This window comes from Gymnogyps californianus, chromosome 3 (genome assembly GCF_018139145.2).
Source record: "Gymnogyps californianus isolate 813 chromosome 3, ASM1813914v2, whole genome shotgun sequence".
Classification (NCBI taxonomy): domain Eukaryota; kingdom Metazoa; phylum Chordata; class Aves; order Accipitriformes; family Cathartidae; genus Gymnogyps; species Gymnogyps californianus.
The window spans coordinates 64198103-64336120 of record NC_059473.1 but is presented as its reverse complement, the minus strand read 5'-3'; the positions used below and the strand labels follow the sequence as shown (position 1 = coordinate 64336120).

Genomic DNA, 138018 nt, shown 5'->3' with positions numbered 1-138018 from the left:
AGTCCTCCCAGCCCAAGTCAGGCACCGGCCCTCACGCCATGGCGTGCACAGAAAAGGAGGAGTAAAAAGGCCCTTTCCACGCTCTGCAAGGTCCCTTCTCGTGTGCTTTTGGCTTTCGGTGCGAGAAAGGACTGGTGCCTGCAGCAGCCCCCTCCAAGTTTTGCCTGTGTTTCCCAGCTGCCCCCACGTGCGGTTTGGGCTCTCACCAAATGCTGGGAGGCCAGGGGAGAGCCAGCCCCGAGGTACTTTCGCAGCAGTTACCACAGGCACAACCCCGGCACTGGGTATGGATTACAGAGAAGGGGAAGTCTGCGGGAGCACTTGCCTGTGCAAAGGCTGCCGGCTCACGCCGTAAAAAAACTTGTGCAAGATGCGAGGGAGGACTGCGGGACTCGATAGTGTGCAACTTGGGAAGAGGGAAAGGTCTGCCTTTGAGGCATGCCACAGCTTAAGCAACGCGTTACAGCCTAAAACACAAAAAAAGGGAAAAAGAAACACCAAGCTTACAACAGGTCTTCAAGGCAAAGCTCTTGCCTTGTAGGGCTCCAGCTATAACTGCACCAAGCACAGCTGAGTTTAAACAGATCATTATCTAGTGCCCAGTGCGGAGCAAGGCCGGGAAACATGGAGGCTCACCCTGCAGGTGCCCAGCATAAGGATTGGGTTTTTTTTCCCCTACACCTTCAGTTGCTTTAAAACCTATTTTTAACATGCAAAACCATTGCAATAATCGTCTTGTTGATGGGCACACTTAGAGCTAATACAGAGGAAAATGTTTCTTTTTCCCCTTTCCCATTTCATTGAAAATGCAAAACACTCAGTAGATCAGGGCTGATTTGCGTATGTTTCTGCAGCACGTGGTGCTCAGCATGAGCGAAGAAAGAGGCTTTGTTTGAATGCTGTACCCCAGGAACCTGGTTATTTTTCCCCCACCAATAGTCGCTAAGTTTCCTTTGCAACAAAGTGCCACCTCCTACATGTCTTTCTCACGCAAACATCCCCACATGACCATGCTCTCCTTACTGTCTGAAATAATACACATCCTTCTTTCAGAGGTCCAAGAGAAGTCGTACCTGTCTGTTAAATTCCACCTTAAGCCTCGGTTAGGCAAGACCTATCCTGAAACAGGTCCATGTAAATGGTCTTGGTGATGGCTATTTGGCCTTGCAGTGGCCCTTTGCACAGGTGTATAGCCATCCCGGACCCATTTAAAACTAGAGTAATGTACCAAAATGAAGGGAAAACAGGTTCAGTCAAGTTCTCATTTAATGGAGAGTAGATATTTGGCTCAAATTCCTATTAACCTTTTTCTTCACTGTAATTATAACTTAATAATGTTGTCAGTGGGAATTCTTTTGATTTCTGAAAAGAATTTAAATTATCATTTCAGCATGTGCCACTAATTAAAAATGAAGAGGCAAAGGAGCCAGGGCAAATATAAAGGAAAATACCAGAGCGTGAGGTGTTTCCCAGCTAGACCCTGTAATTCTCCAGCTCTCCCCAGTAAAGCATACTCTATGCAGAGAGTCCCAGGGGGGTTCAAATCCCACAGGTCTGACCTATGTGACAGCTATAAGCCTAAACTGAAAAAGTGCCAGAGCTTGGACTGGTTTGGGAAGAACATTACAGCTTGAATGAGTGAGCCAGACTTGTAGTTAGGAGCCAAAATAACAAGTCTGCTGAGGGTAAAGCATAGAGCACAGCATTGAATATTCTGTTGCACAGAGTGATCCTTCAAAAAAGCCAGAAGAAAAGGTTTTTTCTCAGTATTTGCAATCTTGATCCAGCTAAGTCAATGACGATCAGCCCTCCCTCAAGCCCACGCAGTCAGGCACATAAACAAAGGGTGTTTCTGTAGGGTTGTGACTGGAGCGTCATAATCATCACCTCCTCTTACTCCTGCCACGTTTAATTGTATTTCTACCTCAGCTCTGATTTGAGACAGGGTGATGGCAAAGGACAGAAAAAACCCTTGTTCCTAGAAGTCTAAAATGTTTTTTTTTTTTTAAAAAGAGCATGTTAAAAATATTTCAGTTCAGGAAAGAATGATTTTGAGGCACTGGTCTGCATCTTGCTTGTCTCCTTCTTCTCTAGCATGGGTGAAGTCAGTCGATAGCCCAGATGTTGCTCAGGAGCAATGGTGGCATTTTGCCTGGGTGGCCAAGGAGAGACACTGACCACATCTTTCAATCACCAGGCTAATGTCTTTTAATTCAAAAAGTAATCATATTGCCTGACCAAATGCACTTGTTCCCTTTGTTTGCCTCTTTTCTTTGAACTTGACTTCGATGTCGCAGCAGTTTTCACTGAAGACCCTGGTAGCAGCATAAACTTGTTTGTGACCTTTTTGCTCTCAGTGACTGATGCGGGTAAGATAATGGAGACAGACCACAGAGGTCCAAATTCTGCCTTCAGCCGTGTTTGCAAGCTGGCAGTGATTATACAGCTCATATTGTTAAGGGCTGTAAAATCGATTCACTCTGCTATTATTTTACCATAAAATATTTGTGATCAGGTAGTTGGTTTTTTTACAATCCCTCTTGATACATGACATTTCCACAAGGCATTTTTCCAATACATTTGAGTATCAGAACAATTGCTGATTTTTAATTTTTTTTTTAAAAGAGCCTCCGCTTCTCAGACTGCACAGATCCGTGTTTACAGACTAGCTTGACTCACACCCGAGGAAATTTCATTTCATGGGGAAACAATTTTTACTACTCGACTAAATTACTACTCATCGCTACAGCTCCAAGATGCGCTCTGCGGACACATCTGTCAGAGAAGCCCTCACAAATGGCAATAAGAAGAAAGTTTCAGGAAGCTCTCCCCAAACAGGTTTCTACACTAACCATAGAGACCACCTCTGCATCTCCCGGTTCCTGCCGGCCCAGCTGTGAGCCTGCCGTGGCCCTCCTGATAAAGTCAGCCCCGAGAGAGTCTTGAAAGAGTGCCTGCAGGTGTGCTTTCCTGCCTGCGCCTATCTCTCCCCGCTGCCTCTAATGTTTCATTAACTCTCTCATCAGCGTACATCGGCATAGGAGTTATCTGAAGGCGAAGGGAGGCCGTGACTATTTAAGCGATGGGTTTTCAGTATCTGTGTTCCTACGAGCTCAAGGCGGAGACCTCAGAGGCGCCGGCTCAGCCTTCCTGTGCAGATAAAGGTGCTGCTAGCCTGTGCTGCCGGCAGGGAAATGGAAATCTGCAGGGGGTTATAGCTCCTACCTGCCCAGCCAAGCCTCACTGCACCTAAGAATTAAATAGAGAAACAGCCGTGGTTTGCTGCAGTCAAAGGCCTAAAATACCTTTCAGTGAAATAATAAAGAAAAGAGATGATACTTCGCTTTTCTTTTCTGCTCTGCTCATCCTCCTGGCCATCCCCTCTGCCCTCGTAGCTGCTTCTGGCGGGTTCAGCACCTTTTCATCAAGGCATACACCCCTGATGGGGGGTCTGGCCCAAACCCCGCTGAAAATTGATTGAAAAAAGTCACTGGTCTCCATGACATCAGTAAGCCCAAGCCCATGCTTTGTCAGAGTCAAGGACATGGATCGTTTCCCTGCCCACGGCTGATGGGCCCCTGCCACTCCCACTCAGGAGAGGCCCCCGCCCCTGTTACCTCCAGGTTCAGGATCACCTTCACTGAAAAATGAGCGCTGGTTGTATCTCGGGTGACATCCTCCAGTCAAGCCCCATCCGTGCCCAAAAGCCTTTCACTGGAGATGATTTGCCCCAGGCTGGGAGGCCCACCAGGAATGGGCAGGACAGGCCACGTTACGCTCACCTTCGGCACCCTCTCAGCAGCTGCCACCTGCCCAGGACGGGGATGAGTTCTCCTGCTGCCCCATGAAGGTCCCACGGTGGCACCCCAGGAGCAGCAACTCACGGGGAGACCTCTTGAGCTAGCACCGATGCAGGCACACCCTTAACTTTCTCTAATCAAAGAGGTTAGAGTAATCCTTTCCTCGCCAACCTCTGATTTGTGGCCACATCCTCTAACAGAAAACCCATAACAAATACAAACGCAGTTCATATGGTGATAAGCTACGGAACCGATGTGATAGTCACCCCTCCATCACCGCTCTAAAAACCATCGCTTCCTAGCGCAGACTTTCATTGCATCCAGTTGGCATAGCTGCTGTTCGGATCTCAAAAAAAGCCCCGCTGCCACAAGAGAGGAGTCAACCTGACCCACACCTGCCCCGCGATTTTGCCACAGGCATCGCAAAGCAGCAAACTCGCTTACATGATGATTAAAATAAGCTGCTGGATTTTCTTTCCCCCCCATTGTTAAGTTGTCACTTTTGACATTTGCTGTGCTGTCTCTCTGACATCCAAAAAATACCTGTTACCATCCTCTCTGGCAATTGATCAATGGAGCAAACTAGGTTTTTATGTGACAGCTTGAATGGATTGAATGTGAAATTTTAAATGATACCTTGGTTTGCCTTCCTGTCAGAGTGGTACAAGCTCTTCTTCCTTCCTCTTTAACACTCATAGCCGACTTTTTTCAAAGGATTTCCAATAACAGAAATCTGCTTTTGTCTAGAGCACAGAAGTTGTCCAGAAGGCTCGATGTCCCCAACACGCTCCTGTACTCTTTTGAAGCTGATGCTGAGGGTGCTACAGCTTCAGCCTTGCTATGCCAAAGCAGTTTTTCATTCCCCAGTCCAAACTTCCCAGTAGAACCAGGCTTTGTGGAAGAAGGAGAGCCCAACTGCTACACGGGTAGGTTTGGACTTACCAGATTTCTATTGGCTGTGCACACAGGCTGGCAAAGGTCACCCTAGTTCTGGAGCAATGTTCAGGTGTTACAGTGATGAGAATGTTATGAGAAGTTGCATGTAGAGTAACACAACCGAGCAACACAGTGTGTTGCCCTTGCAGTTTCCAAGTCCTTGAATCTCCTGAGGAAGTTTGCGTTCGTTAGAGAGCTGCTGCAAGTCAGCCAAGGAGAAGCATTGACTTCCCTGGGAGGTGATGATTTTCTGTTACTTTTACTTATGTTAAAGTAAGTGCATGCAAATATACCATGTATCTCTATAAATACACTTACTTATTCCATTAAAAATAAAGGAGGGATGTTTTACTGAGGAGGCCCAAATCCCAACCAGCAGTCTGAATCTGTCACAGGCTGTATATCACGTGCTTGGGTCATGGAGGCTCTCGGCCACCAGAACAAAAATTGTAAAGGACAGAATTCAGACAAACATCGGACTCTGCGCTCAGAAAAAGAGAAAACGATCCAAACAAGAGGTTGCTGTGAGAACATCTTCTGTGATGAGAACTGAAACTGCAAGTCACTGGTTTTCATTGAAAGCAATGCAACCAAGAGTCTGAAATCAGTCATGTCCCCCAACTGATGAGTCGTCTGAAATCTGCCACCTTCCAGAACACATGGATCCTGAGATCTCTCAGCTTCCTCATTTGTGATCACAGATTTCTGTAAAAGGGTTTTTCATGATTAAAATCAAATTAATAATAATAATAATAACGACACCATGGACAAAACCACACACTGAAATCATCTGAGGTGTTTTGTTTTCCCCAGTAAATAATGGATTAATTTTTGAATTTATGCTGCAAGTGATTTCACACAAAGCCATTTATCCTAGAAGTTAGGTTGTCAGAGGTTTGTCCAGATACACTGCAGCTTAGAGTGGACTAGACTTAATTTCACAACCGTGTTTTAACCTAATTCTTCCATGCCTGATGCAAGAGTTTCCAGCGAAGTCAATGGGAGTAATCATGTGAATAACACACGCAGGTTTTGGCCTGAAAATCCCTACCACCCTCATTTGTGGGTCAAGGTTGGTCTGCTTGGGGAAAAGCACAATGCAGTGCCAACAGTGAATGGCCTTTACATGGTCCATTTCCGAGAGATACAATGATACCACCAAACCACCAGGACTGTATGCGCATAATGAAAAGTGACAATGCAGTCATTTGTGAAGGATATAAGACAGCCACAGTAGTTAGGGCAACATTTGCATAATCACATTAACTTTAAGGACCTGCTTTAAAACTGACCTAACAATGGCAGTCATTGTTTAAAGCCACAGCTGTCCATGCTGATCGGACAACATGCTTGGTCAACTTGTGTCACAGCCATCTTCTTCAGGAGGATTTAGAAAGTTTGACTGAAAAAATCATGGGCTGCAGGACATCCTGTGAATGTTTGGTCTCCCATCGTGGTTTGGGTATCTGGGAATCCACGGCTTTCAGAGCTGCGCAACTGTTGCATTTTCATTGGGACTGATGTAATTTATTACACAGCTTTATTTTTCAGAATTGTTCATCAAGGTTGTGTGAAAAAGCACACACAGATTACTTATTAGCTGCTAAGAATATTACAAAACACAGATATAAGATAACAGAGCCCTGGTTATTTTAGGCTTGCGTGAGTTACTGCTAAGATTTGAAAAAAATCAGAACTTGTACTCCAGACATGACACTGCAGCCACATGTTCCCTCGACACACAGGGCAGAGTGGACCATTTTCATCTTCATACGTGCCTTGCACAATCATCCCCCGCTGCAAAATTGCTGATACTCGGCCAAAAACTTACTTGGCGAATGTTCTTCAGTAGAAAAATATTTACTTAAATTATCAACACATTTCAGGGTAGTTGGCCATATGCAAAGTTCTGATGAAAAACCAGACTCTTCTTAGCTAAGATTTCTTTTTCTTGTTCTCATTTGTTTTAGAAAGGCAGCCTTGTCCACCTTGAAAAACATGTTTATTTTAAGTATTTTCAGGATTCTCAGACAAGCAAGGTGGTACTGGATTAGCTGCAGGGAACTAAAAGTTTCAGTTAGAGTGTGTCTTCTTTGAATAACACTAACCACAGGTAGGAGAATGACTAGAGCACACACTCTAGACTGGAAAACAAATAAAGAGAAATATCGAAGAAAAAAAAAAGTTGTAGCAAAAACGGTTCAGCCCTTTCTGAGAATGAGGTTGAGGAAAACTAGTTTCTCCTTGCCCTGCTAGGCCTAGTTAGCATAGCTGCTAGCATGAGTCCGTGAACTTTAACTGACTTTTTGTTTTGCATTGCATATACCTGTGATTAAAAATCCATTTAGGCTCCCCACTGTCATTTGGTCTTAAACCATGATACCCAGTTAAAATATTTTTGCATTGCTTTCAATTAAGAAACAATCCTGCCTCCACGCTGTGGATCAGAGACCTGAAATTTTACGCGGGAGTGTCGTTTGTGACTCTTATTCTTATGAAGATCCATATAAATTTGACCAAGTGATGCCCTCTGGGCATTTCATTTGGCACAGGAGTACCAGAGGCTCAGTCCAGTTGGGCAGCTCCACCCCTTGCAGACTCCCTGGGCAGCACGCACCACCCATTTGAGGTCTGGGGGCTGCAGCTGGCCATCTGTGACCCTGCTCCTCGCCGTCGGGGGCCGGTGCGGTGTCGGAGAGCGGGTCAGCTCAGCTGCCTCGGTCTCTAAGGGGACCTCCTGCTGCCCCTTGCTGAGCCTACATGGGAAGAAGGAGGTTACCCGACATGAATGCAGAGGGATACAGAGCAAGGTGGGTGTGAAGGTAAGTTGGAAGCAGTGGGAACTACTGGCTAGGAGCCAGATGTAAATGTGTGTATGACTATGTGCACACACATAAATATATGTAATTAAGATTAGTATTATAATGCATATACAGAAAAGTGGGGACTGAGGGAAGGGTGAATTAATTGCATGGAGAACCTCAATTCTGACTCCCCTAACTTTGAAGTACTGCACTCCCAAGCCTTAATGGTCTTTTAATTTATACTTTAAATGATAATTTACCTTTTGATTATTCAAAAGATGGGCAACATTTTACACCAACACTTTACATTCAAGCAAAGTAATTGAAAAGATGCAAATGCCTTTACTGAACAGATATGCAGAATGCCCTTCTGAGTTAAGCACAGGTAAAGTGAACAAGCATATTAATATAGGCAAAGCTTCACTAACCACACTTATTTATATTTTAGACTCTTAGTTCATCATGAAGATCAGCATTCTTTCCTCATACTCATATCTGAACATACTAAGGCCACTGGAATAGTTCAATAGCATTACAAGAGAACTGCAGATAGAGCAAAGATAGGGAGGAGATCTGTGAAACTTCTTCAGTAACACCTATGCTGTTTCAGCACTTCTATTCTGTTTCAGTACTTCAGAAACCCCTATACTTTGGGACTGGAAGAAAATACAGCTTCGTATCACTTAGACTCACATACATTTCCCACACCAAGGAAAGCCTCAGGGGTGAGTGCTCTTGAAAGAAAAAAATGCAATGGTTGTGCAGTACTGTCTTCTGACAGTCAAAATCAACCTTTGGCAGGGAAAATGATATAACACCTTCATTTGATCTTATTTTAGCTATTCCAAGAACTACGGCAGTCCCTTTATCTTAAGTCAATGTCAGGATTCATTATGTAATTTTTACTTTTGGAAATCAGCATGGTGCTACTCATACACTCCCATGGATTTGGTTATTACTGAACGTAGGTCTATTGCAATGAGTTAACTAGATATTTCATTATACAAAAAGTCTTGCACAGGTTTGTGCAGGGATCCAGGATTGAATGGACATTTTTTATTTTTCAATATGGCAAGGATGACATTAGTAGCCCTGGGATTTCTGTCTAGAAAAAATCTTAATATTTCATAGGAGAGACCAAAATGTGTAGAGCACAAAGGGATGAACTAGGGAATCCATTAACGTGCTCAGTAAGCGGAGTATCAAACCCCTCCTCATCATCCGACATGTCCAGTACCACCTGTCTATCAAGAATATTTCTGCATTCACACTGCAAAACACACGCCATTAGATGCCATTCCCAGCATACCCTCACATACAAGGCCATTCAATAGGGGCTAAAAACAAAGCTTTACTAAGTGAAAGGCTAACAGCAAAACAGCATAGCATTTAACTCAGGCCTTCTCCACTAACTTGGCCCATCCAAAGTCTGTACATCTAAAAAGCAAGTTCTCTTCAGAAAATCACACTTGCCTTTCAGGCTCAGTCCATTTGAGGTAAAAACTTGCTCATTTGTATAAGGGATCAGCATTCACTTTCCTCAGTTACCACTATTTGCTGACAGATTAGAGTATTTCAGGTTTCAGCTCCACCGTTTTACACAGACTATACCACTTACACTAAACACATGTCTGCACTGGAAAACAATTTGAAATTATGTCAAATATGAGCTCACAACAACATAAAATTGCCTATTTACAAATAGCACCTATGGTAAAAAGTACAGGCTGTAAATGTTACATTAAATTCAACCTGTCTGTAAGACAATAATCAGCTATTACTAGTACATCTGGATGTAAAATGAGGCATACTAATGCATTGTAACAACTGCTTCATGTAACTCTCCAAACCAAAAAGAAATAGTGAGTCATTTATCTTGATGATGTCAATATTCTGCCAAACATAAGATAAAACTGCAGAGTGTGGATAGAAGGTTCAGAAACCCATTCAAGTACCATGGAAGTTCTCATCAGCTATCACGAAAAGTGACTCATTTACAACAGAGTAAGACATGGTTTATAGGGAGAGCAATATTTTTATTAGACTACCTGATGCAGCTTCTTAGACCAATGGTTGAACTAATGCAAAGATATTACAGACTTCGATTTTCTCCATAGCAGAAAACAGAATCTCACTTGCACCCTTAGGCAATCACAGCTACAAGAGCATTCTTTAAGTTACGTGACACACACGGGACAATGATGTCCCATGACTACATGTGAAACTAGTCGTGCAAAATGAGTATTGGCAAGACCCTCCTACACAAAGTTAAATGTGGCATTAACACCCCACGTTAGAAAGTCTAAATAGCACAGACGCGTAGGAGCACACTGTATATATACTAAACCAGGTGAGATCCTCGGTCCAACTATTATCCTGTTTTGCCTTATACAGCAGATGGCGGTACCTGTTGCTGTAGAGACAGGTGAGATCTATCTGCAAACCAGCTAAGTATTTTCTGCAGTGGTGGTGAAGAGGGAAAGCCGTTCTTTTTGGGGTACTGCGTGTCTTGACATGTGAGATTTTGTTAATCTTTCTTAATTCCAAATGTTATTTTGTAGCCAGCTACCCATGTTATGCACATAAATATACACTGCTTAAAGACAGATTAGCATTAGAAGGTCATAGGCAGCTCAAAATAAAATTAAAAAAAAAAAAACCAGCTACCTCCTCCAAAGCCCCCACATCATACTTCATTGCAATATGCATGCGGGTTATTTTCAGCTGCTGTAACTCGCTGATCTCCGTTTAGCAACTTCTGTATTTTTTCCTCTTTTAATGGCACTTTGAAGGCGTGGGTTTGTAGAGCAGTGATGTAAAACAACAACCTTAGAAAACAACCTAAATTAAGCATCTGTTCATATCATTGAAAAAGAGGGAAAAAATCAGATGTCTTTTGCTTCTGATAGTATTTTCAAAGCCCACACAAACAGTGCACAGCTCTTTAATTTTTCCATTGGATTTTTTGGGTTTTTCCCCCTGCTAAAAGTCCTTCCATGGAGACTGTTATCCAAGTCTTATGTTCCACTCACATTTAAATATCTTAGCTCTTAATACTGCTGTTAAACTATTGTTTATTTCTATCACAACAGCAGTCAAAATGTCAAGGAGAGCCTTATTGTGTGACACAGTGTAACACAACCCCAGAAAGTTCCCATTGTGTCAAGCAGAATTTGCTGTTATGAGATTTATTTAATAGTATTGTATTGTCGTGAGAATAGATCTCGCCCCTTCAAAGAGTCTATGCGTTATCTGCTGCTCCGCAATGGGCGATGAAGGTACCTTCACGGGCAGGTGAGACTATTTATTTTCATCATACACTAGCACATTATGACATAAATCTATAGGGTCTCTGTAGAACTTCTTTTGTGAGCATACATCAAGCTGTACAGTTAGAGCTCCCAAGTGATCCTTTGCCTTGCATTGGATTATTGGAAGAGCTGCAACAGCTCCTCTGTCGAGGAACTACACTAATGATATTGCATGGTATGTGTTATACAGTGGCGGCTTGTCCCTTCTGTGGACAGTCACTCAGTTTGGGATTCCTTCCATGCATTCATTGCCTCTTTCAAAAGACAAAAAAGAAAGGAAAGAAGGGAGGGAGTGAGGGAAAAATCTCATGCTATTTCTTTTGAGTCGAGACCTCCACGCGGTGGCTAGGCACGTGCAGCCTGTTGCCTGTTTTGTGCTCTGCCATGCTATGTGGCAATGCAATAACTTTGAACCCTAGGGAGGTGAGGCGGAAGTTGGTCTTCACCATTAAATTTTTTTATAGATAGCAAAGTCCATCCTTCCACCTGCATCCAAAACACTGAGGCAGCTGGCAGAACAAAGCGCTAGAGAAAAATAGTTGACCAGAATCTATCTGAAGTTGCCAGCATACAGGTGCAGTCTTGTTTTTCATCTCAGTCGAAGCAGTCCCTAGTGACTGTCAATGTTTTACTGAGACTAATTAACCCTTTTTTGCCTAGGATGGGTCAGAGAAAAAAACACCAAAAAACCCACCAACTTGCCACCCAAGCTTAAAATTATACGAGTATAGAAATGCAATAATCATGCCTAGTCCAGAACTGTGCCACAAATAAAAAGGTTGCTACAAAAGTAAAAAAGAAACAGCAAAAGTATGGGAAAGCTTTGCATCTTGGGATCGCTGAGACTGTTCCAAGGTTAGCATGTTACTTCTAACACCTGAATGAGGTGGTAAAGATAAACAGAGAAATCACCCACTGCTGAAGCACAGCCAACTCCTGAGCGTAAAGGAGCAGTTGTTAAACAAGGAATAGTAAAACTGAACAATAAACTTGGATAAGCACTGTAGACAGGAAGTCAGGAAATATAAACAACTGAAACTAAAGATAAGAATTTGAGGATAGATAAGAATTCCCAAAGCTGCAGTTCGGCTGAGCCGTCAACATTAAACATTCCTTCAGATCCTCAAGGAGAAGTGGTGGCCAAGGAGTCTTATGACTTTTAACTTTCTTCCTCAAAGAAGCCAGGGGAAATCCAAACAGTCCTTGCAAAAGGCAGGACTGTTCCCTGCGATGCGGTGCCTTGTGCTCCTTCTCTGTCTGGTTGTTCAAGTCCTAAACTATGGGCTTCCACTACTACCCTGAGGAGATGATCCCACAATCCCAATGTTAGGATTTTTCCATTTACATGGAGCTTAAGTTTTGCTTCTCATTTTCATCTCATTCCTGCCATTTATACCTCCTCCATTAAAAAGAAAATGTCCATCATTATTATTTGTGTATTCCAAATATTTACCTCATTTTCACATCCTCTCTAGCTAAATGGCTGTCATTAACCAAGGTATATTTAGTTCTCTGACAGCCTCCATGGAAGCCACTCGTTGGTGACGGCAGAGCTGTTCCGAATCCCTCCAGCCCTGCAGGGCCACACTCACCGTGGCCGCAGAGGGGGAAAGGTCCTTGCCTCTTGCTGTGGTCACCTGATACCTCAACATGGCCCTCTCAAAATGCACTGGCCTTTTTTCCTTCTCCAATCACATGATGAGCACATGTCTAACTTCACTAGCAGAGAAGTTTCTTCCCTTGCAGAAAGTATATTTGGTCCAGGTTACGTTTTCCCCCAACATCAGTTTTTCCATAGCAACTTGGATTAGACCTAACCACGTCTCTGATTTGTCACAAACACTGACAGCTTCCTACCCACCACCAAAAGCCAAGTGATGGCAGGACAGAAAGGTCAAACAGGCAGGCAACATCTGGGCTCGTTTCTACCTTCGTTCTTTGGTGTGACCACATTAGGAGGAGAGACAGGAGTATGAATGAAAAATAAGGGAGATGCTCGCTGCCTTGCTCTGCTTTTCTGCCAAGCTTTCCGCTTTCATGATTTCTGTGCCTCAGTTTCCAGGGTGGAGAGTTTGGAAGGACACTCTGCGGCTGCCCTCCAGCTGTGACAAAACCCAAACCCAGATCCACCAAAGCCTCTGTAACTGTAAATAAGGCAGTAAACAGAGAGTAATGCGTAGGTCTGGGACAAAAAGGACTAGGCAGGCTGCAAGAGGGGGAAATGCTCCATCGTGCTGGTACGGCAGCAGTTCAGCGCTGGTGTCGGAGCTGCTGAGCCCTACCTGATTCACTTCAAACAAGCCAGTTCAAAACACCTCGCCAGCCCGGAGTTGGGGATTCTTGAGCTGCAGTCACATTCCTGGCCCTCAGCAAAACCGCCCACTCTGCTTCTCGGGAGCAGCGTCAAGGAAAGCGATGCCTCCAGACCCGAGAGGTGGAAGCCTGCCACGGGGCTGGAACTGCTGGAAAGCCGGGCCGTGATGCAATGCTTTGGCAATTGTCGGCTGTGCTGCAGTTAAGCTTGCACGGCTGTGCCAGTTGTGCCTTCCATATCCCTTGCTTTGAAGGATGCCGTGTGCAGACTCAGTGAAAGGGAAAACATTTCCCTTGCCAAGACACTTCAACAGCAAATCTTGGACATTTTGTTGGCTATAAAAACAGAAAATACAGTTGGAAGGCATCTCAAGAGGTCATTATGTTCATCCTCATGCTTTTAGGCAGCATCAAGACTAAGAAGCATTCCTGCAATAGATTTGCTTAACCTCTTCTTGAATGTCTACAGTGATGGAGATGCCCAGTTTCTTCAGGCCTCTCTGTTGTTAATGTGATGCTTTCTCAAAGTCTTACCTGAATCTTCCTTGCTGCAGTTCAAGCCCATTCCTTCTTTTTCGATCAGCAAAATCATGGAGAATAGTTTGTTATTTTCCTCTTTGCAGCAATGTTAATAGTTAGTGTTAATAAATAATCATCCTCTAATGAAATGGAATGAGATTTAGAAATATCAGTCATTAGGAGCCTTCAGCTGAAAGACAGTACAGCTTGGTAGAGTAGTATGACAAAACCTGCTCTCTGGCTGTGAAGGGCTCTTAAGTCTAATATTTCAGGATTTAACTGGATTTACACTGTTAAATTGAAATTCCACAGCAAATGGAATTCTAGGCTTGCAAAACGACTTCCTCCCATTCATAAATCATATCACTTTGCATATATTTGAATGGTCAAACATCTATTTAGTCCCTGGAATGATTTGTTCTTTCATTAATGGAGACTAGATGAAAGCTGCAGATAACAGCTCATAGTGATTGAACACAAAGTAAAACTCCTTTATTGTACAGGATCTGCAGTCCGAGCACCATGGCAATAATCTAATGATGCCAAAACTTGGATGCCCTTCAAATGCTTCAGAACAATAGGTGCTGTCAGCATGACCTACACGAGGTACCAGCAACTGAGAAGCCAGAGTCTGAAGTTACACTTTCCCTCTGCCACCACAGGCAGCATGTAAGGGCAGCGGCTCAGGGGCACCCAAGAAGTGCTGTGCGTGCAGAAAGCTGGGCAAGGGGCTGGCACGACTCAGGCCCAGCCTATTTGTGCTTCTCTTTCTTATTTAGACCCTCTAAAATCCGGCTGCCATCGAAGCCGCAGCGAAAACTCAGGCAGAGGGGAATCAGAGCCCTTGTTCGGATATTCCAGAGCAGTTAAGCCCAGGAGCTCCCACTGACTTCAACGAGACTTGCCCAGCAATGAAGCATGTAAATATTTACGCTTGCAGAACTTCCACATTTTAAAGTTAACAGGGGCTCGGCCTGGGTAAGGAGTGTGGGATGGAAGTTATCCCTAAAGCTGCTCCAGCACTTTGGAGCAGACAGTAGAGGAGCCTTCTCAGGGCCAAGTGTACAGCACACTATGGACAATAAAATATGTTGATTGAGTGCATTCAGCTTTACATCAGCAGCCCCTTTAAAAGAAATGTCCGGCTTCCGTCGTTTGCCACCAAAACTCTAATTATTTTAATGGCTGGTGGGATTATTCAACATATATGCCATAAAATCTGTATGTACTCTGTGTAGTATAAAACTAAAATACAGCTGGAGCAAATACATTTTACTTGCAAGCAAAAAGCGATTTCTCAGACTAATACTTGGAGTAGATTTGGTGCTTTCAGAGGGTTTGTGGGAATGGGAAAGGGTGGGGAAAATAACCCAACTAAAACATGGTGTAGTTAATTTCCTGACTATTATTTCCCTCCTTTCCACCAAATGGTTGCATTCACTGACTACGTTATTTCCTGAACAGAAATAGTGCTAATTCTGAGTTGCGGAGAAAGATTCCCCCATTGAGAAAAAATGTGAGATCATTAAAACCCATTCACCGACTGAGATCACAAAAGAAGAAAAATGGACATGAAAAAAGGCCAAGTTCTCCAACAATGAGACATTTCCAATTGGACTGTGGTATTTATTTTAGTTTAAACATACTGCTCAGTGAATTAGTGAACTGAAGGTGCATAGGTCAGGACCCACCAGGAATACCCTCCTCTCCTATCACAGTATCAGGCTGCATATTTTTCAAAAGCCTAAGTGGTTACAGCCTTTATTAGTCCTGTTTCAATCCAAAGATACTTCCACCCCTTAATGAGGGCGTGCTTACAATTGAGATAAACACTGGAATCGCAGCACAACCCTCTGCTCTTTTGATACGGCATTATTATCTCACGTACTGTAAAATAAGCATGGTCTCCTCAACTACTTCTTAACGCATTTCTGCTTTGTTATCAAATTGGCACACCGTCCAATATGCTAGGCAGGCATTCCTGTTTGTGGGGGACAGCAACTTGGGTCCTTTCCTTGCCAGCTTATCCAGCATTTATCTTCTCTCTCTGTTTTGATGGTAATTATCACTTATGAATGCAAGAAACCTGAGGGGAAAAGTAACCTCTCTTTCCTTGCCATGGAACATACTTCAAGGCTTTGAGTTTTTCTGGCCAGACTCCCATCCCAGATTTTTGGAGCTCCAGTGGGGCTTGCTCTACAGTCTATTACAGCTGCCAGGGCAGAGTGTATTGTAATAAGTTATAGTCTCCAACTACAGCTGAATAATCCACCCTTAGAAACAAAGGCCTTTTTCAGAGCTTTTTCATCTCCTGTCTGATATTGCCAGACCCAAAAATAAGATAATCAAAATTGCCTAGCCAAGCCATAAGACTGAAAAACACGAGTTTACAGAAGTACTTTAAAAAAAAAACCCTCAAAACTTAGTCCCACCATAAATATGGACTATTTTCCAACTACTTACCGAGTCATATAGGTACGTGACAGCTAAACTTTTAAGATTCTGCTAGACAAGGGCTTGAGGACTGTACATTGTCAAGGCAGTCTTACACAGATTAGCTCTCAGGCTGTCCGCAGGAGAAATAGTATCTCCAGCTAAAGACAAGGAAATTGAGGTGGAGGTTCAATTTACCCAAGGCCATGCCGTAAATCATTGGAACAGCACGATTAAAACTGAATAGCCATGGGCTCTTGAGTTCTGGAGAAAGACTCGGGGTCAGGATTTTTGCTCCAGTTAGAGATTTATGACAGAGGACATAATGAATAAAACATTTTCACTGTCATTTTTTCTCAAAGAATGGTTGTTAAGCACCAACACTGATCTAGTGGGTCTTACAGATGCTATTTTAGAGGAAGAAAAAGGCAACTAATAATAGTACGCATAACACAGAGAAAGAAAGGAAATATATGACCATCTAATTTAAATAGCCCCAGAAATACTTCTTTTTTGCTCCGTCACACTGCTGTCAGATAAAACTAAGCTTGTCCACGAGAGAGAGAAAAAATAATAGACATGCTTTGTAACAAAATCACATGGACATAGATCGTATCAAACAGGGCTGCCTAACCTCTTGCTTTCTGTAAAAACCTATGCACAGTTAAGCACTCCTATCATGTCTCCAATTCCTTATCTCTTTTCTACACTTACAGATCCAATTCCTTGCACATTCCTCATAGGTTTCTAAATCTCTTGTCACCCGCACTGCTGTTCCCTGGACCCTCTTCAGTTTGTCTACCGGTTTCAGTATGCGGTGCCCAAAACTAAAGCAAAGTATTCCTGCTGAAGCTTCACCAGCATAACTTGGAAAGAAGTAATCATCTTCTGATCTTACACATTTCATCCCTGCTGATATCAACACTTAGATGGCCTTTTTTTCAAACAGACATAATGTGTTGTTGATTCACTTAGTTTGCGTTTGACCTTTTACCTTTAACGCTTTTCTGCAATAAAACTGAAAAGGCATTTTATATTTTTGCCTTTGGTTCCTTCTTCCTCTACTCAGCACAAATCTTACTGGCTGCTATTTTACTGATTTGCACCATTACTTCCATTTTCCAAAATAATTTTTAATTCTGATCACATCCTGCAAAGAGCCTGCAAACGGCTGATGTCACGCACAAGTTTTATAAATACTACTACATCGTCCAGCTCATTAATGGAAATAGTGAACAGAAGTGACAGAGAACTGACCTCAGGGACCTCACTTGCAATATCTCCCTGGTATGATAACTAAACTTGGGTAACTCTTTTTTGAATGCAGCTTTTCTTTTTTAATTAGTTATGCATCAACTCCTTGTGATAGTTTCATCTAGACCATATTTCCCCCCTTTGCTTATAAAAAATATCATATGAGACAGTATAAAAAATCGTACTGAAATCAAAATTTGTCACACTTATTATGCAGTCTTATTCACTTAGACCAGTTATACTGCCAAAGAAGCAAATTCATTCAAGTATTCAACATCAGCATTTTTCATCCAAAGATTTTTCCTAAAAAATGGTCTTTAAATAAGCACAGAAGTTCTCAGTGAAAAACTCAACATTGTCAACATTTCCGTGACAATGTAATTACTATTTTTTTCAGAATTATTGTAAAATCACTGCTGGTATTTTTTAGTAAATACTGATAAAACATAACTTAGGCTAATGAATTAGGTCATGGAGTATTTAGACAACAGTTTCAGATTAAAGTTAATTAATCTGATTTCAGTTAAAAGTCACAAAACCAGCTGTAAATTAAACCCAACAAAATGGAAACAATCATTTCAACATCTTTTGACAAATTGTTTTCTTGATTTTCAGACAGCACTAAGATTCCAGATCACAACTTTAAATTTAACTTTCCAAAGCATTTTCAAATGCTTTTCATCCTAGAGCAGATACTTCAGCACCTTAGGACAGAAGCAGCAAAAACCAGTTCTACTCACACCTTTCTAGTCAAAGAAAGTTATAATGATAGTGGCAAATAACTAGCCAACCAACCTAAACAAAAAAGCCAACCTTCAAAAGGGCCGGTACAAAACAAGGCAGCTATATCAATATTTGCAGAAATTTGTCCAGGAGTGAATAAGTTCTTTGAGTTACACGAGGCATGAGTGCATGAAGAAGTGAGTCACGCTGGGGATGGACGGCAGGGTGTCCACCAGAGAGATAAGCGGCATTTGATGCCCGGGCATCTGGCACGCTGCCACCCATCCCATTTCTCCATTTCAGCTGGAGTTTTACAGAGGAGGCGGGAGGCCAGCGGGGAACTGAGGGCGGCTGGGAGGGAGAATGGGAGCAGCACCACAAATTGTGTGTCCTTCCAGGAGCCCTTAATCCCGTGTGACATTTGCCACTGCTTACAAATCCGCGCATAGCAGGGCCTGTTTTCCACACTGCTGCACCGTGCAGCGAAGAGACTACCAGTGCGCTGCTCAAGCATTTCTCCACTGGTTTTGCACAGGTTCAAAAGACAAGCGAATTCTCTTTTTCTCTTCTTCTTTCTCACTAAACTCTTACTCAACTCACAGGATTCAACCTGACCCTGCAAGATGTACTCATGCCAAGAAACTCCAAGTCACAAAGGAACGCTGCAAGTGAGGTTAACCACCATTCAGCTACAGTTTCAGGCACAAATATGTGCATCTTCAAATTTGGAAGCTGTGCCGGTCCATTGTTGGGTCCTAAGAAAGCAGGTATCTAAACTTAGCTGATTCTAGCTCTAGGAAAAGATGGCAGTGTTCCAGAAAAAGATACCAACAGTTCAAACGAATTAGGAACAGGTTTCTTCAATGATACAGAGATAAGTTTCCAATATGTGTTACCACACATTCAAAAAAGGAACAAAACCAGAAAAAAAAAAGATACCCCAAAACATTCACAGATGTTACAGCGCTGCTCTTAGCGTGGGAAACTGGTGGAGTTCAAATGACTCAGTGAAGCAACCTCAGCCTACAAAAAGACTGAACTTTGACAGTGTTTGACCAGTGTGTCAACCCCAATGTGCTGCACTAGTCACTCTTTCCTCTCCACACAAAACTTGTTCTTAGAATAAGCAACCTGAGCTAAACATTAGGTTCATCATCTTTGGTGGCAGGCCCAGTAAGTACATTTAGGCTGAAAGAGATTTGAGTCTTACAGCTTTCTCCTCCTGGTTTTTCATGGCTCAGGAGAAATCTTTGTTGGTAGTGGTATGACCTCACCATCAGCATTACTAGTCCTGTATTGCCTCCTGTTTCACTGGCATGCAAAATACCAGCGAATGCTAAGCATTGTCAAAAATATTAGCTCTTCTGATGAAGCAAACTGAATCAAGCTGTTGCTAGATGATAGCACAAACCAATCAGGAAATTGCACCTTAGACCATGTCTACACGGGTCTCCGTCCTTCAGCACAGAACCTGACTAACAACCAGAAACTGGAAATTATCAGACATCTTTTTTCCCTATGAATTGAGGCTACTCAGGGACCTAACTGGAGGCAGCCGAGTCTGTACCCCTTGGCCCATGAACCTGATGTCAAAAACACTGCCTCAAGTGAGTCTCAGCAAAAGCCAGGTGCCCAGGTTTCCAAATGTGAACCGAAAACGTACACTATTTTGTTGCTAAAGAGTATAAAGGGCAAAATGCCAGAGACGCTGGACTCAAAGAGCTGCCATCGAGGGCTTTTTCTGCTTTCAGAGAGAAAATCTAACCCTGACTGAAAGAACGGCAAGAAAAAAGCAGCTGTAGCTACCACTTCAACCAAGCATGCAGCAAAAAGTGCTGTCTAGAGCTTCCACCCTCCTTCCCTGTGCCGGCTCAGAGACTGGAGCGCATCCCTGGGGAGCAGGAAGCCCAAGCCCTGGCCCTGCTCAGCACCAACCTGCAGCCCCCTCTCTGAGGAGCGTGCCCTGGGTGCCCCCCCGTCTGAGGAGTGAGTGTGCCCTGCTGCCTACTGACCTGCCCCTGGGGCAGCCCACCTGATTCTCATCCAAACCTTTGGATGCAGGCAACAAATTAGGAGCTTTGGGGTCTAAATGGGGAGTCCCGATTCCGGGATGTTTCCTTCGGTGAACAGGACCTGCAAGGCCGTACCCTTCATTGGACAGCAAGCCAGCGGAGGGCCACATGTTGCTCCACACCTTCTGTCTGCCTGCGCACATCCATGCTGCATCACCAAGGAAAGCCACCCCAAGATATTTATTGCACTGTAGCATTCCACCTCAGTTAACAGAAAAGCCATTTTTAGTCGCCCTCTGTTGTAACCCGGGCCTGATCAGCTCCGGTCATGCTGTTGGTTAAGCAGGAGGGATGGTAGGAGCCCTTGGCCACACTGCAGAGCGCATTTACTGCCCCTTCTGCCCTCTCCCTGATGTCACTTTCTCATTATAACATTATACCAAATCACAATGGGGATTAACCACCCCTGTGTAAGCTTATTACAGGCTTATGCAGGCTGCTAGAGCTTGGCTTTAGATGGCATTTATTTTAATGAGCCTTGGGCTGATGTCACTACTACATCCATGACTGTATATCCCCATTGAGTGCTAAAATTCATGCGGAACATAAAATTAAGTTGCTTTATACAGTGTCTCTACAAAGGTGTCAAAATCCTGATGACATACAGTGAAAAAAAATGGCTGATGATGCAATGGCAAAATAAAAACATCGAAGTGGAACTAAGGGAACAATTACAGTCCATAATAAACCACTGCCAAGTGAGTAACACTTGGTGATGATAACTACTTGCATTTACTCTGCACTGCTCACCTGCAGTAATGGATACGCGAAGGCTTAACTTGTGCACATTAAAACACGCAGTGCAAGCAAGGAAGCAAACCAACCTATTCTACTTATCAAAATTTGGGAGGGGAGAAAGAGGATTTTTCTTCAAATTATACAGTTGTGCAGTGCTGAATTGGCTATGTTTAGCTGTGGATTAACAGCAGGTATTCAAGACTGAAGGTATCCCCAGAAAAAGATGAAATTCAGTATTTCTTCATTTTAACTGAGAGCCGAGGCAACAAATTTAGCATAAGCAGTTGAATGCATGGAGGACCTACTCTAGTCATCTTTGTAAGAACTAAGCAGTGAGAGACATGAAAAAATTGATTTCTGAGAAATTTGTACTAATTCTCTTTTCAACTCACAGACAATTTCATTGGAACTCTCTCACTATTATTAAACAAAACTGAGTGTCTTTAACATGGGCAGAGATACAAAAATATGGACTGATCAAGAAAAAAGTTAAACCAGCACTGAGTGTCTCAGCTCCACTTCTTAATTTCATCACCAAAACACACGGCTAGGGCCTGCACTGACTCACAAAATGTGTGAAAAGAGGTTCCTCAGTTGAACATGTCCACAGAACATCATTAACTCTCCTTCTGACTCCCAGAAGAGTAGGATCTAAGCCAATATATTCTGCAACAATTTCCTTTCCAGCTAGTACTCTGCCTGCACTGACTTGGCCATGGACACTCCATGATGTTGGTGAATGTGAGTCTGGGAAAGATTTCTAGATTCAGAGAAATAATGGTAATATTGGGCTTTTTTTTTTTTTTTCTGTTCCAGCTATACCTGCATTTTATGTGACTACAGAGTTTTCAAACAGCTATATCATAACAGTCTGTCGCAAGTGTATTGGGTGTTTCAGTTTGCCAGACCTGTCATAATAAATTAATTACAGGATGTTGCAGAAATGGCTGAGTTCCAGCAGCATCTTGCACAGTTTAATATAGCCCTATTTCCCCATTTCGATGTATTTGTGGTTAGATAAATCCTCAGAAAATTTACAGCTGCTACACACTAGTTTATTATACTCCCTGCCTGTGCAGGCAATGTAAGTGCAACAAAAATTTCATGTCTGCTCAGAGCATAGATTTTACTGATACTGCTTTACCGGTGTGGAAACATTTTTCCGCTAAAAGTGGCATCTGCAGTTTCTGCTGAGTATTTGCATTTGAGCATTAGACAGGACTTGTAAACTTGCTTGCTACAGCCAAACATACTGCAAATTCCTTTGGCCTGACAAAGTCCTCACAAAAAATCAGGTGGCTGGAGCTTTAGATGAAACTCAGAGCTATCATTTTCATTTATGCGTGCAAGCTAGAAAAAAATTTTCCAGTCTTCAAAGTTAGTATACACTAACGTATAAACTACAGCCATGATGTTGCTGCTGAAAGCCTAATCCTTGCTGACTTTGCTGGAGCTTTGAGTATAGGGGTCTGTCTACTCCAAGCAGCTTGCAGGACCGGGACTCTACGTATACACGTCGCTGCTGGAAAACAGACCCTTCTGAAGGGGAAGGCAGAAGCAACCGGCATACAACAGACTGAACAAAGGACAAAACTCTTGCCAAAACCAGTGTGAGTAGAACACATCTACGTGTAAGAAAAGGATCATGATATTTAATATTCAAAACAGCAGCTCAGTGCTTGGTGTGAAATTCTCATCTCTGCTCTAGCTGTTTTGCGCCAGATGAAGAGGCTGGAGCGGACTGTATCAAGGCAGAGGTGCGTGTTGCAACAGACAACAACTATACAGGTGCCCTCTGAAGACCTGTGCCAGAAGTTAGGGAACCAAAGCTTCATCTATCCCAACAGCACTGCAAGCCATAGGTGATACGGACCTTTCTGGGCTGTAGCTCAGAGTTAGGACAGTACCGAGTTACGAGTTACTGGAGAGACACAGGAGAATATTCCTCGTGGGTTCTAAGAGTTCATCCAAAAAGCTCCTGTAAATGGCACAAAACTTAAAGGTATTAAAAAGTGAAGTGGTTAAATATCTCAATTTCTAAAGTCTAAACAACATGACTGAAGCCACCAAAGCTCTGCTCTAACACGCCTTCTCACTATCTTCTGTTCCTTCTTCTTAAGTTCCAATTTCTAATTGCCACATTCTTGCAAGTCTCCCCCAGACAGCAGTTTTCTTCTGAAGTTGCTTATTTCCCTCTCTCAGACCTCCTCTCGTTTCTATTCCTTATGCGCAGCAGTATTGTTCCTAATGCACATATTTTGTACTCCAAGCAATAAACCCCCTTGAACTAACACAGTATGTTTTTACAAGTGCAGGTGTACATCCATAAATTAATTTGTTCAAAACATTCTGGGCAGTCATTGGACAGAATGCTAAGGGAAAAACCCCACAGTACAAACCTATACATGACTCTTTCTAGCCTTCCTCCGCTATTCAGAAATACTTCCATCCCCTCCCAGTTTCCACATCTATAAAATAGGTTGCACTGCATACATACTAATTTCATACGTGCTAGAAAAGGATCATTAAAAACCCCCACCACTCTTTGTGTTTACCAAACAAGTGTTTTTGCTTTAGTCTGTTCCCGCCTTAAATGAAGTATTTCCTATTCACCTTAGTAATTAGAGCAGAAGGATGTAGTGAATGAAGTGCCTCATTATCAAGTTTGTATCCACGGTCTCTGCAGAATGGCTACCATGCCGGCTATTTTTCATAGCTGTCTGCTTTTGCTTGTAATGGGCCATTGTTAACCCTAAATGATCCTGACATTCAATTCTCCATCAGACAATCGGGTCCAGCCGGCAGATTTAGTTCACTAGTCAACAGAGACTTTCAGTTGTCATGTTCCTCTGTGTTCTCATTAGCCCTTGTTTGACTGTGATCCATCCCCTACTGCCTTCTGAATTAAGTGATGCTACAAATACACTTACTGTGCTTTATGATGTCTGTTCCTCAAATTATTTTAAGGAAAAAACTAAATGCAATCTGATGGCTATTGGGAAACACAGGAAAAATGTGCCATCCGTTCTTTTCTATTTTGTTGATTTATGCATTGTTCTCAATGTCTCTGCCATATCACAAAAATGTAATAGGAACTGTATGTTGTAACCACACACACCAGAACAATGAAAGACCTACTATGCTGTTATCACCACGCAGTTATAAATATCTAATATTTACCCTTTTTAAAACAAGGTTTTATCGTCTTTGTTCCAGCAATGAAATTGCATCACCCTCTAAAGACTCCTCAGATAGACTTTTATAACTCTTGTATTTTAATTCATGGTGCAGGGAGCAATTTCGCAGGGCACTCATGTTTTAGGATACTTAATGTAGTTCTTCAACTAAAAAAAAAAAGGAGGAAAATTTTCAGTAGGCGATCTGAATCCTTCTGGAATTCTTTTCTTCCACTGAAATTTAAGTCCTTTAAATACTTGGACAATTTTCAGCAAATGTACACAATACTCATTTTAAAGTAATCTTAAGAAATATGTAGGTTGCATTAACACAGAAACAAGAAGCATTACATAGAGTTTAATTTAAAAACTTATTTTTTTAAACCATTACACTAATCTAAACTGTTTAAAAGTTTTATCCTTTCCTGTAAGTTTAAAATCCCAACAGCAATGTCTGAAGAATAAAGAATCTACTAATACTGAAGAAAAAACCATTTTTTCTTAAAATGAATGTATCGGCCATATTTCTGAACAAAAGGTAAAAACTGTCTTTGCCATTATGCCACGTTAACAATTTGTTAAGAGATTTTAGACTGAAGGTTCTAATTTTAACGCTGACAGATCACTTGGACTTTTTTTTTAAATTTCAGACCTTTTTGTTCATTTTCTGTTAAATGAATGCAGAAAACTCTAGTACCACAGTGACACGGTATAAAGGAATAGAAGTCTCTAACCAACCATGTGGTAGGGAGAAAAAAAAAATTACAAAACCAAAACAAAAGCTATTGCAATTACAGGAAAACATTATGAAAAGTTTATTTTCAACTCCCTGCATTTTCATGTTTGGCTCTTATCTGATTCCTTCTGCTTAATTGTTATTTGGAACTGTGCCTTGGAAGACACTACTGCTGCCTCTCCTCTCAATTTGGAAAGTGTGGCAAAGCAGCTCTATTCAGCTTCAGAGCAGTGAACATAATTGGAGCCCTAGTTCGCAAGCATGAAAGGAGGTGCTGTGCCTTTGATTAGAACTACCATCTCTCTGTGGTGTTTATCTGAAGTGTTATTTCTGTCTTCAGTGTCCACAATGCCAAATTAACATTTTACAATGCTTTCCAATGAGCTCCCAGATCTTGGCTAGTGCTCAGCTCTCCCTGACGTGGAGCCTGATGTCATACTCTGCCCTTATTTTAAATGTGATCCCGGACATTTTAAGAAACGTAAGATGTTGAGATTTTTCTCTTTTATAAAATCTTTAAATCCCACGTCACACAGAATGATGTGTTGGAACATATTGCAAAAGCAGACAGATAAGAGGCGAGGAACCTTGCTAGAATCAGGCAGTCCCAGGACTAAGATAATTTTACACCACCTCTGACTGGGGAAAGAGACATTAATAAGTTTCCAGTACACATATGCAAGCCCCGTTCTGGGGAGGACTCCATACACATGCTCTAGACAAAGCAAAGCTAGGACTGTTAGCAAAGAAGATTTACCAGTGGGGCCAAAAAAAGAATATTTGCTGCCGTGCTTTACTCAAAAGAAACAAGTTTACAGATTTTTCTGGCTTTAAAACATGTGCAGGGAAGATATTACAATATATAGCAACTAGTCCTCTGCATCTGGGTGCATTTCACACATCAGTGCCCAACATTGTTATTCTCACTTCTTTTTTTAATGGAATCAAGTGCCCGGTCTACTAAATAAGGGCTTTCTAATTTTATGTTATTTATTGCTTCAGAAGGGAAGGAGGAAGAATTTCCTAGCAGAGTAAAAATAAACTGGACATCATCAGCCAGAAAAAATACCAACACTAACTGATAGAAAGTGTTTCGTTTAATATAAACCATAAATTATTTAGCACTGTAAATAATTAGTGAAGTCATTAGTAAAAGTTCACAACATAATACTCAAGTAAAAAAATTAATTAATGACACTTACAAGTGAATAAGGACTACAAGTAAAACAAACAGTACAGTTGGATATGAAATATTTCATTCAGACAAAAGAAAGTGTATTTGGCAAGACTGCTGCCAAAGCAGCCAGGAACTCTGACAAAACTGCAATGCATCTTTATTATGTGCAGAAAACCTCATTTGAAAAATACAACTGCCTGGAATTTGCAACACTTACTTACACTGGTAAGCATGAGTAGTCCCACTGAAGACAGTGTAGTTGCATAGGTAGTTACTCAACAATTCACTTCAGAGCTGCAAAATGCAGTCCAAGTGAATATTTGATGTCAGGAAAATATTTTTAAAAAGCTTATGTTTTCAGCTACACTGACTGTAATGTCATCGTTCCTTTGGAATTTTACCATTCTGAACACTCCTCTATTTTACTTACAACACATTTTAAAATGCTAATTTAAGAACTTATGTAGTGGTTGGGCTTGTTTTGCTCTAGATCGCACTTGTTCACTTGATTCTCTGCTCCCAATGGATTGATCTACAGCCTACAGAAATGCCTAAGTTAAGGTGTAATCAGTTATTCAATTGGTTAACACTGTATTTGACAGTTTCAGATTTCACCAGTCCAGTGAGGAGCTGAACACTCAAGTTCTGTTGATTTCAAGGAACCCAGGGCAAAAGTCTTCTAAAACAGGTTTACACCATCGGTAAGTCATAACTGGTGCCATTCTGTGTATTTGAGTATTTTAATTTCTTTGTTTCTTGTTAATCCTAGAAGTGAGATCGTAGTTGCAGCCTTCAATGTGTATACTGAATATCACACCAGTATTTGGAATTAAATTATGACTATACGTCATAGCATTCAGGCTCAAGGGCAATATTTGTCTTTCCATTTGTGCTTAAGTTTGAGCCTCTCACTGCCTTTTTCTTCTTCTTCAATTCCACCCCACGGGCTGTAGGTTCATTTTCAACACCATTAGCTGTAACTGATGATACAGGAGTATCGAGACCCATTAAGTTGTGCTGATTTTCTCTCTCGTTCCTCTGTATCCTTTTCTTCTTTTTCTTTGCACCTCTAGAGGAAGGTGGATATAAAGAGAGTAAAAGAAACACAAAGTTAGCCCAAATTTAGAGCTTTTTCCACCCACAGCTGATGTGTTAGCACAATTGTCTGCCTGTCCCCCTTGAGTACAATGCTGAAACAGCTACAAAAACTGTTCTGCAGCAGAACAAAGACAGAAAAACCATGAAGACAAAATATGAGACCACTCCACTAGTCTACTTTTTAACATATCATAGCATTGCTTTGAAAAGAACTGCTCATGATCTTAAAAATCAGCTAGTCTTGATCAATAGTCAACAGATGTAATTAAAAAATACAAATTACCGGTCTCCTCCTCTCATAAAAGCCATTGCACTTTTTTTTTCTTTCCTAAGCTCAAACACCAAAATACTTGCAATTAAAGAGAGATTCCTGGTTTATTTATTCAACAAGAATAAGGCAGGCAGGCAAAGTGCATAAGATTAGTTTTTCCATTTTAATTTACCTGAACTATAACAGATTTACAGAATCAGAAATCACTTTAATCTCTTTATGCTTATCAGACTTCATACAATGCCAAAAGCATCAGTCAAGCTCCTGTATCTTTCCCAGTCAGTGCCTTTAACAAGGGAATTAGACTGGTCTTGCAGATGATGCCAGGATTACGCAGATGTTACACCACATCTACCATGAATTCCCACTCTTGGCAGAAGTTGTAACTTTATTTAACTATAAATATGGACTAATACTTTGACTGTAATCTTTCAAGGGCAGCTACTGTCTTTGTTCAAAATCTGTATTGTGCCTAACACAAACAGGTCTTGGTTTGTGACCAGAACTGTTATGTTGAATCCTGCTGCAACACATAAGCGAGTGGATGAATCAAGACTAAAGAATGTAATGAGATGTGTGCAGTTTCCCCAAAAAGGGTGCTACAAGAGCACTACTGTTGGTGATACTGTCCTAATGTAATCCTATTTCATAGTTGAGAATGTTTACACATCAGCCTTGCTAATGGACTGATGACTATCTGCCTATAGTTTGAATTTTTTTTAAGCTCAATTGTGTCTTCATGAATACATGAATTGCTGCAGCTCTAATACTGGAACATCCTGAAGGAAAGCATGCTGGAGTTTAAGATCCTCTGTGTTGGGATTTGTGGAATAATTTGAGAAGTACTGCTGCATGAAGAAACCAGGGTACAAAATCATAATTCATCAGTAACATAAGTACCAATTACCAAACTGAGTGTTCAGCTGGGTCTGATGCGTAATCACTTGTAAATTTATGCAGAGAGCACTACCTAGTGTAGCTCAACAAAACTGTACAGTGAGAATATATCTTAGGAGATCATGTCTGTACTGACAAATAGTATCTAATCATTAATATTTGAAGGGTGAGGCTACTATGCAGATTTTCAGTATAAAGCTACTCAAATTTTCAGAAGTAGTTTTCATATCTTTTTATTATTTGAACATCAGATGTGACGAAGTAGCAAATCTTTGGGATACTTAGATAAAAACCTTAGTTCACTTAGCATCTGTTATGTGGACATTTCTCTATTTCTTACAGAGTCTGCAGAAGATAGGTTAACTGCTTGGCTAAGATAAAAATGTACCACCTTGGATAAAATTTGTTTTCCTATTGCAAAACCGTATTTTCCATCCAGAAATTCTGAAAGACAGACATGTCATAAGGGCTTGCCATTCACTTTCTTTTACAGCAGGTATTGTGGCCATAATGAATACTGTTCTAATAGGCAAAACAGCAAACATTCATTTGGAGGCTCAAAGAAAGGTATAGTGAGTTGTGCAGGTGCTAACAGTTTCACTTCTCCATAGTGAAAGGGCGTATTTGGCAATCGCATCTCACTTGATTCTTACGAAGTTTATTTACTGAGCAATTCCTATTATATACTAGCATGTGACATGGATATTAAGTGTATTTTCACAGAAAACAGGAAGATAACAGAATGCTTTAGGTGGAGCAACTATTTAAGTACAGATTGGACTGGACCTCAAGTCATGTTGATATTGCTTTTAGATGCTAAAATAGAAGACTTTTCCAGTTAAGATCACAACACTTGCGTGCGTGTCATTCTTTAGTTATTTCAAGACACATCAACTGCAGTGAACAAAAAACCTACAGTTCTGTCACAGACCCTGCAGATCATGGTTTCAGGTACAAAGAAGTGAGAGTTTTCATGAAAAAAAAGCACCTATGTTTCTGGGATGTTTTATTATCTAATCTGTACTACACAGCCTATAAACAGAAATATGGAACAGTCTTTCAGACTATGGGCATCAGAAATGCCACAAGATCCTTCTCTCTACTAGCTCTCAAAATAAGGCAAAAACTTGTAGTCTCTTCTGAAAAAAACTTGGTATGTGCAGTCACTGCTATAATTACAAAGACAAGTGAATCACATTTCATGATGTTCTAGTTCATGGAAGAGCTTACAAAGTACATACTTTCAGATTCAAGCTTTACATCAGGAACAGATGTTACTCAGATCTGCATTCTGATCTTAAAACATGCAGTGAAAACTGCCCTCTCCACGTCAGACAAAACACAAGCACTGGAGACAAATGCAGCAAAAAAGTAATAAAGCCTAGAATGTCCTGTACATGGAAAGAAAATACAGCACTGTGTAGCACTGACATGTCCTCCCTTTCAAATTAGCTCTCCCCTGACAAGGGATAGCATCAAACGCTACCTCATGGCATCTTTCAGTAATGATGAGGTATAAATGGCTCAGTACCCTGAAAGCTTGTGAATGAGGCTCTGCAACACCGCTCTTTGCCCAGATGGGACAGCAAGGACATGAAGCATGACTTCAGACTGGCATCTCCATGATGCTCCTGCTCCCTATAGTTCTGGAGGAGGGAGTACATTCCAGTGACTCAGGCATGTAGGTGTCTTCCCTCACCTTTTTGAAATGTAACTGAAGTGGTTTTGGGGTGCTGTTTCTTCAGCATGACACTTCAGTGAGACCTGTTCTCAGGACAGCCTTAGTTTCCATTAAAATGAGTATTTCACATTTGATATGATAATAAAATTCAAAATTCTTGAATTTGATTAAATAATTTGTGATTCCACATTTTAAATCTGTGGTCCCACATTCTTCAGTGGATGCCCTGGGAAGGTCACTCAAAATAACTGTTTCCTGAAGTTCTACTAATGGAGTAGAGTCATACCAAATTTTTGATACTGGCTTCTAATAGAGTGCATCAACCATCACAGTAACTGTGCTTTAAAGGCATCTCCTTCCTTAATGTACATCCTATCAGAATAGTTATGTCCAAAATTCAACGCTGAATTCTGTCAATGTGTAGTTATACAGCCCATTCCTCATCATACATGAGGGTTAAACTTTCCACTCACAATTTATTTTCAAATCTAGATACAGCTGGAGATAGAAAATTAAGATTTAAAGATAAGTTAAAATTAGATATGTATCTGCATCTACACCATATAGGCATAGATTATTTATATGCGGAGCGGACCACTCTGGAAAATGATCAGTGAAATAACTGCTTAGATGACAGATACCTGTAATGGCAAACACAGGAAGTATTTTCAGATGTATTTTTTGAAGTATAAATGGTTGCAATAGCTAAAGATATTGTGGAAGCTCTTGTTCAAAATGTTGAGATCTTATCTGCTTACAGCTTTCACACAATGAACACATACAATTTTTAAAAAATGCAAGTGTCACAATCAAAGATGCTAGCTTGCATCTTCTCAGTGTGTGACAACCTTTTGCAACTTATATTAACTGATTTTTAGAAGGTGCAAAAATAGTTTGCAGTTTGTAGCAATAAAGCCTAATACATAGCTAAGGGATGCCACAGGGCAATCCCATATCCCTGAGTTTTGATTCTCATGTACATTATAGTCCTTGCTCTTTTTGGGGGAGAGAGTGTGCGTACGCATATGTATGTGTGTACACACATACAAACTGTTATTTCCTTCACATTTCAGGTGTGAAGTGCTTTTTTAATGACTATCCTAAAGCTAACTTCTTGTTTTGCTTGCTAAAACAAAATAACCCTTCCAACTTTTCTCACAGTTTTCTAACAGCAGTTGTAGAAATAACACTGCAAATTGTTTTAAGTATTTCTTGCTTACTGTGTTGCAGGTGAGTCTCTATCTGTGTCATGCTCCGAGCTCAATTTTAGGTCCCCTGACTTACTGATGACTGGTGACATCTGTAAAAGGGAAAAAAAAAAAAAAAAAAAAAAAGCAGGGAGGTAAAAAGACGACAGACAATGGGGCCAACACATGTACATAGAAAACCCACCAGCTTCCTGAATAAGGAGAGAATATACCTCGTTTGAAACAGAATGTCTATCAGCCATAAAATGTTAACTCCTATGTGGTTACAAACAAGGAAACAGTACCCTGCTTTTAAAAAAAAAAAAAAAAAAAAAAAAAAAAGACTTGCAAATAAAAGAGAGTTTTCAGGTATGTGTAGAAATGAGGTTACAAATCTGCTTGAAGTAAGCTTAAAATACACATGGTCTGTAAAGAATTAAGTTATTTCTGCTACTGCATGAGTAAAGAGAGAATGCTAAAAAGCCATCTTATTGCATAGTTTTAACAAGAGAAACCTGTCTATTTTTTAACCCTGCAAGTTTCAGTCAAAAACAGTTCAAATCACTCCAGGTTACTTTAATAATTCAGGGCTAAAACCAACCAACCAAACCAACCTGGAAGAGTTTAAGTAAATTCTCTAATTTCCAATGTAATTAGTGGGTCTCTGCAACTCGCTCCCTGTATAAACAAACCTGTTCTAATTCTAACAAGTCTCATACTTAATGCAAGAATTCCTGTAAGGAAATGTGAGTGCCCTTCCTGAGTTTACTTCAGGGACAGATTATTTTCTCTACCTTCTTCCAGGCTGTTCACAAATATCTGGTAACTACCCCTGTAGTTTCATTTTCATGGAGGGCGGAAGCCAACAGAACTGATAGGCCTTATGTCTCACTCAAAATTTGCTCTTCTGGAACCAGCCATACACTACACATCCAGCCAGGAACTTCAGGCCTCCAGAGCACCACAACCAAGGAGAAAAGCTGTGGAAAGCAGTGCAGCACACTGTAGGCTCAGACCTAGTATTACAATGCTGTCAGTGAAAAACTGTTGTGGATCTCTAGTTCAGGCTGACAGGACAGCTATGTTCTGTAAGTGTCTGTTTGGTATGGCATGCATGAAAGAAAAACCAGAAGTTATATCCAGGCAGGCACTGTGAGAGTGGGGACCAGTTCCTATGAAGACCTTGGAAAGCTGGAGAAAAAAGTCTCTTTCAGGATACCGGAGCCCTAGGCCAGAGAAGAGAGGGAGAGATTAGATCTGGTACTTCCCAAAAAATAAGATTTTTTTTTTTTTCAGGGAGTAAAGGAGAAGAATGGGCTTGAAACGAACTCAGCCCTCAAAACCTGGCCCACATTATGATTTTTGAAGACTATTAGTTAAATTTTGGATTCACAGCTAGCCTAAAGCAAAACCTACTACATTGTTTCTGAATTTCTCAAATATCCTTAGTGTTAAAAAGATCAGCCCATCCAGTTCTGCCAAGCACAGAGTACTCATCTGCTTGTAAGTAAGATGTTTAATGTTCTGCTATCAGCCTGAATTGCTCCAGGAAACAGCCAGTTACTGACATTACTGTCTCTAAAACTCCAGTTAAAAACGAGCAGTATTAGGAAGGGAGCATCATTCAGCAGCTCTGGAGTGCCTAACAACAATACAGCATCTAAAAAAAGTAACCACAAAGTCAACAAGAGGTTTCTGGAAGCAACAGAGAAGAAGAAAATCACAGTTCTTGACCCTCTAGTCTGCCAATTGTTCATTTCATTTTGTGTGACCTCACAGGCAAGGTATACCGTTCCTCCATATTTAACTTAAACAGAGAGAAAATAGAGAGTTGCTTCACAGCAGTTCTTTTTATCACTTAAGCATTAGTTTCGGTATTTTAAAATGGAACAAAAATACTTTTTTTTCAGACACTAAACTTATCCATCATAGATTTCAAAGCCCTAATTAATAAAACTTAACATTCCCCTGTCAAGTACTATTGTCCAATTTTAATTCAGGGTAAAGTGATGCACAGATGAAAATTGTCTTGGCACACACAAATGAAGACCACATTGGAACCAGAACCCATATCTCCCAAACCTCAGTTTTAGGCCTTGAACAGTTTAATTACTTTCTTAAACTGTAAATGGAATTAATTAAAAAACATCTAGTCAATGTTAGTAGTTGAATGAAATCTGAACTTTTTTGTCTTGGTCCTGCTCCCTAGTATTATTTTATTAGTTTAATATTATTTTTCTGCTGACTAAGAAGAAACAGGATCAAGCTCCCATTGACTTACTGAATTCATATAAGCACACTGCCCACAACAACCACGTTCAAACATTAGTCATTAGAATTAGTCTGCTGAAATAACATAGATTGCTGGATTAGTTTAGACAAAAGTCAGCCTTTTAGAATATAATAATGTAGCATTGGCGGGGCTAGGAAGAAAAATCTTCCACTTCACACACAAAATCCTTGTTAATACAGTAATAAACTTGAGACTAAGTCAATGGTAAAAGTAAACACAAAAGAAGGTGTCGTGGTTTAACCCCAGTCAGCAGCCAAGCACCACACAGCCGCTCCCTCACTCCCCGTTCCCCCGCCCCCCCCCTCGCTCCCAGTGGGATGGGGAGGAGAATCGGGAAAGAAGGTAGAACTTGTGGGTTGAGATAAGAACAGTTTAATAACTAAAGTAAAATATAATACTAACAATAATAATAATGAAATAATATAATAATAATAATAGTAATGAAAAGGAATATAACAAAAAAAAAAAGGAGGGGGGGAAGGAAAAAACCCCAGTGATGCACAATGCAATTGCTCACCACCCGCTGACTGATGCCCAAGCAGCGATCCGCCCCTCCCGGCCAACTCCCCCCTGTTTATATACTGGGCATGATGTTCCATGGTATGGAATATCCCTTTGGCTAGTTTGGGTCAGCTGTCCTGGCTATGCTCCCTCCCAGCTTCTTGCACACCTGCTTGCTGGCAGACCATGGGAAACTGGAAAATCCTTGGCTTAAGATAAGCGCTACTTAGCAACGACTAAAACATCAGAGTGTTATCAACATCATTCTCACACTAAATCCAAAACACAGCACCGTACCAGCTACTAAGAAGAGAGTTAACTCTGTCCCAGCCGAAACCAGGACAGAAGGAAATATAATGCCACCGATATGAAAATACAAGGGACTGCTGTAAAGGGAATGACTCTAAGTAATTAATACTTCCTTCAGCATTCATAACCTTGCGGTTCCTTGCCATACACAATCATGAATTCACTTCGCTTGCAGTCAAACCAAAATCTTTTTCTGAAAATCCTATGTGAATGATGTTGAACTAGGTTTTTTACCCTCCTTTTTGAGTAAATATAACAGAATCTCAACATTGTGCTAATACTATAATCAAATATGGACCTTTCCAAAGCAGTTTGGTAGAATTCCTTTAAGTGCCACTACAGAAGACTGACTTCTCTTATAAAAAATAGACTAAGTTTTCTAATACTTTCACATATCAAAACACGGAAAATTATCCTTGTTTTACAGTTAGAAGATTAAAGTATTCACTAAATTAAGCTGCCTAACTGAAGGTTCTTATGATCTGTTTTAAAAAAACCTACTCATCACATAGGCTTTCATGTATTCAACCACAACATTTCAGTATGGGTACCAAGGAAAGAAAAGCACACAATTAGAGACTATCTGGGAATAGCTGTGTTCACCTGACATGGCAACTAATGAGAGTTCCAAGGGTCTGTAGGGACAGACTCCCAATTCTCCAAAGTACAGTTGAAGTATGATACCTTTCTTACCTACAAGCTTTCAAGTATGTAATGAGGCAGGAACTAGATACTAGATCTTTTTGAAGCAGATCTCACTGCCACTACCTTCTCTTCCCCATCCCACATACTTTTGTGTTCCTCAGCCCACTCGCTGAACTACTTTTCGCATCCCAGTGATGTGAGTAAGCAGTAGCAGTACTGAAGGAAGAAGCAGGGTCAGCAGCAGATGCAAGAAGGCAGTGCAGGAGCTGGTGCAACAAGGGGATGAAGCAGCAGGAAGAGCACAGTGAATGAGTGGAAGCTGGGAAAACACGCAGGAGGTATGTGGCTAAGGAGGTAGTGGTAACACTTAGACACTGAGAATGCATCAAGAACATGCTAATGTAAGGAGCAAGCCACAGAATTCTAGAGCATGGAGGTTTTGAAGAGGCTGTTGATCTCCTTTCCCTGTTTCTAAACCTCTTGACCTCTTGTTATACATGGGAATATCTCACAGGAAGCTCCGAACAGCTCTGCACTATTGTCACTGTGTCTGTACTAAGATTCAGCAAACCTAGCATTGTAACAGATACAGTGTTAGCTATTAAATTCATCCAGATTGCAGAGCTTAAATATTAATACAGAATTATTAGGGCTCTTCTCCTTTAAAGAAAAAAAATTGATGTGTCAGATAATAATTACGAATATCTTGAACTTTTCTGTTCACAAGAGCAAATACTGAACACAGTACAAAATACAAGCCCTTTGTATAGTGCCACTAACGGTGTTCAATTTTGTTGCCAAATTCTAATTCTCCACCCTTTGATATAGCCCACCAGAAGGAGAGGAGAACATCAGTTCATATCAACTGTAGAAGCTTAGATTTTCTGAAGTTTCTTTTGCTTTGTTTACTAACATAAAAATAAAAATTGTAATAATCATAGAATTATAGAATGCTTTGGGTTGGAAGGGACCCTAAAGATCATCTAGTTCCAATCCCCCCTCCCATGGGCAGGGACACCTTCCACTAGACCAGGTTGCTCAAAGCCCCATCCAACCTGGCCTTGAACACTTCCAGGGAGGGCGCATCCACAACCTCTCTGGGCAACCTGTTCCCGTGCCTCACCACCCTCATAGTGAAGAATCTCTTCCTAATATGCAATCTAAATCTACGCTCTTTCAGTTTAAAGCCATTACCCCTTGTCCTGTCACTACATGCCCTTGTAAAAAGTCCCTCTCCAGCTTTCTTGTAGGCCCCCTTTAGGTCCTGGAAGGCTGCTGTAAGGTCTCCTCGGAGCCTTCTCTTCTCCAGGCTGAACAACCCCAACTCTCTCAGCCTGTCTTCACAGAAGACGTGCTCCAGCCCTCTGATCGTCTTTGTGGCCCTCCTCTGGACTCACTCCAACAGGTCTATGTCCTTCTTATGTTGGGGGCCCCAGAGCTGAACGCAGTACTCCAGGTGGGGTCTCACGAGAGCAGAGTAGAGGGGGAGAATCACCTCCCTCGACCTGCTGGTCACGCTTCTTTTGATGCAGCCCAGGATACGGTTGGCCTTCTGGGCTGCAAGCACACATTGCCGGGTCATGTTGAGCTTCTCGTCAACCAACACCCCCAAGTCCTTCTCCTCAGGGCTGCTCTCAATCCATTCTCTGCCCAGCCTGAATCTGTGCTTGGGATTGCCCTGACCCATGTGCAGGACCTTGCACTTGGCCTTGTGGAACTTCATGAGGTTCGCACGGGCCCACCTCTCAAGCCTGTCAAGCTCCCTCTGGATGGCATCCCTTCCCTCCAGCGTGTCAGTCGCACCACACAGATTGGTGTCATTGACAGGCTTGCTGAGGGTGCACTCAATCCCACCATCCATGTCGCCGACAAAGATGTTAAACAGCACCAGTCCCAATACTGACCCCTGAGGAACGCCACTCATCACTGGTCTCCACTCGGACATTGAGCGATAGACCACAGCTCTTTGAGTGCGACCATCCAGCCAATTCCTTATCCACTGAGTGGTCCATCCATCAAATCCATGTCTCTCCGATTTAGAGACAGGGATGTCGTGCAGGACAGTGTCAAATGCTTTGCACAACTCCAGGTAGATGACGTCAGTTGCTCTTCCCTTATCCACCAACATTGCAACCCCGTCGTAGAAGGCCACCAGATTTGTCAGGCACGATTTGCCTTTAGTGAAGCCATGGTGGCTGTCACCAATCACCTCCTGATTTTCCATGGGCCTTAGCATAGTTTCCAGGAGGATCTGCTCCATGATCTTGCTGGGCAGAGGGGTGAGACTGACTGGTCTCTAGTTCCCCTGGGTCTTTCTTTTTTCCCTTTTTAAAAATGGGGGTTATGTTTCCCCTTTTCCAGTCAGTGGGAACGTCACTGGACTGCCACAACTTCTCAAATATGATGGATAGCGGCTTAGCCACTTCATCCGCCAGTTCCCTCAGGACCTGCGGATGCATCTCATCAGGTCCCATGGACTTGTGCACCTTCAGATCCCTTAGATGGTCTTGAACCTGATCTTCTCCTATGGTGGGCGGTTCTTCATGTTCCAAGTCCCTGCCTTTGCCTTCTGTGACTTGGGCAGTGTGGCTGGAGCACTTGCTGGTGAAGACTGAGGTGAAAAACTCGTTGAGTACCTCAGCCTTCTCCATGTCCCGGGTAACCAGGTCTCCTGTTTCCTTCCGGAGAGGGCCCACATTTTCCCTAGTCTTCCTTTTATCAACTGATGTACCTATAGAAGCTCTTACAGAAGCTTAATAAAATATATACTTTCCTTTTCTAGATGACTTACTTGCTTTACAGCTCATTTGGCCTCAATTTTTTGATACTTAATATTGTCTCAGTGTTGCCACATAAGAAGCAACCAAGGCAAAATAATTAAAGGCTAAATATACAAAAGCATTTCAGTTCCTGATCCCTGCTGTAGAATCCACAGCAGTAAGTCAAGCACTAAACCATCTCTGTGCAACTTGTGGAAACAACCATATGTATCAGAACACAATTCATAGCAAAACCTGAAGCAGAGGTCATCTAAAGGAAATAGCAAGGACAAAGTCTCATCCGAAGTCTACATCTTTGGGAGTGCTTTCCTCTAGGCTATGGAGAGTTGTCACTAAGACTGATGGTCTGCAGAGGTTCTCTGACAGACTGAGGGGTAGATGGACAGAATGGAGTGGTGCAGGCAATCTGTTTAGGTGATTCAAGCCATGAAAGTAAATGTGCTTGCTCTATAGCCTACTCTGCACAGGGGAACTCTCCTATAGAAGGTGTTTCTACAGAACTTGATCTAATTAAAGATTCGTTGGATCACAGACAGCAAGAACCAACATGTCTCTGTCTTTTCAGACTAGTCTTTAGGACATTAAACTCAGTATTAAGTTTGTATTTTGTTTTCTATCACACAGTCCATGGATAAAAGATTTATAGCAACGTACTTAACTCCCCAGAACCATGTTGATGCCTCCTGTCAAAACTGTTCTAACGAGTCAGGTTTGGGAGAAATGCTGTGATACTACACCACACTCATCATTTTCTTTTCTGCTATTCTGTACTCCTCCACACATTTCCCCATTAAATGAACAACTGGCAGGGAGCTTTGCTAGTGGAATTACATATTTTTTTTTTGCCATGACCTTCCTATTTAAAATGCAGTTAACTTATAATTGCTTTTTTCCCCCCTCTTGAGTGTTTTTAAAGAACAAGCCTATCTAAATCAGATTCACCATATTGTAACCCTTATGTCTAACAGTATTAACTTAGCTGTGAGTATCTAGCAGAACTGTGGCTCTGCATACAACAGAGACATTGGCATGAATTCCTCTCTCTCCCATAACAAACAGCTGAACCACTGCAGTGTTTAGGACTAAGCCAACACTCACTAGCTTCTCCATCCATGAATGCTAGAGCAACGGGCAGAGAGGACTTTGCCTTGTCTAGGCTTTGAAACTGAAAAATCCTGGGCCTGTTCAGTAGTCATGGCTCAACACCGACAAATACTGCATCTCAGAAATCGAATCAACTAGATGACTATTTGAGGGACAGCAAAGAAAGAGGAGGAAGAGTGGAGACAAGATACTTCAGACTCAAGCAATATGGTTTAGAACAGCTGTTTTCAGTCTTGAAGTCTTGGCCTCTGGGAATTTATCTGTGGTCAGAGCTTTGCATTAAAATTTGCATAAAAATAGTTCAATCCTGTTCAGAAAGAGGCTATGAGGACCCAAAGAGAAAACAATGGGGACAGAGAGGTTAGCTTGCTCCTGAGAGCTATTTTAATAATATAAACGTCCCTCAATTTTTGGTTCTGCTTGACCAGTTCAGGGGCTCAGCCTGATTCTTCCTATCTTTAAACAGACCACTCACAGAAAATGACTATGGATGTCACTTCATCTTTTCTTTTTTCCCAATAGGTATTCATTTGCTTATAAACCAGATACCTTTTATTTCAATGACTCAAATAATACTATAGACACAGGTGCAAACATTTTTTGAGACAACACATTATGAACCACAGAGGTGGTTCTGGAGTTGAAAAAGAAAGAGCTACCAGCTTACAAATAAAGTAGCACCACACATGCTTAAGAGAGAGTAATTGAACAGTACAAACTGCATTTTAAAGGAAAACCAGAATATCTAAAAATAGGAAACTACAGAACTAAAAAGGTGAAATATATTAATGTCAGGTAACATTTAAGGAAAATGGTCTATTCCTCATAGATGGTACCATAGTAACATTTCCTTCAGAAGAAGGATTTCTTCAAGAACAATCAAAGTAATTACTATTTCAAAAGTAGGATTTGCAAAGATGTCTCTATTTTATAATGCCTATTTAACAGTTTATGTGGAAGACCACACAGCAGCTTTGCTGACTGATTCTAGAAAAACATAGTTTCTTTCAGCCCAGATGTCAATGCCTTTAGAGAGAGATCTGTAATCATATTAGGCACGAATGAAGGCCAGAATTATAAACTTCACTATAATACATTCTAATTCAATTGAATATCACATTTTTGTGGGTCTGCAATCTCTCTGAACCTTGAAAATGAACACATTTCATGACATGTTGAAAGTCTTCAGCTCTATTCACTGCAAGAGTTCCATCATATTAATTCTTTACTGTTTCCCTAATTAACATCACATCTTCCTAGTCCCTCCTCTTCCTAAAGGATAATCAGTCACTGAAGTGTTCCCCAGTAACCTGAAGAAAGGCACCATTAAAGGAGAAAATAGAAACAGCACAAACTATAAAATGAAAGTTGTTGATGAAACTAATAGAAAAATTTCTAGCTAGTATTTTTGGAAATATTTTTGAGCAAGTTTTCTATGCTTTTTAAATTTTTAGATCTAATAAATTTTGAGCCCACAAAACCACCCACATCGACAGAGCTCAAGCCCAGGGAAAAAGCATCAATTGCTTGGCAGGTTAGTTTCAGACACACTAGGCTAAGTGTTCACAAAGTCTGACAACAACCTACTCTAGGGGAAGAAGAGTGAGAACATGAATTATTTATGTAAACAGCGATAATCCCAAACTTTGTTTAAATGTACATGGAATCAAGTTTTGATGATCTCTGGGTTGATTATCCAAATTGTGCAATAATAACGTAGCTCTTGAAGGTAACTCTTTTGTTTTCAGGTTTATGACCTTTTTTTTTTTTTTTTTTTTACACCTTAACATAATTTTTCAAAGATAAATATACCAGAAAGAATATTTTTTTTTACACTTAATGGAAATTTTAAATTACTGTTTTGCCTATTACTACTTCCCACTATTCTCACATAACACAGAATTGAGTATTTAACATTCAGAATCCAATTAGATACATTTTATGTAGTGAGTGGTAGGCCATCTTAAATTATAAAACATATTCACAAGATTTTATAGACAGCAGAACATTTCTGGCCAAAAAAAAAAGACACTATTGACTTTGAAATGTCTCTGATTTGCCAAAATTTTGCAAAACCCAAATTCTGGTTTCTAACAGAACCCTGTCTGAATTCCTGTCTTTTCTGCTTTCATCTTAAGGAACCTGAAAACAGCACATTTACTGGAGCAGCCAGATGACAGGTCCGTCTCTATTTCTTGGGATTCTTCATCAGTGCAGTGAGAACTTCACTCCATGAAATTTCTATTGGCAGTTTAGATGTATGTTGTAATTAAAGATGATTATGACCTAATTTTGTGGCTCAGGAGTTAAGTAACTCATAAGGCAGGAAAACAAGGTTTGCATAAAATTATTATGTTATGAATGCAAAGCTGATGGTAGAACGCATTTTGAAAGCAAGTTCTTTGAACTACAACTTTTTTTTATTATTTGCAAAGATTAATATTGGATCTTGAGTATTACACCCTCTTCTAATGTTAATGATTCCATTTTATTCACTCATCATAAAATTCTGACGATTAGCTAGATATGCATTTATAATATCTGCAGTTGGAAAACTGTTTTTAATTAGACTATCTGGTATTCTCAGTAATTAAAACCATAGAAGTATTCTACATTTTAAGTGCCCTATTTAGTCTCATATGGTAGCAAAATCTTACGAGTAACTGCTATGATGATTTTCACAGTAACTGTGTTTTGCAGTCTTAACAGAGCTAAATATTTAAGTATTCCTCAAAAAAACCAGAAAGAACAATAGATATAGCAGACCTGGATATAACTAAGTATTTGGAAAAACAGGCTTGTGGCCAAAACCCAAACACAAGCAAAAAAATGAGTTATATTTTCCTGCTTGTGGTAACAACTTAAGCAACAACTTAATTATTTGACAAATATTTTTGGATTTAAGAAAAAAAAAAAAAGCTTCATTTTCTGCCAAAGCAAAAAAAAACCCCATAGGGTATTACAAAATAATGATTTTTCTTGTTTCCCATGTCAGCTCTTATACTGAAAAAAAATGAAAGGAATAGGAAGAAAAGTTGCTGTGTCACTGCTGCAACACAGGAACTGCCATAACCGATCAGCCCCCTCAGTGGTCTTAGCAGTTTTGTCTCAGAAGTATCTGGTATTGCCTAAAGCCAAAGCGCTGTAGAACTTTCCTTCATTATGACAAACAGCTGAATGACAATTTGTTTCTTCTATGCAGCACTCTGCAGCTTTTGTAAAACCATTACACTTCAAGGCATTGCAAGTCTTACACAGAGACTTGATTCATCATTTGATTCAACTCCATATCTTCTTGGTGATTTATACAGTGCTTATGTAACTTGAAATTATAAAAAAATCAGCCAGATTTGTGTTTCCCAGTCATTTAGATGCGTTTGGAATCTCAGCCATTACCTCAGCCTAAAATGCGTTATTAAAAAAATTAATCCCTGAGCGCATAAGTTTAATAGTGTCTTGTAGTAGCTAGGTTCACCAGATTAACTAAGCACAGCATAAACAAAGATTTCCTTCTACCAATATCAGATGCGTTCCATTCCAGCATAATGTTCCCTGATCTTGTTTAACAGCAGAAGGGAAAAAAAAAAAAGAAGGAAAAGAAAAAAGAGCGCATCCAATTCACCTCTTTACATCATGTATTATTTTATACACTCTCTTCACTGCTCATTCTTTGCTAGTTTAATCTTGTAAGTATATCCTCTTATACCATTTTTTCCAGGGCTTGTAAATGTTTCACTACTTTTCTCTGGACTCTTTATGATTTTGTAGTGCCCCTGGATGCTGTGCAAGATAAAAAGCAACATATTTGCTTGGTTTTGGATTGTTACTCAACACTTTATTCATTATGTCTTTTGAATATCTGTATGTACTACAAAATTCCAACTAATTATTAAATATGCAGTCAATTTAATTCAAAGTGCCAGTAGAATTAAAGAGTATTTTGATGAAATATTACTGTGTTACTAAAAAAGTGCTACTAGTAATACAAAAACTATTGTTAGAAAAATATGTCAACCATAGACACTTGAGAAAATATAAGCGATCAAAACTAATCAAACGTTACTTCTCACAAAGTTGAATAATAAATACTGGTTGTAAATGTTAGTAACATTAGTTAGTGCACATAAAAGTATTTTGATCCAGTAAATCAACTAGATTCCTACTAGATTAAAACAGGAAAAAAAGATGTGGATAAAAATGATCAAGTCTTTAATGACAATAAGTATCTCAGCACTTCTCCCTCTTCTAATCGGGGTATGAGTGAAACTGGGTGAGTATAGCCACACATTCCTTCTGGGATACCTTCCTTGCCTCCAGCAATGTAGAGAACAGATAAAAGAAATCTTCATGCTTTCCAGTAATGTTGTAATTTTTCCTATATTTGTTCCAGTCTGCCTTTACAGGAGTATCTATAAGTAATGCACCCTTGTCTTCCTTGGACAATGGTTTGGCTATGAGTTTCTCAGCTACAAAGAGGTAAAAGATACTTCAGATTAATTATTACTCCTCGGTGTAGTGATTAACTCCGTTTTTCAAGTAGAGTTAGAAACAAAACACTTAGTAACTTGATTTATTGCAGTTGGCTTCAACAAGACAGCTGGCTTCAACAAGACTGCCAAGTGAGTAATCTGTACTCAATAATTTATTAAATGCTACCTCTCTCTCTATTCACCTATTAAAAACAAGAGCTACACAAAAAAGGTTAATAGAAGTAGCTTCGAGTGTTTTAACCTTGAATATTGCAATATATATTATGCAGCAAAGATTAGATAAATAATCTGAAAAAAGAAAAAATTGTAACTAAGCAACACAGCATATGTTTTGAGTCTTGCAAATCAGATGCAAAATATTAGATTCAATTTTAGAAAAGTACATTGAAAAGTCAAGTCATTTGAAAGAAATCTGAACAAAAGCCACTTTTAAAGGAGTTATGTTAGTACCATTTGACTAAATGAATAGCTGTGGAAAGCACACTTAAGGATACAAACATTTTGGAATAAAAAAATTCTTAAGTTCTAACAGTTACTGAACTAATTTCTATTATTTTTTTTTGCTTACAAAGTATCCCATGTTTTAAGACAATCATTAGTCTTACTTCAGAGAAGGGGAACATAAGCTATGCAAAGTTTCTAATCTCTGTTTGTCTGGAGAAGTGAGAGTCATTTGGCCTGCTCTGTACATAGCAGTATCTCTAAAGATCTGAAAAAAATAAAATAAAAATCAAACCCCTATTTTTTTCCTTGACTAAAAACTGGCTGCTGTTTCTTTGTTCTTCTGTACATACTGTATTCTGACTGCTAACTAAAATCACAGAAACAGGAATGCTTCTGCGTACAATATAGCATGTGATATGTAAACAACAACATAATGCCATATGCAATTGCAACCTAATACACGTATATGGTGGGAGTGGAGAGATATTAGATATAGTCAAGATAAAAGCCTTTCTGTCCTTTGCTCCTCCAAACTATGAAGTCTCTACAGTCCACCCTCCTGAGCAACCTACAGGATAGGTGCAGTCATTCACATCAGAGAACCATCAGCAGCTTTTAAACAGAAACATCCATTGACAAGTAAGCACATTTAGATGCAGCACACCTCCTGGTCTGGTAATAAGGCTTTATGATCACACTGTATATCTTTAATTAGGATATTATTACACGGACTGAAAAACTCTCAAGAGAAAAACATCACAGCTTTTTCCTGAGCAACCTGATAGATAAGGAAATTTCATGGCAGAAAATTTAAAGAATCTGTGGGCAGTGCATATTCCAAGAATGACAGTCAAGTGCCTGAAAGTATGTCAGGTTTTGATAAATCCACATTGTTTCTTCAACTGTTATTTACATCAGGTAGCTGTGAGAGATACTTCTGTAAACCTTGGAGTCAATGGGAGATTTGCTACTCATTACAATGGTGCAAAAGTAGGCAGAATATTTAATTGCCACATGATGGAACAGCTGGTTCCACACAAGACAAACGTTAGACATCTCCTGAAAATCTACCTGCTTGCCTGCAATGAGGTCTACACATAAGAAATTTTTCCAAAAAGGATCGAAAATTGATACAGTCCACCTGGCACACAAAAGGCATACTTTATCACTACTTACAGAATCCTTCCTTCTCAAATTATTACCTTATGTAGTGTTGGAGAACCTTCCTCTGCTTCTTCTGGTCCTTCACGTAGGAGACGAGCAGAATCTGGTACTAATCCTGAAGGTTGTTCTTCATATTCTTCTGAAAACAGGATCCATAATTCACCATTATGAGAGCCATGAAAGAATTATGAAAGTATCTATTTTATGTGAACAACCATGACATTATGATCTAGCCAAAAATGGGATGTGAACTGAAACAGGTCAAAAATGTTTGAAGCCAAATTTTGTATGAGAATTTATCAAAATTTGCCCATTAACTTTTATTTATATTAGTAAGCTTAGATTTAGATGTGATTTATATATAGGTAATTTATATAGGTAATTATATAAAATAAAAACAATCAAACATTTATATGAGTAAGAACAAAGTCCATACTGACAGCAATGCAGCTGATATTTAACAAATGTATCATATGCATTTCTTTTGATTCAGTAAGATGGTCACCAACTTAAATAACAAATTATATACCAGGGGTTTTTTGCACAGTTGGACAACTGCCTCAAAAATTTTTCTTCAGGCCATCACTGAAGACTCTTCCTACAGAATGCTCTCTGGCTTATTTTGCAAGGAAGAAAGGAAGGAGAAAATCCACAGGATGTGCAAGGGGAGGACAAAGGGGAAGGGCAGTAGTTAAGCTAACTTTAATTATCATCATAAAGTTAGCACAGTGTTATGTCTAAGTTTTTTTTAGGAAAGAGGCATAAATACTAGACTTCACTTGAAAGACAGAGGGAGGAACTAAAAAGTGGGGGAAAACATCTTGAGAAATGTTGGGTTAAAAGATTTCTAAACACCAGTATAACTGATAGTTCGATAGTTTAGGACGGCAAATGAATTTCTTGTAGCATGCAAACACACACTATGTCCATAAGCTGAATACTAACAACTGTCAGGACACTGAGGATCTTTACATCAGTTGACTCAGTAGGATGCTTACTATATTATTTATTCAGATTAATTTAGGTTTGTCTGTATTAGTTTAATCAAAACTGGTTTAATGACAAGGACCTGGTAGCAAGTTCAGTGCTCAGATATGAGATTTAACCATTACCGTTCTTTTAAAATTTCATACTGAAATCCACTTATTTGGGAACTGAGCATTCTCCATTAGAGTAGGGGGAAAATCAAGAGGTTTTTACAAAAGTAACTGGTTAGATCTAACAGGGATTGCCTAAGAAAAACCTAAGATGTCTGTGAAATGCTTTGATGTGTCCTAAAACATTGCCAAGATAGGGCATGAACCAGGTGGCTATATGTAAGAAGAGACAAGGAATCAATCCAGTTGACTGATAATTAAGCCAGTACTATACAAGCTGGAATGTTTAACTAAGTGGCAATACCCTCCTAAGTCAGGTATGTCAACTTGCTAAGTGGTTAACTAACTTTATACAATTTCTGCATCACAATAAGTCATCATTATGCCATCTGTGTGCTATATAAATTCGTATCTTCAGAACAATAAGCAGTACAGCATGGTAAAATCTTGGACCATCAGTTAAACCCACACCGGTATACCAGGAAGACAGCAGTAAACTTACTTTCACCAGCCACATAATTAGCTGGAAAATAGCCTTGCTGTCCATTTGCTAGGCTGCCAAACCACCAGTTATCATTATCTTTGTATAACACTTGGATAATGTCACTGCGATGCATGGTTAGCTCATCTGATCGATGCGCTGTGTAGTCATAAAGAGCCACTACCTAAAAGAGAGATAAGAGCACCACAGCTTTATCACAACCATGCCACAGAGAAAAAAGCGCAACATTCACTTCCTCTTGCAGAAAAGCAGCTGAAACCAAAGCTGCACTTTGGTAAAAGCTGAGGCTGTCTCAAGTTTTGCTAATGGGATCAGGGGTGGTGGGAAAGCAGCAGGAGAGGCAAGATAAAGGACTGTGGGATTGTAGAAATGGTTAAGAACATTCAATTCACTAAGATTAGCTTCAAAACAGCAGCTGTTAGTTTTATAAGCAATTTACTTGTGAAGCAAATGAAAAAAAAAAAAACTTCATACATTCACTTTCTCAGAATTGTTACACCACCTTCAGATCCCATTCTGTGTGTGCTCATGAAGCATATGTGTTCGAATAAATATTTCAATAGTATGACAGTTTTACTGAAGGAAAAATTTAGTACAAAAATATCATTGCAAAGTTTTCCTTTGATCACTCCGCTTTTTCTTTTTTTTGTTTAGGAATAAGGATTTGCATGTACAATTTCATAAATATCTGCCAAAAAATGTTTATATTCCATTTCACATAATAAATCCATTTGCCAGTGAAACACAGTGCATCTGTACTTTTCTGGAAAAAAGTACTAATAGTGGTCAGCACCATGCATACTATATAGAATACATTACCAGAAGCCTGCTTTCTACCCTGAATATGAAAATATCAAGTATAATTTCTTATTAATTTCCTATGCCCTATGAACAAAAATCTGTCCTGATGAATTCAGAGCAGAAAAGACTGAAAAGAAAACAAGTGAACTGAAAGAATAAGGGAATTGCTCACTTCCCTCATCATAAGTGAAGAGCAAAATTATGACCTATTTTACACAAAGAACACTGCTTCCCTACATATAATCTTCACCTCAGATTCCTGTACAAAATTCTAAGTAAAGAGGTCAGAAACAGAGATCATTAGGAGTGATACGAGGTTATAGGGGATTGAAGGAGATGGCAAAGTTATTATGAAGATAGGGCTTTGGAGAAAAAACTTCCTTTTTTATTACTCATGCATGCATTTAAATCCTAAGACTACTGAACTGCGCAGTGCTTTTTGTCTTTGTATTTCTGAGTAAGATCACCTGTGAGTTATGTGTGTAAAAACATAGCCAATGTCACTTGTATTTTCATAATTCCATGTCACCAATTAAACAGATTAAAGCAGTTACAAATGAGAAAATATGGAAATGATTCTACCATTGTAAATTCTATGTGGTAATTTGTGAGCTGGTCAGCATCAAAGGATTAGTATCAGCATAGTTCTCAATAGACAGGAAATTTATCTAAATATACATTCAGTAATCCTGAACTTACATAAAGAAGCTAAACAATGAAATATCCTTTATCTTAACTCTCCTCCCTGCATTCGGAAAGCTAATACAATATTACAGGTGATGTTGACAATATAGAAATATGAACTATAGAATAGAATCAAACTAAAACACACTAATGAGCACCATAGAGAAACAGTACAGAACTGGAAGCTTGCATGATCATGTCCAGTAAGGGGTGCTCTAAGAGGTCCACTTCTGTTAAGTGACAACGGTTTCCTTAGCAATAGTACTATGAAAATCATGAGGTCACTTAAGGTTAAAAAAAAAGGGGGGGGGATGTAACACTAATAACTTGGCAGCATGAAAAACAATGAAAGGCAGAGCAACAAATACTTCTTTTTGCAGTGTCTTCTGTAAGATAGTTCTGGTGTAGATTTTTTGTTTTTTGGAAAAAATTACAAAAATTCAGTAACATGGAAACACTGCCAACAGACAGTTCAAACCAATCAAGCAAGTCCCACTGTCTCCCAGAAACAAAAAATTAAAATACCAATGTGTCCTGTAATAGAACTGGTTTAGCAAGCCTGACAATTTAAACGAAATGTGGAAATTGTCATTATATTCTCTGGACACATATGATCAGAAAATGACCACAAGGGGATACAGGAAATGCACCTCAGGACCAAAGAAGAATGTAAAACACTCATAATTATGCCCAAAGCAATGGAATTTCTTCTGGTGTGATATTCAGACATTTGTTAAGTTCTATCTGGGTCCAAGTTCAAGTAAAAAAAAAAAAAAACCAAACCAACTATATTCATCAAAATTTTACAAAATTATTTTTCAAGAGTGATATAGAAACAGCAGTAATGTGGTTAAGCTGGTTATGAACAAGTATGTAAGAATTACAAAATCTAGGGTAGCAAAAAAAATCCTTGGGATCATGCTAAAAAAAAAGAATGTGCTTTCAAAAGCACAGATACAGTGTAACAGGTATAGAAGATACTGCAAAAAATTACATAATACTTACTGTTTCTTGCCCGAGTGGACAACTGCTTCCTCCTCTCACCCCCAGTGCAGTCAGGCAGTCATCATTCTAGAAGAAGAAATTATTTTAAAACTTTAATATGAAGTATTTTGATAAACTATAATTTTGAGTATTCATGTCTACTGTAAAATTGTAAGAATTATGTGTAATAAAATGCATTTTTTAAAAAAGAAAAAGCAGAAGTGATGTTAAGCAACACTGAATAATATTGGCTATGTAGAGATTTAGAAAAAGATATTAAGTTTTTCAAGTATGTACACTACACTAAAGGCAACATAGAGGAAGACAGAGGATTGATGACTATGCAGTCTAAGCTTCTTTGCATTGCAAACACTACAGTAGATGTTTAAGAAATTGTTGCAGTGAACTTTACCTCTGAACCAGTATGCAAAAGATGTCACTTTCATATAATGGAGAATTTCAGGTTCGTCTTAATAACCAATATTTACCATTTAATTCTAATTGGTCTATCTTTACTACTTACTCTTCAGGCTTCCAAGGAACTCAAGGGAATAGCAGGTATATAATGCAATAATTAGGATGTGCCTGTACCTACAAAATTTGATTTCTGTCAAACAATAGAATTCTTCAGTTGAAAGAAGATTTAAAACAGAAAAATAATGAAAATTAGCAGAGGAACAACAAATTAGAACAAAGGAAGAGATGGAAGTCCCTTGCTGGTGGTTACTTAATTTTTTCAATGGCCTATTTTCACAACGGGGAAACCAGTTTCCCCTAGATTGTGTGCATCAAAGGATACAAACTACAATACAGAATAGAACTATTACACAACAATTACTATATTTTAGAAGAGAAGAATCAAATGTGAGCTTTGTGAAGTAAACAACATTTCCACTCATAACAGATTGTACCACATAATAAACAACATTTAAATTTGAGAATTTCTATCCAACATACTTCACCTTTTTCATATTTTACAGCCCCTCCTTTAACTGTCTTTTGCATGAACTTCTTTCTCTTCTCTTGCTTTTTTAAAACTTATATCTAAAATGTATTACTCCTGTTGTTTTTTTTTTCTTTTTTTTTTTTTTTCAATAGAGTGATCCAAGGAACATCATTACTGCAACCCTCAGCAGAATACATGGCACTCTCTGTAACAGAGATTCTTGCCCTCAATGTTGTTTTCCTAACTTAGCTAGGCTTATCCCATATGGGAAAGAAATCACTGACTATCCTGAACACAGAGATTCCATTCAGTCTCCAGATTGTTTCAGTATTGCCACTGTAGTTACAGACACACGCAGTACATAGAGATGAACACAGTATAAAAGCGAACAGTTGCACTCGGTTCTTATCATCTACCAGAACATCTAAGCCTACCACCTAAAGAGTTCTGAATAATTATGTACATACACAGAGGGGAAAAAAAAAAGTGTAACTGCCTGATTTGATAAACAAATTTTGAACAAAGACCGGTGGAGCTGCAGTTCAGAGTACGTGGCTTGTTCAGTGGTCTACTGGTAGTTAGCACTGCCTTACAGGTTTCAGCTAATTCTCATTTTCCATTCTCAAGGTTAAGAGAACTGTGCAGGCAATGTGCTTAGCCTGTGGGATGGGAGTGCCTCCTGTTGCTCAAAAATGATTCATCAGAATTATTAGCAGTATTATTTAGGTATCTAGTTCAGGTACTCATATTGCCCCATTATTGTGTCTCAATCTGTCTCTCTCTCTTTTTAATGAAGTATTTATGCGCTCTCAAACACTCAACGTAAGAAGAGCTTGAAGAGAGAGAGCTGTTTGGAAATAACAAGCTAAAATCCATGAGTCATCCTGAGACTATGTTGAACGTTCTCAGACACTGCGTTAAACTTTTAAGGCAACAACAATCCAAAGAGTTTCCTCTTAAAGAGATACTCCGAGTATGTCACGGGCTGCACACACACCCTACCTCCAGCAGGACAGCTGAACTGCCACAGCTGCCTACCACAAATGTAGCTACTGCAAGGCAGCAGAGCTGCCTCTGGCGTGCCATGCCATTTCTCAAATACTGCCAACTACCAGTTACACTGCAAGTAACACCCAGCAAAAACTACTGGCCTTTCAGTTTAGAAACACCATTTTTTTATGTTGTGTCACAAGATTAAGCCACATTTTCAGGATTCCAAAAAGCAACAGACATACTGAAGTGTATGAATACATCATTCTTAATATTAATGTCTCCTTTTTTTAATGCAAGACGGAAACTAGTTAATCCTTTTCTTGTATTGGAACAGACGTGGGGCTATAGTTATGTTCTGAGGAGCTGGTCTTTTTGGGAGGCAGACCATCTGTGAGAAACAGGAACAAAACGCTTGCTGAAAAAGCCTACTGTGTCACACTGACTTTGGTTGAAGAAAGCTGTTAGGAGCTTTCAGCATAAGGAACATCCTCAGAAGAAGATAAATAGATCCAGCAGTTGATGCAGAGTTCTAGACCATGGAGCATCACACCGGTTATCCATGACTAACCCACTTAGCCTTATTTCTAACACAAAACCAAACAATGTTTGAAGACACTAATACAAAAGAGAGCATTGCATGTAAGAGTAAACTGATAAATAAGTTGCTGTATCAGATGTCACTGATTCCTGATAATAGCACTAATTAAAATGTTTATGGCTTCTTTTTAATTGGGCAGTTTCAGTGATTGTGGTAATGGAGATTTTGCTTTTATTCATGCAGATGTATAGTGGTGAACAGGATTTGGGCATTAGATAGCATTCATTCCCTTAGGAGAAGCAGCACTGAGTAAGAACAAGTGATGTGTTATTACTGCCTTTTCTGTAAAAAATTTAGCATTTCATTTCTATTACTGAACAAATATATTTCAAATACCATAATACCAAAGTTTAAAGAAAAAAATATGGAAAAATGTAAAGTCTACTGGTGGCTTCATATGCTTCTTCCTTATATGTAAACACATTCTTCATTGTAACTGAAGAAACATACAGATGAAGTCCCACTTCTAATTAGTCATTAACTCTTAATAACTACACTTGGCAAATAAGCTTTTCTAAGATTAATCTTAGGCAGACACTACACATACTGGGGTGAATCCCAGTGTGTGTGCATACAGGGCCAAAGCCACTCTCCCTCCTTTTCCTGTTAAGAGTGACAGACTCAGTGACATGAAGAAGGACAAACATCTATTTCTTGGATGCTCCACAGTGCCACTGCTTCTCTCCACTCCACCTCCCTATACCTGCTATCTGCCAGAATGGAAGAGAAACTGTGAGTGTTACTTGTGCAAACACTCCAGTAAAGACACAGGGAATGAGTGTTAAAGCTTCTCTTGTCTGTTCAGTAAATCTGTGCCTCAGTGTGCAATAGCCAGGTTCTGAGACTGTTACCTTTTGGGGTTTATTTTGTTGTCATCGTTTTTGTTTTATGGTGGCTTGTTTATGTTTTTTTTTTTTAAAGACGACAAAATAAGAAATGAACTTATAGTGCTCAAAAAACCCACGACTGGCTTAAAAGTGAGATAATATTTAAAACATTTAAAAATTTTACAGAATCAATCTGAGCTTTTACAGTTGCTCCATTGTTTTCATTTTTGCTTATGAATCCAAGGGTTAGAAATTTACTTAATCCTCTCCTTCCCTAAGAATGTCAAGCAATCTCTTTACCCCAGTAATTGAAGTTTTAAATGAAACGCTAAATAAGCTGAGACTTAGTGTAAAATAATTGAATATTGTTAGCATGGTCATATTTCTCCTCTTGTTCTCTGGTCCAATTGTCAACACACTCCTAGCTCAGGACACCTAACTGTGTAAATTTAGTCTATGGGAAACATAAGTACAAAAACAGTATTAATAGCTAAATTAAAACGATTCTAAAAGTATTAAGTGCTAAGAATAATGTACTCTTCTTTCGTCTTAATTAATCTGTCTGTAGACACTGTAAAGTTACTTCCTTAGGCTTGAGATGACTACAATCCTTATTTGATTACAGCCCTTCAATATTTAATAAGCATGGGAATCTATAATCTGCCTAGAGGAAAAAAAACCCAAAACTGTGCCAGGCTGCACTTTATTGAAAGCTGTAATGTACAAACAGAAAACAGAAATGCAAACACAGCTGCTGCAGTAAAGCCTACAGGGATTAAAAAAAAAAAAAAAAAAAAAAAAAAAAAAAAAGCAAAAAAGATCAATTCAGAAGCATGTGAAATACTCCAGCTCCTGAAATTATTCAAAACCTCTTCAACTATTTTGTCATTTGTAAATATGCTACTTTGTTGATATAAATTACTCAGTTTACCTGCACTTATAAGATATATATCACTGCATTTATAACAGAAAAAGTAACAAAAATATTTAAAACCTTAATTTAACCCTCTCAGAAAGATATATTTTAAATTAGCTGCTATTTAGTATTTCCCAAAACAGTTGATCCTGTAAATGTTTATAGAGCTTGCTGTGATGGAGAACAGTAAAATACTGATTGAACAATTTATATTTTTTCCTAAAAATTACATATTGATGGCTAAAAAAATTGAAAATGTGAACACAAGAACCATTTAGCCACTGACAACACAGCAATGTAAAACCGTACTTTCAAAATTTCTTGGTGAATGCTATGTATCTTACAAGCCTTCCACAACTCTATTAATAAATTCTGTTAAATAAGGTAGGTCCAAAAAAACCCCAAACCAACCCAAACCAAAACCCCAAATACAAACAGTAAAACAGCTATAAATCATCCAAGTTAATTTATGTCTGCTTCTAACATTTCTCTGAAAAATTACAATTAGCATGCAACTAAGACAGAATATTAAATCATGGCATTCTGTCCATGAGTGCAGCAGGATGAACATCTCCAGTGCAACAGGCCCAGCTTTCTAGAGTGACACATACGTTCAGTATTCAGAAGCACCACTTGTTCTTCCGTCACTAGTCTCTCCATACGTTTGTGTTTAATCCAGGTTTATCAAGTGTATGGTTGGAACTAATGGCATTTACAGATTCTGTTGAATTTTTACTATGGTGATCAGGAAACCAGAAATAAAGAAAGGAACAAATATAATATACTAGAAGTTTCCAAATCAATATTTGACAGAGAAGCAATTAAATAAACAGAGGATAGCTGTGATTTCACTTGTTACAAAAAGGTGAAGTATGAGTAAACAATGAAAACATCGTGCTGCAAATAGGATTCAATTTCAAGTTATTGTTCCACCTTTCTCTCGCTACTTAGCAATGCCTGTATTCTTCGTAATAATAAAAAAACACAGGATTGTGAATTTAGCTTGTTTATTTCTAAACAACAAAAAGTAAATAATGAAAAAATATAAAGCTTTTAATTTGCAGATATCTGATCTTGCTACCAGCTGGCTGCAGCAAGAGCTTATTTGCCCATGTAGACAATTTGCTTGAAGATGCCTCTTTTGTGAATAAAGACAGGATAAAAAAAAAAAACTCTCTACAATAAGAACTTGTGAATAATGACATTTTAGAGTTAAATGTCATTTTTAAAAAAATGCAAAGATAGAATTCCTTACCGTCTGTAGTCTACCCAATAGTGTTCGGCTAAGAGGATTTCCTACTGGGCTGAAACACCCTGTGAAAAGAAAAGGCTGTGAATTTTCTGCTTGTTATCCTTTTCCATCGAATAAACCATTTTATTTTAAAATCATTATGTTAGCAGGATATGTTTGACAAAATTCTAATGAAAAGCAGCAGCATCTTTCAGTCACAACTATGCATCCTTCAGTCAGGAACAGTTGGAGGGTTTATTTAACTAACAGACCTGACACAAGGTCAACTAATCCAATATTACCATTCAAATGATTTGGAGAAATAGCTCAAGCTATGTCCACATGCCACCTCGTGCTCAAAGCTGACACTATTATCTAGGCTGTATTGCTTTTCTCTTCATTGAATTTCTGAGTAATGCATACAAAGTTTTCCAACAGCAATGATCACAAAAACTCCCAAAGGAATTACTTCCTTATTTTATCTGAAAGAATAACTATGCCTATTCAGTAGCTCCCTTTGATCATCTGAGTTCCTATCACAACACATCTTGCTGTTTATTTTATTCACTCTCTACATAGTGCATTTGAACAAGTACTTGTAAATTCTTTTCAAACTATTATGTTAACTACTAAGCTGAGGAAAATCCTTTCATCATCTATGGATTTATCATTTTGTTATTGGTCTCCTCAGCTGTATACTTAAGAAAACATCTTAAAAAGAAAAGATACAAAAATCTGAAAATTGTTGAACATGACAGTGAAAAATGCTACCGCTTCGTTGGAGAACAGTTTCTCAATTATAGAGATGCCAGACAACACAGAGTTAAGCTCACTGGATTTTCTCTGTGAGACACTACATTTGAAACAAGTTTTGCTTTCAAAGAGAAGTAAGTTCTGAAAACTCATTTTCATTTGCCACTCCAAAAGCCTACTCTTGAGGAGTCCAGTATCTGAATAAAGAGGACTTTTCAGATTCAGATTCCCATGCATTGGCACAGCTCCACAAGGAAGCTTGCACAATTCCACCTACAGTATACTTTCTAAAGCCTAGTGGTTTAGACTTTCACAGGAGATTTACTCATAAATGTTTAATCATTAAGATATTTAGATATTTCTGAATGTAAGAAAAGCTGCAAGCTCAAACAATCATATTTAAATCATGCTCCTACAGATCTGCATGTGAATAATTCTATACTTGTGAGAAATCCTAAATAGGTGCAACAATTGATTTTTCAATTTTGTGTATGAATTAAAAATTTTGTGATCTTAATTTCAAAAAAGCTTGTATAAATTCTGAAATACTTCATTTTGAAAGGCTTACTTTGATTTTTATTACTTTTTTCCATCTCTTTTCCGAAGAGGAAAGAGATGAGAACAGAAACCATGTTCTGAATTCAACCCATATTCAAAGACGGTAGACCTGAAGCTTACCTATTTTCAAATAAGCTATTTGCTAAAACATTTGTTCAGCACTCACACCAAAGTCAGCAGGGATATTACTCCCATTAATATTGTTATCTACATAGTCATACACTTACAAAACAAGCTGCTACAGAGATGATACTATATATGGATATACTATTGCATAGAAGTGTCATATCAATTCTTTGAATAAAAAAACCCAACAAACTCAAGACCAATAAAATGTCTGCATGATAAAACAATATTTTTTTCTTTAGACAGTTAGGTATTCTACCATAGGATTTTCAATTTGAGCATTGTAGTGTTGTGCCAGTTCACACAAACCCATTCTAAGATAAAAGCTATATAAAATATATGATGAAAACAATTGCTTGTTTGGAAAAAATCTTCAAACTTTAATTAAAAAAATTAACCTATATTTTTATCAGTAATATCATTGACTTTCTTGTTCTCCTAAGGAAAAGATGTATTACCTCCAAGTACTTCTGGACTGTATGTTTATGTATGTGAGTACGCCTGTGCAGTCTCTGTATTTAGCTGCTTGTCAGGTGAAAAGTTTATGGTTAGACTGATATCCCCAATTAAGCCTCAATAAAGGGCAGCGCAGGCCTGTTCTGCTGCAAGTGTAGGAAAGAGACAGACATGTAACTCAAAGATATAAGGAGTGCTGTACTGAATTCTAGCAGCTGGCACTGGTTTTGACTTAGCATTTTCCATGACTAGAGCCTTCTTCCAAAACAAGCAGGAAATTCTTATTACTTCACTCGAGGTGTAAACACTAAATAGACCACAGCACACTTGGGTCCAAATATTCTACGTTGCACAGAGCCAATGCTATTTGTTCATACTGATCATGCCTATTGGTTACCCCAAACTAGTCTTTAGTATTATCTGTTAGTTGTTTTCAGTTATCAAGCATTCCTTTAGTAGCTCCTAAATTCAGAACAGTCATATTAAAAAAACCCAAAACTGTTCAAATCTTCCTCATTCACAAAACAAGGTCCATTCAGCAAACAAGGGAATATCCATCCCTTCTTTCTCAAATGATGCAGTAGATTTTTAAAGCAATTTTACACAGCTATTGGCTTGACGTGGTTCCATGCTTGATGAAGCATGTAAATGACACCGAGCAGGTGTGACTAACAGCCTCAGCAGTGCCTGCTTTGGTTCTCTCTGATCCAGGCTGTGTAAACTTTTCAGCTACTATAGTGAGGTATTGAAATTGAGGTCAGGAAAGCAGAAGGACATTTCCACTTAATCCAAAAACGAAGTTTACAGGACACCGTGACCTGTTGGGACTCTCACTTAGCCTAAGCTTATATAAAGGTCATTAAATCCCTTGTAAAGTCAAACCTGAAAAAAACCAACACACAGGTTAATCTAGACTGTCTTATCTTAAGACCGCTTCAGAATCACTAATAGAGAAGCATTTTTATTGATTCAGAGGGTTTACTTGAATTCTCCAACAATCTTTCTTCTTAAAAGCATTTGCTGTCTTCACCTTCAAAACTGTATGTCTTGAGAAGCTAATCTTCCCTATGAAAGCATTAACATTTGAATTACTGTATTTCCTATCATTCTGCATTGATTCTTCAGTGGTCTCCTTTATATGGAATTTTACATGAGAAGAATAAATTATTTCTAGAACCACCTACTGCTAATGTTTAAATGACATGTTAGATATCTCAAACGATAGATGCTATTGCTTTTTCTCAAATGATCAGAATTTTCACATTGACACAATTTAACAGCAGGACAGCTCTTCTTTATGGGCCACATAATCCTCTCGCTACAATCATCTTGTGAGTCCAAGCATGTGCTGACTTTGGGTAAATGCCTACCAAAGAATTGGTATCTTTTGAAAAACAGTGTAGCTGTCTGCCTTGAGAGGGAATCTGAAACTGTATTAGTTTCCTGTACAATTTGAACAGTGAACTGAAAGTCTATCCTCAGTTCCCCTGAGTCACTTCTGGCGATATATTCTCTGCCAGTATAATTGCAACTAAAGAGAAAAGACGACAGAAACCAAGTAGTTGTCGTCCTGTCCAAAACACATCTGTACCACCAAGTTCCCAGTTTTATTGCATGCTTTCACTGAAAAACTACCCTTTGCTCTAGATAAGCACATTAGTGTGAAGTGATCAAATTCTAAATAGTTGGGCTGAAATACACAGGAAGTAGATGAGTTCACTTCCAAAAAGATTTGCACTTATACAGAAATTTATATGATAACAGCAACAATGCCCCAAAATAGCACTTGTAATAATTAAGAGCACTTCCTTTTAAATAACAGCATCTTTAGCTATTATATTTGTTTTAAATTAATAGCAAAAGAGCCAGAAGAGGGAAAAAAGTCCTTCTAGGGAGTCACATAATTCCACTATTATCCTATTGGAGTGTCTACAATCACCTAATATTAAAAGTTTATGTGAAAAATTCCTCTTTTAATAGAGGCTGAGAGAACATTCATTACAGAATTTATGTTTTAATTAACTGTTCAAAAGAAGGCTTTTTCTCCCTTTGTGAAATGCTCTTGATAAATGAATTCTTTAATTAATAAAGGTATTTGTGCATCATAAATCTCCACGGATTCCAGTCTCATGGAATCTACAGTTAATGAAATCATCCAAAAGTTCATCCTGGAAAATCCTCAGAAAATCACGGAACACCAACAAACAAATACATAACTAAGAAAATTGAAAAAAGTTAATATTCAGACATTTCTGTGATGAACCCCTCTAAAGCATGCAGAGAGGAAAAAAAAAAAAATCTTACCTATTCCAGTTCCACATTATTCTATTTTTAACTGAGTTTTACTTTAAGTTTACACTAATTACTAATGTCTAAAAAGCCCACAAACAAATCCTGAAAGACATGAAAATAAACTATGCCTCTAGGAAATGGTATTTCTTATTGCAGACATTCTTCCTATAATTTATATTGTGGCCTCTTGCAACATGGCATAGTTAAAATACACCCAAATAAACAACAAACACTGGGGAAAAAAGTCAACTCGGATATGAGATGAATATGTGTGTATCAGCTCAGTCCTCTTCCTACTCAGCTTCTGTGGATTTAAAACTGTTCCCAGTAAACAGAATTATGTTTTCAGCACAGTCACCTATTCAAAAGTATGACCTTTCCGACCAAAAGATCTTTTAGTATGCAGTATAATCTCTACTTTAGGCTTCAAAGGAAAGTTTTGAGGTTTTTTAAAAGTAAAAGCTTTCAGAGCAGTATTACTCAGTTCTTTCTGTAATTTTATATTATCTTTCTGTAATATAACAGAAAGAAGATCATTCTGTAATGATCTAAATATATATTAATCTTCCCTCCAAGGCTTTATCCTCACAACAATTATGCTTTAATAGATCAAACAGAATTCATTAAATAAAAAGATTGTTTATATATTGGATAAGAACCTGTTTTCCTTTACTTAAACACAGGATCACAAATACTTTCAAAACCCACCGCAAACATTTTCAGATGCAGTTCACATAAAATGAAAGGAATGGATGCATCCACTTAACACAAGCATACCTTTTTGTTTTACCAGCAAAACAGATGTTTTACTAATATCCAAAGCTGTAGGTGAAAACCCACTTCAAATTCTGCTCTACATAACTTAGTCTAGCACCTATGATTTTGAACATATTCCAGATTGAACAGGAGAATGGATAGGACCAAAGTGTATTGAAAACTGTTTCAGTGAAGTTTAATCTGTATCATAGCTTTTAAAACTACTTTGGAACACATTTGGCTCAAGGTAGAGCAAGAAAACTACATTCAAAAGCAGCTCAAAGTGAGACAAGGAACAGAGTATTTTTAGCATTCTTTCTAAAATAGCGTTCTCTCTGTAACTAATACGACGCCAAAGGAAATGGTTAATTCTCTTGAGAGTCCGTATCTTGCAAGCCACTTAAAATGTATATTCTCAAAATAGACGGTTCTCACATGCTACGTTTAAGTGTATATACAAAAGTGCTGTGATGGCATCACTACTGAATGCAAAGGACTTCTACAAATACCCATAAGATTCTTGCAATGTATTCTGCACTGATAGAAGTCTACTTCTGATAGAAGTCAGGTGAGCCTATGCTGTTACTAGCCCTCTCCTTGTTTTTCCCCCACTTTTTTCTTCTATCAGAGCATCTGGAAAGACTGAACTATCTCCTCAATGTCATTCTCATTTTCTAAGTGGTGTTCCAATTTGTTAACCTAAATCTATCCACTTAAAACCAAAACATAAAATCTATAGGACAAATAAAATCCCTCTCTGCTTACTGTCTTACTTTCTATAAGTTTTATAGAGAAACTTACGTTAATTTATTTTACCAGTCGGATATGAGAGCTGTTTTCATGCTATATACACTTAAAAAAAATGAGAGAGAAGCCTTAGCTCTACTGCTGCCAGATGTCACTCCTCCAGTTAGTGCAGAGATTGATCTAGATGGCAATGAAAAAAAAAACCAAACCAAAACAAAAGAACAAACCTAACCCCCCACCACAATTAAGCCAAAGCAGAGCTGTGCTGATACGTGGAAAAGCATAACTTCTTTTTGTTTCCCTTCCCCATCCCCATTAATACAATGAAAACTTGTAAACTAACAAAATAAAAGAAACTTGGGAACTTCTGTCAATAGATCAGGCTGTGGTTGCCATTCAAAATACTATACCATACAGAAAAGTTGGCACAGAAGGGTAAGCTTTCAATAAAAAAGTATGCAATATTTACCTTTTTAAGCAATTGTTTACTAAATGCTGGTATTAAAAAGAGTTATCTAGCAAAGTAACTCTAGGGAGTTACACAATTCAATTCCATGCAGCTCCACACATATTGCTGTAGCTTCTTTCACACCAGCACGTGATTTTCCAGTAGATGCCCCAACTCCAGGTATTAGGAGAACTCTGGCTTCTCAAACCATGAGTCAGTCACAGTCTTCCTAAACTGAGAAAGACAACTGGTCTAGTGTGCTTAAACACAGTAACTTTCTTATCCAAGGACAGGTACAGTTATCTCTAAGCTACTGCATCTGGTTGTCTCTGACTCCCCAGCCCAAATGACCAAGTATGCCCTTGCAGCAGAGCTAAGTGAACACTGGAGCAGTGGAATGGAGCAAGGCTTGAATTCACACCTGTAGATCCACAGAGAGATACCTTCACTGTAATATCAACTAATTCCAATCCTCATGTAAGAGACCTCAGAATCAGACAGCACTAACGTGAAAAAAACACTATGCTTCTGGCAGTGCCATATCCCACAACATAATTATATCTACCATCAGCCAAAAGAATGCATAGAGAGATTCATTCAAGGTTAGCCATCATTTTCATTCCTGGTTCAAGGTGTACAAGGGCACAACACGTATTTGCTCCGAATCTTAGAATAATCCTCCAGAAGGAACTATGGAGATAGTCTGTCACTGGCTTTGAGGAGAATACTGTTTCATACGAATACATTTATCCTGTACTTAAGCACACTGAACAGGCAGAATTTGGCCCCTATTTACAAAAGGTATAATGAAGTAAAAACTATTGCATCACAAAAACAATTCAAAAATCCAACTTTTTAATTAGAGATTAAAATCAAATACATTTAGCAGCCTACACACCCACCTAATTATTTCTGAGTAATCTTATCAAATCATCATCTTACATTTTTCTTGCAAATGTTAAGTTTCTACAGTACCATATATAAACAATGCAAGTAGTAGCACGTGTCCCAAGCATTCTTTTGAAGTAAAGAACATTTATTGAATTCAAGCTAATCAGGAATGTGCTAATTTATGACAACCTCTAACATTACATCATAATGGCAGTAGATACAACTGAAAATGAGCAGGGGTTATCGTATCCAGTTGTTTCTTTCTACAATGTAGAGAACAGAAAGTGACTCTACAGCAAACATCAATAAGCCTGCACAGATATCATCAGCATTCTGAAATCAGATTGGCAATATTATTTACAAGTTCTAGATAGCAGATAAAAAAGATGCAAGGAAAATGCAGAATGACGCATACTTTGTATTAATAAGAGTTATTTTTCTTCTAGTGCTGCAGATATCCTAAGAAAGTCATTATTAGTTTTGTTAAGTTCACCAGGACTATTTAAAAGCAAACAAACTAAATTAAATTTGAAAAGAAACTTATTTTGTATTATCTTAAATAAAGCTTGTGGTGTTACCCTATCAAAAAATACTTCATGAAATATAGAAACTGAAGTCTCTTAGAGTTGTAAATGCCCAATACTGAAATAGCAACCTTCACTTTTGGGTTTGGTAATATTTTTTGCTTCTGCATTAAACTTACCCTCCTTGAATCAGAGGAAATTGAGCTCTTAAGCAGGATTTATGCTTATCTGTTTCCTAAAAACATCTAGTACAGCTAAATTCTATTTATTAATACAGTTAATTTCTATGTAATACAGTTCAATAGAATTTAACTCTATCTGTAACTCTCGAAGTCCAGTATCTACTGACCTCAGGAGGCCTACTCATGTCTTTAAAAAAAACATACTTGACGAGGGATAAAAGACAAAGAATGAAAATTATACAAGGAAGGAAAACAAAGTAATTTACTTTGCATGGTTCCTCCCATAGCTGAAATTCAGCAATGGCTAGTTACCCATAGTTCCTTAAACCAAATTAGCCTGTTGTTCTACAGATGGAAAGCTGTAAGAAAATATGCTTAGAATACCACAAATATCAGCCATTAACGTTTTTGCAATGCAAAGTCTTCTCAGCTAAGAAAAAATAGCCAGTTATTGCATGAACAACTGAGTTTCTGTGTTACCCAGTAGCCTATGTCAAATCAAGTCTTGACCAAAAAAAAAAAAAAAAAAAAAAAATCTAACTGCTTGAAGAACATATGAAGCATTCTTCTGACATTTGCATTCAAGGAAAAATAGTATCAGCAGCATCATATGCAATATGCTGGAAAAAATAAGTCAGCTTGTATTTCAGGTCTTTATCATGACCAGAATAGCCACTAGTTTGTACCTAGCCTACTTTCTCCATTAAATTTGCACTTTCAGCCAGCACTGAATATTAATTTTGAGGAAATATTATCAGAAAATTCCATGAAGTTGCCAAACAATTCATACATTATTAAACCTGAAAAATGCAGGACCATTGGCAGACACTAAATCAGGAAACCATCATGTAAGAATTTTAATATGGTCTAAAATCAAGACAGTAAGAAAAAAAAAGTTCATAGTAGATACACTTATTATTGTATTTTCAGAAATAGAAGGCTATGTCTTTAAAATACATTCCCAAGTTTACTTTCCATTTTGTAGTTCAGAAACTAGGTTGGTCAGATATTTCATGAGTATGCGTGTGGTGAAACTGACCTACCACATGTGAGTTTTTGTGCATGCACACTTTCCAGTTTTCAGACAATTTATGAACAAACTACTCTAAGAAGAGTTTTTCTACATATCAGTGATTAGAACATGTATGAATAAGTAAGTCCTTTCTAATTCGTTTCCAACTGTATACGGAAATAAAATAATGGCCTGTAGCAACTTTGGTAACAAAATCTGAATACACTTCCTTGTAAGTAATGTATGACAAAGCACTTGAGACTAATATTGGTATCATCCATTACAGAAGAAAATATACTGAAAAGTTAAGTCTAACATTAAAGCAACACATTGCAGAACCAGTTGGGCACAGATTTCAATTATGTTGATTTTTCAGTTTCCTTCACCTACAAGGTCCGCAAAGTTTTCTAGAGTGCAATAGCAACCTGCTACTACTTCTACGGCAGTGGATATTTAGAATGCTTTTTAGAAAGTATCACTCTTGCTATACTCTCAGCCTTCAGCCACCATGCAAGTACTCTAGCAGAAGTTACACTGGTTATACAAATATGTGCATACCAAATGTTATGCTACTTTGGAGAAAGTAAAAAAGATGACTTGGCCATTAAGGGCCACCTTCTAGTATAGGAGACCGTGGTAGAAAGCTTGAATTATCACTTGACAAATTGCTGAAAAGCAATCTGTTCTAGACAGATTTTTCCTTGGGTCTTAGGTGGAGGATATGCAAAAAATAAGCATGGAAGGGAAACTGTTTGCAAAGAACATCATTAGGAGGCAATACTCCCTTTCATTTACAAAGTGGTACCTGATCTGAGGAGAGGTAAAAGATGGAAAACGAAGACAGGCAGGTTCATAAAGAGGGACTCTGTCCAGCTTTAGGCTAAGACCACATTTCCAGAACCCTGGATATCCTGGAGAGAACAGACTTCTCTCCAAGGTTCAATCAGCAACCCAAATCACTGCAACTGGTATGAGAAGAAAGTAAGACTTTACACTACCTCAGTGTCAAACCAGCAAGCAGAAGTTACAGGCCTATCCAGTGAATTGGTGTCCTATTTGTATAGGAATTTTACAAACAAGAATATTTGCACAGCAAGTCTAAAGATGTAAACAAAAATATTAACAAAAATTAAATTCAGAGTGAATACAGAAATACCATTTGGCTAAATATTTTCTATAGTATCACAAAATACAATTTGATTAAGTACTTAATATAACAACATGAAAGCTTTTTTCACATCATCACACAAGTAGTGCCAAACTGATAAAAACTGCAGTATTTTAACATACAAGCTTAATTACATCACCCATCCTCTCTGGTTTGACTAACAGCAGCAGCTAAAATCGGTACTGACTATGCTCATACTGCATCTCCAATAACCCAAAATCCACACGGAAGCAGCAACTGCGAAGTTTTCATACTCATCAGTAAGAGAAAGGGGATTATTGAGGTCTGAATATTCAAGGACAGGAAATTCTTCTCCATAGCTTATTATGAAAGTAACCCATTTTATACATCACGCATTGTGAAAGATATCTAGGTTTCTTTAAAACTGACTTAATTGCTAACTGCCACACAAACATTTGTTTCTTCAAAAGGACCAAACAAGTGTACAAAACACAGAAAACTGTCTAGTAACAGTCTATAAGTTTGGAACTCTCAAAGCATATGCCTTAATAGCCCTTGTTCACATAAAAGCACACAGTTGTTAAATCTTCCTAGATGGTTTTTGCACATTCGCATGTGCCAAATTATTAACTCAAGAACTGGTGATACAGACAACCCTGGACACACCTTGTTCTCTTTGCGGGATTCCTAGAACTTACCCTGAAAATTATTTGTTTTGGTAAGAAAAGCTGATTTGCAGGAAGATTCTTAATTCAAACCACAATTTCAATTGCTGAAGATCCTTTACATGTATGAGTAGACAAAAAAAGATGGAAGTGTCCTTTATGCTCTTTAGCATAAGGAAAACAACTTTTCAGTAAAGTACTGTTATCAAGGTACACATGATGTGATATATTACAGATGTGTATTAAGTGGGCACTGCAATTCAGATTTTCCAAGTAACAGTAGCACAATTATCTTTCTTCTCCTGTTGGTTCTGCTTTTTATACAGAAGCAGCCAAATCTGAAGCAAACATAACTGGGCTGAACATATTGTTAGATTGAACTGCTGGACACAAAAGGTGAAAAGTTACCACTAATTAATCAATATATAGTTCGAAAGTTCTGAATATGTTTCTAAACTCGAAAAATTCCAAGAGTGTGACTTGGAGTCTTTAAAGGAGATAAATACCAACTCAGTTTTAGCTTGTACCTGGCTTACCAGAGAAGTTCTTCAACTAGCAATGCGCATGATACAGAAGTCATCAAGAGCTCTGTTACAACAGATTCTCCTGAACAAGTAGAGGAGGTGACAGACTTCACTGATACCTCCTCTGAATTGAGACAGCCAAAAAAAAAACCACCAAAAAAAACCCCACTTCAAGGACAAGACCATCCTTTTTTATTCAGAGAGGTGAACTCTGCTTAAATGTGGTTATCCATAAATGAAAATTTAAAGATGCAAGGAGTAGGAAAACAGAGTCTATTTATGATCTTCACCTGAAAATAGTAGAAAATACGACATCTTACAAAGTGAATCTTAGCAGTTACAATCCTTGCTAGGAAAAAAAAAAAATCAACCTAGGGGAATCACTTCTTGTGCTCTACTGGTGGATAGTGACAACCAGAAGTTTGGTGAAAGAATTCTCAAAACATCGTCTGCTACTAGGCAATTTATCGCACCAAAAGATGCTCAACATATATTATTAAGTTCCAATTTTCTATACTTTATTCTTTGGCATATTAGCTGCAGCAGTCTGCTTCCTTTGACCAGTCAGGCTCTGAATGGATTCCAGAAAGACCTGTATCAACATATGTCACTGCAACACCCTTTGGCTAATCTGGAAAAAAAACCCCAATCAATGAGGCACCAGAAGCTAGCATAGACAGCTGAAGTAGAGACAGTGTCCCTCTATTCAAAACAGAAAATATTGACAGGATAGGAAAAGGGGATGTGATACCTAGAAGCATATGGGGATGCGATATGCTGGAATCGATCTTCAGATGAGATACAGAGTTTCAAATACTATCTGTCTTACAGTATGAGTAAGAGTCTTCTGCAGAAGGACTGCTCGTCAAGCCAGAGGAAAGTCTGGGGTCAAGTGAGCAGGAAAGATAGTAAAGAGTTTTTTTGAATTTGCCTACGTGTCATTTGGATCTTTTTTCTCTGGCCAAGGAAGTAAAAGCTGAAGAAACTGAGCCTTAACTGTGAGGGGAAAAGATGAGGAAGGAACCTGTGCAATCTGTTCCTTCACTGGAGCGTGCCATACGGTTGCAGAAAACACCCAAATACAAGTTTTCAGGAGTAGAGTTTTAAGGTGATTCTACCCCCTCATTTGAAGCCAACAAGCAATGAGTCACTGTTCCTTACAACCTCCAATGAGCAAGAAAGCAAGCTAACAGTGAGGAGGCAAGCTCCAGTGAAGCTCTCATTTCATCTGGATCAAAGCACTACACTGAGGTCAGCTCTGTAAACAACACCGAGTCACTAGGCTGTGTGACAACAGCAACGTGTAACTTACACACCCATAGAGGCCTTCACTTCTCTGAACATGCCTTCTGCTTTCTTAATGCTTTCCCAAGCCACCATCCTCTATCATTAGTTTCTATAGGACCAACATAATCAGTATCAAGCTACATTGGCACCACAGTCTATTGCAGAGCATACTATGGATCACAGATACCCAAAGTTAATTTAAAAGGTGTTATATTAGTAGAATGAATCATGTGAGGGAAGCTTGCTCTCACTGAGCTTAGTGCTTCAGCAACATGGGTAACAACAGTTGCATATGAATCCACGAAAATGTAGTTGTTTCACACAGACAAAAATCTATCTACAAAATTAGCAAAGGTTTTTAAAATAGTTGAAAAAGTATGTATGTATACCAAAAAAGCATGGATAATGTATCTTAAAAATACGGATTTTTTTTTTTTTTAATGTACTTGGTTTTTGCTCACTTGTCAAAACCAGGAATGGAGTCAAAGGACCTAGGTCTCCTCTTGGGAGAGGGAGATGCCTCCCTCCTGTGCACTATAGCTGCTACTAGGTCTTCTGCACAGTCCTCCCAGCTCCTCTGGAAATGACAGGAACAGAAGGCTTGGAGCAATACAAGGAGGGATCGATTTCCTCATTCACTCATGCTTGGTGCTGTACAGACAGCATCCTTGCTGACCCGAACTTTCTGCTGGATAGGGAATTGATACTTTACTGCACACCCCTTGGGCAGAAGAACTGTTTCCACCTCCGAAACCAGCTAGAATTGCATTTAAGCATGCACTTTATCAACACTTGCTGTCTTGTGGCTCAATAGCTGAAAAATTACAGACAAGCTCAGACTGAAAACAGTTAACAGGACTCTACTTAGGAATTAATTAGACTTGGTTGTTTTAGGATCCACATAATTGAGAAAGTAAGGGCACACTCAGGCCAAATCACTTTTGGCAGAGTCTTTCCACAGTACTACGTCACACTCTGATTTTGCAATCTATATCCACTGCTGCCAAACAGAGAGTAATGCTTCATTTAATCCACACCCTTGTATAATTTGGCTGAGAGTACTTCCTTTAGCCTGAAGGCACAGCAGTAATTACCTTAACATACACCAATTTCAAGTAAATATAAATGGTGTTCTTTTGATAAAGTTTTTGGAATCTTCAAAGATTGCTGTTATTGTGCTCTGTATTTAGTGTAATTTTTAGTGAAATATTTTAATTAACTTGCCTAGAAGAAATATGAAAAAGAACATATACTAAAAGAACATGTGTATCTTTGATCTCAGTATAAACAATTCTAGCAAGTTTAACTAGAAAATACAAACTCTTTTGACATTTATAACATCTTATCAATCAGACAGAGGAAACTGGATAACCAACCTTTTAAAATAGAACAACTAGATTGTCATTAGTGTTAATGGTTTTGTCTCTATGTCTTTACTATTCTGTTGGAACATTTTTGTGGTTAGATGAATCTAGTCATACACCTTTTGTTTTCAAATTAAAAAATAAATTTTTACTTTTCATTTTATAAATGTAAACACTCAGCTCTTCTACCTTAAAACAAGGTCCTGTATTTGTGCCTTGAGCCAAAACTCTGACATTGGTAACTGATGTTGGCGGCACTGTAGGGCCACAGAGCTCTGAGGAAGTTCTTTCCCCTGTAGAATCACCTGAGCTGCCTGTAAGCCATGGTGAGGGCATGGCTGTGTCCTGGTACTCTTAATTTTTATTTACTGCCAAAGTCAGCTGCAAGGTGGAACATCCCAGAGATGGCTCTAGTCACCGAGTAGAAGGAATAAGATCAGGGAAGTACATGCAAAGGTTGGCTGCAGGTGACAACTGAGCCTTTGTCATCTATTTGCACTGAAGAAACTGAGAAAGTTTCTTCAAAATGTAAACGGTATAGCAAAATAGCTTATAAAAGAACCAGAAAGGCATTAAAAAAAAATTTAAAATCTTGTGATGGATTTTTCTATTGTTTTTAAACAAAAATAACTTTGAGAAAAATACTTTTAAGTTGAATTTTTCAGTTTTTCCATTCTGCTATGAGCAAATAATAAAAAAGTTTTATTTTCTTTCTCCCTTCTCTCTTATACTTTTCCCCTAAGTAAAAGTGAGATACACGAATATCTTAAAATGAATTATCATTTTGCCCAGGGGAGTTCCCATTCAAATTAGCACACAGACATAAACAAAAAACATTTTAGACCTAATGTTCTTCTGCTCTTGGTAAAAATATTTTTAGGTAACTTCAGTGTAGCTAAGTCAGTTCACACTTGCTGAAGAGCTGATCTGTGGTGTTTAACTGGTACTTTGTCTCTACTCAGATCTCTTACCCTCTTTTGATAACTAAAGAGAAAATCTGGTAATTGGATCTAAAACTTAATCCATTATCATAACTTCTCTGTGACTATACAGAGTTTTATAGTTAAAATAAAGCCTTGTAATGAATGTAAAGGTATTATCTTTGGTTAACTGGAGAAAATTAAAAAACAGAATAATGTACTCAAAAAATGGGGGACTAAAATAAGGCAAGTTTATTCACTTAAAAGCTGCTACGCACTTTCTCATAACAGTTTTCAAATGTTATTGTTATCCAAACCGGGGGGGGTGGTGGGAGTGTTTAAGTAATTCAGTTTCCAAAAGAAGGAAAACATACATACTTGATCCAATCAAAGAGTTCGAAGCAATTGAGTGCTACAAATTACAGCAAAATGTGAGAATTCTGCAAAGTTGCAATTAGATACCTGTTATAATAACAAAAAGCAATTCATATTTCTACATTTGTAATGCAAAAGAAAATTATAGGCAACATTTTCCATTTTTTAGAACGTCTGTCCCATTAGAATAATTAAATGAAAAGGCCACATTTCAAAAAAATTCCATCCCCATAAAAATGTTACAAGAATTATCTTGAGAATTTTTAAAAGGTTAAATTTCTGAAAAATGTGTCAGGCAGGATCAGTTCTTCAAATATATGACAGAGCAGGAAAACAGCAAATTGCATAAAAACATAGAAACATAACTGAGAAGTGAGAGACAAGTATTGGGCATGTATTTCTCTCATCCTAATGCTCATTCACCCTTTTCAAACACATGACAATCTACTATAAGCAGATTCTAGCTTGCAGGAAGCTAACCATTCTGCAAGCATTTCTTCTCATGTATTCTTAGACCACTTCCTATTTTGGCAGCACCTCTACAGGACATACTAATAGGTGCTCTGTATTTCTATACAGTTTAAGACTTAAAGACAACTAGTAGTAGACTACTAATCAAAGATATTTCCCCTACTGGACTGCCTGATCACATTGAGGCTATTACGACTATCACGTAGTGAAGAGAAAACTTGCATTTCTCCCTCTGTAGTAGTAAGGATAAATAGGAAAAGAAACATATCAGGCCCCCAGGGAAAAAATTACTAAAACCCTTTTGCACAGGCCTCATAATGTCACTTCATTATTTTCTTACTATCACAAAAAAAAAAAAGCTCAGCAGACTCACTGATACTAATGAAATTAAGACACTGTCTTGTGAGATTATTAAACGTTACCGACTTCCGTTTTTGGAAGCATTCTCATATATAAAAGTAAGGAAAATTAGTTTCCATCATCGCCTATTTCTCCTAGCAGCTTGTATTACACTCAAACCACTTTCAGTTAATAGTGTGGGTACTGAACCACTTTTAGGTATGTATTTGGTACTCTTCACCACAGTATGTTTCTGCCCTAATTTTAAGAAGACGTGGGGCTAAAAAGAAATATCTCAAAGTGACTTAGACATTACAGCAAATTGCTACACCATTTCCATAGCTGTGATCTGTGCAGCCCTGCAGGCCTAATTGCTTTCCCAATCACAGCAAATCTAAATGAAGCTGTTGGGTGAGCTAATGAGGCAACACACATTACAGTTTAACAGGGAACAGATACACTCAGATTTTTTTAAGACAAAATTGAGAGTGCTTTTCTTACGTTTATATTCTCCACAAGAAGACTTTTACACACACTCAAGGTATTTCTCTTAAAAAATGAATAACAAGAGATTTCACTCCTACTTTAAAGTTTGATAAAATATATTATTTACAGTAATATGTTAGGATTAAAAAAAAAATTTAAAAATGTACGTATTCAGTGATCTGTGTGTCATTCAATTCGCCTGCATGGACTGGATCCCAGTAAACAGATTTCTCCAACTGGCACTCCTACTAAACAAAAATGGTCCCCTAAGGTCAGCATTATCTAACTTCAGCACAGTAGTGTGGGAAAGTCAGCAATGCTGCTGGCTGTACCGCATGCTTTCTCTTAGTCATCTTCTGTCTGTCAATCAGTTCTTTCAGTCCTCTCTGAAAATGCCACCAACCTGTATCCAAACATAGCCATAGATATACAACAAATATTGTATTTCATGTTATACTTGGACTATATAGTACACATACATGCAATCTTCAATTGATATATAATCTGTCATCTTTTTTAATACCTCTTCAGGATATTTTATTACTGTTATTCTCAAATTAGAAAACTAAGCTATTCTAATAGTAAAACTGAATTCAACCGTTCATTTGATACATTTTCAATGATAGTTTGCATGAGTCTTTTTTTCCCCCTTTCTTAATAAGAGATGAAAAGAATAAGGCCACACTGAACTAGCTTTCTACACACATGCTTCCTTGAGTAGCACAAAATTGTGTCAGAAGCAAGATAAATACCCCCAAAACAAACAAACAAAAACATTTAAGTCCTCCAGGACTGTGGTAGTACTGAAGACAGATGTTACAGAGTTGGGGAAGAAAGTATGAGATATTGGAAAAAAAGTAAATCAATGATACCAACATACATATGAGGATGTAACTTTTGACAGTGTTTCTGCAGTATCTCTGCAGAAATGTGAATTTTGCTACTTCATGTACCTCCTTTTTCTGCTTCTAGAAAACCAAGAATCTAGTATTTTAAGAGCATTTAGTTGATGCATAAATATTTATATCTTTGATGTAGAAACCTATTTCACTGTTTGCTTGAGACTGAAAAAAGAAGTTTTAAAAAGTCTATCAAATATAACGGAGGACTTAAATGCAAAGTCAGTTTTGTTAGTATCTTCAGAGAGCAAGAAAGAGTGCTTTGAAGCTTTCACTTTATATAGGTGGAAAACACCTTTGACTGTCAGTTGTGTTAATGGAGAGAAAATTTCTAATTGTTCTCAACCCTGCCAAAGCGTTGTGTTTTTTGTTTTTGAGATTTTTTAAAGATACAAGAACCATCACGTTTCTAGCACATACGTAATGAATTTTTAAGAGCAAGTTTAATTAACTGGTTTTATTGAAGTCAAATTTTTAGTGAAAAGATCTGTGCAGTATTTATAGTCAAGCTTCAATCTCCCACATAGTTAACAATTAGGGTCACTGCTAATTACAATTACTTGAAACCTAAAACTTATTGTAGAAAACATGCCCTGAATGCAGTGGGAGTTACTGAAGAGTCACTGTTGAATAAAGCCTAAAAATGCGGACCATTTCTTTCATGGCATGCCATGGATCTGCAGAAGTGTCTGAGAGTAGAGGAAGGTGATTTCACTGTCCAAAGATGTTCACAATCTTAAGGAGAGAAGGCAAACAAAACCAGAGGGGATCTGAATGTCTCTCAGAGAATGGGTAATTGAAACCTGGAGCTTTTGCTACTTCCTTATTTGTTTAAAAAATAACAACTAGGAAATGAGTTATCCTGGAAGAAGGTACAACAATGAGAACATGACAAGGAAAAGATAGGAATGTCTAAGACAAAGTCCTGGATAATGCTACAGTGCAGTGCTGCAGAGTAGTACTACAGGATGGGTATGACAAAATTAGCACTGAAGCATGAGCATAAGCAGAGCTATACAGCACAAGGAAGGTAAAACCTCAATTCTGACTATCAAAGACAGGTCTTAGACAAATTTTCTTATTACAAAAAAAAAAAAGAAAGAAAGAAGAAAAGAAGTTCAGCAAGCTTTAACATTACATACTTTTAGGGACTGATTCACTAAAGTGTCCTAAACAATAATCAATTAAGAATAAAGTAATCTGCTACATATACAACATGGAGAATTTTGAGTAGCGTGAAAAACAGGACCAGACATAAGATTTCATGAATCCAAATTACAAAGGTCAAACTCAAAGGGGATGACTTCCTCCAAAGACACACATGTATCAAACTTTTCAAACGATTGAAATAGCTATCAGCACAGCTGCAGCTTTACTGAGGCAGACACAAAAAAACCCTGATATGGTGTGCTGGTTTTGGCTGTGATAGAGTTAATTTTCTCCATAGTAGCTAGTACGGGGCTATGTCTTGGATTTGTGTTGAAAGCAGTGTTGATAACACAGGGATGTTTCAGTTATTGCTGAGCAGTGCTTACACAGAGTCAAGGCCTTCTCTGCTTCTCACACCACCCCACCAGCAAGCAGGCTGGGGGTGCACAAGAAGTCGGGAGGGGACACAGCTGGGACAGCTGACCCCAACTGACCAAAGGGATATTCCATACCATATGATGTCATGCTCAGCATATAAAGCTGGGGGAAGAAGAAAGAAGGGGGGGACGTTGGGAAAGATGGTGTTTGTCTTCTCAAGTAACCGTTATGCGTGACAGAGCCCTGCTTTCCTGGAGATGGCTGAACACCTGCCTGCCGATGGGAAGTAGTAAATGAATTTCTTGTTTTGCTTTGCTTGCATGCACGGCTTTTGCTTTACCTATTAAACTGTCTTTATCTCATCCCATGAGTTTTCCCACTTTTACCCTTCTGATTCTCTCTCTCATCCCACCGGGGCGGAGTGAGCGAGCAGCTGTGTGGGGCTTAGTTGCCGGCTGGGGTTAAACCATGACGTATGGCGAAATAAGTTACACTCTCGATGAAAAATTCCAACAGATAAGCTATCAGGATGGACAGTAAGAAAACCTAGAGTTCCATGCCTTCCCCTCGAATTTAACACGATCTTTTTGAGAGGAAGGCACACAACACACGTTTTCTTAAATTTAAATTAGTTTTGTTAAATTTTAAGAAATCTCTCTAATGAAGTGCATTATACATAACACATAAGAAACAAGTTCATCCATGTCTTGTATCTGCTTTGTGCTACCTACTTCGTTAATTACTATTTGTCAAAATTTATTACTTTTTTCTAGTAATTCTAACCACACTCTTGCCAAAACTTTAAATATAACTCTTGCACAGCACTCTATAGCACTGATGGGAAAGCAGCAGATGTTGTTAACCTTGAATTTAGCAAGATTTTCAACACTGTCTCTCATAACATTCTCATAGACAAACTGATGAAGTATGGACTGTGTAAACAGACAGTGCAGCGGACAAAATTGGCTGAGCTGCAGGGATCAGAGATTTGTAACCACTCGCATAAAATCTAACTGGAGACCAGTCACTAGTGGTGCACTCCAGGGACTGATACTGGGGCCCACACTGTTTAGCATATCCATTAATGACCTGGATGATGGGACTGAGTGCACCCTCAGCAAGTTTGCAGATGATAAAAAACTGGGAGGAGTGGCCGATACACCAGAGGGACAGGCTGCCATTCAGAGGGACCTTGACAGGCTGCAGAAATGGGCCAACAAGAACCTCACGAAGTTCAACAAAAGGAAATGCAAAGTCCTGCATTCGGGGAGGAATAATCCCATGCACCAACGCAGACTGAAATAGACAAAATACCATTTAAACATAAGAAAAACCCCTTTACTGTGAGAACAGTCAAACATTGTAATAGGTTGTCCAGAGATGTTGTGGAGTCTCCATCCTTAGAGATATTCAAAACCCAACTGGACATGGTCCTGAGCACCCTGCTCTAGGTGATCCTGCTTTGAGCAGGAGGGTTGGGCTACATGGTCTCCAGAGGTGCCTTCCCACCTCAATGACACCACGATCTTGTCTCTACTCATCTCACATAGAGAACATTCTATGCTTGAGAAAGGTGCTGAAGCTCTCTATTTGACGATTAAACAACAAATTATTTAATTTAGAACAAAGTAAGTTAGGATATCTAAGCATCACATGTAAAACTCAAGATCAAGGATAAAAAAAACCATAACTGAACGAACTCTTTAAGGAGACAAGGAAGGATCTGACATTAGTTTACAACTAGAAGTTACAGCAGCTGAGCACGCAGAAAAACAATCACTAGCAGATTGTTTCGCTCTATATGGAGTCACTTCATAAAGATAACAGTTCACCTTTTAAAAAAATTAAATAATCAGAAAGGGGTGCTCAGCGTAAGTCTCTAAAACATTACAGAGCAGAGGGAAGACTGAAATAAGAAGAGGCACTTTTGCTATCACACTATGAAATATTGAAGGACATATGAACCCAAGTGGTTTCCAAGTAACTCAAGTTTGCTTTCACAAAATAGTGTTGCTGAGGGAAGGGGCTATATTAGAATGATAAATAGCACTGAACCGTATATTCAGTGTTTCATGAATTTTTCCTTTACATAAAATATTTATATATTTATGTTTCTTACTGTTTGACTGCAGTGTTTTGAGAGCCTGTGGACACAGGCTCTTTAGGAAGGACTGATAGAGAAGACAAGAATGGAGAGTGCTGTAGGGAAGGGAGGAGAGGCTCAAATGCACAGAGCTACAGAGCAGGTGACAGGTTTGTCAAGAGCATATGGGTCAGAATTGGAAGACAGGCCAAAAATATGGACATTGTGAGGGGCGCTTGCTACAGACTGCCTGATCAAGAAGAGGAAGTAGATAAAGCCTTCTTTAAACAGAGCAGGAAGTCTCATAATCACAGGCCCTGACTCTCATGGAGGTTTTTAACCACCTCAATATCTGCTCGGCAGACAAAAATACAGGCTACAAGCAATTCAGACTTCTGGAATGTGCTGGGGACAACTTTTTGATGAAGATGCTGGACAGGCTGACTAAGGGGGCTGCACCTCTGAGCATGCTAATAAAGAATAAGGTAGAACTGGTTGGAGACAAAGGCAGTCCTGCCTCAGTGACCATGAGATAACTGATCTTGAGGGAAGTGAGGAAGGTAAATAGCAGAACAAGGACTGGGGCTTCATGAAAGCCCATGTACATGTGAAAGTATGTACTTGAAGAAAAGCCAAAACATACTATACGTTTGAGATTATACAGAATCCATCTGTTAAAATGAACAGGCATGTTTAAAGGGCATAGTAGTGAATATTACTTTTATTTGAAGTATTACGAAATCACTTACAGCTATTTCTGCAAATATATCTGGATACAAAAAGATTTAAAAGTCAGGAAAGATCTGCAGTATTACTGCTACTGCCCATAAATCACAAAGGTGGATACCCCATTTTTCCACTCTTTCCTACCTAATGCAAGACCTAGATAATTAAATTGTCTTGTTAAAAGAAGTGCTGCATGTATCCAGGCTACTGCACTGTCCATATTGCAAGACATCAGCTACAATCTTACCAAGTTAATACAGCATGCACATACACCAGTTACATGGTTAAAAAGATTGCTAACGGAGCTTTACACACGCTGCCTGTAGGGACTTCACTGTAATGGGAATTCTGCATTTTGCTTTAAGAAGCTCTAAATACACAGCAAAAGGTGACAGGAAGGTATGAGAATGGGAAGACTGAGTAACTGCCAACCTAACCCTCAGGAATACATAACCATCTGCTGGACAAAAATGAAGGATCTCTGCATTACAGGCAGTTGTTAACAATGCAACATCCCAATAACACAAGTACAGAAAAGCACATATATTGTGTATATGAAACCAACACAAAAAAAAAAAAAGGTTTTATGCTTCCAGCACAATCCATAAATTAATAGATCTGTCTAAGTACAGATTTTCTACTATTCAAAAGTAAAATTAAACTGGCAGTTAGGAGCTATGAACACAAGCACCTATCTTCACACTTTATAACCAATGGGGAAAGATGAAATAGATGAGTAAATCTTTCTCATATGTTTCACTGAAAACAACTCTATCACAGTAGAACAACTTGGAGGCCCCCAAAATGACAGAAGTAATTTAGGATTTTAAAAGATTTTCTTACAGGAAAATATATTTCAATTGTGGTTCACTAGCATTTTTATGGTCTTTTTCCCCCAACAATCTTCATTTTCTCATTGCTTTCATTGACTGGTGAAAGACCATTAAAATGTACCTCTTTTTTACTATACCTCCCTTGCATAAATAATATCCTGTACCTGTGGATTGTCTTGAAGTACTAGTCAGTTTTGGAAACAACTACACTGGGAGCACACATGAACAGCTATAACATATATCTATGTTTGTTTATGCTATTTAAGAAGTCTCCATCAACACATTTATCTGTGCTTCTGCATAAAGTAAAATTCAAGACAGTAAAATGCTCTGGTTTGAGCAGTATTAGGTATAGTCATTTAAAACAAAGCATTTGTTAATGTTCTTTAAAGGGTTAGTCCACTTACTTTAAATATTCACAATATGTTAGACAGCATATGTATTCTACTATTTCGGTAAGATTTACGCACTCTGGAAACAATAAGCATCTGTTGTGCTATAGATGAATGTTATTATGGCTCTAAAACGTTTTGTTGAGGTAGAAAATGGAAATACAGAAGTTAATTGGTGTTAACAGAAGTTAACTATTTGCATTGTGAATTAGTGACTAAGAGCGATTCTGAGACTAGTGGTCAATCTTTTAGTCCATGCTAAGGACCCTTTCCCCTGCCACTCAGAAAAAGTAATAACAACTTGATTTGCGAAGAAAGTCGTCTGCCTTTAGGAGATAATTCTATGTAATTATAGAGACTATTCCTATCTTTACTATCTACATTTTAAATCTCTATTAGTTCATTATATACTCCACCCTCCCCCGGACTTCTTTTTACTCTTCTCAAGGATACAAAACAAAAACACTTTGAAACTAGGGTTCCAATTTTCTGTCTTATTTTACAGGTTCCCAAAAAAGAGAGAGGCATGAAATTATCAATTTTATTATTAAATATTGTGATTAGCAATGCAACAGATATTAGCAAAGTATCACAAAAATGCATAATTTCATTGCTTACCTTTTTCTCAAAATTTTTGAATACAAAATGTCTTTAGAAACAAACCCCAAAAAATAGATTAAACACAACTGCAAATAGACTACCAAGCACTATGGTTCTTAAGTAAACCGCTTTTCTTATTACCGTTTTCTTATATCAGTACATATGCTTTTAAAAATACGATTTTATTGCTTTTCAGTGTCTAAGATACTAAAGTAAGTATTAAAATATTATCAAAATATTAAATTAAGAAAAGCTGGCAATCTCATACTGTTCTAGGAACTGACAGCACTAATAAATAAGTGTACAGCTTAAAGAAAAAAAGCATTACAAGGGAACATATATCAGTATTGGACTGTATCACACTGCACTTCATAAACAATATCATGTATAACAACCACGACACTCCCTGAAAGAGCTGCACAGCAAAATTTATAAAGGCAGAAAAAAATCCTCATGGAAGTTATTATCCATTCCCTACAGAAAGTGAAGAAATAAAGAAACTTACCACTTTTAGCAGCGAAAGAATACAGAGGATTCAGTGGAGTGCTCAGAGTGCCTGGCAGTCTTAGCTTGGAGTGTGGCGACAGCGATGATGGCGCAGGAAGCAAGAGATTTGAGCTCGCCTGTAATAGGAAAGACAAATCAGAAAGTGAAGTGTAATTTCCTGGGTGACTTACTGATGCAACAGCTAGAAGTGAAATATTTGCTTACTGTAAATAACTATTAAATTCCAGGAAAAAAATTAAGACTCAGGTCGATTATAAATAACAACTTCAAAGATGGTTTGGTTTTTTTGGTTTTTTTGAAGAATATGTGGAGACACAGACTTTGAAAAATTATTGACACAGCTATAAATTGAATCGCATGTTTACATACGGACACAAACTCTCAAGCAGTGCAAACAATGGAACAGAACTGTTTGAACTGGCATCTTGTTGCAGCTTCATGTATAAAAATAAAATGACGTTTATATATGGTTATAAACTTACAAATGTAAAATAATTCTCATTTTTGAGTACTCAAACTACACTACATCTACAAAGAGATTACTCAATATTAAAATGAAGAAAAAAAAATAATCTTAAACCAGTCCTAACACAAAACTGATTTCTGCAAATCAATAAAGTATACTTAGACCAAAACACCAGACACTTCCTTTATGAAAGCTACACAAAAAAAATATCTGCAGTCCTAATTTCCATAGCAACAAAGATAATGTAGTTAAAATCTGGTTTGCTATGGAGTTTCTTGATATATACGCAGCTATCACAAAGCAAAAACCTTCCCCAAACTTTACTCTTGACATATTATCCAATACAGCCTACGTAAAAAATATATTATGACAATCTTAGGTTCTTTACATGATCTAATTGAGAATTTTACTGTTTGTTAAACATATTTTCACTGGTTGCCTTGATAATACAGCCAAAGGGGAGGGAAAATAGGCCTTAAAATATTTGTAACTTTCTTCAAATAAAATAGATTCATATGCTAAAATTTTTGGGAGTTATTTACATAAAACAACATAATTCTTGACCCTTTCAAAAGTCAAGCCTATTTCACAATCTAGAATAAATGCATATGGTCACTTAATCCAACTAAAAGCCCACACTCAGTGGATCACTTCCTTCAGCCTCGGTAAACTCTAGATCAGACCCTTAAATTTTAGTTGTGGGCCAAAACAGAACAATGACATTTTGCAAATTTTCAATCTACTGGTTTGTAAATTTTGTTTAAAGAAAGGAGACAGCTAAAACAAAATGAATCAGTGGCTTATTTCCAGAAGTGATATAATCTATATAACTACTACTTCTGTCATTTAATAAAAATTATACAATTCAATAGGTTTCAATAATGCAGAATATTTGGGCATTGGCAGGTGTACTGGGATGCAGGTAATACAGCACTAAAACCGTGTGTTCAGTAACTTGACTGGGCCATAGAGGATATCTGCTATCTTCTCCTCCGTATTACTACACTAGACCTTCATCTTAATGTGTCTGTTCTTTGTGTAGCAATATGGATTTACTTCTACTGAAAGAAATAAAAACTGTCCTTTACTAGTCAAGTACTCTCTCAGCAACTGCGCACAATTGTAATGACTATACTCCAAAACTGACCAGAAAGAAAAGCAATACAGAAAATCAGATCAACCATTGAACATGATAAAAAAAAAACCAAACAAAAAACATTAAACCACCTAGATTTTACTGCAGTGTACAAAATTAAAAGAATGTTAGTGAATAGTAGTTGTGAAATGTAAGCAGAATGGAGAGGCCTGTTTTTCTGAACAACAAAATCAATCTGCTTTTCTTACATTTACATATGCAAGTGACTAAGTTTCACTAACATAAAGTTTTCTCTGACACACACAAATATAGTGGAAAGCCATTAGCTTATGTGTTTACTCAAACACAGAAAAATAAGCTGTTCTGCAAACGTATTGAGCTCAGCTTCCCAGTGTTTCATCTTCTTTTATCCGCTGTTAGCTCTAGGGAGAGCTTTTCTGCAGTAAGACAAATGAGAAGATCTCCCCCCTGCATGAATTTCTTGCTGAGTGCACACTACACCATCAGTGATACAAACGTACATTTTCCAGTCAAGTATTCCATGGAATTCTCTTTCAAATTTGCTATTGAAAAGTTGGTTTCAGACACTACCAGAGAATGAAGACTGGTTGAATATATCAGCCTTTGGAAATCAAACTAAACACAGCAGAGCAAACTATTCAAAACTAGCACTTAACAGATGCTTCCCTGGTTTATCCTGGAGGGAAAAAAATATCAGGAGAAACTTGTCTTGATTGTGGTGTTTGAATGAATTATATAAGAGATATGGAACTCTGTATGTAAATTATTCCTGTACAGCATTTAATTCACTTTATTTTCCTGCTGTATTACTCAAATATTCTCATTATACATGCCAAATAGCATGCTTTGAAATCAAATGCAATAGACACGTACATTAGAAGACTGAATGTACGCTCCTGAAGATTTAAGAAAATCGGCCTTTTAAAAATGCAAAATAAGTTCTATCTTATAACTCTTTCTTCCTCTCCAAGTCCTTAAAAACAAGATAAAAACCATTTTTAGAAAAGAGATATTAAAAAGCAAGTTTTAAATTTAAAAAGGCTTACAGGAGTGATTCATTCCTCCCTTTAATGGCAGTGAAGCTCAGTGCAGGTGAGCTATAAAAGACTGCCCATCCAAAGTAAACATAAAATCAGAGTTTAAATGACCTTTCTGCCACTAGGCTCTTAAGTATTATTTAAATCTCTGAAAGGCCCAAAGAGGAAAAAAAACGCACAACATTATAACAGAAGAAGGAACCACTCAGCTAATAAGTGAGGACTACTGATTCAGCAGAACTGTTTCCAGGTAAAGTACGCTGTCCTGTGAAGAATAATTAATTCTCCTCCAACAGCCAGCCATAAGACTGCCTACAGAACAGAGTGAAGCAATCATTTTTTTTGAAATGTATGCTGTGGGAAGGCATTGCTAAATACCTTTACAACAACGAGTAAAGTTGGCTAAGATAGCCAACCATCAATCTACTTATTTTTCACAACAGGCTCCGCTTGCTTCATGCACAAACCACAGCTTTATCAAAGACACAGTTTACTACTATCCTGAATTGAGTAAAACTTAAGAGTTATAACATTCATGGAGTTTTTGTAGTGAAAAAGGATACCTACATAATTTTTGCCAAGTTTAAACAAAGCTGATTTGCATTTTCTTTTTTGTGTTAGGGCAGCTCTATGTAAATTATGCAAATATAAATTTTCAGTGGAACTAGTTTTCACATTAAAAGTGAATTGCATGAGACAAAAAACAGCATATTGCAAGATTTGACAGGCTGACAATGACAATTTCTCTTTTTTTCCTGAGAATGCAATTTAATGACCTTTGCAACCAATATAATCGACATTTCCATATATACTTGCAAGTGAAATCAAGTTGGCCAGCTCTATGCTACCTCTTATTCTTTTAGTTTTAGGCTTCCCTTTTGGAACTTTAGGCCTCTAGTACACTGTTTTTAAAGACAGTTTAAAAACATTATTAAACCATGATTCCACAGAATTTAAAAGTTGACAGTTGAATTGAAAAAAACAAAACACAAATTCTGCTATTTTTCTCAATGCTAGAAGAAAATACATAGGCAATAATGCTTTAAGTAGGAGTACAGTACTACAGCTTTTAAATTTGCAATGTAAGTTTGAATCAAGTTTACACCTATGTAAAAATGCAATCATTTCTATGACACTAGCATTAGGAGGACTCCAATGAAGGCTGGGATTATACTGCGGTAGGTGTCCTGCAATCACTTAGAGACTAGTCTATTCTGCTCTTAAGTAACTTCTAGACTAAATGGGAAAACCAAAGACAGCTAAAATAAGATCATCCCATTACACACAGGCAAAACTGAAACATATTTACTTTGCTTGTCTGAAGCAAGTGTGTTCCCCTGATGCTCCCTACAGTCCTCTTACTCTGATTATCCAGATCAGGAATTTGTCTGGATGGCAATATAGTTCCCTCGTAACTTGGGTGCTCCATTGTTTTTCCCCATAGAAGCCCAGAAGTGACCAGGGCATACATATGAAAATTGAAGCTAGAAGGTGCTTGATCCTACAGTTTAGATATAGCCATTGTCTACAGATGATATGTCTCATCACACAGTAGTAATAATATATATTCAATTCCTTAGCTCTGCCAGTGAGTTCTGGCATTTCAATTACAGGCTTACCACAAAAGCTTTCTTCCTTTTTTTTTTTAATTAAAAAAAAAAAGTTAAGAAATTAAGATTACTATAAACATTTGGAAGAGTAAGCTTCTTTCTTTTAGCCACAAGGAAAACCAAATTCTTTGTACAAGACACAAAACAGTTAAATACAGGCTCAGTTATACACAGGCTGTGTAGATTCACTCAGTCATTAAGCACAGAGAGTATGACCTTTCCTGGATTGGATAAAACTGGCATTTCAGCTTAAGAACATGCCTGGATATACATATTTTAGCAGAACTGGCCAATGTCATTACCAATAACAGTAAACAGTAGATTTGTCTTGCTTAGTAAGAGCCAAGTAGATTACTATATAAACTGTGATCTCTCCTGTGGCTGGTTATGATTCTTGCTATCAAAGAACATATGACCAAGAAAAAAAAAAAAATCCATTACTTCAGTAGTTAAATTTTAAAAATGTCTTTTTTTTGTGCAAATGAAAAATGGAGGTAACCTGTGTTGCAGACAAAACACACCCAAAGATATTTGTCCTACGATTTTATTTCTCTTCCTACTAAGGAAAATAGATACCAGAAATTCTTCTGACTCACATCTTGTCAAATACATATAGAAACTTACTCCTCTGTACCTGCTGGTAAAAGACATTAGGACATGACTCTAAATACAGTATACAGTTTCAGGTAATCATGTAACCACTCAGACATTTGTAACCTCCCCATCACTCCCCAAGTATGTGGTTAGACTCTAGGCTTTTCCCATCATATATAAAATCCTTTTTTGGTAGATTTTTTTTCCCCCCTCCCCCAGAGCAATGTTAAAAAAAGATATATTTCTGTGAAAATTTCATTATAATTCCTATTAATCTTAAAAAAAAAAAAAAAACGTATAACCAGGCTTGCACTTCACTAAATTGTTTTTAAAATTATGCACTTAAACAAAAGTGTAATCTAATTTCTTATGTTGACAAGCCTTCATTTGCTTATTCCAGAGATTAATGGTAATGTAACCATGAAGAGAGAAAGGTAGAAAAACCACTGACTAGATTTTCCCAGAATAAGCAGCACTGTTGGATGCAAAGATATAAAGTTATTTTCTATATGTTATTTGAATGGAAAACAAATTGCTTTCCTCAGCTAACAAAAAATAAAAGGAATCTGTGAAACTTTATTACAAAATTCTTAGAGGTTTAATCTTGTATATGCTTCTTTAACTCTCAATTTACAGTACCTCAGTATCTGAGCCATGATCAATGTTCCTTTCTGCACCCGACATGCTGCAAGAAACTCTATCACAGCCCCAATAACCATTAATAAAAAAAAGTTGTCAACAATGTTATTAATTGACTCAGCGTACATTTATGGTATTTTCTGTCATAAAAAGTTCATAATAAAAGCTGCTTTCTCCACACCTTGGTGACAATAAGCCAGCTGGCAGAAGGAAATATAATTTGCTGTTTTTTACCAGCATGAGTGAATCTAGTTTACTCTGCTCTAAAATATGATTTGAATAAACATAGTACTACTCAGATGTCCCTGTTTACTTTGTTCAGCAGGGAGAAAACAAACAGTGAGTAACTTTTCCTTAACACTGTACAAATGTTTATGGCGAGAAAACTAAGATGGTAAAACTGGAAACAAAATTAAAGGACCAATCAGTAAGATCCACACACATTAAAAATGCTTAACACCATCTTATTTTACCCTCTGATAAAATTATTATGATGGATATAGTTTTATGCTAAAAAATTAATGCAATTCATTTCTCATGTCTGACATACCTTTTATATAAAACATAAGCCACAGAGAACTTCAATGCTGAAAAAGGTCAGTAGTGGAACAAAATCTTCTGTCACAGCTGATTGCAGCTTACTATTGCTACTTTAGACCTCTATTCAAATAGTAATGTCAGCAAATATTAAGCAAGAATTAAAGACAGATATCCCGTGCTTACAGCACAGATGAAAGACCATTGCTGTGTAAGTATTACTGCCCTGATACTCTAACTAGATTCATACAGGTCACTTATAAGGCTGAGAGCATGCAGATTAAAATTCCATATTCACAGTAAAATTTGTAATGACTCCCTACAATAATAGAAATCTGTGTATCCAACAAAAGATGCACACAATTTCTCATTAACTTTTATAATTAAAATTATAAAGAAATAGTAGAGAAATAGTTTGAAATAGAAATTCCTTACATCTAGTGCTAACGCTAAGTAGAAGCTTCGAGAGAGGAAAAAGTCCTTAATATAACTAAATTACATATTCAGGGAATTCAATAAATATTCCCATGACCAGATATTTGAAAGTACAGTCTTACCATAAAGAGCCATTTCAGTCTCTTTATGCTCCATGTTAGCTACCACTCTAGTGGAGAATTTCAGAGTTCTGGTACCAGATCTTACTCTGGAGGAGGCTCAGGCTGCATTGCTGCCAAGCCGGAAGGTGTATTTATAATGCTCTAAGGTAAATAACTAGACAATGACCTTTACTTAATAGTAAAAGCAAGATATTTTACCTATTTTCTTTTATTCACTGGGTAAGGGAAGACTAGCAATTACTGCAGAGTAACTAATTGCAGTAAATCCATACAGATCAGTATGAGGATAGAGTTTGTGAAACTACTCATGTCACATCTGTGCCAAAGTTCCTTCATCTACAAAACACAGACAATAGTTTCCTTTCTTTTACATCTATTTTGACTGTGTTGTTTTAAAAGTCATCTGATGTTTGCTAAAATGAGAAATGCCTAGAAAAAATTTCTTACTAAGCAAAGAATATTACAGATTTTAAGGATCTGACCTGCTTTGTAAGATTTTCACAGAGCGGAAAGAAAAAAAAAAAAACAACAACAAAGCAACAAACCACAGAAAAAAAAACAGCTATTTGTTCAACTTTTTCTAACACAGGCAACATAATTAAAACTGGCAAATTTAATGAATTGACAAAGAAAATTCATTACAATTTCCAAAACCTTATTTTATAACAAACTATTTCTTAAAGACATACAAAATTAAAATTCTGGCAAAACTTTCATATGCTATTAAGTATTTTACCTATATAAAGCTTCCAGTAATACTTCAGCCATTTCATATCAACAATCACTTTACGCAATCGCGATTCAACAGTATCTGCTTGGCAAATGGAAAAAAGAAATATAAGAAAATAAAGAGAATATAATGGAAAAAAGAAAATAAGAAATTTTTTTATCCAGTAAATGAAATGCATGGGGTTATAGGATTTCAGATCCAAAAGTGGTTCCATCATGGCTTATAAAACACATTCTTTAAGTCTGAAGCTGGGATTAGCTATGTTTAAAGTAATAATTGCAACAGAATTTCCTAGAGTAAGAAAAGCATTTCCTAGCACTCTGAATAGGAATACTGGAAGACGAATAGGAAAAAGTATACAGCACTATTCAAAAGCACCTATTTAATTTAAAAGCCCTCATTTCAGTGGAATGTATTGCACAGGTCATCAGAAAAAGGATCATGTTCTCCACTAATACGATAATTAATAAACTAAAACCCAAACCTATCATGCATTGGGCCATATGGATCTGACTTGAAATTGCTATAAAAAGCAAAACTGGCAGAAAAGTACCCTTAATAAACATTTTAAAATTCAACTGAACTTTAATGATTTTTTAAAATTATTTACTAATTTGATGTAATGAAAAGAATATTAGTAACTCTTATGGAGAATTACCACACAACCCACTCAAAAACAACATGATAATGCCACACACTTGTCAATATAACTTTTACATATATTGTATATACACTCCATAACATAAGAATAATTATGCTGTGTTAGATCAAAGATCCATCCTCACTTTTTTCAACAGTAAACTGTAGCAGATAAGGTGCATAAGTTTAGAGCGATCTTTCCCCTATGGGCCCTCCCACTTTCATCGCTCAACAGTTTAGGAATTTCTTGAGCATCAGCTGGCAGCAACACTAGATCATTAGGCCAATAGCTTTTGCTGAATCTCTCCTTTACAAATTTGCCGAAAATCTCTGTGAACCCACATACACTTCTGGCCTTCACAGCACTCTGTGTACGTAACTTCAGTGCATGTCCTCCCTTCAACTATGAGAAACAATTTTTTTTCCAATACTGTTCATGATTTCATATATTTCTGTCACAACTTTCCTCTCACTCATCTCCACCTGCACAACCTGCAAAGCTGAGGAGCTCTAGTCAATTCAATCTCCTTACATGCAAGCTCTTCAATAGCTCTTGGCATTTGTGTTACTCTTGTTTGAACAACTTCTCATTTTACTATATTCTTTTTCAGAAGGGGTGTCCAGAACTAATTACAGTGTTGGATATATGGGCTCATCCTGGATTTCTGAAGTAGAAACACACAAGCATCCTCCTCATATTCAGTTTGGAATGCATCTTACTTATGGTTTCCTAAAAACTATTCAGCTACAGTTTTGTTTTTAATAAGAAATAAAATTAAGTGCTTTTTTGCCCTTTTTTCCCCCCTCAACTATGGTATGCACAGTATAAAAAAAATTGGCTTCCTATTCATTTGCAAGTTTTCTTTGGGAAAAACTTAAAGAGAAATTTAAGACAATTCTATGAACTTACTCAGCGAAAAAGACGTTTTAAAAATACTGCAAATTTCTTATACATATGATAGGTAAGATTACAGAATATCAGTACCTCCTCTGACAGTTTGTAGATAAAAATTTTGTATTGCAGGCATGATGAAGTGAAAAAGCTATTTCAGCCTGCAGAGACATTGTGGCATCGCCTTGTACTTGGCCAAATACATTCACAGAAATGGCAATGTTTTAACAGGAGTCCTCAGTCCTCTGGTTTTCCATCTTCAGGTAGAAGTTGTAGTAAGTTACTATAGAACTCTTCTCTTCCCAATCTGCACTAAACCCAGAAGCCAAGCATGGTATTTCAGAATCTACCAAAACCAAGATGACCCAGAGGACAGATTCTGACAAGAGTGACAATGGTAGCATAAAAAAATACCACTTCGGCACCCAGCTCTGCCTGTAGGTCTTTGTTGCAGACAAAAGGACAAGTTTCCAGCTTCTCCACTCCATGGCTTAGATAGTATCAGTATCATGTTTATGTGTTCACTAAAAAGGCTGCATGTTCTTTCTGAAAAGCAGTGGCTTAAAATTCTGTTCTGTTTTCACACAACAAGATACATTTTGCATCTCAACTAAATTCTAAAAGGAGACCATCTGGAAGGACTACACGGTATAGTATTTGATGTATACTATACCAAAGCATCATATATGACCATACTTTATACAGCTTAATGATGAAAGTTCAGTACATTTGATGCAATCCAAGATATAAGCTTCTGGATTCTCTCACAGACCTACTCCCTTAATGAATTCTGACATAGTAATAAATACACTCAAAGGACAAGAAAAATTCAAACAGTTGTAAATATTTCTGTATATAGGAAAGAATACTTTTGCATTCTACTTAATATTGCACTTAAAACCCTCTGAATATCAGAATTTTAGTAACCGCTTTGATAACCTTTTAATAACATTTTTCAGAAATACATCATGAAGTAAAGACTGGAAAAGCCAAACATACTTTTAATTAATTTAGAAGTATTCATACATTAAGAGACGAGGCAGCCAACTTACAATTGATTCTAAGACTAGTACTACAGAGTGTATATAGATGCTGTCCTTAAAAGCTACAAAGTTTTTTTTCCTCCTTCAAATTATAGCATGAAAGTTCTGACATCTAAAAATCACAATTTCAGAGCTAGGGTATTATACCTTTAAAGGAAGCCCTTCTCCCCATATATCACCCCCTTGTTATGCAAAGTTATAAACAGGTATTTTGATTGCTAGATGGAATTGAAATTTTAAATACATAAATAGTAACACTGAATGAAAAGCACTTATGAGTTCTTTCAATGACTAGAGATGGGTTAAGTGTTTTCCTATCAAAAACTTCTGTGAATAGAAACATACATTAGCATTAGTTCCTTGAGGCAGAGGTAAATAATAATTGCTGCCAAGATTCACTATACTGTAATTTCTCTATGTGGTAAAGAAGCCAATTCTGCATTCTGGTTTCATAGAGAAACTCTTATTTACCTTTTGTAACAAAACGTCCTAGCTTTTGTGAATTGCTAAAGCTCTACCCAATATTCAACTCTTGGTTCTAATTACACATTTTCTGGGCTAACAAGAATGGTAACGTTGCAGAGGAGAAGAAAAGAAACTTCCTCTATCATTCATTAAGGTTCCTGTTTAGGTAGCAAAGAAGAAAAACAAAAAAAGAAAAACACATTGGTTCTAAAGGCACCTGGAAAGGAGGCACTGGTCACAACACAAAAAAAATGAGGCTCTTACAAGATCAGAATATTCTCTATTTCTATCTAGCTTAAACCAAATTTTAATGTATTCACATCACATTTTCAAATCATATATCTAAGTCGCAGACCTCCAAACTTTGCACTTACAAGTTAATTTTATATCCATTAGTTACTCCTGTTAAGTTCACACACATTGAACCCAGAGACCGTGTTGGCAGATCTGCAGTTCAGAGGTTCCAGCACCTTTGTCTGATAAACATGACCCCAGGTGTGACCTCAGGCCAGGTCTACTGTCTACAAGGTATGCTCATCCCAACACGGTAATCCCTATGGGCCTGTGACAAGGCACTGGCATGCAAACATGACCCAAAGACCAGTACAAAGCCTACATAGTTTCCAGTTCCCTTTTATTTTTCCCGCCAGACAAATACGTACAAAATAACACCTGCGTTCTCATTTGGATTTTCATATTCCAACCCTACCACGGGACAGCCTGCCACTCTATGTGTGGCTTAATAAAGACTCCTTTCTCTGTTTTCACTTGTCTGTACCCAGACGTATTAGCATATTCTCACATAGATGGCTGAGTGGCAACTTTTATGAGGCCTACTTTGACTAACACTTTAGCAAAGCATTTATGTGAGTACGCATTCTAACAAGTCTTCCAGCAAAGCCTGCACTTACATACATGCATCATTTTTCATATGAAAAAGGGAGTTGCACACATGTGAATGCATACACATCCAAAACTGTAATTCTCAATTACAAATTAGTAGAAATTTTAAGTTTTGGTGTTGATATATTATACTCTGGGCCTGTCCAGAATCTCTGATAACGCAGGCAGGCAATACTGCACCCACATGCCAGAAATGATCCTATCCCTGCTTGGAAAGGAGGTATCGCTGTCCCCTGAGTCTCATGTTGGATTGCTGAAAAGATGAGTATCAAGAGTTCTTTCAATGAAAAGAAATCTTCCCCCAGTATCTCAGTGGTTCATAAAGCTCTGCAAAGGAAGCACTCTCAGTTTTTATAATCATCACTGCTATGTGACAGACATCAGACTGGATGTGGACTCTTTCAACCGCCATCCTGTACTGTCTGGAAACCCACATGGTGAGAAGACTCAGATGACCTTTCTGACATCTCCCACATATATGGTCCATGGGTAGAGGGTTTGGAGGATGCTGTCCAAAACCTTCATCATGACTCTTCGCACAGTGGACTTACTCACCCCAAACTGGTCACTGAGCAACGGGAGTCTAGGGTTACAAAACTCCAGTGGCTGAAAGTTCTCCCAAACACAGTTGTAGGCTTATCTATTTCATCTAGCTACATGGTTCCACGGAACCACTACATGGTTCTGCTAAACCAGATTTGTCTCCCACAGCCCAGAACCCTAGCTAATCAGGGACTGAACAGTTGCAATGATAAAGACTCCCAGAAATTCATTATCCCTGTCTTCTTCCTCAGATGATAAGACATCTAGAAGAATAAAAGTAATTACTTCTGGAATGTCTTCCTGGAGTACTTGTCTCAGACACAAGGTTATATGCTCCATTCTCTCCATATTGTGCCTCTCTCTGTCTGATAAACAACTTGAAGGCACCAGGGCTCACTTGTAGATGAGCAGGAAGAAAATAAGCAGAAAACAGAAACAAGGCTTGCTTCCTTGTGTGAGGCCACATGTAACTGTAAAGGCAGCAGCAACATGCTACCACTATCCATGCGAGCTGCAGTGTGGTATTTCATAAAGGGGTCCACTTGGAGCTCATAGTCCAGAAAGCGAAGGACTGTGGGGTAGCTGTCTTTTGGATAGTTTCAAAGCACAGGCCTAATGAGTATGTCCAGGCCAGGGAACCAGACTAGATCTAATCCAAAGCAAAACCCCTAAAGCATGATGAGAGTAGCTACAGCATTCTCAGCAACAACTCCTTTCATCTACTCATCTGCTTCTTTTGTGCTTCACTACTTATTAATGCAGACAAAGCCTAAAACTACATTTAAAAAAAGAAATCTATATGCACTCAAAAGTACTTAAAAATTAAAAATAATAAGCGCAAACCCAAATGCAGGTCATGTCATTGTGAACAGTAATTATAACTGCACAGCACTATTCAGGAATATTCTGCATTCTTGTTGCATGCAAAATTGTCTCAAGTTGGGGAATTTCACTTAATCAAATTTATTGCCAGTTACAAAAGCTTTAATTACTGATTTGGGTATTGAGAAACAAGACAAATAGTCAAACAAACACCCAAAGAAAACACTTTTCCTCCCTCTTTGTCTGTCTCCACTTCAGACACCTCTCTCCTCCTTTCTAGTGCCCAGTCTCCTTGCTTTTGCCATTACGTTACACTCACTTCCTTTGGTAAGGCGATGGTGGTGCAGGAGAGTGGGGTTAGTGCATAGTGCTTGCTCTTTTTGCCTCTCCTTGTTTCTTACTTCTTTCAACTGCTTTAGTGTGGGTCCTCCATGGCCGAAATCCCCTCGGGGACTGTACCTGTCCAGCCTGGATTCCTCCATGGGTTGCAGTCCCTTCAGAGGTGTACCGCCCCTCCCGCGTTTTGTGCGTCCTCACACATCTCCTGTCTTTCCCTTCATGCCTACTCCATTATCTCCCCCTGTATCTCCATTTGTGCATTGTTTTCTGTCTCCTGCATCACCTTTGTGTCTCCTGCTGTGTCTTCTTTTGTGCCTCCTCACATTCCTCCTCCTGTATCTCCACTTGTGCCTCCTGACATGTTTTCCTTTGTGTTTCCTCCTCTGCTCTGGTGTCTCCTGTCCCTAGTAGCTACTGACCCTTCTTAAATATGTTTTTGCAGAGGTTGTCATATGCTTTTCTGTTTGGTTCCAATTTCAGTTGTGCAGTGGGTCCGTATCGTCCAGCTGGCTGGAAATGGCTGTGCCAGCACAGGGCAGTTCATGATCTCCTCCCATACATGTCAGCCCTGCAGCCCCCCTGCTATGAAATCCCTGCCATTTATGCCACATACAATTCTAAAGGTAAATAGAAAAAAGAAAAAAAAAAAAAAAAGAATTTTCTAAAGCTCAGCCATAATGATCTATGGAGTAAACCATATGAATGGCAATGGGCATTGACAAAAAACATCCCTTGTCATCAATACTTGATAAACAAAAATAACTTAGTTTTATACAATCAATCTCTTCTAAAGAGCTACTTACAGGTGCATTAATGTTAGTAAGAGATGTATTCATTTCTGAAGAACAGATCCCAAGACTACTTATATATGTTTTATTACATATACCAGTCCCAGAATACAAACTTTGGCTGAGAAGACCATACGCTTCTCGAAATTAATTAAATTTGACTTACCATAACAGAATCAAGTTTTTGTTTCACCTTCTGCATTCTCATTGATGCTCTTGCAACACTGACAAACTGATCTGCCGGAGATATCGCTGAACTTTTTTGTACAGGAATTTCACAAAAACTGCTAAAGAACTGTGGCCCTCTTGGTGCAGCTGTGGTAAGTGATGAACTGAGATCTTTTACGAGTTCAGCTTCCTGTTGTGCAACTGTAGAAATAACCAATATTAATGTGTCAGATGAAGCCTTACATTGCCATGGGTAAAAAAAAAAATAATAATTGAATGGTCGCTGTCATTTTGCCAGCCATGTCTTCAGTCAAACACCATCAGAATCTGTACTAATACTACTATAGGGAAAACCTGAAAATGACATGAAATTTTCTCCATACTACCTCATTTCCCCCTAACTTTTCCTGATCACAATGTCTCCCTTCTGCTATCTGTGTTCAGTAACCTCTCACACAGAACTGATATTTTTGTATTGCTTATAAACAGTAGTGTTCTCCATGCAAAAATATTGGGGGGGGAAAAAGGAATTTTTCAAAGGCAAGAAGGTTAGAGCTTGCACTGAGTTCAAGTCAGCTAGTTTACTAGGTACATTTCATATTTTTTCCAGCCTTGTTCAAGTGAGCTTATTATACTTGAGTAAAATTTCAGAAGTTGCTAGACATATACACAGGCACAGGAGGCATTCTTAGAAGGTAGCCTGCTCTAGAACAGGATACTTTTGATGAAAGTTGTGCTCACTGTCATTTAAACAAATTGTTTGACTTTTGCAATTTTTTTGTACTGTGGTCTCAAGCCAACAAAGGTGTCATGGTTTAACCCCAGCCAGCAGCTAAGCACCATGCAGCCACTCCCTCGCTCCCCCCCCAGCTTCTGGTGGGATGGGGAGGAGAATCGGGAAAGAAGGTAGAACTCATGGGTGGAGATAAGAACAGTTTAATAACTAAAGTAAAATATAATACTAACAATAATGAAATATTGTAATAATAATAATAGTAACGAAAAGAAATATAACAAAAAAAAGAAGAGGGAAAAGAGGGGAAAAAAACCACCAGTGATGCACAATGCAATTGCTCACCACCCGCTGACCGATGCCCAAGCAGCGATCCGCCCCTCCCGACCAACTGCCCCCTGTTTATATACTGGGCATGACGTTCCATGGTATGGAATATCCCTTTGGCTAGTTCGGGTCAGCTGTCCTGGCTGTGCTCCCTGCCAGCTTCTTGCACACCTGCTTGCTGGCAGAGCATGGGAAACTGGAAAATCCTTAACTTAAGATAAGCGCTACTTAGCAACAACTAAAACATCAGAGTGTTATCAACATTATTCTCACACTAAATCCAAAACACAGCACTGTACCAGCTACTAAGAAGAAAATTAACTCTATCCTAGCTGAAACCAGGACAAAAGGTTAAAAGAATTCTTCATGAAAGTTTTGTCCAGGATATTCATAAAACTGTTGGTGTATGTAAAACACATACTGTTGGAGTCTTAAAAAACTGTGTCAGTGACTAAAATTAGTATTACTATATGATTAACTCTTTCAATACTAAGGCAGTAAGACTATCTTCTGAAAGCAAAGTGTGTGCTTTTAACCAAAAAAGGAACAAAAAGTTAGTAACAGACAATGTAGAAAAGACCACAACCTATGCAAAACCTGTCACCAGTGAGTTAGTTAAGCAGTCAGATGATACAAATAACCACCAGGGTGATATCTGTGTGATCTCCAAATATACACACACACACATATATATATTAAACTACTCTATTAGCTTTTTAAAGACTCACTGTCCGCTGAACAGTCAAAAAATTTTAAAGAAATCCTTCACCTGAAACATTTTCCATTGCTTTCTAGAATGCAGATATCTTACTGGGTTGAAGTTTAGCACTGAATATTGATTGTAAAGTCATTCCACTTTATTTTCCTGTAAAAGTCAACCAGTTCAACAGACAAATAACCTAAACTGTGAGATTTGATATGAGTAATCTCATTACAACATGTTATTTAAAAAGCAAATGTATAAAGACAGGATTAGCTTTATGTTCACTGCAAATATAATTCAAACAAAAATCTGTTGCAGATATGCAAAATTTATTGCATAATTCGTATTAACAGTATCTACTGCCTAGATGCCACATGACATCTGAAACCATGTCCTTAATTGAAACAATGACACTGCTAAAACCAACCACAAAAACACAGCTATCAGAAAAGCCTGCAAAGGACAGTCTGAATTTTATTTTGTATATCAAAAATTCAAAGTTAGCACTTATCACTATCTTCTCTTTAATATAACATGGGGAATAAACATCTCTCTCACATAATCACACCACAGACATAACATGTGTTTATTAAAACAATCTATACTCTCTCATTCATTTCTATACAGCTCCTCAATATTATTTTGTAACATAGCTAGCACAAAATACTGAGATTTCTATTCAGCTATTCATTAATTTTCAGAACGATAGTATTTTCTGGCTCCATAATCCACCTTGATACTGAAAAGGGGCTTTTAAATATTTGTATGACGCTGCCTATACGTGATAAAGTGCTGTAAAAATCATACAGGATGACATACACCACCACATTTAAACTTGAGGTTGCAAATGACCTTTGGTGATTGGCTAGGCCAAGGACCCTGCTCAAAGTAGGGTCACCTAGAGCAGGTTGCTCAGGGTCATGTCCAGTTCGGTTTTGATATCTCCCAGGATAAAGATACGTATTATCGTCAAATGACTGTTTTCTTTTTCCTTCAAAAGAAGTATAAATACCGGCAAATCACTTCTAAAAATATTTACAGGTGTGTATCAAGAAAATTTGTACTATACCTTTATAATCATAAATGTATACAAGTATTGGCTGGTTTTGACCAAAGGCACAAAATGACACCATGTGTTCATGTGGATGAAAGGCAACATCACGAAGTGGAGACGTGAAGGAGAGTTCAGAATATATGGCCACCTGATCTCCTACAGAAGTGAAATATGTTTATTAATATCATGGAGACATATTTGATACAGCAAAATAACAGTTGGTTAAAGCTTGTATTACTACAGTGCAGTGACTGCCACTGTAAATGAATATTCATCAGTCAATTTCCCTATTGAAAAGTAGTATTTGGCATAAGACAAAAAATACTGCATGCTTTTAAGGTATTCAGTAAGTCAGAAAAGTTCGTGCTGTTGCAACAGCTGCAGGAAACCCCAGAGGATGCATCAGGTTAGCTGATTTCTCTTGTCCTGATAAGCAAGTTCTGGAAAGGTGGCGTTCCACAATATTTGTTTGTGCTTGCATTTTGCCAGAGATAGTTATCTTAGTTGTGGATTTCAATTATATAATACTGACAATAGGAGTGAAAGTTGAGCACAAAATTATTAAAAAAAATAAATAAAAGTAGCTCTTCAGCTGATGGCATTATGAATACAAGTACAGCATGTAACCAAGAGTCAAAACCCGGTGAAAACATACTAATAACAAAGTTCCTCCCTCCTTTTACTTTTATTCTTTTTTAGAGTTTTCAGACAAATTACGTAGTGGCATAGAAGTAAGCTAATACAGTTGGAAATGTGGAAAGAAATTCAAAGCAGAACTGTTTATTAGCTGCCATTTTAAAATATTTACTTTTTCCTTTTTAAAAATTATTTAGATCGTAATTGGAGACAGAATATAATGTCATCAAAACCAAAAAGTGTATTCTGCTACCTTCTACTGTTATTTTTGTCCCTTTTACCTCTTTATCTTACATTTGCTTAACATTTTTTCCAGAAAGATTTTGGTAGCTATTTTGAAACTACTCAGTTTGGGGAATAATTCACAAAATATTCAGAGTCTCTGACCACCCTTGGGAAACAGACGAAGTGGTTCTCAACAAAAGCTAAATTCCCAAACCCAAAAAACACAACAGAAAGACTGTTTTGACTTAAAACATTTTTGTGCATTCCGTTTTAAGACCCTCATCCACTCGTCAAGAATTGCAGTACACAAAAAGCTGAGTTTCAGGTGCTCCATTCCTGCTGGATATTACAAATGCTATCTCTGCCTATCAATTTCATCTAGAGAATTAAATCTTAGAGATTAATAATAGCTATTTAAAAGGTGGAGCTAAGGCTTCAGGATTTAAGAACATCTTACTGAAGTTTTATTCCATATCAAAACTGTTTCAATAAAGCTTACAAAACCCTTTCCCCCTCAGCCTTGACAACCTGGCTTAAGACCATAAAATAATTAGTTACCTGTTTCTGGATTCCAAACATAAGCCTTTCCATCTTCACTTCCAGAAAACAGGAACGTACCACATGGTGTTAAGGTGCTGTGAATCTTTTCTCTGTAGTTTGTGGCACCTATGTATTTCTTCGTAGCCAAGCTAAAGATAAAGAATAGTTTGCAAATGTAGCAGATACGTTCAGAACAGACAATCTAACTTTTATGTGTCAGTCCCCCCCTCTACTCCTCAGAAAAATCAATACACATTGCATCCCAAATAGATATGCAAGCACCCACCTTTTGCAGAGTGCAGTGTTTACCCTTTCTTTTCACTGGCTTTCATAATGCACCTGAAATTATAGATGAAAGTGTACAACCTTGTCTTTCAGCAGAAAATGGAAATACTCAGATCTAGAGAATGGATACACATGTAGTAATTTGCATTTTCTTGATCCTGGGCTTTGCAAAAAATGGGGAAATTGGCACTATTACTCCAAGCTCTGCCAAAAAAGTTTTCATTATACTTCCTGAGCTTGATTACATCCCAGTAGTGCTTAAATTTATCCAGCAGCTCTCTGTAGCTCTTCAGACTAATATCTCTTTGGTTAGAAAACCAGCAGTAGAATCAACAAATTTCAGACATCAGTGCTGATTTACTAATAACATTAATATTTTTAACATTATTTTGCAACTTAGGTATCCTCATCTTTTTTCAGTGAAACACTACTGGTCAGCATAGTAATAATGACCTACTAATGAACTACTGTCAAACAGTTTGTAGGCATCAAGTAAGAGAGAATCTACAGAAGGATTTAAAGAAGCATAAGCCAGCTTGTAAGAGGCTATCTCAAACATGAGGTACAGCTTAGAAAGAGACGTGAAAGTTCAAAATGGAGATTAACACAGCAGTAATACTACAATGCAGAATTCGAGGCAAGAAGAATGGCAATAGGCCACAGCAGCCCTCAAAGACAGAAGACAGTAATTTTTAAAATATGTTACTGCAGAAACAATGGAGGTATGCTGGGAGAAATGCAGTGCAGTTAATATGACAGGAAAATTATTTTTAACAATATTCGGAATAAATATACCCTAGATACAATTCTATTTGGCAAGCAAGAGAAAAGGATGGTTTAATGACCACAATGCAAGACCATATTAGCCCAAATAAGAGTTTTAGCTGTGTGAATAAGAACGATAGTATCTCTGAGATGTCATGTAGAAGAGCTCTGCAAGATGTAAAACTAACCTGCATATGAAACCCTAAGGAGAGGTCTGAACCAAAACCAAATCCCTGATCACATACCTGAGTGACAGGACAGCAGCATTATCCAAAAAGATCAAAAAAGCAAGTTGAAAGAGGAAAGTTAAGAAGAACTAGCTGTCAATCAAAGTGAATTGTGTTGATCTGTGACCTCCACCCCCTCTTTTCTCATGCAGGGAATGAACAGTTAATGCTGACGTGTAAAATTATCACTGCTGAGTATCTGACCCTGTGGTTTATTGATAGACTTAAGCCAATGTAACTGTGGGCTGCGGTCAAAGCAGCAGTCCTGCTGCTGTCCTCTCCACCCTTATTTTCCCAGGCTCTCCCTCACTTCTTCTCTAGTGTTTGGGCAGCTATCAGATGAGTTAGATCAGATAGTTGATTAAAATGAAAATTAATCATTTGTATTTGTAGGCTGATTTTTAGTTGGATACGTTCACTGATCTGACTTACCCTGCATCAAAAGATCTCTACAGCTGATAAAAAGAAAATGCTAGGAATACATGGCCAAAGGTGCGGGAGATAGGAGGAGATGGTGTGTCCTATGGATAAACTGGCTTAAAATAATTGTGAAATTGCACACCATATTAACCCTTTCTTAGAGATTAATATGCATGGCCATTTTTCTCTCTCAAACTAAAACTCTCTGCGCTTTTTAGGAACGGTAGTGATAGAAGAACACTATCTGCTTCAAAAACTACAGGTTCCCTCTGTTAATCCACCGATTTCATGCTTCGATTAAGTGGATAGTTTAGCCTTCTAGCATGGTCATTATAATTTATCATTTACAGTAAAAGATGAAGAGTGTACTATAAGACTGGAAAGTCTTCAGCTAGTTCAAACATCCAACCCAATATATTATTTAAGAGTAAGATTTCCTGAGAGAGTATATATATGTACCAAAGTATGTTCTAAAAACATAGTTTCTCATGCTATGAGTGCATAAAGGTATTTCCCCCAGGTAATTTCATGTAGAACACCAGGGATCTCTGATTTTCTGCATAGCGAGGGGAGGAAGGGAATCCATGAAATTAAGGATAAATCATTTAGAAAGAGCATTCATATCTTTAAAGTGACTTTCCAGAAAAGAATGTTCAGGTGCATCTTATCAATGTGTGTAACTGACAGGAGTGAGACTCTTCTCAGTTTCACCCAGTGAAAGGACAAGAGGGAATGGACAGAAATTGAAATGCAGGAAAATCTGTTTAAAATTAAGAAAAAAAATTCTTTTGATGGTGAATGAACACTAGAACATGTTGCTCACAGAAGTTGTAAACTCTCCATCCTTCAAGATATTCAAAACCCAACTGGACAAAGCTCTGAGTAACATGTTCCCACACTTTGATTACTGGGGTTGGACTGGACACTCTCCAACCCCAACAGCTCAAGTGATTCTGTGATCCCCTTGTTTTTTATTGTAGTTTATTATTAAAGAATCATGTTTGTAACTATTAAAAATGAGAAAATCATCAAAAACTAAGTTAAAAGTATCTCACGGACTGCTTAATATGCTATAATATGTATATCACTGCATTTTTCAGTATATATGATGACAATCTTCATTCCATTTTATCATCAATATACTCTTCCCAGAGTCTTAACAATGAGAAAGTAACGCACAAATAAATGTTATAATTTCAAAGTTATTTTCACGCCCAGATTGTATTTTTAAAAGTGAATTCAATCTTTAGGAGACTAGTGTCTTCTCCTTCATGCCACCTTAAGCTCCCAAGTAATCTAGTAATTTTTGGATATTCTATTCTAAAAGACTTACCCAATATCACACAAAAGGTCTGTAATACAGCGGTGTTTTGAAACCATTTCCTAACCCTAATATTGCTATCCTTGATTATTAGGACATCTTTCTTCTCCACAACTATACATTTAATAGTTTTATGGTACTTTATTTCCCCAAGTGAATTTTAAAACAAAAAGGAAATACGCACTTGTCACCAAAAATCTACTTACATTCTGAGATCCATGACTCTCAGGGTACTGTCTTTGGCATGGATTAATAAACGCCTTCCATTTGGATGCACCTCCAAATGATTAATTGGTGTTCCTTTAATATCATTTTCTTTTATTTCCTACAGAAAGAAGGAAAATAAAGTAAAAAATACAACTTTGTGTTTTAAAACTCGTGTTTTTACACATTATTATTCATTTTTCTCTTGCATTACTCTTTTTCTGCCCACTTCGTTCTATTTGGTTAAGGAAAAAGTTTGTTCCTATATTAAGGCATTACATCCTAGGCAATCAACTTTTCACAGCCACAAGGCAGATTCTGCTGTGACTCTGAACTTCTGAAACACAGTTGATGACAGAAACATTAGGCCTCTAAGGTATGAACAAAGGTGATTTGTAAAGCCTGCGGTCTATTTTATTGTTGTCTCTAGAGAACAAACCTAATGCATTAGCATTTACCTGTTAATACAATGCTATTAAACCTCAAGCATTTTCATGTCTTGTATACAAAAAATTGAAGTTGCAAAACAATTCAAAAATTTTAAGTCAGTAAATCACAGCATGTTCTATCAGCTCTTTTGTACCATTATTTAAAGAAAACACACCTTTTCAGTTAAACAAAAGTTAATGTACAAAAAAATTTAAATTCATATCAAATGACTAGATTTGGAACAGTTCACATAAAAATTACAATGCTAGTTTAAGAACCTGTATACCTTATTAATCCTCCAGCATTGAAACAGGTGTTGAGAACTTCCTTTGACAGATGTATCCCAAACTATTATGAGTCCTGAACTATCTCCTGAGAACATGTGGAGTCCTGTGAAATAATAACTTCTGATAAGTAGAATACCACCACACAAAAGAACTAAAACAGAAAAGGATGTATGAACAAGAAACAACTTTTTTCTATTATTTTTGTGAATAGGTGAACACCAATTCTCTCCTCTCTTTTCCTATGATATACTCACTGCAAATACATTTTGCTCATACTGCATGATATAAGTTGATACCATAAATTTGGATTCAGCACATAAGTCAGATACTGGGGTGCTGAATATTCTTTTAAGTTTTTTCATTTTTACTCATATTCTAGAACCAGTAAAAAATGAGCATTTATAGCTCAATGAGCTTCACATGATAGCCTAATGCTTACCTATACATTCACTGAGAGCATCTTGAACAAGAACAAATACTGTTTTCCAACAGTTGTTCTTAAATTAAGCACAAATACTTATTCTTTATAAAAATGCAACTCTTTCCTCTTCGTAGTACCTACTCCAGTGAATACTTCCAAAAATGAACCACCTAATTACTAACGATATCACTAATACCAGAAAAAGTCAAACACTTCCAAGTATCCTATTCATTCACTCATCTTCAACTCCTCCCACCTTCCACTAGTACATGTCAATACAACTCTCTCACTTTCAGCTGTTAATCTATCAGTTAACATTATTCACAATGGTCAAATCTCTGTCCTTTTCTCTCAGTTTTTCACATTCTCTGTCAATGTTGAAAAGTTCATCATCACCTTCCCACTTCTTCAGTCTAGCATTAAAATTCTCACAAACTAACTACTGCTACCTCATTTTCTTTATGTTTGTATTGAGTTGATAACTTCGAATGACAACACGGTGGAGCTGTCTTTGCTACTGTTCTGATCATGCAATCTCCTGTTCTGAAGTTCTGTTCTGAGAGTTCTCTAGAAGCTGGTTTCAGATTTCCTGCTTCTGCTTTTAAGTTACTACATAATTCTTCCACGTAGAAGAATTCTAGCCAAACCTGCCTTTTTGCAAACTTACCTCTCTACACTAACTGCTAGGCTTTCCACCTGCATCCTGATGCATTTGTCTCCTCCAAACAGTAGCATCTGTACTTTATGTTCTGCTAATTTTTGCTGCAATATGTACAAAACATTAGCTAACTAATAATTGCTAGTTATAGGGACAATGAAAACTAAACTATGACCAAAATTTGCCCAGTCATCATTGCCTGATCACTACACATTTGTCTGCCTGTCCTTTCTACACTTACCTTTTCTGATTACTCTCAATTTAGATCAGGGACTATGTGTCCCTTTGTGTTCATCCAAATAAGGCATCGTGCTGACGTATTAATTGCAAACACAGCTAAAACTATTCTATTCTGTTATAGCATTTCACATTGCCTCTATGAAGTAAAGCAAACTAGTAACACTGAAGCTGGTCTTCAACTGAAGACTATTTGAAAAAGTACACACCTTCTGCATCAAAACAAAGTGTGTTGATGAAACTTTTGTGACCATCAAGCTCCTGTAGCAGTTGCCCATGGATTTCTTTCACATTTGCATTCCAGATTCTAATCACTGAGTCATAACATCCTGTCACAACCAACGAGTCAGCAACTGGGTGGTACTTAGCAGTGTAAACAAATGACGGATGAGGGAAAACTCTCACTGCAGATGCCGCCTGCATTTCTATTTTCCACATTCTAAAAGGAAAGGATGTTAGGATATCTACTGTATAAAGCAATCACATACATAGGTATAACTGATGCCATATTTTGTGCTAGTGGTTATAGGGGCAAATGCTTGCAAACACTTAACACCACCTGTTTATCCTACCAATTTGTTCCACCTGCATTTAATCCTTTAATATGGTACTTTCTAACAAGAATTAAGATACATTTACTACTTTACATAGTACTCTGTCTTCAAAGTAAATTCATGACTACTTACTCATTTAATGGATATTTTGCACATTTTAAAATACACATAAAGAATTCCATGAAATGGATCAGTTTTTCTTTGAGGAGTTATAAACAAATTATTAAGACCTTCTGGGGTATCACTCGGGTTTTGTTTTGTTTTGTTTTTTTTTTTTAAAAAAACAAACAACAAAACAACAAAACAAAAAAAACCAAACCCACAAAGGAACATTTAGGACCACTAAATCTAAATAAAACCCCAGAAAGTTTTAAAAGAACAATCACCTACCACACAGTGATTGTGATCACAAGGATGTTTTCTTCATATAAATTCAGCTCTTACTATTCATCTATTTCCTATCCTTCACCACCCATAGCCGTAAGATCAGATTTTTCTTAGGAAGTGTTTTTTGTTTGATGCTATACATTTTATTATTGAGCCCTCCCCAAAGATGAGTCCATAAAGAATGGAATGGTACCTGGATCATGAAATATAGGTGGGCAGCACATTTCAGAGAGTGCTCAGTTACAATATGGAATTTAATTGTTTGAGTGCCACCCTTCCAGGTGGAGTGACTACTTCTGGTGGCTGAAGAATTCTACGTTTACTCTGAGGTGAGTTCATTACAAAATCACAATCCCTTGAGTACAGCACTTAACATGGCAACTTAATGTGCAAAGGTCACAAGGAGTCTACCTATCTTTTAGAATGGTTTTGCTCTAACAACATGAAATTAATTTATTTCTCACAAATAATGTGGGACTAAAGCTTGGGAAGGCTCAAGGGTAACATAAAACACTGTATAAAGAGTTCACCTAAGTTCCCAAATTTCCCTTCAGGTTGCCTTGGAACTCAGTCTGAGTCAGAGAGATGATCCAAGTCATAAACTGATGACAACTTTAAAGCAATGGGGTGCCTTTTGGTCCTCATCCTTCAATTCTACCATGTTTCAATGGCAAAGTGCTCCCAATATGAAAGGGAAAAAGAAGAAACTCCTTGCCTAAACTGAGACTTTTTAAGGAGCTTAAGGCAACAGACAATAAATACAGGACCTCATAATTCATACAGTGACTACGCATAGCACACAGAAAAGGAAGCAGACCACTACAGTTTCAACTTGCTGCCACAACTTCAAGAATTGAGGAACAGCTGGGCCTTCTTATAGTAACATAAATGACTGAAATTGATATTTACTTCAATATAAAAAATTCTTATTTAATCTGCTTCCAAATAAAAAAATAAAAACATGGGCTAAGCTCTCAAAATACTCTTTTTATGCCTACATACAAGCAGCAAAAAAAAAAAAAGGGGGGGAGGGAAACAGTTCCACACATACAATATATCATTTAACAATTCTCCTGGCATTTCAATTATGCAACTGCCTGTAGCATTACTGAGTTGCATAACAGAAACAACAGATAGGGATCTGAAGAGCTAAAAAAAAAAAAAAAAGGCGCTCTATGAAAACCTATGAAGTTGCTTGTAATAAAATTGTGCAGTGTCACAGCCATATTTTCATGTATTTCTACAGTTCTGAGGGGTTTGCTTTTAAACCTTGAACAGATTAGTATTTTAACATTAACACTGCACTGAAGTACACTTTTTAACTGTAGAAGAAAATGTGTACACATTCAGTCTCAGAAATAATACCATCAAATTTCATTTACAGCAATTTAAGTTGAATTATTTAACTAAGTGTCCAAAAACTAAAAAAACCCAAACATATGTGCAGTGTGGCCAATTTATACACATAATTTGAATCTTAAATTTTCAATTTCCTGCCTCATGTTCAAATTTGCAAACTTAACACTGCATAATATGGCAATTTCTCCAAGGATAGAATATTCCAACTGTTTCAGTGACTTCTTGAAATATAAAGCCTTTCGTTTTTTTGCTGCACTGTGGTGTCTAAATATACAGTTTTTGGAAAAACTTTGGTCTCAAATACACATATATTAGAAACCAAAATAGTAAATACAGCATAAGTGATTAACTCCATCATAATTTTTATATTATTATGAAGTCACTCTGTAATCAAGTCTTTAATTAAAACATTATAGCACAGTTTGTAGTAAGACACGAAATTGGACGATTTTCTTTTCTGCTTCTGATGCTATCTGCCAGAACATCTTCATCATACTGACCTGACAGTGCCATCAGAGGATGCAGTAAGAAGGTATTGATTGTCTTTTGACCAACAAAGATCATACACTATGTTAAGGTGACCATAAAATTCTCTCAGGAACTGTCCAGAAGGAATTTCGTACACTAGTGAAATTTAAATAGAAAAATAAATTTTTTTAAAGTATTTACAATCAATTATATGTGATTATTAGTGCAAAGTTTAGTCCAATCTTAGGCTGAGTTTCTGCTAGCATAAGTCAAGTCATTTTCTTTATCTTCTCATTTTCAGAGAACAAGATCAAATAGTCGCTAGATATGCATGGACAGCAAGCATATACTTCCATCTAGTGGCTCATGGATGTCACTAATGTCTTAACCCTTAAGAAACAGCCTACTCACTTTAAATTATTAGAACTAGATTAGTATTTTTTTTTTTTTTTTAAAGATTTTGACAGCTACCCGACCAATTTTTGAAATAGATTAACATTGAGATCATTTTCTGGGGCTGTGTAATAAAGGAATCTAGACTTACTGCTTCCTTGTATTTAAACATTTACTTTGTGTACACTTAAAATACTGTTCTCGCTAAATCTCAAAATTCTTATGCAGGGCTTAAGAACTACGCAGTTGAGGCTACTGTGAAGAAGCAGCCCCAAGTTTGAGTAATAAGGAATATTTGTAGTTCCAACTGAACTGGACCATGAAGACAGCAGCCTCCAGTAGTCTGTCTGGAGACGACAATATTCCGAGTATCTAACTTTCGTGACAGGTTAGGAAAAAAACTTACACAAAAAGTGTGTGGGGTGGGGGCTGTCAAAGTTATTTCACTTAAAACCTTATTATCAGAAAATACGTTCCCTATGCAAACTGATTTAGTATTTGTTAGACCTCTGTGCAGAAATAGTGTGATTTCACACCGTTAAACTGTATATGCATTACCACATATGAAAAGCCAGTTCCAGCCCTATTAACACAGAAAGAGCATTTTCTTCAATGCTCTAATGCATAGAACAATCTGCAAAACACAATTATAAAAAAAAAACACAACAAAAAACTCTAAAACCCCACAATTTAAAAATACATCTTTTGCCCTTGAATTTCAAACTACATGAGTTATAAGAAAAAAAACCCAAAACATATTTTAAACTTACAAACAATGGGATAGCCATTCTTTCCTGCACATGCTGCTGCCAGCGTTTTCCCATCATGAGAGAAACGAATACAGAAACAGCCCATATCTCCACCTCGCAGTGAAAACAGATGCTTGTTCGGTATGCGGCAAGCCTAGCTTTTCAGGTAAGAATTAGGATTACACAGTTATTAATATTAACTTATGCTTAAATATTAACTTTGAATTAATATTAATTAATGCTTAATTAAGCATTATTAATTAAGCATAAATCTTTTAACTAAGAACATTCTTAGTTCCTGTCATGCATAAGTTTTAAAAAGCTACTAACATCTTAAGGGAATTTAAAAGAAAAATTCCACCTTATAAACAGAGACAGTTCTGCTGCATAACTTAGGCCACATCTAGTTTGTATATTCGTTTCTGCCCCATTATTACAGACAACTAGCAAGTTTTAAAAACCTAAGAAAATTTAAAATTGAAATAATTTCCTTAATCTTAAGAAGTCCTTAATGATGACTATCATCAATAATATAAGCTGTAGCATTAGACTGTAAGGCAAGCTTGTTTAAGGAGTCTAAGCACAACTATTAGTAACTTAATGATTGCAGTGTGAACTCCAAAGAGTAACTACAGGCACTCAAACTCTCTGTTCTGTCAAATCACCTCTAGCATTCCTCATCTGTATTTCAATTCCTGATTTTTTTAAACATAACTGGAGATGAAACATTTCAAAAAATTGCACAGGTATTATAGTCCCCCTTCCTCTCTCCCAAAATATTTCCTCTTTTTCACCCAAGGGCTTTTTTTCCAGAACTAAATTCAAAGTTTAAGGGGAATTAAAATATCCAGAGTAGTTATGTGATTATTTAACCTAAACCTGATTTACCTTTATGAATGAAAAATGAGTATGAACTGATTCATATGCATTTAAAAGTACACAAATAGATCTACTTATGAAATAATTGAATATACACTGTTCACTTCAGAATACAGGTAAACACATCTTGTTAGAAATTATATATGCAATTAAGCCTTCTTATGCTTTTTAACCTCTCTCTAAAATAAAATATTAAAATGTTGAATCAGTAATTCAGTTCAGAACAAACTTCTTTTATTTACAGGTCATGTAGCTACAATTCACATATAAAATTAATTTCATATTTAATTCATATCTCAATTCATAGTTCTATAGAACATTTTGGAAAAATAACATATCATCTGTCTATATCTATAGAGACAGATACAGATATATTGTGATTCTTTAAAAAGATAACAGCTTTAAAGATAAAATAATAATTCAAACGTATAAAAAGGAAATAATAATTTTGAGCAATTATTCATTTTTAAACAATCACATCTGCTTTAATATTCTTAGGCAAACAGACATGCCACATCATGCTAACCTTTCTGAAACTTTTTCACAAGACAGAACATCACAAAATACATCATCGTTGCTACTGAAGTTCTTCAATGTGTACATGGACTAGTCTAAGAATAAACGAGCCGCCAAATTTTATTCATATGATGGCAGGCAAATATTCTTAGGATCATATTTCTCTTGGTTTTGATTACAAACTTATTTTCAGAATGGCAACTTTCTGAAAAGTAATGAACATTAACATAAGTGCAATTTTAGGTATCCTGCCATTTTTGGTAAGAAAATTTCCATTGTAAAAACAGACTCGTCTATTCTTTACTATTTTATTATTATTAGCTAACATTACTGGGAAATAAAATTAAGTCCATGTATATTTAAGTGTTCTTTTTGAAAGGATCTGTACAAGGACTACAATATGGAATCAAAATAAAAATCAACATTCTTTGTTAACAAATCTTTATGTTATATTATTCAAATTTTTATAGAACCATGAACTCACACTAATGCCATTCTATAGAAAAATATGAAATCATTGCATGGACATTCCATATATAGTTGCAAAAATATTCCCTTTTTATAATTGCTAATTTCCATTAGCTACAGTGATCTAAGAGTTGGGATAAAGTCAGCAAGAACCTTCTTAATAAAGTTTTTCAATGAAAATTCCTTCTGTTATACTGTAAAAATATCTTTAAATGAGGGAATTAAAAAAAAAAAAAAAGAAAAAACCCAACCAAACAAGAAAATATATTTCCAATCAGGCTGAAATCTGAGAACTGGTTTCCTGCCTTAATTCCACTACTTGAATAACCCTACTCTTTCAAATTCCTAGAGAATTCTGAAGATAAAAATACCTGACTGTTCTGGGAAAAAATGGTTAAATCAACCATATTTGGTAAGAAGCTAAGCATCCTCTACTATTTCTGACAGTTCCTTATGTTTTGTACTTTTTTTAATTTGCTTTAATGAATGACTTGCTTCATAATACTTATATCATAAAAATAAAGTTATAAAAAGATAGCAGATCTTCCTTTAAAAAGCAAAGAAAAACACTACACCTGTCCAGGCAATCTTGTCCATTTAAATGGCTCCTTTTTCTCCTCTGGAAAAGGTTCACATGATTTTTTAGATCCCTCTCTCTGGAGCTCACACACTGTTGCACTACTTTGTTCCTGCTGAACAGCTATCATAGAGCGGAAAGAAGGAGCAACCTTAAGGCAAACAAAACAAAGTATCAGGAAAATATATTTTTCAAGCGAATAGTGTAATATCTGAAAAGATTAAAAGGTACTTTTAACTTCAAATGCATTGCATTTTTACATCTGAAAAATAGATTGGAAAAAGCTTAATACATGAAAACTGCGTAGCAAAAAATTCATTTAAAGTAACCAGCAAGTCAGAAAGTAATCTGAGCTTCCAAAGTTTTGTCAATCAGATGGTATCAAAGACTTTTCAAATAATCAATACTTTTCTATTTTTATTAACTATCCAGGTCAGTGAAAATTAGTAATACTCTACTACCTGGTGAAGGTGTTGTATTTAAAAAAAAAAAAAAAAAAAAAAAAAAAAAAAAAAAAAAAAGGGCATTTCAGCACGTAAACTGTTCCAGTGACATTAACCTACCACCTTCAAATCAAAATACTGCTTCGGCAACAAAATCCATTCATGATACCAAAAGATATTACCAGCCTTGTGTATTGAACAAACTATGTTCAAGTGTTGCAACGAAAAAAGGACTGACCACATTTGTGCTTGAAATTGTGGGTAAAGCACATACACTTTCCAAAGTTCTGTAAGTACACTTACCGAACTTTACCTACAAGTTACACCAAGCCTGAACACACAGGAAGCCTTAACACTGTGAAGCAGCCTAGCAGCCCCATGGTTGAGGGGCACAGAGGCCATTAAGCAGCAATGCAGTTCTGATGAGTTTCAGTAAGACAAGCCTCTTCAGAAACACATCTGAATACCAGGCAAAATTACTGTTTTCTTCCAGGCTAACAGTTGCTAGGTATTCAATTCAGGGTGAATAATTGTCTAGGTTCCTGTGACTAAAAAGGGAGGTTGGACACATACTATGCAAGTAGAAGCCAATTTAGGAGCTTAAATCAGTTGTCCACACACAGATGTCTACTTCCATACAAGATGCCCTGTTTTATCTGAGACACGTATTTTTACATCTACCAGCCCATGCAGGAGGTATGGGAGATCTGGGCCCTTCTGGAGAAGCAGAAGACTAGGCAGGATCTACAACAGATCTTAAATGGAAGCAGAAATCTATGCATAGAACACTGTATCATGCCATGGCTCTTATCTGGAGCTCAATCCTAGCCTTGGCAAATCTGGCATTTATCAGAACAAGAATGAAATAATATCAGTAGCCAATGGATCCAAGTCAAGCACAGCTCACAAAGCCTATGCAAATTCATCACATCACTTGAACTTCACAGAGGACTGTAAAGTAGGGACAGCTGTAAACCAGGGACAGCACCTCAACATACCAGGACAACATTCAGACCATGGAGAAGACAGGCTGAGAACAATTCCAGAAAGATGAAACACAGTTGCTCAAGCAAAGCGCACAGAATTCCTAACAACCTCAGCAGCTAACTGAGCAAGATATCTGCAGATGTCATTCCAGTATACAGATTAGAAAAATGTCCCAAAATCATATGAACTAATCCCACAGATTAGCTTAGTTTTGGACCACATCTCACCAGGCTTCCACAGACCACCCTTGATTGTATGAAGTGAGTAGAAGAAAGACTTATGACAACTTTAAATACATATGGAAAAAATATGTAATAGAACAATATTGTACTCGCACTGTAGAACAATAAATGCTGTATTTATCTTGAAGGCACATCTCAGCACATACCAATGTAAGCCTGACTTTAAAGGAGTTTTCATTTGAGAAAAAAATATGACTCATTATAGCTTGAGGGTGCAGGGAATCAGAGTTAAGTGACTTACCTCTTCTCTCACTTACAGAATTTACACACCGGCATGAGTCCAGTGACTTAAAATGGCATTTCTCCTAACAGAAGGAATATCAATCTTCAAGAAAGTACCCTGAAAGTTTTCTGACTGTCAATGGCAAAATATGTAAAGTTGCAGATGGGAAAGTATGCCTATTTTTCAAAGATAGCTATGAAGGGCTGAGTTTGGAACATGTGTCTTAAGATGCGAAGTTCTTATTATAGCTAGTTATATACTAGCTATTTTATATACTGCATGTAAGTACAGCTTTTATATACGTGCATACAAACACACACACTCACACTCTCTAGCTAGTTACTAGTTCCTACCAAAAAGCCTGTATATTTGTAAATATATTTATATATTATATATTTAACTCACATGATCTGGCAGTTTTATGCCTCTTACAGTTACATATAAAGTTGATGGGTAACGATTTCTAGGACATTTTGCCCACCAGTCATAAACCTCAACAACATTCAAATGTGACTTGGTCTTTGGAGGTGGGTAATATAATTGCAGACGGAGTTTTCCATCAATGTTTAGAATTCCATTTGCACCTACAAGCTGGAAGGGTGATTAAAAAGAGGGAAAAAATGTGTTACGTCAACAGAAAAGGAATAAAAGTCATTGATTATTTCTAGTATCTTAAACAACTACAGTATAAACTCTGAAATCCACTTCCCATTGGGGAAATATACTATCCCTAAAAGTGGTAATGAAGTAAGCATGTATTAAACAACCCCAGGATCAAATCACTAAGCTTACAGCTTAGATGGCAGCCTAGTTTTGAAACATGTTTCATATGCACAGCAGTAATATCCTGTATGTGGGAAGACCTCTGCAGTACCACTTTTTTTTTTTTTTTTTTTTTTTTTAATTACTACTTGCTGGAATCACCCAAATCTCAAAGGACTGTCAATCCACAAAGAGCCTCTTCCAAATCTGCCCCCTTTGAACACTGCAGCAAAGGGCACTGGTAAGGCTGTGACTCAGAGCAGAAGATACAGCAAAGCGGTAACCTTTCCAACTTCAGAGGAAATAGAGTTCTCTTTATTCAACTAAAGAACAAGTGTACCTACTGCCATTAACACTGACCATTGTTTATCAGGACATTTCTACTCTGACTGATACAGATGAAAGGATAATGCAGACAGATGCAGTAGGAATGAAGAACAGGCCACAATTTTATTTGTATTTATGAGCTGGAAATTCATCCTTCCCTTTGTTCAGGTGTAGGCAGTACTGAATGCCTGGATGCACAGTTCCCATCAGCTATATATGGGATACCAGACCTCCAAATCCAGTAGATTCATCTTGGGCAGAGCTGAGAAGAGACTCTGTATGGAATGATATGGAGGTCCCTCTCCCTTCCCCTAAACTTGCAGTCCATTATCTTCTCCTGTATTTCTCATATTGAGGACTGCTCAATGGCTGTCAAGATCTACCATCCACAGGGGTAGGTGTAAATGAACAACCCTCAGGCAAATTAAAGCCTGTCAGCTCTCAAAGGCCAAATTGGCACATTCAAGTCTCTCCTAAAAGGGTAAAAAGGTACATGACATGCTGGCTAAATTACCTGTATCCCATTGCTGCAGCATTTCAAACTCTGCAACTAAAAATGACAGGCATTTTATAATTAGGCTAGGGAGTCTTTTCAAAGACTGGCCAACTGAAAACGCCACTAGAATACAGAATAGCTGAGGTACAGAAATTAGTGGATTTGTCATTTTCTTTGCAGAGACAATCTCATGAACACACAGAAAACCCTCAAAGAAAACCTCCTTCTGTACTTTATGAACAAAATAAAATTCTTACACATTCTATACTTTCTTGAAAAATACATATTCTTTACTGTCATGCTTGTTACTGTGAATTTTATGGGGCAAAGGAAGTGGGAAAGGAGAGAGCAGCCAAGCAAGCAAGGATTTTTTTTTCCATCTCTGTTGCCTGGAAATATTAAAAAAATGTTCTCCCACTTAGTAAGGTTAGTGTCTTTTCGATAATTGAATAAAAAGATTTATAACTTTTGTTTCTTCATTTAAATATTTACAATACCTTTAGAAATGCCCAACAAATTTTTCGGAAACCACAGTCCTGAATTTGTACATCAGAGTTGGCTCTCACTTCATCCATACTTAGAAAATCAAGGATCTGAAAGTATTGGTAGGAATATCAATATATTTCTAATGAATATATACTTCATGGTAATTAAAAAATACTGCTGAAAATATGCTAGATGCGATTCACTAAATTAAGCAGATTTCATTTTTAAGTAATTACAAAACCAGTACTTCTTCCACACAAGTATGCAATTAGAAATAACAGATCCTTATGCATTTACCTGACATTTATGACCTGCTTTAAAAAAGAACATGTCTGTGGTTAAAAAACTATTCTTGCTTCCCTTCTGTCTCAATAAAAGAGGAAAATGTTCATGTGTCATATTCATAAATCCTATATAGTTCACAAATCATATAGATCAAAAATCTGACAGCCAAGACCAGCTGTATGTTAATCTAGCTGGAAAATGGCAGTCAAAAAGTTAGTTTTCCTTTCCTAGCTTTATCACTTATGTCATAGAATCAATCACAGAACAGTTTGGGTTACAAGCAACCTTCAAAGATCATCTAGTCCAACCCCCTGCCATGGGCAGGGACATCTTTCACTAGATCTGGTTGCTCAAAAGCCTGTCTAACCTGACTTTGAACACTTCCAATGATGTTCATGAGATTCTTCATTTTTCTGGTCAGTGACCAGAATCTTCTCATATTTAGCCACTCCTGGAGGTTTATCTGGTATACAAAAAAAACTTGGAATCTTGCTTTCTTCAAATTGATATTTCATAAACCACGCTGAAGTCAAACAGCATGCTTTCAGCGTAGTCATACTTTTGGTCCTAACATTAACATGATTTCCATGAAGAATCTTTACATACAAATGGAATTACTTTTGTGTAAGCGACAAAGGACTCTTAGTTCTATAAATGGGTTAATTTATGAGTATTAGAACATAAAGAAACATATGCTGATATTGTATATACAATCTATTTGAAATACAAAAAAAAAAGGAATGAAAAAGTATTTATTATATTAGGTTCCCGTTTTCAGGTTAATACTACAGAATCTCTCTTTACAAATATTGAAATACTTAAGCTCAAAATCGTGTTGAATATATACCTTACAATTTTTCCTTTAAACATAATTGTATTGGAGGACGAATTAATAATTACTTTGTGAAGAATGGGAGAGGAGAAGTAGATGTCTAAACTGTTAATGGAAAACAATGCAATACCTTGCTTATTGGTACAAGGGAAAAGAGGTCTTGCTACAAGCAGGCAAACTCCATCTTTGAGTTTCTGGTACTTAAGCTTCTTTTCTGATTTCAAGAACGCAAAAAAGGAAAAAGTGGTATTTTTTTATACGTGGTGCCATCCCTCCTGATCTGGAATGATCTCACCAGCCTTTCCCAGAAGTTTGACAGTTGATTTAGTAAGAAAGCTTTGTCCTCCTTACTACTATTAAAACAGGGTTTTTTTGCTACAAAAAATGTTTACTAGTATTAGCAATCACCAATCCCACTTTTTGGTATCTCCACTTAATTCTGTATCTTAAGCCTATGCTATTAACCCAATATAACTGAAATAAAACACCAGAATCAGTCAAATATATACTGTTGAAGAAACAAACAGGAAATCATAACATGCATAAATTGGATGTAAAATATTTAACCTTACCTCAAAAAACAGGATCACCCGAGGGCTTTCTTCAGTGTTTTGAATAAAATAACTAAAACACTCATTAAATATGACTTGCTCCTCCCACTCTGGAACTGTTGATTTAGACTGTCTGAAGTCATATGGTTGTGTCATAATAGGAAGAACGTGCTCTATTTGTTCTTGTTCATAATAAGATGAAACTTTCCTCTTGCTGTTTGAAAATTTCCAAACAGTTACAATTGTTATAGCACCTTAAAAACCACGACTCAAACAAAACAGTATTTTCAATTACTGAAAGCAAAGAAACATACAAGATACCACTTGTTTGATTTCAGGAAAAAAATTTCTAAAACCACTCAAAATTTAAGACAATTTGCAATGTATACAGAAATGCTACAGGCTGAAGTTCAAAATCCTAACAATTAGGTTACTGTTACCAAATTTATGCATAACGATCATGGTAGAGTCTATTGCTTAAACCCTGTTAAAATTTGGTTTTCAGGAAAATTATGCATAATGACAGTGGAAACAAGTAACTGAAGTGATTAGAAATATGAAGAACTAAACTTCATTTCAGGATTTTAAAAGTTTTTTTATAAAAAAGGCAGATGCTATTTATGCTACAAGAGTTTTGCTTACGTATTCTAATCTTGGCTTCTACACATTTTTGAGATTTAGGAAATTTTCCCTCTAGAAAGAATACAGAATGAACTGTGCTGTAAATATGGGGACGTCGAGAGCAATACAGCAGTGCAGAGCATTTAAAAGTGCCAAAAAGAAAAGAAAAATACCACTCTAATTTATTGTAGATTATATATATGCGTTATCACAGATGTAGAAACTAATGAGTGACCTCGCAAGCTTAAAATTCAGCATTATTTTCATATTTAATTTTCTAGGGAAGAATCTATGTATTTATAGTAATCATTGATAATAGAAACAGTTTATTAAAAGTCACCTATGATCCTTCTTGACATATAAGCCACTTCTCTGATCAACAACATGGATTTTAACCATGGGATGAGACACCAGGAGATCAGTTTTAAGTCGATCAGATCGATGGATATAAACTCCCAAGACAAGATCATCATCAAAACCAAATTTAGACTGAGTTGAAATTTCCAAATTCTTCATTTCCGTGTCATTTTCTGCAGCAACTTCTGTGTTTTCTTCTAGGAATAGGAACAAAGCAAATACAGGTTACTATGTTCCACTAGTGACAGTTTAAAGGAGTAAAAATGCTCTGTATCGTCTTAGGAATCAATAGTAAAGTAATAACATTTAATGTGTTCTTTTTGTAATAGGTTAAAATAAAATTATTAAATTTGCAGCATTTTAAACACGTATGAACATACACATGAATATATATTAATTAATATAATCTATTCCTATTAACAAACATTTTTATTTAAAATCAGAGGTCTTCCTCTTGAATGACAGAGGTTCTTCTGTGCCACAATGACTTAAAATCCATACAGTTCAATATCCTGCTCTGGACTACAGCCTATAGTAGGTTTTGTTTGTTTGTTTGTTTTTTGAAGGAAAATGTAAAAAACAAGATAAGCAGAAATTGATGCTTTCTCCACGTGCATTCTCCCTGAATTTACCAAACATTGTTTTCAGAACATCTTCATTTACAAGTAACAGTGAGACCACCATACTTAATAGATACTAATCCTCATCAATTTCTGTAATCTCCATTTTTTTTAAAGTAATTCCTTATTTTGGCCTCCTCAATGTTTGAGGAAATGAATTCTCAAATTTGACTATGCATTGCATGAAAAAGTATTCCCTATGTTTGAACTGAGCATCAGGTTAAAACAGTGGTGACACACCATTTATAGCATAAAATAAAAATGATAAAATAATAAAAAGACAATTAGAATATGCATCTGAGTAATACACTGTAAAGGTGGCATATATATTATAATATTATTATATTATGCTTAAAAAAACCCTTTTCAACTATTTATCAATTTCAGAACTATTTACAGTAAATGAATTCTCAAGATTTTAGATTGATACATCAAATAAACTTCCTTACAAATTAGCCTCAGAACTGGAAAAACAAGAATACAATTAAGTAACTAAAGAAACATAAGTAACTTCAACAGCTCAATCACTTCTGTGTTACTACTATGGACAAATATTTCCGTAGCAGCGCAAAAGAAAAAAAAAAAAAAAAGAAAAGAAAAAAAGACTTGGATAAAGCAGTAAAGTAGCACATCATTCTATCATTTTGTTGGCAGACCTTTTCTGGTTTTCTTTTTAACCTTCTTTGCTTTAGGTTTCTGTTTTTCCATGCTTTCCTTCAGTTTCTGTCCTTCCGATGTGAATAGTCTTTCCAATGACCGATTTTCATTGCCATCTTCTGCTGGATGATGCTGTAGCTCAGAAAGAGACACTGCACTGCAATGTAATGGATTACTGTCAGCAATTGCATTCTACTGCATATATGGATAAAATTGCTCATTACCATTATTAATCCATTTGAAATTTCCTCTTTAGTTCTGCAACTCATCATCTGTGTATACTGAAAATGCCACACACCCCCCCAACACCAGTGTCTTGCCTTTTTCATTTCTCTCCCCCCTTCATTTCCCCCTAATTTCCAGATAATCACAGAACCATTCATGTGAATAGAGCTAAGCTAATACTATTCTGCTGGATCAGGGCCATCACTTAAAAACCATGCACAAAATTATCTTAAGTTAGTTAAGAGTGAGTTCCACAGAAAATAAACATCAGAGAGTAATGGAGGATATTTTTTTAAAAAGTTAAACAGAATTGGTGAGTTTAATATTAATGTTGACAGCATTTTGAAAAAGTATTTGGTAATATTTTTTCAGAATCATTCAGTTCATCATTTAGAAAATATGTACAGTTTACCAGAAAGCTTCTGCCTATCTCAAAACAAAATGAAACATTTCGCTTAAGATTCACAGACACACAATATACAGTTTATCATGGTACCTTGTTTCAGCTTCACTTAAAACTGCTATTTCTTTCTTCTTTTTCTTCTTTTTGCCCACTTCATTGTTCAATACAACTTCATGGCTTTGAACAGTGGAGGTAAATTCAGACATCTGTTCTTTAAGCTTCATTCTTATTTTCTTTTTAATTGCATTTGCCTCATCCTCAGCTACATGCAGCTGATAGGCTCGAATTAGCTGTTCTTCCTCTTCTAATTCAGTTACATTTCTCGCTTCAGTCAAGGAATTTTTAATCTTTCTATCACCTTCTTGATGAGGTACATCTGTTTGTGATTTACTTTTTGTTTTCTTCTTTGGAAAATCATTAATCTTTTTCTCAAAACTCTCCAATTTAGCTTCATATAAATTCTCCTCCTCATTAAATTGTTCTTGTAACAGTGATTTCTTTTTCTTCTTGTTAGACTTTGGTTGCTTGTTCTCCTCTCCACTAACAATATCATTGTTTATTTTCTCTGCAATTGAGGCTTTCTCTCTCAGTTTATTTTTTGTAAATCGAGGACTCTCTTCTTCGGGTTTATATGTGTTGTTTATAATGGCTTCATCATTCACACTTTCCTTGGCTAGATCAATATTACTTCTAAAGGTGTCAAGCTATAAATGAAAAGAACGTAAAACATACTTGTACTAAAAATTATGTTCTAAGGATAAACAGTACTTTATGTTATTTCTTTAGCAACATTATACAAACTAAAATGAAATCAAACATCTAGTTATTTTCTTGTTTAAAATTAACAAGTGACAGATTGAAAGGCAACAGAAGATTCACAATGAAAAAAAAAACATTTTGTGTTTGGGCACTTCATCCTCAATTTTGTTTCACTATGTTTTTAAATGACTTTTATGTATATTCAGTAAAAAAAGAAATCAACAAGTCTACTCCATAAACAGATGCCAATGCTTTAGACTACGGAAGATTTCAAGATTACATGCAGCAAGAAATCAAGTATTTTCATCCATTTAAAATGCAAGTTAAGAGACAGGCTTCAGGCTCAGTTGTTTGCAGTCTCTTTTACTGAAAGTTGCTTACCAAAGTTTGACAATGAAATTACATTAAAAAGTGCTAAAACTGAAAACCAGACTTCCATTAAGACTTTTTTTTTTAAATATAAAGTTGAAAAAAAACCCCCACATTATTCTTAGTAGAATGACAAAGAGTTGATCTAAAGACCAGTCTAGTAAAAACAGCTAAGATAAATTTCAGCTAATGCATTTGTCTGTGCACTCCTTCTGCCAATTTTTGGTGTTTTTAGAAAACACATTGTAAACTTTCCTCCCTCCTTCAGGTTTCTATTCCTGGTTACTAAAAGTTATAATGCCCCATCTCTGGAAATATTCAGGGTCAGGTTGGACGGGGCTCTGAACAACCTGATCTAGATGAAGATGTCCCTGCTCATTGCAAGGGGGTTGGACTAGATGACCTTTAAAGGTCCCTTCCAACCCAAACTATTCTATGATAACTCCAAACAACACAGCAAGTAACTAAGGCCTAATTCTGTAAGGAGCTCAACACACAGATCTCTGTTTCTTAATGGAACTTCTGTAAAGTCACTGAGGTTCATTTACTCTGTTGTCTTACATAAAACTCTCTGGAGTCTCCACATGAAACATCAGAAAGGACTTTAAAACACAAAGAAAGCAAATAAAAAAAAAAAGTTGGAGAAAATATAGGCATCTCCATACAATCTTTTCTTTGCCAGGACCATCTTCCTCCCTCAATAAACACACAAATCTTCCCCTTCTAGCTGGGATACTTCTCCCAGTTACAGAATCACGTTTGCCTCAAACATTTTTAAAAAGGGACAATATGTGTAATAAGCGATCACCAAATGTACAAGCTTATAAGAAGAAAAAAGAGAGAATGAAGTTGCAACGGCAATCATGCTTTGGAGGATGGATCCTGACTTAATAATGCCCACCTGCGAGAATAATATTCCATGACTAGAAAGAAGAGAACGCTCAGTGTGCAAGTCATCAGCCTCCATATTGTATGCCCTCAATTATGTGAGCCTGCAAACCTTCATCACTATCTTGTTTTATCCACATCTGACATTTGAAGAGAGAACATGGAGAGCAAGGAAAGTATTATAAGTATTGAAGAAAGAGAAGGGAGGAAAAAGAAAGGAAAGTTTGAAGTACATGAGTAAAAACACAGAAGAGAAAAAAAATCAAGGAAGTTTATTATTTGTACAGGAAAATTGTCAAATAAAAGCAGTGTGACAAGAAAAATACACCAAGACAAAGTTTAACACAGAAATAAAAGCTGATGTCTGAAACTAGAGACAAAGCTTAAAAAATGCACTAACTAGACTTACTAATGCTACATATTAAACAACACTGTCCTAATAAAGTATGAATTAAAAAAGAAAGCATCTAGAATTTCATGCAAGTATGCTTATCTAATACATCAGAAAAATCTAAAGCCATTTATATATCTTTTCAGTAGGTATCTTTATTTTTAGCATCCTATGTCTAAAAATAGTTTAAATTATCTCAATATCAAATCATGAAAAAAACCTGTCTTTGTACCTTCATCTTTTACTTGCTTAAATAGACCAGTACCATCCTCTTTATTCATAAGTTAATGATTTCAGAGGATGTGGAAGATTTCATATAACTAACTTGAAATACAGAACACAGTAAGGGAAAAAAAAATAAAGCAACAAGCTTTGTATAAACTAAAAAAAACCCAAAATAATGCTTTCTAATAGATTGTCCACTTCCTTAACTGCATTTCTACGAATAGCTTTAACTGCAGAGTACAAGGAATGAAGGTTAAAACACATTAGCAACTAAGACTCAACAGTGACCAACAGCTAAGGTCATGCTGATTTTTGCCTTTGATAGAACATTAATACCTTAAGCCCAAGAAGTAGAATTTTTTGAGAAATCCTAAACAAAAAGCCGTCATCTTTGACCCACTCAAGAGTTGCTAAAATAACTCTGATATTCAAGAATCATTTCCTCAAAGAAAGCTAGATGTTGTAAAAACTTGATTGAAATATTTACTAGAACTTGTTATTTATTATGCCTACAAACAAAAACATACATCCACAAGTATGTCATGAATAGTATCAGCACACAGTCACTTAATTACAGCAAATTTACTCATAGGAAAAAAAATACAGAATATCCTCATAATGAAATAAAACACAATCTCACACTACAGCAAATTCCAGGAACATTAATAGATACTGCAGGCAGCACAAAGCTGCTTCAGCGGTTCAAACACAAATTCCTCAGACACATAGCCCATATGATCTTAACTCAGGCCACTTTTTCCACATGTTGTAATTACATGATGTAATTAAACAGAGAGGAAAGATGGGAGGGAGTCACAAAATGATAAAGTAAAAGCCAAGAGGTTCGTAAAACCCTCAGGCAGAGGCAGGGATACTGGTATAGATTCTCTGCCTGAAATGAAGGACTGAGAGAGATCAACTACGAGCAATCGTCTCTATATAAACACACTTGAACTGAGTTAAAAAAAGCAGTTAGGCTGGAAAAGCAGCTCAGAGGATAGACCTGTCTCTGGAGCAACTCCAGAAGGTTGCTGACCTGAACCTGACCTCCTCAGCTTAAAGCACGGAACAAATGAGAGGGCTTTTTTTCAAAACAGCTCCATGGCCACATTACGACACCAGGGCAGAGGAAGCACTCCTTCCTGAGAACAGACCTACTTGCACTACTGGCTTGATAGGAGCGAGAGACGGGTGCCAGCCAAGATGCACACAGGTGGGCTAACACACAAGGCTTGTACCACAACGAGCTACCCCAAGTCACGTCACTTGCCGTTTGTGTTCCAGAGCTGACTGCAGGGACAGCTCCTAGTAATTCTTTTTAAAAAGGCTTCTCAAATATGCATGAGTGGAACGTGGAAACACATCAAGTAATTTTGCCCAGGGTATCTGGAAACTCAGATAACCAGATTTACAGAGTTACCTGAACTTCTTCCCATAATACAGGCACACCTTGAAAAATTAGGAATGGACATTGCCAGCCCACTGAAGGGCTGATATGTACTGGTTGTAAAAGACCATCTACTTACAACTGAATTGGTAATGAATGTACTTGTGATGTCGGTTAGTTGGGTGGGATGTTTAAGAAAATTCTAATGCACTAGGGAACCAATTTTACTGCCATTGCTCATGTAAGACTACAAAATGCAGACGCTCAAAGCTAGAAGAACTTTAATTTACAGATAGGATGAGCTTGGAGAAATTTCATCAAATTTTAACAGACAATATTGAGAAAATGCATAGGTCAAGTATATAGTCAACTATTAGTAGTTCTATTTTAAATATAAGAAACAGGGCTAAAAACCAGTGGAAATCTCAACAATTATTCAGTACCTGTCAGCTTATGGAAAAAAATGGGCTATGAAACAGACCCTGGGAAAATTCTACAACCTCAAAGTTCTGCAAGTTCCATTCTACACCTAACACAGAAGCTAAAGTACTGAATTAGTCCGAAGAAACCTGTAAAACATCCATCTTACCCAAAAGAATACAAGAATTTTCAAGCCTGGAGACAGACTCCTATTACCTGTCCCCTCATGAAACTCCAGACTCTAACCTGTCATCCAGGGCCTTAAGAAGAAAGGGAAGGAGCAGACTCAGTGAGGCAGGAAGTAAAAAGTTTCAAATGGATAAATCTGTTGCAGTCCTGCCTTGAATACAAAACCTCAGTGATCAATGCGTGCCCATCCCAACATTGTAAGCTAGCCAGACTGCAGTCTAGGGAAGAAATTCTTGCCTCCATAAAGGGATCTTGCTTTTCACCTGATAAAAAACTTCACTGACATTTTCTGAGTTAAACATCCTCTTTACCATGAAATTTAGATTGAATCAAATAAATCATTTTCACGCTGACTTTAGACAGATTAATCTGTCTGGGCACTGCCTGGTCTGAGGCTTGCCTCATTCTAACAACTTGTAATAGGAGGCACAACTGGTAAAAAATAAATATGGTGACTGTTAGCCCTAGAAGGGATACTGGCAAATTCACTTTCTGACTGTGTCCCAATTGCTTGTTTTTTCAGCCATCCCTTCAGGCCTCATACCCACTGCATCTGTGGCTATTGAACAAAAAAGCAGACCTTTCACTGGCCACAGCTGATGTTCATCTCCATCTCAAGCCCTTCATTCCTATCAGTTGTGACTTCAAACTCATCCTTCCCTATTGACATCAGCCTTTCCTTTTCCAGTGAGGCTGCTTCCCTTCTTTCCAGGCAGGCTCTCCAGGCAATGGGCACACAGCGCGGAGCAGGCAAGCGGGCAGGCAATCTCCTTACCCTCACTTCTGTTGTTTAAAATCACAGCAACCTCCTGCAGCTCCAGAACTCAGGTTTCAAGGAAACAGTGGACTATGATGGAAAAGGTTTTATTAATCTAAGAAAGGCTAGGTTCAGTAAAGACAAAAAAAAAGAAGCTGACTGGAACATTTCCAGTGGAAATACGCTCTCAACCATGACCTGTTTCTGATCAAACCTGGGAGACCATTTATGGGAAATGCATGACACAAAGACAACCATCACTGATAAATTTCACATTATTTCAAGATATGTGAAACTCTATACAGTTAAATTATATAAAGTGAAGAAAACTGGAACAAAACCAGCTAACCTCCTCCATCTACCTCCTCTTCCCCTCCCACACACGTTTATTTCTTACAAAGAAATGACTGGTTATTTGCTGAAGCTTTTACAGAAATTTCTACTTGAATGCAACCAGCATGGAAACCACCAATCTGAGCTCTCTTGCAACTTTGCCACACTTTAAGGAAATATTCAAAATGGTCAGTATTAGCTTTCAATACACGTGCTCCTCAGGTTCTTAGTTTTTTAGTGCTTTGATTGGTAAAAATCTATGGCTTCAACAAAACCATAAAGTTAGGCTTCCACACTGATCCTAAAAGTGCTTCTTAATTTGTGTCTATATCACTAACTTTTGATTCAGTTCACTGTGATTTTAAGTGCTTCTAGGCAACTCCAAAACACTACTGTTTTACATCAGAGACTTCTGGAATGGAAACCAATTTTAAAACCAAAGTAAGCTTAAAATATTTATGAGTACTATGTAGTTGCATATGAACATACAATTATGTGCTCTGAAATACTTATAAAGTACAGATTTAAAAACTCACGTTCCATCAAAAAAGTAAGCCTAACCAAGGAAGAATTTAGTCTTGCATTTACATATATGCCAGCAAAAAAAAGGAAAAAAGAGACCTTCTAACTCTTCTATGCTATATTTTAGACATTACGTTGATTCTTTGTATAGACTATTGACTAAATACTATATACTTCAAGGAATGCAAAATAAAAAAAATCCACACAAATATCAACTTCAAATTGTCAATCTAAAGACAAGATTATGTTTCAGCATAACAATACTAAGTTTAATATAACTATTCCAAATATATATAATAAATAAATGTAACATTCTGATGTTATATAAAAAAAACACTCCTTTGTCTTAAATGAGTATTAAAGAATGAATGTTCACTTCCAGCGTCTGGTATGGATGCAATTGTAAGAAAAAAGACTGAAAATATAAAACCTAACAGGAGGAAAATAAAAAACGAGAATATCTGTCTTTTAAGCAAATTGCTTTCTGTTTAAATTCCAAACATTGTAAGTCAATAATTGGTATATATAGGACTCATATGAAACGTTTATTCTTCTGTTCAGGAAAAAAGCTACAGTGTGAACCATAACTCAGATGAATCTCTGAGGCGCTTTTAATGAGAGAGATGCCACAAACAAAAATGTCATCTAAACATAAGGTTGGGGTGATAGAATCATTCCTTATCTGCAAGTCACAAGCTACGACCAAAATCTTTAAAACAAATCTTTATACGTGTGTACTGCCTAAGTAGACATGTAAACACGGGACCACTCAGACACAAAGCTCAGCACATGCCGAAATATGCTGATTGCTGAGATCAAATTGAAAAAAAAAGTTTCAAATATTGTTTAATATTGTCTGTAAATTCTTATTCTTATACCAGTAATTTTTCGGAAATGGAATAAAGTTAATGATTATCTCTAATATTATTATAAATTCTCATCAGTTCTCAGTTCACAGATGTATTACACAGGTGTAGCACTCTCAAAATGAAATACTTTTACAGCCATAATTCTACTACCCATCACTCAAACTCCCACTAAAGTCAATACTGAATTTGAAAATCTTAAAACTTTTCTGAAAAATGTGAATGGAAAAAAAGTACTGGCAGACTTTAAATGAGTGCATGCCTGCATGTGCCACTTCCTTTTTACCAGTATTATATTCTATATAATTTTGGCACACCACCAAATTACAAGGATGCATTGCTGGTACACAAACAACAAATAAAAGCCACATCAAAAACAAAGGCTATGTGCAGAAATATACTTTTTTTTTTTTAAATGCTTACAACTCCTTTCTACAATACATTTTCCTGATTTTTTTTTTTCCATTAAGGAAGGCAACTAAACAAAGCTTGCATGTGTTCAAACTCACCACAATATTCTCTTGACAGTGAAACTTCTTTTTCTTTGATTTTTTTGTGTCTGTTAGGCCAGCATGACGTCTGAAGATTTCCTCAAAGCGGACTTTGGTTTTTGCCTTTGCCTCACTTTCAACTGCAAAAAGAAATCTAGAGTATGATTCACTAGTTCAATAATCACCATTGCTAAAAAAGTGCATCATCATGCTTTAAAATCGCAAAGGACAAGAATTACTTTATCAGGGAAAGCTTACCAAGAAATTCGCTTAGTATTCAGTTAAGAATTTCCATTGACAATGTAAACCTCACAAGGATAACTCAGCAACATTGTATAAACACACCAGGCTATTACTTGTTGCTGAAGTCAGCACCATCTACTCTGTTTCCTGAAGAAAGCACATTTTGAAGAGCATACACATCAGGATCAGCACAAAACTTGGGCTACCCAAAGCGCAGGACAGATTATTGCCCTCGCTGTTTATGAACAGTAGCACACTGGTAACGGAGGTGACACACTGCCTCCAAGAGAAGCAGCACCTCTGGGTTCTTACTGAGTCTAGAACCCAGAGGAGTACCACCCTGAGACAGATCTGTAAGAGGCAGAAGCATGCATGGATCCGAAATCACCTGGAGCTGAGAGCCCTTGCCTTTCTGTAAATCATGATACTGCTATCAGCAGCATTTCAACCCTTGAAGCAGTAGGTGTTCTAGCCCCCCCGAGGTAATGCTTAATTTGTGGCTAAAGAATTAAAAATGCAATCTGGCACACCACTGAAAAAGGCTGTTGAATCCTCAGCTATGGCATATTTACCTTGTCATTACAATTTTTACAAAAGCCCCCAAATTTAAAATAAAAAAATAACACCCACCCACCCCACCCCCCCCAGCTTTGAAAATCACCTATAAACATGGACTCAAAACAGACCCAATGCAGCATTAAAAATCTATGGACAGAAGTAACTCCTATCATTTGCATCTAGTTCTGACTATAAAATATGTATTGGAAATCAAAAACAAAGTGTTCTTACCTGCTGGCATTTTCAGTCCTCAGTTAGAAGTGGCTCAACACACCAGCTGCTTCTTCCTCAGAATTCACCATTCTATGTAAAGTAATTAACAACTTTCATTAACATAACTGGTCTATAGACTTGAAGCTAACAATTGAATGCATGCTAATTAATATCAAGGATGAGCACAGGTCTTTTAGGGAAATATTTCTTTCTAGACTATTTGTCTAAATTATTAGAAGTTCTCTGCCATCAAATCTCAGCTCAGGAATCTCAGTGTCTATCTGATACTTGTTATTTGAGAGTAAATAAAAACCAACACTACAGCAATCTAATTAGCTATATATTTCTGGGCAATAGCCAAATACTTCAGCCTTTTAAAAAAACCTACAGCTTGTTTAAATAATAATGACCCATGAAGCCATTTATATTGAAGCCTTTCTAATCAGGTTCCTCTCCTGACAGCATCATCAATGCAGTCAGTAGCCAGCTGATAGCCTTCAATGCAAAGATTAGTATCTGCCAGCAAACCTAACTTTATTACAAATCTCTAAATATTTATGTTTACATAAAGCATTTGTATTTTACATAAAGCAGACAAGCAATTACATGAAACTCATTTCTCTAAAGAAAACGTTAGGCACTCTTGGTTGTGGAGAAAAGCCTACAAATGCAATCCAAACAAAGCTTGAAGGCAAATTAAAAATATTACACAGCTTTATCTTTTCATCAAGAAAATTCAGAATGTTTTACAAAAAAACTTCAATACAAAAAGCTGTTTTGTAAACAGTGGAACTAATGAAACCTAGCTTTCCATGACTCTGTTATGTTCCCCTTAGCCTTCCATGCAATGAACTATTGTACCTATCTCCCTGATAGCCCATCAGGCAATAGCTCCGAGTTCTCCCTAGGTAACAGCTCCTGTTAGACATCACTAACTCACATTCACTGGACACCCAGACTACATCTATCCTAATAAATTAAGACGTAGCATTCAATACTGCCAGGCTATATGGTTGCATTATCCCCAGCACCATTTTGGTCCAAGCCACCTAACACTCAGCCAAGCAATTCCTGGGTACAGTTTAGGAGTTAGTATGGGTTATTATTAATAGGCAGTTTGCATGTGGCCACTCTGATCTGGGGCAAAGAGAGTTTAATAGCATTAAAGTGGGCCAAACATTCCACTTGGCCACAACACTAAAAACCACTCCTGGGCACACACATCTTACCAGCACAGGAAAGAGCCAAGGCTACACTTACGTTCCCAAGCATCTGCACTACCGTACCCTCAGATCCCTCTCATATCTCTTTCACAGTGTTACTTGCTTCTTCCCTGTCCCCCACAGGCTACATACTTTCAGGTCATTTCACGTTTGTTACTTACAGTAGTTTGGTCTGCTGGCTAGCCAAACCAAACCAAATTAAGAAAAAAAAGGCAAAGTGTTAGAGTTGGTTTGGGATTATAGAAGTGCTGATTAGTCAGTTGCCAGGTGTCATTAGTTTATTTCATGTATTAAGGAAAGCATTTACAGTAAGTATCCAACAACATAAGGATGTTTGAAATGAGCAAGGATGACCAGAAGGGACTTCATAGGAAGAAAAAAAAAATGTGTTGTTCTGTAATACGCTTCATCATGTCACTGACAAGGCAGCAATATTTACACTAACTAAAATATGTTTTGACTCATAAAGCAAAGCTTTACTGTCACAACTAAAACAGTAACAGTTAAAAATAACACTTCTTACAAGAAATGAAAGCAGAAAATATTATTGAAAAATAAATCTGCTTTTGCAATTTATACCTATTTATACCAAAAGGCCATTTTAAAAGTACTACAGTTATTAAGTGCTGCTTTTCAAGTAGTCGATTCACAATTCGCTAGAAAACACTTATAATTTGAAAGAGCAGAAAACTAAATATAGTTATAAAACACAGCAGATTCTATCACTTTAATCATTCACTGAGGATTGCAGGAACATGGAAAAGTCTCTTAGGATTACTTGAGTGATTTCAACCACCCCTCAAAAACTAATTACAAACAACAAATGAAATGCTGAAGTGGTCTTGAATTTAAAACAAAAAATATGAGAGACAACATAGAACACGAGCAAAGTAAGTGCATACCTATTTCAAGTATGGAAATAATTTTATCGTCAAAGGTTAAATAAGTCACACCACAAAAAACCTATAGCTAAATTAGTTTTGCAGATACTTTTGCTTATAGTGGAACAAACACCTTTCCAAAGGCTGGGCTCACCTCATGTCTACCAGCACTCTCTGTAAAATGCATAATTTGCCAATTTCACCAGTGAGTGCATCATTTTCTATTCACCTTTATTTATTCAGTAAAAGTCTATCCTCTTGTGGCAAAAATTAAGAGATAAAGTCCTCTAATGATAGTGTTATTATTTTACACACATTTCCAATTTAGAACTACATGACCTTTGACATGGTGCATTAAAGCAACTATTAGACTTGTGTAAATATAGATCATTAATCAACACGGGTAAGAACAAGGCTGTTTACTCAGTGTAATCTCACCTTAAAATAGGAGAGATTTAATCATATATCAAAGTTCAGCAACCAGAGTGCCCCAATCTGAATAAACTCCGTTATCATTAAGATTAATCTTGTAAGATGCATTTTTGCCTGATCAGATTTGATCTCTTCCATGTTAGTTAATAAAAGGTAATCCAGGAATGACAAAAATACATACGTGGAACAGTGGCATATTCCAGCTACCAGGAATAACCACAAAAACAAAATCATGAAGCCCAAACTTCCAAGAACTACTATATACCTTCCTGAAAATCATCTAATTTGCTCTTCTCTAATATTCTATCTGTATTTATAAATGTGATTCTACATTAAATTCTTGCTCTTTTCACAGTATTTTACAATACTCACCGAGTTGCTATATTCCGCATCCGTAATATAGGAATTCTCTATGCAAAACATGCCACAAAGCCCACTATTCACAAAAAACACTTTTATTGATCACTAAAAAAAAAAAAAAAACTCATAATAAAAAAATCAAACCTATACTATAATGGAGCAGAATATACAGAATCTGTACTACACAATGGGAAGTGGCAAATTTCCTAAATAATTATGACCATTTAGGAAACTGAGTTGACAAAATATAATTGCACACTTCAGGATTTTCATGAACTCAATCCCTCATTTTTCTTTTATCGCAAAAAGTGAATGTTATCTTCAGTGGCTGAAGACAAGCAGAACATCAGGCCTTGTTTACTTCTCATCTTTTAGATGAGATCAGTCATCATAGTGGGAAATCTTGGGGTTTACTAGTAGGTTTCTAATTCAGCTATCTGTAGGTATCACTACTTAAAGATCTGAAAAAGCTTTAACTCAGAAGTATACAGCAAAATAACACTAAGTCGAATCTGTTCCTCTTCACTAATGATAACTGTGACATCAAAAAACAATCTGGCTTCATTCATGAAAATTCAGTATTTAAGCCCAGAAAACTGACAGACAGCTTTATCATTACCATGTAAATACCTATGTACTCGCATATCAAATAAACACCACTAAAAATGCAGTAGCTTTCTACCAGTTTAGATGTGCCTGTAAAAACCTTGTGTTCACACCAATTCAAAAGGATGTTTAAAAAAACTGGTGCTACCCGTCTGAGTTTTCTAATAGCAACGTTTCAGAAAGCTTTAGCTTCAGAGTAACTGCCATTTTTTTCCCGGAAGATTTGGCACCTTTCGTTGGTCAGAATAAGGTTGAAAACAGTCTCTGTCTGCCCTGATGGCAAAACTACGGACTTCAGTTCTGTATAAAGACATACGGCTTCTATTGTTTACTACATTTTAAGTCTCTACCTTGTCTTAGATCATAATTATGAAAACGGGTTCTCATCAAGAGACCACCCTAAGTATTTTGATTTCCAAAGTGGCATTCTGCTTTGCGTAGAGACATAACGGTAAACAACAAAGATACACAGGAACGTTCCTAGCACACGCCACAACTGGACTGATGGGGTTAATTGCATTTAATGCGCAGATGCACATCCTCATGCGGGGGAGGCATCACTGCTTAACATGTCAGGCATGGAGAAGCACTGTATCTCCACGTGCCGCGGGGTACAAACTGACCATGCAATCTCACCTGAGTAAACTACAAAGCGTGTACCGGGGGCGGGGGGGGGGGGGGAATACTAATCAAGGGATTACGGCTTCACGCGGCATTACTTCATTCCACCACGCTGCACCGAGACCAGAAGACGACAGACGCGCCGGCCTCTCCAGGCCGCCTGTTCTGCCTGCCCCTGCAGGCAGCCCCCGGCGTTACTCCGAGCAACCCCGCGAGGTGCGGGGCCCAACTCCCGCTATTTCCCGGAGCGCGCCCCGGCCGCCCGCGTAACCCCGCACTCCTCGGGCCCTGGGCAGGGCTGGCCGCCAGCCGCCCCCCCCGGCCGCCTAACGCCGCCCGCGCGCGCCACCGCCGCTGCTGCCGCGCGCGCCAACGGCCGCGCCACAGCCCGCTCCGTAACGGCTGCCAAACCCCCGGCGGAGCCCCCCGCCCCGGGCGGGGGAAGGGGCCGGCGGCGGGAGAGGGGAGGGCCGGCACGCGGGAAGGGGAGCCGGGGGAGGGAACAGAGGCGCGGAGGCGTGCCCCTGCCTACCCGCCTCTGGAGCCGCGCACGAGGACGAGCGGCGGCAGCGCCCGGCGGGACCCCGGCCGTGCACGGCCTTCCCGCCCGAGGCGCGGGCCCTGCCTGACGCGGCCCCGCTCCCCCCCCGCCGCGCCTCCGCAGCGCGAGGGCATCACTCACGTCGGCCCCGTCCACTTCCGTGGCAGCGCCGCGGCCAGCCTCCCCCCCCCGCCCCCCGCCAGTGGTCTCTCCCTCACCCCGCGCTCCCCCTCCGCAGCTCCGCGCAGGTGGTTTTGCCGAAAACAATCACAGCTGCCAAGGAAACAGCGCACGTGGCGCATGCGCGCAGGCGAGCGGGGTGAGGAGGGGCAGGAACGAAGAACCCGCGAGGCTTGCGCCACACGCCGGGACGGCTTAGGCAGCGCACCCGCGTGTATTTTCCCGCCGGAAAGTCGCGACGGCAGTCACGCGCATGCGCGATGAGGCCGCGCGGCGTGAGGGAGAGCGCCTGCGCAGTAGGGGCAGTCTCGTGGGGACGAAGGCGGCGTACGGGAGCGGCGGCCGTAGGTGGTCCTTGGGCGCGTGCGCGGCCCTGGCTCTCCTCACGCCGGTTTTCTGCGCTGGCGGGGCCGGGCGGCGGCTCTGTTCGGCCTTGGCGCCCTGAGGCGGCGGGAGCGGGGCTGGGCCTGGTGGTGAAAGGAGGGAAGCCGCCTGCCAGGGTTCTCCTGCCGCGCTTCTGCCGGCTTGGTGGCGCCGTTTCCCGGCGGTGCTGCCCTCCCCTCGCGGGGTTCTGTGAGGGGGGCCCGGAGGCGCGGCAGCGCTTCCCGCCGCGGACGGAGGCGCTGCCCGCCGCCAGGCCCGCCACAGGATGCGGGCCGGCGGTGTCTGGCGGGGCTGGGGGGGACGGGAGCCAAGAAGAATCTCCTGGGGGTAACCATCCGCGCAGAGGGCGTTTGCTGGCGCAGAAGGGGGCAGGTTGCGCCCGCCTTCTCCCGCTGCCCTTACGTGCCTGCCCGTGGGAAACGGGAGAGGCCTACCGATCTAAAAGCGGTGCGCGTTGCAAAGATGTCGTTGTTAGACTAGGGCAACGTGTTTTACAAAACAGAAAAATCTTAGTAATTAGCTCAGCCGTACCTCTTCCCGGGTTCCAGGTCTGTTGGTAGTGTTGCTTTGCTCTCATGGGTGACGAGCTGATTGCAAAAAGCTTACTGAAAACATGAAATTGGACTTCAGAAAAAAGAGACTGTGAAAAGCTTTAGAAACAGGGGAGCCCTTTAGCGGTATTTTATCTGTTTAAAAAAAAAATGTCAAAAGTACAGAACAGCTTTCGAGTTCAGACTAACAAAGTTGCTTGCAGAAGAATAAATTCTCTGGGTAATGGCCTCAGTTGGAGTCAGGAGGGTGTCTGTCAAATGTTTGGAGCAGACGTCAGCGTTTTGCAAATGGCAGCACAAATGGATGTCCTGAAGCTATGCACATACTGGAGAAACTTTTTCCTGTCTGATTTAGTAGATAATTTAAGATGTTACACCGGCTGCTGGAAGAATACACATTCTGAAACCTTGTTTCCTTGTTTCTCAAGTATTAGTAGTGACAGATGCTATTATCTCTTTCTGGTACTTACCTGTCCTCTGCTTTCTCAAATGCTTACACACTCTCAACTGCTAGGTAGGGGTATTAATTTCTTTGTAAGGCAGGTGTTATGGATTGCCTTGGCGTAACACAATTAAACAAAAAAAGATAGCTCTTCAGCATTTGTTTTGCTGCTTTTTATCCTTAGTGTATCTCCCATTTTTTTATATCTCTGTCCTTGGTAGTACCCAAAACTTGATTAAATAATGGCCTTGAACAACCTGATCTCAGTTTGAAGTTGGCCTTGCATTGAACAGGAGATTGGACTAGATAACCAGAAATCCAGATGTCCCTTCCTAAGTTGTGTGATTATGACATTATTTGTTACATTTATAATTAACATATGACAGTTCTAGTGCTAGCTTTTACAGTAGCCAAGACACTTAGAATGGTCTTGGGGCTAGTTGTAAGGTAGACATCCTAGTAAAGGCCACCTTTATTTTAGTGTTGTGGTCCCAGCAAGTTGCAGCAAAGGATTGAAGCTTTATCCAAATTTTCAGTATAGGCAGGACAACTACAGTGGATTCTGATCTAATCATTAACAGGGACACCATTCCTGATTATAGCACACTCTATGTCTGTAGTCTGGCAAGGTTCAGAAAAAAAAACCATAGGTTTTTTTGTACACTGTAATCCAAATTTTAGCCCCAACTTTCAATGTAGAGAAAATGACAAAATGGTTCCCCAAGAGAATACTGGTTTATGATTATTGTGATGGGTTATCTCTGTTTGACTAGCCTTACGTTATCTCCACGAGTTGTTTAGGATGCAGCAGAAAAGCTCTCTCTTCAGTACCCTCCTTATAAATGTCAATACCAATCCTAACAACTCCAGTACAGTCAAGAAACAAATAGCTCCGTACCTAGCTTGTCAGCTGCGATCTGACAAATTGTGCTGAAAACTAGACATTTTCTTGAGAATCCATTATAGGACAGTGACTGGTGAAGACAGACTCCCAAAAGCTTTCCATGTACCATCTTGCGCAGTAACCTGAGAGCTCCCTTGCACAGTTTCTCAGTTATCATCTGGTATAATGCTGCATAAGCGCTGTTCTCAGTAAGCACAAGCCTACACATCATGCACATACCCAGATATTCTAGCACAGTCTGCAGTGCCATCTCAGTGAAGTCTTCATCCTGGTTATTTGAGATGTCTCTGCAGGGGGCTTTTTTATGGCTCAGCATGTTTAGTCCGCTGAGAGAGTCCTTGTCAGGAAGAAAAAAAAAAAAAAAGAATTACACTGCTGGACCCTCCCATGGCTGCACTGCTAGGGAGAGGGCTGTAGTGACAGGGTTTGAGGGTGTATAGTAGTATATCTACCATACAATAGAATCACTTGCTTACAGATGAGGGAGGAGCCTAGAATTAGATTTAGGCTTTTGGAGAGTAAGGGCTGAAGAGGTAGTCCTATATTTTCTGAGGCTAGTGCAGATAACAACTGAAGCAAGGGGAATTTGAGGTAGGATTTTTGGAAGCTGTGTCACTTGTTTTTGTTGATGTTGTGGTTAGTGTATGGTTGAGATGGAAGGGACTGTAAAGCTAATGGTATTGCTGGACCCTGTATACCAGTAATTTAGGAAGAAGGCTTTCTGGGGCAGACTCAAAGCTAATTGAATGGGAGATGGAGTTCCCTTCACTGTAGTGAAGCTTTTAGGTTATGATTAAAGTTCTTCTAGTAGTTGGGACAGCAGGAACTGTAGAATATATTGCTGGATATGACAAACCAACAGGCTTGTGGAAAGTGAGGCAAGCTGAAATGCAAAGTGATTAATCTTTTATGGTAAATTCTGAAGAGTGCTAGTCAGTCTTGAAATTATGCTTCCTGTGAGGATTAGGATTGGGGTTAAACGAGAATCTTCTGTGGGACTAAGATGTGGGTTGGTGCCCACCGTATAAAATCCCAGGGTATGTAGGGTTGTAATTCTTAGAAGGGTAAGTACTGAGGTTATTGCCAGATAGCTTTTCTGACAGCAAGACTGAAGCAAGATCTTACTTTTCAAATCTGTTGAAAGGTAAGATCATGCAAGTCCCCCAGGGCTTGGATGAAAGCTGAGCCTGGCAGAGTGAGTGTCATATGGCAGCTGCGAGGCTCAGTTATGGTTAATTCAAAACCAGTCGTTTTTAATCATTGACATAGAAAGCAGATTTGATATTGTCTAAGATTTGACCTGTCAGCAGCAGTAATGGGCTACAAGGCCTTCTAAATAAACCTGGCACTAGACATCAACAAGTTTTCCTAATACTAGTACAAACTTGTGACAAGTTTCCAGGAATACTTGTTTCATGAGAGCGTCTTAAAGAGCTCTGTGGCCATTACACCTATGAAAGACCCGAGGTATTTTTGCAGTCTGAGTGCTATAAGCAAGCAGTGGTCAGGCCCATTTTCCATGTCGGAGGAGAATTCCATCTCACCTCTTCAGCTGACTTGTTTAGTTGGATTTTTTGGGGGAATAGGCAGAAGGAAACACTGCAGCTCTTAGTCATAAAGAATAGATTCTGTGATAAAATCAAGAATATAAGTCTGTGTTAAATTTGATACAGCCTGGGATAGTTAAAAATCGCCATTCTGGAGTTAAGAATATTCCAGATACAAAGCTACTGTAAGCCAAGATTTGACATGCTGATCTAAAGATTTTTTTCCCCTGTGTTTCTTCCTATGAGATCCTATGTCTTACAGTTCTTCCTATGTACTTTGCATAATGCATAACATGATCTACTGATATTAAACAGTTCTTAAGGTTACTAATCACACTTTCACTACAGCTAAAAATGTTGCAATATGTATTCCAGCGTCAGTGTCACGAATATCCTTTGTTCCATTTCCTGGCAGTGAAATTTTTTTTTAAAGATTTAAACTTCGCTCATTATTCAAAGGCAATGGAAGTCAGGAGCAGCATCTAAGAAATCCAGCCTGGGAACTTTGACAGCCCCCAAAATAATAGGATTAGTTTTGTCTGTACTTTGATGGCCTGTGGCACAGACCAAAGAAAAGAAAGCATATTCCAAACACAACACATCCTGCCCAAAAGCATAGACAAGTGTGCAAATCCTGTTCTGCTGGAAGGAGAAAAGACTTTTGAAAAAGATAGAACAGTTATGATGGATGCATGGAGTTTTTCAATGGATTAAAAAGCATGTGCTCACTGTGTTCACCTGATTTTTCAGTTGCAGGGGCTTGTATATAGAAGGCTTCCCATTACTTACCTTACATTTGCTATGTGTGGAAAGTAGAAAGGGACAGGCACAATGATGACATATTGTAGTGTACAGCTAGAAAGTTTGTAGATACCAGATGTATTCTGAAAATCTCACAGGAATTCCAGAATGAAGAATGGATCAAGGTTCTTGTCAAAGCCTAACTTTCAACAAAAGGGTAAAATCTGCAGAGGGACAACCTCTAGGTGTCAGGTGAGTGTACAAACAGAAACAGGATTTGGGGTTGGGCAGCTCAGCTCTAAAGACGCAGTGATATTTTGGCAGAAGTTAATTGTTTAACTGATCAGTGGGTTATTTTCTCTTGATAGTCAAATGCAGTTTCTGTTATTGGGTATTCTGAGCAAACGAGCTGATTGTTTGACATAAGTTGAAGCTTGAGTAATTTATGGGGCAGCTCATTGAAGAATTTTAATGATATTGATAAGAAAAAGAAATGTCACAAAAATGACTTTAAAGTCAATCGCCGACTTCTTTAAAAAACTTAGAGACCAATTGTGCAAGATGCTCTGCATCCTGAGAGTATTGCATCTTGCATGCCAAATTTCTAGTGCTTTGAAAGCAAGTCATAAAGTCTAACTATTTTGGAAAGCTAGTGTTCCCTAAATATGCAGATATTGGCAGTATAAATGTCTGTACATGCTTATTTGGCAGCGTACATTTGTGTGGCCTTCTTTCAGAGAGCTTCAACTCTTTGAGCTGAGAAGATTTCCATGTTAGTTCAATCCTTGACTCACCACTTACTCCTGAAGTGAGTGCCCTTAGTTCAGGGGGATACGTAAGCATGTAATGTACTCAGTCCTTTCTCAGAAAAGAGCTTTTGCATGTGTTTAAGAATGTCCTTTATCCTCAGTGATTTTGTTGAGCCATAGTTACCATCTTAAAGTGTTTTCCTGAGTAGGGACAAGAAACAATTATTGCTGTGGATTTTTTTTTTTCTTCTGTTTTATCACCTTATTGTGAGTGACAGTTCTCCCAAAGCTAAAATTCTGTAGTGCAGAAGACTTATTTTGCAGTTTACTACGGTTTTTACTTCTAGGCGAAGAGCAAAAAATTCTTGTATTAAAATTCAGCAAAACGTCTAAAGAAACCTACTTTTTTTCTATTTGAAGATGTTTCCGGTTTAGGACTTTGAAATGTTTTAAGAAACTCAAGCCTCAGTTGTCATATTAATGCAGAGACTTGGAGCAAGGCTGGAACTATGAAGTAGCACAATCCTAGGATCTGGTATTAATAGGAAATGTAAGATTCCTAAATTTTTAATGAGTAATTTTATTTTTCATCTTAAATGGGCTGAAGTTAATAGGAGGGTCATATCAACGCTCCGTCACGTCTCAGATTGTGTACCAATATGTTCAACATACTAGATTATCTATTTGTAATAATGTGTTATATTTTTACAACATGAGGAAAAGAATAAGATAAACTCATTTTGTTTAACTGCCAGAAAACTAGGTTTCAGAAGCCATGGGTTCAAATTGTCTTTCCAGACAATGAGGTCATGAGCCCTCTGAAGCGAAATTTTGATTGCAGTTTCAGTAGAGTTACGTGTTTCTTGAGCAGTATCGCCTGAGGTATAGCTAAATCTCTACTGATGTTTTCATGTCTTCAGAACAAGAATGCTAAGTCTTGTCTTTTTGAAAACAGGTTATCATCTGGAAAGCTATTATGTTCACAGAAAGCTGCAGGTACCTTGCCACAGGATGGCAGTGTAACAGCACATGTCATTAAGTCTAATTTTTCTGAAGTGTTCTGGAAACATTGGAGCTAGAATTTGCCTGCAACTCAGTGCAGCTTTATTGCTTTTTAACTTTTGAAAATACCATTGTTCCCCTTGTATGGTTAGTGCATCTTTGCATACATTTTAATTACATTGTTTTCCTTTTGTGTTGTTTATTAGCTATACAATAAGCTTTAATAAAGAATAATGAATCTCCTGAATTTCCCTATTGTGTCCTATGATTAATAGTCTTTTATTTGTAGACTGCTTGCCACAGTCTTTTTTTAGAAAAGTAATTTATTCTTTAAAATGTAATTGTTGATTTGTTTCAAAATTTAATTGTTGATGTGTTTCATCTGGTATCTTTTCTTTCTTTTAAAGGGTTTTATTTTTTTAGCAGGCCAGTTTGGAGATTTCAGTTCATAGTCCTTTGGTAGGTTCTTATAACTCTATTTTCAAAGCCTTCAAGCCTATCTTTTTAATCATTATTGTTTATCTCACAGGGATATTTTATCCTTCAGTATTTTATTGAGGTTCATCTCTTTCCATGCTTCCAGTAGTTTCTTGAGTAAGATTCACTATTCTTGTCAGCAAAAGTGTTGCCATTTTTTAACTTGGGAACTACTTTAATAGTTCCGTTGCAAATATGCTGTTGTGCATCCTTGTTGTTACTTGTTTCTAATCAATCTGTTCTGGAGTCTTGGTAGAGCTTCAGTGAAGGTATCTGAGAGGTAAATGAAACAATATGAATTTGTTTGCCTTCATGGCAATTTTGCAAGCTGTATTTATCAAAAACATTACTGTTTTCTGTAGTTTATATTTTTATATCAAAGCCATTACATTTTTTCATCCTTTTGTGATTAGCAAAGGGATAAGAAAACTTTGGACTTGTACTGAAGCACAAGAGTCTGCCTTTCTAGGTGGACTCTGGGTGATCCAGTTGAATGTGTTGCACTTGGCCAATGCATATGAAGGAGCTGGTTTTTTATAGAGGGCAGCTTGGGCTTGAGTGTGTCTAAATATCAGTCAAACATGAGATATCTTGCAGTGACTTTTAAAATTTATTCAAACTCCCAAGAAAGATGGGATAAGTTTTGACTGGGTTTCATTTTGTTGTGAAGCAATCTGGGACCAAATAACATGAGAAGTCTCATCTTAGTTTTGTACTGAAATTCTGCATTCAACCTAACATGCAGTTTATTTCTGCAGTGATGGGCACTGAGTTATTCGGTAATTTTGCCTTTATTAGGGTGATGTGCTGGTACTGTGGTATAGTCAGATTTTGGTATCTGCCCAGCAAAAACAAAAACTTCAGCTTTAATTTGTCTTAAATGCACTGTTCTGTCAGTTACATATGAGGTTTATAAAGATGCTTTAGAAGTCAGTGTAAGTTGACATTTCAGATTCATTTCTGAGTAAAATGAACTCAAAATGAAACTTAGTGAAGAAAATGACTAATTAAACATGCAAATGGTTTGATGATTGAGAGAAAAATGAACAGAACACATGATTTTTCATAAAATGTTCCTCCTTAAGTAATGTGCAAAGCAAGAACACAAATTATTTGTAAAGATGCTTGTAGTTTAAAAAAAATCCTGCAATCCAGATACTCAACATCGACAAGATCTAAATGTCTGTTCTCCCATTTCTGCCAGTTCTTTTGGGCAAGAAAGCAGGAATTG

At 37.8% G+C, this 138018-nt stretch overlaps 1 protein-coding gene across 4 annotated transcripts; it reads right to left on the bottom strand.

Moving 5' to 3' along the window:
- Positions 1–25900: 25900 nt before the first annotated feature.
- AHI1 (Abelson helper integration site 1) lies at positions 25901–128114 on the bottom strand. Of its 4 annotated transcripts, none has more exons than XM_050894626.1 (25): positions 128055–128114; positions 125165–125236; positions 124151–124272; positions 116629–117239; positions 115907–116064; positions 114614–114827; positions 113674–113866; positions 111996–112091; positions 110319–110504; positions 108017–108169; positions 105600–105732; positions 104469–104592; positions 101878–102107; positions 100352–100455; positions 99639–99757; positions 96433–96563; positions 95029–95169; positions 92195–92397; positions 78306–78423; positions 54460–54518; positions 48946–49011; positions 46456–46618; positions 44895–44995; positions 31160–31239; positions 25901–27061 (listed from the first exon to the last, which is right to left on the bottom strand). In XM_050894626.1, the coding sequence occupies exons 2-25, from the start codon at positions 125172–125174 to the stop codon at positions 26833–26835; spliced, it is 3744 nt and encodes a 1247-aa protein (XP_050750583.1). In that variant the 5' UTR covers positions 125175–125236; positions 128055–128114; the 3' UTR covers positions 25901–26832. The 4 variants fall into 4 exon arrangements, with proteins under 4 accessions (XP_050750583.1, XP_050750584.1, XP_050750585.1 ...); XM_050894627.1 differs by having other exon boundaries at positions 44895–44992; XM_050894628.1 differs by having other exon boundaries at positions 114614–114824.
- Between the last annotated feature and the right edge of the window lie 9904 nt (positions 128115–138018).

Excerpts from the sequence above, each read along its gene's own strand:
- AHI1 (XM_050894626.1), bottom strand. Across the intron at positions 116,065-116,628 it reads TTAAGTGAAGCTGAAACAAG|TGCAGTGTCTCTTTCTGAGC; the intron begins GTACCATGATAA and ends ATTACATTGCAG. Across the intron at positions 100,456-101,877 it reads ACTTTGTTTTGATGCAGAAG|GACTCCACATGTTCTCAGGA; the intron begins GTGTGTACTTTT and ends ATTATTTCACAG.